This window comes from Gymnodraco acuticeps, unplaced genomic scaffold (assembly GCF_902827175.1).
Source record: "Gymnodraco acuticeps unplaced genomic scaffold, fGymAcu1.1, whole genome shotgun sequence".
NCBI classification, from domain to species: domain Eukaryota; kingdom Metazoa; phylum Chordata; class Actinopteri; order Perciformes; family Bathydraconidae; genus Gymnodraco; species Gymnodraco acuticeps.
The window spans coordinates 89633-213601 of record NW_022990790.1 but is presented as its reverse complement, the minus strand read 5'-3'; the positions used below and the strand labels follow the sequence as shown (position 1 = coordinate 213601).

At 42.7% G+C, this 123969-nt stretch overlaps 5 protein-coding genes across 6 annotated transcripts; 3 read left to right on the top strand and 2 right to left on the bottom strand.

Moving 5' to 3' along the window:
• Nucleotides 1–2452: 2452 nt before the first annotated feature.
• LOC117557063 (lipocalin-like) lies at nucleotides 2453–109371 on the top strand. Of its 2 annotated transcripts, XR_004570653.1 has the most exons (7): nucleotides 2472–2613; nucleotides 2829–2968; nucleotides 3210–3289; nucleotides 4927–5034; nucleotides 5114–5215; nucleotides 5301–5437; nucleotides 109214–109371. XR_004570653.1 is itself a non-coding variant. In XM_034232744.1 (6 exons), exons 1-6 carry the CDS (start codon nucleotides 2521–2523, stop codon nucleotides 5318–5320), a joined length of 543 nt encoding a protein of 180 aa, XP_034088635.1. In that variant the 5' UTR covers nucleotides 2453–2520; the 3' UTR covers nucleotides 5321–5445. The 2 variants fall into 2 exon arrangements, 1 of the variants encoding a protein (XP_034088635.1); XM_034232744.1 differs by lacking the exon at nucleotides 109214–109371 and having other exon boundaries at nucleotides 2453–2613; nucleotides 5301–5445.
• Nucleotides 14371–15341, top strand: LOC117557064 (interferon alpha-inducible protein 27-like protein 2A). Its single transcript, XM_034232745.1, has 4 exons — nucleotides 14371–14500; nucleotides 14646–14675; nucleotides 14852–15013; nucleotides 15109–15341. The coding sequence occupies exons 1-4, from the start codon at nucleotides 14491–14493 to the stop codon at nucleotides 15192–15194; spliced, it is 288 nt and encodes a 95-aa protein (XP_034088636.1). The 5' UTR covers nucleotides 14371–14490; the 3' UTR covers nucleotides 15195–15341.
• On the bottom strand, nucleotides 32769–34520 carry LOC117557061 (lipocalin-like). Its single transcript, XM_034232743.1, has 6 exons — nucleotides 34303–34520; nucleotides 33948–34087; nucleotides 33627–33706; nucleotides 33374–33487; nucleotides 33192–33293; nucleotides 32769–33106 (listed from the first exon to the last, which is right to left on the bottom strand). The coding sequence occupies exons 1-6, from the start codon at nucleotides 34393–34395 to the stop codon at nucleotides 33087–33089; spliced, it is 549 nt and encodes a 182-aa protein (XP_034088634.1). The 5' UTR covers nucleotides 34396–34520; the 3' UTR covers nucleotides 32769–33086.
• LOC117557060 (lipocalin-like) lies at nucleotides 107940–109371 on the top strand. Its single transcript, XM_034232742.1, has 6 exons — nucleotides 107940–108100; nucleotides 108316–108455; nucleotides 108581–108660; nucleotides 108752–108865; nucleotides 108945–109046; nucleotides 109132–109371. The coding sequence occupies exons 1-6, from the start codon at nucleotides 108008–108010 to the stop codon at nucleotides 109149–109151; spliced, it is 549 nt and encodes a 182-aa protein (XP_034088633.1). The 5' UTR covers nucleotides 107940–108007; the 3' UTR covers nucleotides 109152–109371.
• Nucleotides 109372–115521: 6150 nt separating this feature from the next.
• LOC117557065 (complement C1q-like protein 2) lies at nucleotides 115522–117073 on the bottom strand. Its single transcript, XM_034232747.1, has 3 exons — nucleotides 116998–117073; nucleotides 116555–116683; nucleotides 115522–115805 (listed from the first exon to the last, which is right to left on the bottom strand). Exons 1-3 carry the CDS (start codon nucleotides 117056–117058, stop codon nucleotides 115522–115524), a joined length of 474 nt encoding a protein of 157 aa, XP_034088638.1. The 5' UTR covers nucleotides 117059–117073.
• Nucleotides 117074–123969: the final 6896 nt, after the last annotated feature.

The window sequence follows — 123969 nt, the reverse complement described above, 5'->3', positions numbered from 1 at the left end:
TATGCTATCTTTTGTTTCCCATGCTTGCCGGGCACAGATACGATCTGTTCAGAAACTAGACAAAAGTTAAACAAGTACAAACCACAGACTGTCTGTGTCATGGAGAATACAGTCGCTGGTTTATTTATGTCTGTATAGGCCGTTGTTGTGAGTGTGGACGGTCGGAACATATATAACGTTAGCTTAGCCAAGCTCCATTCAGAAAACAAGCATTCTAAAAGGTTTTTCACCTGCCGTCTGTCTGCAGACTTGTCAAAGCATTAATTCATGGTTTTTACTAACCGGTATCAGTATGTTGTTACGTCGGCATCATTTAGAAACGTGTATTACAATTTAATCACGGTAAAATATGTTCATTTTGTTGTAGTTGTAGCTCCCGAGCCAGCGCGTCTTGTTTGAATGATGCGAGTAAACACAGCTGGCAGCCGCGGTGAAACTCGAGCGACTAAAAAAATGTTTTACTCACTATATCAAAAGCCCCACCAAAAATATGTTCCACCAGCCGCCACTGCACTCTCACCAAACAGCTGTTGATAAGCATGAACGAGCGTTTCCATCCACCAGTTGTGTAACGGCAGTGATTTGCATGCCAAAACGTTTTTGTAAGAAGTGGCGGCTGGTGGAAAATATTTTTGGTGGGGCTGTTGATATAGTGAGTAAACAATTTTCTTTTTGGGAGAAATTACCCCTTAAATGAGGACTTCTGGTGATGTAATGGCGCGTTTCCAGTGCAGCGCAGAGCTCGCTTTAATGCTGCGTTCAGACCGGACGCGATGTGAATATTCGCTTCGCTCTAAACGCTCCTATCGCATCGCTCTAGTCGCTCGAGTTTCACCGGTTTCCAGCTGTGTTTACTCGCATCATTCAAACAAGACGCGCTGGCTCGGGAGCTACAACTACAACAAAATGAACATATTTTACCGTGATTAAATTGTAATACACGTTTCTAAATGATGCCGACGTAACAACATACTGATGCCGGTTAGTAAAAACCATGAATTAATGCTTTGACAAGTCTGCAGACAGACGGCAGGCGAAAAACCTTTTAGAATGCTTGTTTTCTGAATGGAGATTGGGTCGACCAGGCTAAGCTAACGTTGTATATGCTCACTCCACACTCATAACAACGGCCTACAGACATAAATAAACCAGCGACTGTATTCGCCATGACACAGACAGTGCCGAGCGGGGCCAGTTTTTGGTTGCGTTTCCACTTGGCCTAGTACCGGCTAGTGGGTCCTAATTCACAGTTTTTCTGGCCCCATAACATCGTGGTTCTAGGGCCAGGAACAACCAGGCTGAGTCGGGCTGAGTATGCTAAACTAGAGAGAGAATCGCTGGCAAGGGGGCTACAACTACAACAAGATGAACATATTTGACCGTGATTTAATTGTAATACACGTTTCAAAATGATGCCGAATTAACAACATACTGATACCGGTTAGTAAAAACCATGAATTAATGCTTTGACAAGTCTGCAGACAGACGGCAGGCGAAAAACCCTTTTTAAAATGCTTGTTTTCTGAATGGAGCTTGGCTAAGCTAACGTTATATATGCTCCGACCGTCCACACTCACAACAACGGCCTATACAGACATAAATAAACCAGCGACTGTATTCTCCATGACACAGACAGTCTGTGGTTTGTACTTGTTTAACTTTTGTCTAGTTTCTGAACAGATCGTATCTGTCCCCGGCTGTTTGAAGAGCAAGCATGGGAAACAAAAGACAGCATTTACCTGTTTGCATCCAGCTAGCCATGCCTTTCTGGTGTACCAGCTACGTGAGAAGCCTCGTTGATACGTTTTGTCTTTTCACGAGTTTGCTGCGATATACACAAATCGGGTTGGTCCGGTCCAAGGTCTTTAAGCAACAGTTTATCTCCCAAACTTCTCCTTTCGAAAGGATTGGAGATTAGCTCTTGAACGGAATTGGGCGGGGACCGAGGTCCGGCGACTCCACCTGCACACGAAGCCATTCTCATCCAACTACTGCGTCACCTTGGTCACTCAAGAGTCTAAAAAACAACTCACGTCAACGCACGTAAGCAACGTGGGCGCCAACGTGAGCGCCCTCGTGACCAAAATATTTGACGGCGCTGATTGGCTGAAATGATGTTTCGGCGGCACAGTTTACTATTGAGACTTTTGCAACGTGCTGGTTGCTGCTGTTTGGCTCGGGGGCTCCTTGCACGGCGCATGATAAACTAATGCCACGGGCAAGGCCAGGCAGGAAACATGTGACTTATCAGTAACTTTAGACATCGTAACACAATTTTAAACGAGATTTTATTGTAGATTATACATTTTACTGATACCAATTGTATGATATTTACCTTGTTCATTAAAAAAAAAAAAAAAGAGTTATACTGGCGGCCGGCCCATAGGGCTAGAAGGGGGAGGAGACAGGAGGAGGAGGGAACAGGACTCTGCAGGATATAAGGAGCCTGCACCCCTACTCTTTTACCTTACATTCCTGAATTCTTCTTACTGCTGAAGCCCAGAACACAAAGGAGCAGCCATGAGGAACACACTGATGATGCTGGTCGCCCTGATGTGTGCGCTGACCGTCTGCGCTGACATCACACCGGCCGCAGACTTCGACCTGCAGAAGGTAAGAGACGGATTAGAGTCTGCTGATATTACACAAACAAATAAAGCTGATTATTCCTGCAGTAACTGTGGTTGTGTAACATGTTTATTGCATGAGGTTTTAAGAGTTTAAATGAAATGATTCAATGTGCTGCTGTTCAGATAACCTCTCACCTACTTTGCATTGATAGATTTGAGTTTATAAGTCTTTATTGACCCCTTCTGTTTTTCTTTTAGATGTCAGGCAAGTGGTACACTGTCGCAATAACCAGCAACGCTCAGTGGTTTGTGAACAGCATGGCAGGAATGAATACTTTGACAGCTGTAATTGTGCCGACTGAAGGAGGGGACATGGACCTCAATTATGCCAGCTTGAAGTGAGTGATCTCTATGCAATCATACTTTAAATCAATATAAGGATTCTCCTGGGGAAAAATAAACTGACATGGACTGACACTTATTGCATATTATTGTTAAGTTGGTCCAAAAACCCCAATATACTGTATAATCAGAAAAGCAGGTATTTATGGGAAATATTCTCTGAAATGTCCGTATTATATAATATGATTGATCATCAAATCAACAACTCTAAAACAAACCTCTTCTTCAATCTTTTAGAGACGACGGTTCCTGCTACAGAGCAACTCGCACCGTTCAGAAAACAGAGACTCCCGGTCGCTTCACCTTCCACAGCCAGCGTGAGTAGAGCATCACACACACACACACACACACACACACACACACACACACACACACACACACACTGTGACGGAGCAGGTCACAGAGTGACTGACTCCGCCACTGACAGCCGACACACCAAACATTTCCTGCTCTCTTCCGTCAAATGAACCATGCAATTTCTTATTTATTTTTACTTTTGTTAATTATGGGGAATGATTGTGTTAAGAGGTGGTTAACCTGTTTATGTTTGGGTCGGATTTTTATCTTGAAATGTGGTTTTGAGTTGATTGTGTCACCTGTTGACGGTGAGCCTGTGGGAGGGGCCATGGGTTCAAAAGGGACGGTGTTGGTTCCTTGTTGTTTTTTTTGGGACTGTGTCACTCTGAAGAATGTTGCAGTGAAGGCAACAGCTGGGACGTGTTCGGGGGTTTGTTGCAGAGAAGGCAACAGCCAGAACACGTTTACTCTGAATGAGTGATGGACGGCCTGTTTTTGTCTTTTATTTTGTTTGTTTAAGGTATGCTGGTTCGTATATTTTTTGTTTCTGATACAAATAAAGTTTTTTTGGAGCTTAAACAACCGACTAAGCCATGTATCGAATGGACGAATTGATCCCCGTCACATATGGTGTCAGAAGTGGGATGGCTAGTGGGAGGAAGCTGGGCGGCGTTGCGGAGCGGCGAACGGGACTACGATCAGCAGCAGGAGGAGAGCGCGGCTGCCGGGTCGGAGCGGGCATGGGAGACGGAGGATGAGGACGGGTCCTGGGTGGGCCCAGCGGCTCCTGCGGCCTCGGGGTCGGACAGTGGAACAGGGCGAGAGGGGTTCCTGTTGGCAGAGCTTCGGGACCTACGGACTTCTGTTTCGGTTGGTGATCCGTATCTTCGGTCGGACTCCGATGGCCGGCCTGATCAGCCGGCGCCTGGGTGGAGGCACTGTGCGGTGCGGAGATTCCACAGTGCCAGTGCGGTGAGGACATGCAAACTGTTTGTTGCGGTTTGGGACGCATTGCCAAAGCGTGGAGGTGGCTGTTTGCCTTTCCAGGTTGCCGCACATCGCCAACCTTGGGGAGGGAGAGGATAATGTGACTGACTCCGCCACTGACAGCCGACACACCAAACATTTCCTGCTCTCTTCCGTCAAATGAACCATGCAATTTCTTATTTATTTTACTTTTGTTAATTATGGGGAATGATTGTGTTAAGAGGTGGTTAACCTGTTTATGTTTGGGTCGGATTTTTATCTTGAAATGTGGTTTTGAGTTGATTGTGTCACCTGTTGACGGTGAGCCTGTGGGAGGGGCCATGGGTTCAAAAGGGATGGTGTTGGTTCCTTGTTGTTTTTTTTTGGGACTGTGTCACTCTGAAGAATGTTGCAGTGAAGGCAACAGCTGGGACGTGTTCGGGGGTTTGTTGCAGAGAAGGCAACAGCCAGAACACGTTTACTCTGAATGAGTGATGGACGGCCTGTTTTTGTCTTTTATTTTGTTTGTTTAAGGTATGCTGGTTCGTATATTTTTTGTTTCTGATACAAATAAAGTTTTTTTTGGAGCTTAAACAACCGACTAAGCCATGTATCGAATGGACGAATTGAACCCCGTCACATTTAACGTAGCGATTCAACAGCCTGACCTTTCTATTTCTGCTCTCATCAGTTAGGAACAACGACAACGTCATGACCTTTGTTGAAGTTGTGTACGACGACTACGCCCTGGTGCACAAGACGAAGGAGGAAGTGTCTGAGGCCTTCATCACAGTCTACAGTGAGTGAAGAGAGACCCACTGTGTGATGGAATAGCTGTGTGATTTGGTGAAGGTGAAATTAACTCTGTGTGTTTGCAGGCCGCACTACTGAGTTCAGTGAGGTGGTGCAGCAGAAGTTCACCCAGCTCGCTCTGGAAGCTGGAGTCCTGCCCGACAACGCCGTCATCCTGCCACAGAACGGTAATGCAGAAAAACAGCACTTTCAGAAAAACTCATTTAACGTTTCCTCACTTATACTCATTGTCCTCATCCTGTGTTGTTACAGCTGAGTGTCCCACAGTCTGAGGACCCCCTGCTGACTCCCCCCCTCACTGTGATCCGCAACATCACGAAGCTACACCTGAGACGGTTTCCTTTCCTGCTGCTGCTGCATACTAAAGAGCAATCCTGACCCTCGTTCAGGGCTCATTTATTAACTTCGACAAGGCACATGTGCAAGATGTCAGCATCTCAAATGATCTCAAAGCACAACACGCACACAGAAACACTTCTTGTGTTCATGTCCAGAATAAAACAATCATGAACCATAAGGTGATCTGCCCCCTTGTGGTATAAACATGCATGTGCAGGTAGACAACCTCAGCCATATGGTTGCTACATTCTTCCTATTCCGTCGAATCCAAAAATCCATTCACAGGTAGCAATAAGCTTGACTCGGACAAAATACGTCTCAGGATAGTTTGTTTGACTCTTTACTTAAAACAAAAGGTATCAATTACAAACACATATTTTCACAGGTCAAAAAACTACGTTGCTCTGTGCTTCTTTTTCCTTCTCACACACAATCACCAGCAGCTGCCGTCGGCTGTAATGTCTCGTAATCACAAAACAGCTGCGGTCGTCTATGCCGTCAATTCCACACGGCTGGTTCAAATAAATGATATAACACTATCAACAAAGGATTATACTATACAAATATATCAAATTATACATTTTAACATACCCTCACCTTCTTAAACTAATGGCCTAAGTCATATTTTAGAGAAAATGTTTTTTTTTTGCCTAAATCATCACACACACACACACACACACACACACACACACAGCAGTTTGGGGAACTAGAGCAGGTCCCAGCTCAGTTGGACCTTGAGCCTCAATTGGAGGGTGGGCTTGTGCCAGGGGAAGGACAAGGCCCTGTGAGAAGGTCGCAGCGTCGACATTTTGGGGTGCCTCCACAAAGGTACCAGGTCTAAGGGGTAGTCGGGACGACCACCAATATCGGGGGGGGGGGAAATGTCGCCAGTAGGAATGGGATTTTGTATGTCAAATGATGATGCATTATATTTACTGTGTGTATATGTATTTTAAGCAGAAGTGGGGACAAATGTGTGTTGCCATTCATAAAAGGGTTAGCCTGTCAGGTGGGCGGAGTATGTGTGTTGTCGCAGCTGCTGTGAATCAGCTGGATGAGGACAGCGTGATTGGCTGCTGCCTGCCCAGCCTTCCAGGAAGCTACGTGGATTGGCCGGTGGTTGGTTAAAGCGAGGAGCCGGGACATTTACCGGGAAAGCCGGGAGAACGGAGAAGGTGAAGCTACGAGGTGAAGAGGGGACGGGAAGCAAGGCTCTGGACGGATCGACGAGGAAGCGTCCGTGAGGCGAAGGTCCACTGTGAAAGTTCTGCTGCACTGCGATTTGCTGTACGGCTGCCAGCCGCTGATCGACGGGTCGGTTGAAGGCAGAATTGCAACGCACTCAAGTTCCTGTCTATTGCAACGCACTCAAGTTCCTGTTATTGCAACGCACTCAAGTTCCTGTCTATTGCAACGCACTCAAGTTCGCAACGTCCTCAAGGTCCTGTCTTTCGCACCGTGCGCTTGTTCCTATCAGGGCCAGTGCGCATCTGAGTCGGACGCGCTCCGAACTATTGGGAGACGCACGCCAAGTCTCCAACTGCTGTCTTCCGACCAGATTCCGGGGTCGCTCCGTATTGAAACACGCTGCGCTAAAGGAAGGGTGAGAGAAATAACTTGTAACTCCTCTCGGTCTGAGGTGTTCCTGATGACCGAGAGCGGACCCATAACTATTTTAATTCGGGCCATGTCTTGGCAGGCTGTCACTGGTTAAAGGAACAAGGAGAGTATGGGGTGCAAATAGTGCCACTCGTTGTCATTTGCCCACCAGTGCCAGTGACTGTCCCATTTTACTCCTTAGCGGCCAGTGAGTGGGAGAGCATGTTCATTGTGTGATGTGTGTAGTGCTTTCTTTAAATAGACGTGTCATGTGTGTAGTGATTCCCTAATAGAAGTGCCATGTGTTGCATTATTTGCATGCTTTGTGATATTTTACTGTTAGTTGTACCATTGATAGTCCCTCCGGCCAGCAGGGGGTGGGGTAGAGCAGTAACAGCCTGAATGACGGGCTGGTCTATAGGCACTGCATTACTTGGCCTTGTGATACATTTCCATGTGAGAAGCTTGGCTGATATGGTCCCTTACTATTAACTTAATTTATAATAAAGATAATTGTGTTACCTGATATCTGCCTGCTCCTCGTGTGTGTGGGTTAATTGGGGGATCAAAAGAACTGGGTGCCAGCAAGTGGGCCATTACATAGAGGGCTCACTCGCGACACACACGCCCTGGTGACCGGACATCTCCTTCATAAAACGAATAATAATAAGGTGTGTGTGTGTGTGTGTGTGTGTGTGTGGTTTTAATGAAGGTAAACACAGTGAAGGCACAGCTCCACTTCCTACTTGGCGAACCGGTAACTTTCTCGTGCACACGAGAGCGTATCTCTTGTGCACAAGAAAGTATATCGTGATTAGCCAAACCGTTTTTTGTCCGTTCCACAAAACATGTTTAACAACCATAAACACACTCGTACCGTCCCATAGGTACCGGCGGTCTATCCGCCAAAACAAACTAAAAGTGGACCTATCATGCTATATTTGAAAAATATATTGTAGGGCCATAGTTCCCTCTGTCAGCAATGTATCAACAACTACACACATTGCTATCAGTATTTGTCTGTGTTGTGGTTGACATGATGATGACTGTAGGAGTTAAGGGGAGAGGCTGAGCATAACCATCAAATGTGAAAATTGACATAAAAATGAATACAAGGGGGGAAAAATGCTCTGTTTTTTAGGCTGTAAACTTTAACTGTTATGTAAGCCAACTAGACAGACAGTGTATCACTCTTCCTCCTGTACATTAGCAGATAAAAGGCATAACATACTTGAATGAATGGTAAATAAAGAATGCTGGAAATAACTGCATCTCCATTAGCCTATATGCTATGCAGAGACTGCCTTCTTCATGTCGTGAATTGCAGCTGATGTTTTAATATGGCAATTGGCAAAAGTTGTACATTTGACTCATACAATAACCCACCTTCGAGTGATGCTCTAGTTTCTTCATGTTTTGTTTTTTCCCCTCTCGGACTGTCTTTTCACCGACATCTCTTCACCTGCACTAATGGCCGTATCAAAGTCGTGATTGGTCAGATGTCGATTCATTGCAATGGTGTCGGGTTACAGACTTGTTCCCCTTGTCATCTCTCACTCTTGCGGGGGGTGCGCGGAGAACTGAGCGGAGAACTGCTCACAGCAGCTGAGGCCCTCTGGGCGGGGGGCCCTGCAGCCTGCGTGATTGGCCTGTAGGGAGGGGCGGCCCTGGATGTAGGCTATCCATAGATCTCTTCATTTAAAAGTAAAAGTACCTTTTATTTCTGGTAGCAGTCAACTAGTACCGAGTCCAAAGAGGCTTCTCAATACTCAAATTTCCCCTCCTCGGTTCCCCTCCTCGAGACTTAGACCCGCCCACAGGAGATGCGAGCGGAGGAGGGGGAGAGAGGAGGGGAAGCAGCAGACGTTTAAAGAAACGAGAATTCCTCTCTTCTCAGCGGTCATTTTAAAGAGACGTCCGTTCATTATTACGTGGCAACAGCTGCATCAGCTGTGGAGTGTTTTGTCATAGCGCTGTATCTCTGTTAGATCAGCTGAACATTGTTCCCCCACATATTTACTTTGGATTCATTGAGAGTGCGGTATAATGAGACAATAACAGGCTACAGATGCGGACACACACACACACAAATATATTTATATAAATATATACAATTTAAAATATGAGAGCACTCTCATAATAACGTAACACAATCAGAGACTGGATATATCCCCCCCTCTCTCTGGTCGCTGAAATGGGGAATTTAAATTACGGGCCAAAAGTTGTATTTAAGTAGGCCTATTAAAAGTAAGCAGAGGACACCAAACCAACAGAGACCCGTCTGTCCGCCGCATTTACGCACTGTACAACACACACCTACACACTGTACCACACACACCTACAGCTCCAAAAGCATAAGCCGTTGTGTATTTTATTATGTGAAGCAATGGTCTTAGAAAAATATCGACTCTTTGTTTGTAGATATCTACTAAACTAAAGCAAATAAAGAGAGTAGGCCTGTTATACTGAGTGATATTATACACACTGCTCTGCTTTCTGCACGGACCTTACAGCTGTTCTCTCTGGAAACATCGCGACACGATGAAAGCAGTTTCTAAAATAATATCCAGGGGATGCATAGCTGTCATCGGCTGAGATAAGTCCGGCCGTGCGTCACGCCTCCACCGTTCCCGGAAATGCATCCGTGGAGGAGCCGTGGAGGAACCATCAGTGTATCCTCGGCAGTGCTTGAATTGGAATGAAAAAGGTGCCAGTACTCTAAAATCAGCAACTTTTTCAAGTCAATTTTATATATACAGCCCACAAACAAGAATTTGGCTACTATAATGCTGGTGGGTTTGTCTCTTTACTACTGTATATTTTAGAAAGGTTCACTGTACTTAACATTTTTTATGATACGCAGCGGATATGGCTAAAGCTCAGTAAGGTTCATATTAACTGAAAATATAGCAATCAAAGTCTAGATCTTCTGCTGAAGACACATGAAGCAGAGACCTTTCAGGTGAGAGCCCCTCTGGTGGTGTTCAACATTAATGACAAGGAAACAAAGCTCTGGTCAGAAGCATTTTTTATAAAAAGCTTTAACAAAATTAAGTATTTCTGTACATTTTGAATGCAATCTAACTTTCCAACTCAGAAAACGAAAAAGTGCCAAAAGTCTTCTCACATGGCTGAGCTGCTTTGCAATATAATTCACCACTGAAGAATACAAATATGTATAAAGTAAACTATGATGCAATCTAACTTTCCAACTCAGAAAAATGATAAAGAGCATGAACAAAGAACATGTAAAAACAAATGCAAAATTTGCACAATCTAAAATGAGAAACTGCAAGTAACAAAGTCTGAGCCATGGTAAAGAGTTACATTGAACACCAAGCTGATCAGATAACTCCCTGGTTGGTCTGAAGTCCTTCTATCTCCAGGATCTGTACAAATCGGCACATTATGCCAAAAGTTTTCTCACTGGGTGAGCTGCTTTGCAATATACTTCACATTGTTAGAAAAGGCTCCAGAAGGCCTTGGGGACATCAGTATCAGGGGCTGGAGCTGGACAGGCTCTTTCATCAGCACTTCTCCTTCCCTTTGCCAGCCAGGACCTCACATACTGTTCCGGATTGAACTGTCCTAGTGATGGTCCATTACATTTAATGAAAACCAGGCTGGACAGTCGGCTGACAGAGAGAGCATTCCTTTTTGCAGTAAGGATATCGTTCATGCAGCTGAATGCCCGCTCACACTCACTAGTGGAGACAGCGATGGTTCGGACTGCTTTCAGTAGAGGCTCCATGGCAGCAGGTGTACGGGATGCCCTGGTTTCCTTGTATTCGCGAAAGCCCTGAACAGTCTCTCTTCTGTCCACTTTCAGCACTTCGCACAAACGTAGCACCTCTACGTCCCCATACTGTACGTCTAACTCCTCTTCAGGCCAACTTCCAGGATGGATAACTTTCATGTCCTGGATTAGCTGATTGTCCCGGGCCTCCCGGCCATGTAATGGGATTTCTCTTGTGCTGACATGAGAGGAGGTTGTGGAAGTCATTCTGTGTCTCAGATTCTCTACCATACTGCGGAAAAACTGACCTGCATGAATCTGTACAAGCCTGCCATTCTCACGCAGGGCAACACCCTTGAAGGACTTCTCAGCTAGAGCTGTATGAACTGTAGTCATGTGTGGGCCAGGCATGGTGACCATGGATTCAAAAACTCGTATTTCTCGAGTTAAGAGCCTATCTGCTGTAGGCAGTGTCATCTCTCTTTTTTGGAGTTGCCGAGAGAGGTCGCTGAGCTCTGAGCGCATCGTACATCAGTCCCAGATTGCTGACAAACGTTGCAGATGTGAGCACATCATCCAGGCCCTTGTACTTTGCTCTGTCTCTGGAATCCCTGCTCGTGTCGTTTGCAGCATTTGTGAAGTGATCATGAAGCACTCGGTAGTTTTCCCAGACTGCTCTGACGCTCCTTTCACTTGAAGCCACCCAGCGGATGGACAAAACACGCCCTATCACCAGGAGACGCTGTCCGACTGCTTGCGCACACTGCGCTAACTGCCTCTGATTTTTGGGGGAGGCATGGAACAAGGAATAGAGTTTGTCAAAAAAGATCTGGAAATGATTGAGCCCTGAGACCTCCTTGACCACATCCCCAACTGCCAGCTCTAGACGATGATTGGAGCAGTGCCACACAAACAGGCTTGGGAATTTACTACACAACTGGGTAGCAACGCCTGTTCTCTTCCCTAGCATGACTGAAGCCCCATCACATGCAAAAGAAACGAAACACTGACCTAAAAAGTCCTCGTTAAAATCTCTTCCAAGACACTCCATTAACGCCTTTGTGATGTCATCAGCCGTTGTTCCATCCAACTTGATCAGCTCCCAAAAAAATGTTTCGGACTCAGCATCAGCTAATGCTGAGCGTAGACACACAACAAGCACCGTTTTACCACTAATAGTGGTAGATTCATCGACCAAAACACAGAGTTTTCTTTGGTTTTCTGTAATGTCTTTTGCCATTTTTTTTTCTTCAGCTCATGAGCTATGTGGTCGATGATTTCGCCACAGGTTTTATTGGAGTGCAAAACCCTGCCCACGTTCAGCCCATTCAGTTTCTGTACATTCAAATCAATTGGCATGTCTGTGAATGGCCGGCTATGTTTGCCAATTTATATGCCATTCGAAAAACTCTGATAGTGGTGTCTAATTCAGATGTATGCATAGACTGCACTTGATGTTGAATAGTTTCACGTGAAGCAGATGTAAGGATGTCAGCAGCTTTTACATGGGCTTGTGATTCTTTATCTTCTTTGATTTTTTTTCTCAGGCTAGCTTGTTGTTTGCCCTTGTCAACACCGAAATGAGACACTGCACACTCACCCCATTCAGTTGACAGTTTCAGTCCTTGTCCAGTGTGTATTCCCAAAGATTTGACATCTCTGCATATCCAACATCCTAGCTTCTTATCTTTAAGAAGGAGCCATGCATTGGTCTTGCAAAAAATATTGCACCTGGTCCGTTGTCCAGCAGTCAGGTGCATCACTTTGCCCGGTGTTGGTGGTGGCAGTTGCGCCAGCAGCAGCTAACGTTAGAGGCTCTGGAGGAGGCGGCGGAGCTAGTGCTAATGCTAATGCACTAGAACTTGGAGCAGGAGGATCAACCAAAGAAAGCTCCCCATCAGACACAATTTCCAACACAGGCACAGCATTCTCTGTATTTGAAGTTTCTTCCGGCGACAACCGCTGTCTTTTTGCACTTTTATGAATCCACGCTAACATTTTAGAAATGCTAATTTGTGACGTGACTTGCTTTCCTTCTCTCGGGGGCGTGCCTGCTCTGTTCTATCACTCTACATAGCCACCCACTGGGTGGGAGTTGCACTGCATAAACATAACACACGTGCATCTAGGTATGTAAATTGTAAAGCATTAAAACATGGTTTTACTAACAGTTTTCAGTATGTTGTTACTTCGGCATTATTATTATTATTATTTTGAAACGTGTATTACTATTAAATCACGGTCAAATAGGTTAATTTTGACATAGTCGTTTCCACCACAGTATTTACATGGAGAAGATAAGCCCCGCCCCCTCTCCAGCACGTTCTGTTTGAATGACAGGAGTAAACAGCTGACAGCCGCTGTGAAACTCCAGCGGTTAGAGCGATGAGAATGTCCGTTCGGCACCTCATGACGCATCTACTGAGTACCGGGCGGCTGTGTGTATATATATATATATATATATATATATATATAATAATAATAATAATAATAATAATAATAATAATAAGAAGAAGAACGGCGGGAGAGTGTTGAGTACTGGCACGGTGCATGAGTACCGGAGTACCGCCAGCATGCCGGTACTGAGCAAGAAGTGCCGGTACTCCATGGGTCAGAACCAGAAGTGCCGGTACTGCGTACCGGTGAGTACCGGCCCAATTCCAGCACTTCGAGCGTCGAGGAGGCTCTCTGGAGGAGCTCTAACCGAGGATTCGAGCTCCTCCAGAGAGCCTCCTCGGTTAGAGCTCCTCCAGAGAGCCTCCTCGACGCTCGATGCTCGGTCCTCGGTGTGCATTTACAGAAATGAGACGTCCTTCAAAATGGCGCGCTGAAATTCATTTCCGGGTCACTACCGGAGGACCGAGGAGTCGAGGAGGGGAAATTTGAGTATTGAGAAGCCTCTCAAGTGTCAGTTTTATTAAGAACTTGTGGTAAAAAATATGAGAAGAAAAAGTTGTGTACTTGTAAAACTTATGCTGAATTTGTCTCTGAAACATGATTTATTAGAAAAATGTTATGTGTTTGTTTGATACGTTTTTTCTTTGCAAAGCTAAATGCATTAGTTTGAAGATGGTGTTTTGTATTTGCAAACCACATTGTGTTTGTTAGTGAATCATGAGGCATTTGTAAAACCTGTTTAGTTTGTTTGTGGAGTTATGGCAGGAAATTAGCTCCATACTTCCCAACTCTGGTAATCATAAACAACGTATTTTCCACAAACACAACATAAAGAGATTTTCAACTGAGGAAGCTTTGCTGCTGCTGCTGGTAAACAGCGCCCCCACTGGTGAGAGGTCAGTATCACATCAAAGTGAATTATTGTCGTTATTGCTTCTTGTCGTTCATAATAAAAATCAGGCGATGGTCACATAAAGAATGGTGTATTTGGTGTGCCTCGACTTAAATATAAAATGTAATAAGACTCCCTTTTTAATTGCATTAAACTATTGATGTGTAAATAAACGGTGAAGACATTTGATCCACAAAGCAGGTAGACCTAAACTGGGTTAGAATTCCTCAACCTTGACAGTCTTTTGTTTTCCTCCTGGTGCTCTAAATACAGTGAGAAGAATATTTTATTCATTAACGACAATGAATATCTGACGCCCTCTGCCGTACAAAATCCATATGTTTCATTTCACAAGAAGAGAAACCTGAGCCTTATACAGCAGATTTTTACTTCTCAGGAAATGAAAGCTAGGCAGGCTATATATAAACCCGGTGCAGCTCGAGGATAATCAGTTCTTACACTACACAATATATCAAGTCATGGGGCTGTGTGAGTATCACTTTACATTTCATCGAGTTTTTACTTCGTGCATTCTAGGCGATTTTAATGACAAACAAAAATAATATTTACTTTAGCAAAGGTATCGATTAAGCCCGATGTTAATGTTGATTTCGATATTCATCTTGTGTTTCAGTAACTGTAGCTTTAGCTGGCGCTGGAGCAGGTAAAACGTTTTCATCTGATTGTAAACACACTTTATTAGATAGCCGCCCTAGGCTACTCTTTATTGAGCCCAATTTGGGGTTATTTAGACAATCCACTTAAATGCTTACTATTTCTGACTCACTATTCATTTTGGAGTGGCCAAACAAATTGGCATTAACAACGTTTCCTCTGCAGCTGGAGCTTTCTTCGCTGCTCCTGTTGTTCTGGCCGGTGTAGGGTTCACCTCAGCCGGGATCGCAGCAGGCTCCTATGCTGCCGGCATGATGTCAGCAGCTGCAGTGGCTAACGGGGGAGCAGTGGCAGCCGGGAGTACAGTGGCTGTTTTACAGGCAGCAGGTAAAGATCACTGCATTTTAATCTTTTGGTTAAAATAATGATAATATGGTAATGTCTGCATAGTTGATATATTAAACCTTTGATCCTTGCTGTAGGTGCAGCCGGTCTGCCAGCAGCTGCCTCTGCAGGTGCGGCTGGCGTCGGAGCAACCGTTGGATGGATAACTGCAGCCCTCGTCTGAGAAATCATGAAAGAACATGGATGAATATGTGTACTTTGCCAAATGAAGGAGGAAACTACAATTTACAGCACTTTCACTTGCTAAACAGCACTTGTCATCTCAAACAAAATGTTTTGTTCAATAAATCGGTCTTCTATTAAAGAGCAACTTGCAGGTTTTTCTTTTTACTAGATTTAAGCTTGCCTGAAAATTACAATTCAAAAAAAAGAAAAAAGTTAATGCAGGATTTGATATGTTTTACGAGACATAAGGGCAATAATTCAGAGGGAAAGGAGCCGTTTTGAGCTCTGCTACTAAAAACTGCTGTCAGGATATCGAGTCCACAGTTTCCCTAACAGGAAAAGGACCGGAGCTAGCTTTCGTTCCTGGGTGCGTTGTGCAGGTGCATCCACCTCCCTGCAGCACATACTCTCCACAGCTGAGGCCTATTAAACAAAACGTTTATCAGGAAACGACCGTATTACATCTCTCTCCCCCCCTTCACTCCTCTCTCTCTCTCCCCTCCGGTACACAGCACCGTAAAACGTAGGCCCTTTCTCATTTAATCAAATCCCCCTCCTCGACTCCTCGGTCCTCTGGTATTGACCCGTAAATGAATTTCAGCGCGCCATGTTGAAGGACATCTAATTTCTCTAAATGCACTTTGAGGACCGAGGATCGAGTGTCGAGGAGGCTCTCTGGAGGAGCTATAACCGAGGATACACTGATGGGTCCTCCACGGCTCCTTCGTGGATGCATTTCCAGGAACAGAGATGTTTCAAAGAGTCGTGACGCACGGCCGGACTTATCTCAGCCAATCACAGCTCTGCATGCATCCCCTGGATGTTATTTTATTAACTGCTCTCATCGCAACGCGATGTTTACAGAGAGAACAGCTGTGAGGTCCGTGCAGAAAGCAGAGCAGTGTGTAAAATATATATCACTCAGTATAACAGGCCTACATTACTCTCTTTATTTGCTGTAGTTTAGTAGATATCTACAAACAAAGAGTCGATATTTTTCTAAAACCATTTAGTGCTGTGCTTCACATAATAAAATACACAACGGCTGTAGCCTGATTATATGCTTTAGGAGCTGTAGGTGCGTGTGGTACAGTGTGTAGGTGTGTGTGTTGTACAGTGTGTAGGTGTGTGTGTTGTACAGTGCGTATATGCAGCGGACAGACAGGTCTCAGTTGGTTTGGTGTCCTCTGCTTACTTTTAATACTTGTAAATAAAACTTTTGGCCCGTAATTTATTTCCCTCATTGTAGCGACCAGAGAGGGGGGGGGGGGGGGGCTATATATCCAGTCTCTGATAGTGTTACGTTATAATGATTCTGTTTGATTCTGAAATTGTGTGTGTGTGTGTGTGTGTGTCCGCAGCCTGTTGTCTCATTATACCGCACTGTGAATGAATTAAAAGTAAATATATAAGTGGTCATGAACACATCTATCCATCAGACAGAGGGCTGCTGTGCCTCCTGTCATCATTAATGGACGTCTCTTTAAAATCACCGCTCAGAGGAGAGGAGTTTCTCATTTCTCTAACCGCCTGCATGCTTCCCCTCCTCTCTCCTCGGCTCCCCTCCTCGACTCCTCCGTTCGCATCTCCTGTGGGCGGGACTAAGTCTCGAGGATAGGAGTCGAGGAGGGGAGTTAGAGAAATGAGAAAGGGCCGTAGTGTGGAGTTGCATTATGTAACGCTGTGGTGGCTGTACTCCTCCAGCAGTCTCCTTTGTGTTTGTTTGTTTCCCCCTGTCTGTGTTGTTTGTTGTGTGGGCGTGGTGGCTCTCACTCCTGGCTCCCGGCTCAACCCCACTCACCTGCTGCAATCAGCTGTGCACCCTCCCCCGACTACACACCTGCTTTCCATCAAGCCATTTACAACGGCATATCAACGGAGGCTCCACAACCTTTCGCCGCCAGATCGTTGTAAAACCACAGTGGCAGGGCCGGACTGGGACAATAAGTCAGGCCGGGAATTATACACCCAGCCAGGCCACTACCAGTTTTCTTTTGTGCCATTTTCCTGGATTTATTTGTCAATATTTACAGCGTTGCTGCCCATAGTGATAGCCCTAAACTTTAAAACTACCCCAGAATAAACATATGGACATGGGTCACTATTTTAAAAAAAAATTGCAAATCTATTGAGGAACCTATCCATGTGAACATATTTTAAGTGGAGGTGGACCTCAAATCCTCTAGGGGGGTCCGGGGGCATGCTCCCCCGGTAAGATTGTTTTTAAAATGTTGGACTTAAATGCATCAATCTGGTGCACTTTGAGGGGGAAATAAAGAGACTACACCCATATGAAACAGAACTGTATACATTTATAATAATAATCATAAGAACATGGCCATAACCAATAACATACTGTACCATATCCAATATGAAAAAACACTTAAACTTGTTTATTTATTTGTTTTTGGTTCATTTATAGTTGTGAGTGTGTCTGGGCTCCTGAACCAGCCTCTCCTATCTCCCTCATCTCCCCCTGCTCCTCTTTGAGGCAGCAGCAAAGACTAGTTTTTAGCTCTCAACAAGTTTTAAAAGTTTTTCCTGTTTTTTTTCACCTAGTTAACTTTTTTTTAATTTATTCATGCATATTTTACTAATCACCTCTCAAATGGAAATATGTGTTTACATAAATGGTGACCAAACCGTTTGAGACCCACAGAGAACTTAGACTAAGTTAACTATCTAAACACTTTACCTCACCTTAGTTGTAGTTATCAGTCTCTGATGCCCCTTTCACACCAGCGCTTTTTCAGCTCCGGCTCGGAGCTGGAGCCTGAAAAAGCGCCGGTTTTTTCCTGTTCACACCGCAGCGGCGCCGGCTCTTAGCTCCAGAATCGGGTTCACTTCCAGCTCCAAAAAATTGTCGGTCTAGAGGCAAGAGCTTCGGAGCTAAGAGGTGGCGTCGCTTACGTCTCTCTTACGTCGAGGCGTGCAGGAAACTAAACCCTCCTCCCCTGAACATGGGTCGACTCTCATGCCTGCCTACAAGCAGTAGTGCTTATAAACACACTTTATAAAGTCAGGCAACACTAACCAGGCTTCGTGTGATTCTGTTTATTTGTACCTTACTTTGACCATCCGGTCATTGTTATTGATCATTGTGGAGAGAGGCAGACGTTTTGTTTTGTATTATAGCAGCTATCGGATGGAATCAATACATGGGCTGCACAGGTTGTCGTGTCCGACTATCACAAGTAGAATCATAATAAAAACACGCCGGTAAAATGTGCCTGTAGAAAACGGTTTATGCCACAATAGGATAGCAATAGCAAGTAGTCAGTTTAGCTTCGGTTGCTATGCTAACATCACCCATTTTATACCAGAGAAACTTTCACAACAGCGTTGTGATACCAAACAGCGTCAATTCAGACTGACACACATTCACTTAGGCTAAGGGGAACTGGGGATATGTATCAGCTGCTTGTGTGAGTCGGACAGTGAATACTTTAGAGCGGCCGCTGCAATGTGAGCTAACCGGGAGCTAACGGAGGAGAATAAACTCCCGTGGAAGAGCAGCCAACACTGCAGCGGTCGGTAAATGCTGCAGAAACACATTAATAAACAATGAATCACGGCACTCTGGAGCAAAGTATAAGGTTGGAGAAGTCGTTATTCAATTTAATCTGGCTTCGTGTGATTAAAAGCAACACGATCATCGACCCGACGCAGTTCCCCGTCGTTGTTGTTGTGAGCGCCGTAATGCCGTTGGGGAGCAAATCAGCGATGTAAACGGTGACGTCATGACGCAACAGCGGCAGCACCAGTCGGGTGCTGGGCGGTGTGAACAGAGCGGGAGCAGAAAAGGGAAACCGGAGCTGAACCAGAAAAGCTCTAGCTCGGAGCTAGAAAGGGAAAAGCGCTGGTGTGAAAGCCGCATCAGTCTGACAGCAGAGGACTCTCCTCCACCTTGTTGAGAGCTCATGATATCCGTTAGCGCAGCTAGCTAGCACCAGATGCTAACAACAATACACGTAACCGGTGCGCGTGCTTTCTCCCTCGCTCGCTCGCGCCACACATACACACACTCCCGAGCTTGAATGACACACAGAGACCAATCGAGGGCATTAGTATGATCTGTATGAAAGTGGCCATGTCGGCAGGCCACATCATGTAGACAGCCAGTCACCCTCTGTGAGGCAGAGTCAGACCCACATTTGCGCAGCGTTGCGTTCACAATACATACATAAAAAACAAAAATTCCTGAGGCCAGCAGGCCACTTAACAGGCCAGGCCATCGGGAAACCTCCCGGTCCTCCCGATGGCCAGTCCGGGCCTGCACAGTGGTATAACTTCAAGGCTACTTAGCATAGCTATTTTCTCTAGTGATGGCGAAATGAAGCCTTATGAAGCTTTGAAGCTTTCCAGCCAATTGGTTCGCAAAAGGGTTCATCTCATGAGGCTTCATCATGGGCAGGAGGGTCACGCAAAGTTTGAGGGAGAGCTTGAGTTTGAGAGCTAGTGAATATTTCGCTCTGCAGCTGGATGAGAGCACGGATGCAGCAAATATTGTCGTTTATATATATGAATATAAATACGTTTATTGTTAATATTACTGTTGAATATTATATATAAATAGCTTTAAAAAATTCTAAAAATATATGTTAATTGTTCATATTACTGTTCAAAATTATAGAATATTATAAAGACAGAAATCACTTTAAAAATGCTTTAAAATATGTTTACTGTTGATATTACTGTTTAATATTGTGTTAAGAATGTTTATAACAGAAGACACAATCAATGTAATGAATGACAAACAAAAGATAAATACAACAAAAATTAGAAGAATAACTGATTATTAATTATTAATACAAATATATATTAAGAAAATGTATTAAGCTGTACGATTAATTTGTCATATTTTCCATCATAATATACTCATCATTAAAAAATAAATGGCAACAGACGATAATGCTATATGGGGGCCCTTGGCATGGCAACGTTTGGGAACTCCTGCTCTATCTCATACCGAGTTCCCAATGAGTAAAGCCTTAGAATAACTCTAAACAACGAACATTAAATCATATTTTCATGTTAACAATATTGTTTTTATTCCAGTTGAATGATTGTGATTGAAAAGCCTAAGGAGGCTGGTAAACATTGCAAAGAGGGATTTGTATTCCTTAATAATATTCGTAAACGTAACCATATTGTAGCCTGAAAGGCTAAACCATATCAAAGAATACATTTATTAACTACATTATCTCATTTAGCTGTAGCTTTTATAAACAACAAAAAATACGTATTGTTCAGTCGTTGAACCAGGGACCCTGCGGTCATGAGTCAACTGCTTTCCAGCTGAGCCACAGCACACACACTAAAGCTCCCTGAAAACACTGGATCATATTTATTCCTGTATTTATTCATTTATTTATTCATGTTTTTATTTCTACATTTATTTATGCTTGTATCCATTTATACTTATGACATGTTCCGACCTCTATATGAGTGAGGGTCTGAGCTCTCTTGATTCCATCTTGTCACCGGGCCCGGGTACAGGAGGGGTAATATGGTTCTTATTATACATCCATGGGTAGGCTATTATGAGCGTTGCGGTTCAACGGTTCAACCGATCTGAATCGCTTCGTGAAGCAGTCACGTGGTATCGACAGGCAGTGAGGCTTCGTTTGTCATCGGTGAGGTCACTGGCCCAAAACGATACAAGCCTCGATACAAGCTTCACAAAAAGCTTCGGGATTACTCGACACACGCTCCGAAGCCTCGGCGCAATACGTAACATCACTAATTTTCTCATACCTGGATGTTTTTAGCGACGCGAGATAAGGCTGATACTTGCGCATTAGTTTCTGTTATGGATCAGTATCAAAAGTCCTGCCAGTAACGTTACTATATTATCAATACTACTTTAGTTATAGCCTGATATATGATTGCTAACTTTACAATGTTGTGATGTGACTGACGTTAGCTAACATTAACTGTAGCTAACGCCGGTCACTCACCAAGACAGCTGCCCTGTTCTCCACTGATTCTCCTCACACCAAAGCTCCATTTCTCTCCGATGGCCGTTATTTCTTCTAATCCTTGGCTCCTGGTCTCTTGGACGCATAGCAGGCTCATAATTATATGGTTGTGGTCCGTCATATGCATTCGAATATTTATTTTCAACCTCTTCTGTCTGTGTCAAAACTAGCATTGTGATCCATGTTTATTACTGCGTTAGACCGGCCGCTCTCCCCCATGTTACGTCACACGCGTCTTACAAAAACGATGCCAGATGTCACTGTAGCGTATATTTATGTATATTTTTTGGAAAATCTAGTGTATACATCATTTTCCTACACATTTATTCACTGGTGTCTCTAACCTGCAAGTTGCTCTTTAAACATACTTCACTGTGCATCTTTCCATTCTTTGTTATGTCCAAGAGAAATAACTTAAATTGTTTACTGGTTTATTAACCTTTTTAAAGTAGCATTCTTTTTTCTTGCCACAGTTAAGTCGGGCTGTAAAACCAAGCAAGATGTTATTAAGCTGATGATCAGGCAATGCAAGTTTATTTATATTGCACCTTTCAACACAAGGCAATTCAAAGTGCTTTACAAAGAATTAAAGACATTAAAATAGTGCAGCAGAAACACATTTTAAAATAGCATAATAACTGAACGCTGCTTCTCCATGTCCTGACTCTGGGGACAGAAAGCAGACCAGTCCCTGATGACCTGAGAGTTCTGGATGGTTCATAATTTAGCAGGAGATCAGAAATGTATTGTGCTTCCTGTAGTCCAGTATCTCTTTCAGCATTGGCTCACTCTCTCATTAAGACCCCCTCCTCTGCTTACACTAACAATGTAATTGTCAAAGCAACCTTGAATATTTGGAATCAGTTCAGACGTTTCTTTGATCTCCAAACATACTACACTAGCCCCTGTAACTGCAAACCATGTTTTTCCTCCATCCTTAGTAGATGGCGTATTTACTATTTGGTTTAACCAAGGCGTTAAAACATTCAAAGACCTCTATATTCACAACACATTTGCCTCTTTCCAACAGCTATCTGATACATTTGCATATAGGCAACATTTCTTCAGGTATCTACAGATTCGCAGTTTTGTTAATAATAGATTTCCTCAGAAGGGAATGATGACGTGTATTTACGCTCAGATTTACTCTCTTCGTTTGGTTACCCTGAACTCCATTAAATCTCTTTGGGAAACAGATCTTGGGGAGGAGATTTCTGAAGAACTTTGGGAAAAAGCCCTTGCTAATACATAAATCTTCAATTTGTGGTAGACATGGACTGATGCAGTGCAAAGTAGTGCATCGTACACACTTCACTAAGCTTAGGCTCTCTAAAATATATAAGGAGGTGGACCCAACTTGTGACAGATGTAGCCAAGCACCGGCGAGTCACGCACACATGTTCTGGTCTTGTCCGCTCTTACACTCTTATTGGACTGACATCTTTAGATCACTGTCAGAAATTACTGGAAAACCGATCGCTCCTAATGCCATGACCGCACTGTTTGGTGTAACCCCACCCACATGGCCACTCTCTTCTCTGGAGACAGCCTTCCTTTGTTACCTTACTAGCCAGACGCCTGATATTGCTCATGTGGAAGTCTCCAACATCCCCTTCACACACCTCGTGGTTAAAAGAAGTCCAAAATTCAGCCAAACTTGAGAAAATAAGGTGCATACTGAGGGGCTCCCTGGGGAAACTCCACAATATGTGGAACCCCTTCTACAGGTATATACGGGAGCTGGACATGCCGGATGTCTCTGTACAATAGGGTGGTGGACCTGCGGTGTTAAACTGTGATTCGTGGGCGGCTGACTGACCAACAAGTGCTATGTTTTTTATTTATTTATTTTTTATTTTTGATATATTTGGTCTTTTTGTTCCATTTATACACATTGTTTGATCTCTACTTTTGCATTATGTTATTAATAATGGACTTAGACTCAGAGCCTTTAGATTTTTTTTTGTTTTTTGTTGATTTTTGTCCTGTCGCAGTCTATTTTTTGTTTTGTTTCATTTATTTTTTGTTTTGTCTTTGTTTTTTATCCTGTCGGACTCGAACCACATTGTTGTCATCCTAATTTGTTGGCCAACTGCTATTGTGCTGTCTGTCTGGCTGTTTGTTTATAAAAAACAAAAGTAAAAAAAAAGAAGTATTTTGGCCCTAAACCATTCAGTGCTTTATAAACCAGCAGCACTATTTTAATTGATTCTTTGACACACAGGAAGCCAGTGTAAAGACTTCAGAACAGGAGTGATGTGATCCACTTTCTTAGTGTCAGTGAGGACTCGAGCAGCGGCGTTCTGAATTAGCTGCAGCTTTCTAATAGATTTGTTAGTGAGACCTGTGAAGACACCATTAAATACGGTGGCTGAGAAGTGCAAACGACAATTACAAAGTGTGAAACACTTCAACAAAGCTTGAGATAAATTTACATTTTCTAAAAAAAATACATTTTCTAAAAATAATTACATTTTCTAAAACAAATTTACATTAGCAAAACACTTGACGTGCAAGTGATTGACACACACTTAAAGGGGACCTATCATGCAAAATGCACTTTTGTACATCTTTTATACATGAATCCCCGGTGTGTCAGGGAACTCACCAAGTGTCAGAAAAACACAACCTTCTCTCTTTTCCTCCGTACCCAAATCTTTAAAAACGGGGCTTACAACGGAGCTGATACAGATTTGAATTTTTCTGACGTCAGAAAAGGGGTGCTCCGCCTATATGGGCAACTCTCCACCTATCAGGGGAATGAGAGACCACTGGAAAGCGCTGGAGACGCTGTAGTACATATGCCAGGCCTGTAGGTGGCGCTGTAGTCTGCCACAAAAGCAGCGAAGAAGACTTCTCACAGAATCAGCCCTTGCAAAAACAGGGCTGGAAAAGAGCAAATGGAGCAAAATGAGGCATGGCTAAAATGCATGATCTGTTTGGTATTTTGAAGAAAAAAACTTCACCGACATGTTTTATATAGGTATGGCCCACAATATATTTTTCAAATATAGCATGATAGGTCCACTTTAAGTTTGTTTTGGCGGATAGACCCCCGGTACCTATGGACGGTACGAGTATGTTTATGGTTGTTAAACATGATTTGTGGAACGGACAAAAAAAAGATTTTGCTAATCACGATATACTTTCTTGTGCGCAAGAGATCGTGTGCACGAGAAATTACCGGTTCGCCAAGTAGGAAGTGGAGCTGTGCCTTCACTGTGTTTCTTCATTAAAACATCTAAAGAGCGACTGCAGGCTGCTTTGTTTTAGACCCCGGCCACACGAGGACGAAAACGGCTAAACGCATAGGATTAACGCAAACGCAAACAAGCTTCTGTCCACACGCAATATTCACCGGATAGTGTCTGTCCACACGAGACCGCTCCGTTTAGCTCCAACCGGAGAAGCTGCAGTACATATGCAGGAGCCTGTACGTGGCGCTGTAACTTCCTCCACAAAAGCAGCGAAGAAGCATGGTTGTCATGGTTGCCCTTCTGTTTATTCTCCGCGGTGGGGGCCGAGGGAACCGGGCAGAGTTTTTCGCCAGTCAACGTGTATTAAAGTTTAAATCTTCCGACAAAATTATAAAAGTGCCGGTCAAAGGTCTTCTTTGTTATTTATTGAGCTTTAAAACAAATGAATAACGAATCTATATATTATAATAATAAAATACACGGAGCCTCTCTTTTTCCTCCCTCTCTTCGGACAGCGCCAGTGTATGTTTCATGCAGCAGCTGATCCAGTAATGAGTGACCCGGCCAATAGTAAAATAAACATATTTATATCTAGTTTAGGTAGTTTGAGAGGTAATTAAAATAGCTAAGGGTGATGATCGGACTTGAAGTGTGTGTTTTACTCCGTTCACCGCCGCATCACAGCGGGAGGAGCTTCAGGTGAGCAGAGCTGCGTGTCTCCGTCCAGTCAGATTAGACTTCACTCGCGTTTAGGTCCATATTGAGAGAAAGATAAATAATCTGAATTCAGTGTGCAGTTTACTTTGACGCGGGGGTGAGCAGCAGAGGTGGGGAGAGGCGGGGCTATTGCCTCATCATTATCAGAAAATGATCGTATAGGGCGTACACACGGAGCCGTTGGACCCCCCAGAGCGTTGCGTATGCCGTTCTATCCACCTTGGGACCCGTTATCGTTTACGCAGTCGTTTAGTGCCGTATTCGGTCGTCCTCGTGTGGCCGAACGGTCTATATGACACTAAACAGTAACGCAAACGACCGTTTTCGTCCTCGTGTGGCCGGGGCATAAACCACACACACCTCTACACCCCCCCCCCCCCACACACACACACACACCTCTAAGCACATCGAACTGCCCGATTATTACGCCTTATTATTCGTTTTATGAAGGAGATGTCCGGTCACCAGGGTGTGTGTGTGTGTGTGTGTGTGTGTGTGTGTGTGTGTGTGTGTGTGTGTGTGTGTGTGGTCAGAGATGATTTAGGCAAAAAAAACATTTTCTCTAAAATATGACTTAGGCCATTAGTTTAAGAAGGTGACGATATGTTAAAATGTATAATTTGATATATTTGTATAGTATAATCCTTTGTTGATAGTGTTATATCATTTATTTGAACCAGCCGTGTGGAATTGACGGCATAGACGACCGCAGCTGTTTTGTGATTACGAGACATTACAGCCGACGGCAGCTGCTGGTGATTGTGTGTGAGAAGGAAAAAGAAGCACAGAGCAACGTAGTTTTTTGACCTGTGAAAATATGTGTTTGTAATTGATACCTTTTGTTTTAAGTAAAGAGTCAAACAAACTATCCTGAGACGTATTTTGTCCGAGTCAAGCTTATTGCTACCCAGGGGCGTTGCCTGGACCTGGAAACATTCGGGGCTTAGCCCACAGTGGCGGCACTACAGTCAAATTTTCTACTGCAAGACTCCCCACACGCACATACACAATTGCGCCATCTAGTGTCACAAACGTGTGCCTGCATTAGCTTTGTTATGGCAATATATTGTGGGAGATTCTCATAGCACGTGAGGATCTCTTGAGGGTAAGGTGCCTGTATTATATCGGTGGACAAAATGTATGTTTTTATTTATAAGGACAATAACGTACTGTTGTGTTTGTTTAGTTTAATTTTAATTGTTTTAATGCTCACAGTCACAGCAACATGTTTTTTGTGTGATTGGCTATTTGCAGTGGCGAGCCGTGCACTTATACCTAGGCCCTCTGACCCCCACCCCCTTCCCTCGAGTTATTATGTCATAAAGTCCGCGATAATAACACCCACCCATTTAGAAGGAAGATATGATTGGTCAATTGTACTGACATTTGACATTACTCTCTCGTTTTAGTTACAATAGCTGGCCCTCTGTGAATTCTAGCTGGACGTCCAACAGCTCCTGTCTTCACACTCACAGAGAGGAGCTTCTTTCATTTAACCCTTCACATTCCAACAGAAACTGAACAGGCAGATTCGAAGGATTTATTTCTTTGGAAATGTTATTTTAAATACAATTAAATGAAGTTGGTAAAAGTAATGAAAAATATAACTAAAATGTTTTAAAATATTATTTTGTAGAATATCTTAGGCCCTCACAGAGTTTTTTTAAGTTTAATGTTTCACATCGCTTATGAAAAATATACTATCACTATACGATCACTGATATTTTGTTGTTGACTGGACACTTCTTTTTTAAAAGAGATAGCATGTGAGGATCTCTTAAGCAATGAAGCTCACATGTCCTTTTTATATGCTGTCAATTGAAATGCTGGAAAGTAATCACCAACTGTGAGTGATCTGTTGCCGAGGGGACAATACACCGGAGTTACATAAGCAGAGGTAAAGTACTATTTTGGGGGAAACTCCCCCAGGAAGATTTTTTTTAAATATTGAAGTTAAAAGCATCAATCTGATGCACTTTGAGAGCAACATTAAGAGATCTATGGATACATTTCTCAACACCCATATGTAAAAAAAATCAAAGAATCAGAATCAGAAAGGGGTTTAATATTTAAAAACACTTGATTTTCAAGTCACTTTCTGCTTCCTTCCTCACTTGCCGTTTCCCCTCATCACTTGCTTCCGTCATCACTTGCTTCCTTCATCACTTTCTGCTTCCTTCCTCACTTGCCGTTTCCCCTCATCACTTGCTTCCGTCATCACTTTCTGCTTCCTTCCTCACTTGCCGTTTCCCCTCATCACTTGCTTCTGTCATCACTTGCTTCCTTCATCACTTTCTGCTTCCTTCCTCACTTGCCGTTTCCCCTCATCACTTGCTTCTGTCATCACTTGCTTCCTTCATCACTTTCTGCTTCCTTCCTCACTTGCCGTTTCCCCTCATCACTTGCTTCCGTCATCACTTTCTGCTTCCTTCTTCACTTGCCGTTTCCCCTCATCACTTTCTTCCGTCATCACTTGCTTCCTTCCTCACTTGCCGTTTCCCCTCATCACTTGCTTCCTTCATCACATTACCTTTCATTTGCTTCGTTTTTCTCCCCATCATCACTCGCTGTCTTCAGACTCTTTATTGTTTTGTAGGTGGAAGTGTTAGGCTGAATCGCCTTGGTTTGACATTCGCAAATTGGTCGATGACCTCTCCATGGGCCACATTAGCCAAGACCTCCTTCTCAATGGAAATGATGGCCAAATGACTAAGCCTCACCTGGCCCATTGTACTTCTCAGCCAAGTGTGTAGCCTTCGCAGGGCACTGAAGGACCTTTCACAACTGCAGCTGGTGACTGGGATTGTCAAAGCAGCTTGGAAGATGGCCTTAAGAGAGGGGAACATATCCTCATCCAAAAGGGAAAATACACTTTGGATACTTGGCATGTCTTTCTCTATCCTGGCAAGGTATTGTCTTGCAACAACAACCTCTTCAGTTTGTAAGTGGATGCTGTAATGTTGTGCAAGATTTTTGAGTGCCTCTTCATTCAGGAAATTCTCAGAAGCAGGGTGACATGCCTGTATGCCGATTAATATTTTTTCCCCAACTCCAGAAAACCTGTTTTGAAGCTCCTCCAGCATTCTGTCGAGAACTGGAAAGAAGATTCTCCCTCTCAAGTCATCTCCTGTTGTCAGGTCTGACCTTGCTCCACATGATGCCTCAACTACAAAGTCTTCCATGTTTCTTCGCTTCTTCCTCTGTGTCACAGTTTCGGGAATATCCAGATCATTGCACAGGGCCTTGGTCTTGTCATAGACCTCATGTGCTTTCTCGTCACTTCGGTAACTTTTCAGTGTATTCTCAACTGCTGTTTTGTAATTTACTGCCTGCACCAAGTCAAGTGTTTCTTTCTGCAGGTATTTGTGCAGGCCCTGAGTGGTTGAGAGCAGTGTCTGGAACAGGACAAGCATGTAGATGGTACTGAATTTGCAAAGCTTGCTTTCCAGTCCCTTTGCCAGAGGGGCTGGAAGGCTCCCTAAAGTCTGGATCAAAGCAGGGAGGTTTTTTAGGATTGCATTCACCGACTCAATTTGACATGCCCAGCGAGTGTGTGACAGCTGAACAAGTTGTTTGTTCCCTACCTCTAGCTGTTTCTGAAATGTTTCCAATCTCTGATGGTGGACAAGAGATGTGGAGAAGAAAGAGTAGAGACACTCCAGGAGATCAAAGAAGTCACATGCCTCTGGGATGGCTTTGCAAGTGGCGCAAAGGACAAGATTGAGTTCATGGGCATAGCAGTGAACATAAAGTGCTTCTGGATGCTTCTCTCTAAACCGAGCTTGTACACCTCTCACTTTTCCACTCATAACAGCAGCACCATCATAACTCTGGGCAACACATTTAAGATGTCCTATTCCATGTTTGTCAAGTAGCTGCTCTATTGTGTCAGTGATGGTTTTAGCATCAAATGCTGCAAGCTGAGAAAGTCCAAGGAACCTTTCTTTCACTGAGCCTTGTGGACTTACATATCGCACACACAATGCAAGCTGCTCTGTGTGATTATCTCTTGCTTCATCCACCATTACCGAGTACATTTTTGCCTCTTTGATCTCAGATATTATCCTTGCCATTATAACGTTGGCGGTGCTTTCAATCATCTCATTCTGTGATGAGGGTGAGAGGTAGGTCACACATGAAGGTGGCTTATAGGTTTGCAGAAAAGGATCAAAGTTTTCAAGAAGCTTCATGCATTCCATAAAATTACCCATATTATCACTCTCTGCTGCTTCGTTGTGCCCTCTGAAAGCAATCCCTTGCTTCCCAAGAAAGGCTGTCACTGCTGCTATGCGTTTCAGATACTCCCTACATTCCTGAATCTCACTGACATTTGCAGCATGTAGCTGCTGTGTGATGTCCCCGTGGACCTGGGTGGCTTTAAAGCTCTTCCAGAGAATAATTAAGGCCTTGTGTACGTTTGACTTTTCATGTTCTCGAAAATAATCCAATGAACGCTTCCAGTTTGTGTATCCTGAGGTGGTGAGGGTGTCCCTTTGATCCCTTGACTGCTTTGGTTTGCCATATATTCTACAACTAAAGCAGAATGCTGCATTGGCAGTTGTAGAATATTCAAGCCATTTAAAAGTATCAAACCAACTTGGTTGAAATGATCTTTTTTGCTGGCCAAACATGCTGGATGGAAAGCAGTGATGTCTCACTTGCCTTGGCCCTGTATCTGCAGTCCCTAAATCAGTCATGTTACCCATTGACTCTTGTCTGTTCTGGTGTTCCTGTTCATTGTTGTTCTTATCTGTTGTATCTCCTTCTTGTGTGTCCCTTTCTCCTTTCTTCATCCTCTACTCTGTTTGGCTCATCTGTGATGACTGTGTAGGTAAAGACAAACAAGTATTTTAAGTCAATCAGTTTCCAGCTCTGTCAAATAAATGAATTTGAAGATACACAAATGTGTCTTCATTAAAATGAGTGTCACCACACTGTCACAAAATGTAATACTAACCAATTGAAAATAGTTAAATTTACATTGGAAACCTCTTGTAGATATCACTAAGAGTAGTTATCTGCCAATAGGACAGAATCATTCCTATACAAATGTAGTTTGAGTAATTCACATCCATATATTTCAGTGCTACATTGATGCTTAGCTAAGCTAACTATGAAACACTTTAACTGACAGGACTCAGGAATCAGGATCAACTGTACTACTGTAAAGTAGCTTATAGCTTCATGTCGAACAGTAAGTCAACATTTCCCAGAGAGCTTTCTTTGAAATCACCAGGTAACGCTAAAAAACACAACATTTAGATTGTATGACAAAGTGTTTATTTAATCTGGCTAGCTATAGCTACTTGCTAACGGTTTAGCTTACCCGCGCGATTCAAAGTAACGTCAACGTAGCTGTATTTTATGCTTTGCTTACATGTTCGCATAACTTGTAAGTTTACTGACAGGTACATACCTTGTTCACCTGGCTCAGGTGGTGGCTCTGGGGTTGTTGTGTGAGCCACCACTTGAGAATTGCCGTCTTTTTTATTAAAAAAACTTCTAATGTCCATCTTCAGAATCTCCGCGTCCGGGGCTGAAAGTTTAAAGTGTAAACATTGTCACAGAGGAGAGGTACGTACCTGTCAGCCAATAAAACACGTTTATTTCCATGCAACTCTCTGATTGGTCTGGTGGCGTCGTCTTGCCTCTGTGTTGCATTCACTGAACATGGGAAATTATAATTCTGCCGTCCGTCCTATAGGTAAAGTAGGTTAATGTATTATATTATTGAGGGAGAATTTGTCCGGGGCTAAAGAAAAAACATCCGGGGCTAAAGCCCCGGACGCCTACCCCAGGCGACGCCCATGTTGCTACCTGTGAATGGACTTTTGTATTCGACGGAACTATAGGAGGAATGTCGCAACCATATGGCTGAGGTTGTCTACCTGCACATCAATGTTTATACCACAAGGGGGCAGATCACCTTATGGTTCATGATTGTTTTATTCTGGACATGAACAGAAGAAGTGTTTCTGCGTGTTGTGCTTTGAGATCGTTTGAGATGCTGACATCTTGCACATGTGCCTTGTGGAAGTTTATAAATGAACGTTTTCTACACCTATAATGCCCTTGCGGTCTGAGTTGTGTTACATAAACATTTCAAAATTTAAATATAAAATGAGAAAAAGGTTAATTTGGAAATTATTTGTCACAAAAACCTTTCTAAATTATAGTAAATTATTCAAAAATGTTTAGTCAATAAAGGTTTCCAGCCTAAAATAGTTGAAAAATAGTTGCCAAAAAAAGGCCTATATATAACCTGGCCGGTTTAGCCAGTGTGTAATTTTCAAGCACTACAAGATTCAGAGTTTATCAAGTACAATTCTTGGCCATTGATTGTGTTATTTCTCCAAACACATACAGTTAAAATGCCTGTTCTTGAAGCCTTAAAATGGTGCAGGAAAAGGACTTTACAGTCAAGAGAAGAGAACAAAGGAATGAAAACTGTTATAATGGGTGATGTAACATTAATGACAGACATAATATGAGGTCCTTGGCACTCAGACTCTAGAGTCGTCATTTTGTGATCATGGGGCATCAGGACAATATCATATGGAGTCAGACACTGGAAGTGTGCTGGAGGCGTTGACTGACTGGGACTGATGGAAGGATGAGGCTGATGAATCTGCGAGGAAAGAATTAGCGGCAGAGAAATAGTCATTTATTAAAAGACAGCAGCTTCATAAGAGGCCAACCAGAGTGACAGGGTGTGTCACTTTGCTGAAGGATATTTGGGATAGGATAGTCTCTAAATACTTTCCAAGGGGTAAAAATGCTGCTGCCGGAGTACTGACTGGAAGTATTGCTGATATCATGTATAGTAGGCTATACCATATCCTCTTAAAATACTCTGTCCAATAATATCAGTCTCAGGAAGAAAGTTTTTTTAACGCTTATTAAAAATAGCAGAAAAACATGCATTCTTACTCATGAGGGGACCTTGACAGAGGATTATTGGGAAAGTACACAGTAAGTACTTGTGGGGGTAGTTTCACTAGTACTGAGTCCAACAGGATCAATCTCATGAAGAACTAATGGCAACAAAAAATAATTCCCTCATCAAACTTAGCAGAAGTGGCTTGATTTTGTTCTCAGCAGGGGACTTTGACAAAGTATTTCTCAATAAATACACAGTAAAAGTACTTCAATGTATTGTTAGGCTAACTAATACAAAGTCAACCATTATCAATTTCATTAAGAAGTAATGGTAAACAAATGTATCATTCATCAAAGATAGCAGAAAAACATGCATTAAGTACTAAGGAGGGGACTTTGACAGAGGATTACTCACAAAGTACACAGTAAAAGTACTTTATTTTGGTAGAAGTCAAACTAGTACCGAGTCCAGTGTCAGTTGTATTACAATTGAAGATTGCTCCTTCCTGGTTTGATTCATAAAGTCCTATGCAGAGCTTTATTATATGTGATTACTTGCAAAGAGGCCCACAATAGAACTTTGTTTGTGTATTTAGCTAATCTAGTATTACATTAACCCTTTAATCTGTCTGTAGGGCTGTTTGAAATAAAACCTAGCCCCTGTGTAATTCCTGGAGATCTAATTGTATGCCTGTTAATCATGTGTGTAATGTAATTTGCTAAATTGATTTGACATTCATGATTCTAAAGATTTGAAACGTTGCCATTTCTAGAAAGAATCTTAACACTGAAACAATATAAATTTTTTCTGGCTTTAAGTTTATTTCAACAAACACTCCAGTTACAAAAGACACACAGACAACAAACACTCAGACAACAAACAGCATTCACAGTCTCTTGCAATCATTCCCTCTGTTCACTATCAGCTGTTCTGTTGTGTCGCTCTGATGCCACAGTTTAGGTGCAGAGTGGGGGGGGGGGGGGGGGGGGGAATGAGCCCTGAACGAGGGTCAGGATTGCTCTTTAGTATGCAGCAGCAGCAGGAAAGGAAACCGTCTCAGGTGTAGCTTCGTGATGTTGCGGATCACAGTGAGGGGGGGAGTCAGCAGGGGGTCCTCAGACTGCGGGACACTCAGCTGTAACAACACAGGATGAGGACAATGAGTATAAGTGAGGAAACGTTAAATGAGTTTTTATGAAAGTGCTGTTTTTCTGCATTACCGTTCTGTGGCAGGATGACGGCGTTGTCGGGCAGGACTCCAGCTTCCAGAGCGAGCTGGGTGAACTTCTGCTGCACCACCTCACTGAACTCAGTAGTGCGGCCTGCAAACACACAGAGTTAATTTCACCTTCACCAAATCACACAGCTATTCCATCACACATGTGTGTCTCTCTTCACTCACTGTAGACTGTGATGAAGGCCTCAGACACTTCCTCCTTCGTATCGATGGTGTGCACCAGGGCGTAGTCGTCGTACACAACTTCAACAAAGGTCATGACGTTGTCGTTGTTCCAAACTGATGAGAGCAGAAATAGAAAGGTCAGGCTGTTGAATCGCTACGTCAAATGTGTGTGTGTGTGTGTGTGTGTGTGTGTGTGTGTGTGTGTGTGTGTGTGTGTGTGTGTGTGTGTGTGTGTGTGTGATGCTCTACTCACCCTGGCTGTGGAAGGTGAAGCGACCGGGAGTCTCTGTTTTCTGAACGGTGCGAGTTGCTCTGTAGCAGGAACCGTCGTCTCTAAAAGATTGAAGAAGAGGTTTGTTTTAGAGTTGTTGATTTGATGATCAATCATATTATATAATACGGACATTTCAGAGAATATTTTCCATAAATACCTGCTTTTCTGATTATACAGTATATTGGGGTTTTTGGACCAACTTAACAATAATATGCAATAAGTGTCAGTCCATGTCAGTTTATTTTTCCCCAGGAGAATCCTTATATTGATTTAAAGTATGATTGCATAGAGATCACTCACTTCAAGCTGGCATAATTGAGGTCCATGTCCCCTCCTTCAGTCGGCACAATTACAGCTGTCAAAGTCTTTGTTTCTGCCTTGCTGTTCACAAACCACTGAGCGTTGCTGGTTATTGCGACAGTGTACCACTTGCCTGACATCTAAAAGAAAAACAGAAGGGGTCAATAAAGACTTATAAACTCAAATCTATCAATGCAAAGTAGGTGAGAGGTTATCTGAACAGCAGCACATTGAATCATTTCATTTAAACTCTTAAAACCTCATGCAATAAACATGTTACACAACCACAGTTACTGCAGGAATAACCAGCTTTATTTGTTTGTGTAATATCAGCAGAATCTAATCCGTCTCTTACCTTCTGCAGGTCGAAGTCTGCGGCCGGTGTGATATCAGCGCAGACGGTCAGCGCACACATCAGGGCGACCAGCATCATCAGTGTGTTCCTCATGGCTGCTCCTTTGTGTTCTGGGCTTCAGCAGTAAGAAGAATTCAGGAATGTAAGGTAAAAGAGTAGGGGTGCAGGCTCCTTATATCCTGCAGAGTCCTGTTCCCTCCTCCTCCTGTCTCCTCCCCCTGCTAGCCTTTTACTGGCGGCCGGCCCATAGGGGCGCCGCCCCACCTCTTCCCACATACAAAAACAAATATTAAAACAAATATTTAATTAAAAAAAAAATATTTAAATTTTTTTTTTTTTTAATATTTTTTTTTTTAATGAACAAGGTAAATATCATACAATTGGTATCAGTAAAATGTATAATCTACAATAAAATCTCGTTTAAAATTGTGTTACGATGTCTAAAGTTACTGATAAGTCACATGTTTCCTGCCTGGCCTTGCCCGTGGCATTAGTTTATCATGCGCCGTGCAAGGAACCCCCGAGCCAAACGGCAGCAACCAGCACGTTGCAAAAGTCTCAATAGTAAACTGTGCCGCCGAAACATAATTTCAGCCAATCAGCGCCGTCAAATATTTTGGTGACGTGGGCGCTCACATTGGCGCCCACGTTGCTTACGTGCGTTGACGTGAGTTGTGTTTTAGACTCGTGAGTGACCAAGGTGACGCAGTAGTTGGATGAGAATGGCTTCGTGTGCAGGTGGAGTCGCCGGACCTCGGTCCCCGCCCAATTCCGTTCAAGAGCTAATCTCCAATCCTTTCGAAAGGAGAAGTTTGGGAGATAAACTGTTGCTTAAAGACCTTGGACCGGACCAACCCGATTTGTGTATATCGCAGCAAACTCGTGAAAAAGACAAAACGTATCAACGAGGCTTCTCACGTAGCTGGTACACCAGAAAGGCATGGCTAGCTGGATGCAAACAGGTAAATGCTGTCTTTTGTTTCCCATGCTTGCTCTTCAAACAGCCGGGGACAGATATGATCTGTTCAGAAACTAGACAAAAGTTAAACAAGTACAAACCACAGACTGTCTGTGTCATGGAGAATACAGTCGCTGGTTTATTTATGTCTGTATAGGCCGTTGTTGTGAGTGTGGAGTGAGCATATACAACGTTAGCTTAACCTGGTCGACCCAATCTCCATTCAGAAAACAAGCATTCTAAAAGGTTTTTCACCTGCCGTCTGTCTGCAGACTTGTCAAAGCATTAATTCATGGTTTTTACTAACCGGTATCAGTATGTTGTTACGTCGGCATCATTTAGAAACGTGTATTACAATTTAATCACGGTAAAATATGTTCATTTTGTTGTAGTTGTAGCTCCCGAGCGCCTCTTGTTTGAATGATGCGAGTAAACACAGCTGGCAACTGCGGTGAAACTCGAGCGACTAGAGCGATGCGATAGGAGCGTTTTAGAGCGAAGCGAATATTCAATCGCGTCCCGGTCTGAACGCAGCATTAAAGCGAGCTCTGCGCTGCACTGGAAACGCGCCATTACATCACCAGAAGTCCTCATTTAAGGGGTCATTTCTCCCAAAAAGAAAATTGTTTACTCACTATATCAACAGCCCCACCAAAAATATTTTCCACCAGCCGCCACTTCTTACAAAAACGTTTTGGCATGCAAATCACTGCCGTTACACAACTGGTGGATGGAAGAGGGGGAGGTGAGGACGGGGAAGAATGAGGGAGGTCTCGTTCATGCTTATCAACAGCTGTTTGGTGAGAGTGCAGTGGCGGCTGGTGGAACATATTTTTGGTGGGGCTTTTGATATAGTGAGTAAAACATTTTTTTAGTCGCTCGAGTTTCACCGCGGCTGCCAGCTGTGTTTACTCGCATCATTCAAACAAGACGCGCTGGCTCGGGAGCTACAACTACAACAAAATGAACATATTTTACCGTGATTAAATTGTAATACACGTTTCTAAATGATGCCGACGTAACAACATACTGATACCGGTTAGTAAAAACCATGAATTAATGCTTTGACAAGTCTGCAGACAGACGGCAGGTGAAAAACCTTTTAGAATGCTTGTTTTCTGAATGGAGCTTGGCTAAGCTAACGTTATATATGTTCCGACCGTCCACACTCACAACAACGGCCTATACAGACATAAATAAACCAGCGACTGTATTCTCCATGACACAGACAGTCTGTGGTTTGTACTTGTTTAACTTTTGTCTAGTTTCTGAACAGATCGTATCTGTGCCCGGCAAGCATGGGAAACAAAAGATAGCATTTACCTGTTTGCATCGTTTGCATCCAGCTAGCCTCGTTGATACGTTTTGTCTTTTTCACGAGCTTGCTGTGATATATACAAATCGGGTTGGTCCGGTCCAAGGTCTTTAAGTATCAATTTATCTCCCAAACTTCTCCTTTGGAAAGGATTGGAGAGTAGCTCTTGCACGGAATTGGGTGCGGACCGAGGTCCGGCGACTCCACCTGCACACCATTCTAAATACTGCGTCTCCTTGGTCAGAGCCATATAATAGAAGAGTTATGACATCTCCGTTCACTCCAATGGACCACTTTTTTACAGCAATGGCGGATCGTGGAGCCTCTCAATCGTTCCCCGGAAGTTAGCGCCAAGGCTAGCAGAGCTGTGGAGTTGCAGCATAATAGACCGTTCGTGACGGACTTTTAAAGGTAAGAAGAAGTTTAAAGATTTATATTGCGGATATTATCAGTACATCTGATTCAATTGAACATGTGTATTAAAGGATGTCAGTGGATTATCCCTAAATTAGTAGATTTAGGGAACGTTTACAGATAACAGATCAAGCTAGGATACCGAAGCAAGTTAGCAACACACGTTGAACAGCCTTTTAATTGTAAATTCCGTTCTCTTAATGTCTATTTGGTCCAACGTTGTTGAATTAGAGAAGAGGGGCTTCTAAACGGGATTGTATGCGGGGGTGGAGGGAGTTAAATATTAGATAAATATAACTTTGGTGCGTGTAAGAGTGAGTGTTTTTAGCAGAGCCATATTGTGTCCTTGTGATTATGTTGATTATTACCTGTGTGTATAATGTTGCAGCTCAGCTGATTTTGGATTGATGGCAAAGGGAGAGGAACTTAAGTGAGAGTGAACACACAAGGTAAGTTTAATACTACTGTTTTATATAAGTAAGCATACTAAACATGTATTATATCATTGTATTATATAAGTAATCTTGTTAGTAACCTACTGTATGGCAGGTGGAGGGGCAGTGATGTTACAGGTGGAGGAGCAAAACTGCAAGACTGCAAACTCACAAGACAGAGAAATCAAAGTTTGTTCTCCAGAGAAGAGGTTGATTTCACTTCAATTTTTTCATATTTTCTAAAGATGTGGAAATGGCAACAAAAAAAAACTTGAGAGCTGTAACCAAGACAACTGTAACAACATGAGTAGACAGCCACCAAGGTTTTTCAAGTCCCTCTCTTACTCCATTTTGCCAACCCAAACTTCCAGGTACATGACGGGACACCTTGCTTGTTTTTGTTGTTTGCGCTCCTCTGGCAGGTGGAGGGCAGTGATCCCTTCCCTTCTTCCCTCAATCTTTGAGACTAATGTAAGTAGAAGACATGGCACTGTAAATGTTCGAACATTTAAAATATTATACCACTTAAAAATAAGAAATATTACTTTTGTTACTAAGAGTTCATACTTATTATACCTGTGTCACCTTTCACACTATCGCTGTGATCATGAGCTATGGGCTTTGTAGATACAGGTCCCGGGGTGAATCGTGGTGCAGGGGCCCTTCTCTTTTTGACCACAGGGCGATGCACGAAGATGGTGGGTATAGCCTCTGCTCTCAGCCTAGTCTTGCCCTTTTTTGTCTTGACAAACTGGTCTGCATCAAAATGTGCCTGCGGAGTGACTTGAGGTTACTTCACACACAGAACAACTCAGTTTTGTCTGCCCACATACATATTCCATAGTGGTTGAATACACAGCATTAGGAAACACTTTATACTTACTGGACATGTTATACTCATTACATACTGTATATACAATATGACCAAGAATGTGAGACAACTTTATAGAAATTCATATCACATATGTTACTGATGCCATTTGTCATACTTTGTTAAACTCACAAATAATAAAGTTCCATAACTTCAGTTGGGAACAAAGACCACACCTTATCTCCCCAAGGCAATTTCCCATCCAATAGGTGTGCTATATCTGGTGTATAACCCTTTCTCCTGTCTGTTACTCCCTCTTTCAGCACAAGAACCAGAGGGGGATTCAATGGAGCCTGAATACCTGCACTGAGACCCTCACCCTGCACCCTGAGTCTCAACTCTCAGTGTTTTTCAAGCCTTTCCCTGTTTTTTGTATTAAACAAAACATTAAGCTTTCCCAATGGTGTGGTTTTCGTTTTGTGAAAAAGTGCAAATGCAGTGTTTGTATATAAATTAGGGCCGGGACTTTAACGCGTTAATTAAGATGAATTAATTACACAAAAATTAACGCGTTAAAAAAATGAACGCATTTTAATCGCACTTATTTTTGCACCGCGGAACGTTTCTCACTGGATGAGTTTCAGGCGTACCGATTATACTGGAGCACCAACTAACGTTCATGACTTCAGACAACAACAAACCACAGTGAACAACAGTGGGAAATGTTGTTTTAAAAAACGGACGGATGGAAGCGTCGATAAGAGCACGGTTGTGTGCAAATTATGTAAAAAGGAATTCGCATATCACCGCAGCACATCAAGCCTCAAGTATCACCTCAATGCAAAACATATAGCAGCTAGCGTGGAAGCTAGCGTGGACGTTAGCCTCTTTTATCGCGTTCACACCAAAAAGAGCTGGTACTAAAATTAGTTAATGAGAACCTTTTTACCCCCACGAAAGTCTAGAGAGCTAGAGAGCAGGGACTTTCGTACGGCTCTCTTGTGAGAAAAGAGCTATATGTCTGATTGGCTGGGCGGATTGCAAACCACGCCCCGTAAAACTCCCAAAAAGTTTTGTGAAGCCGCCATTTTATTATCCTCGCATTAGCATTATTAGCATTAGCCCAGCGCAGAAACGCAGAGAGACTAACTTATGGCAACACAAAATAAAACATGGGAGCGGTGGAGATGAGGAGGTGTCGGCGTTCTGGCGATTTACTCGGAAGGCTTCAGTAGAAGCTGTTGGGAGTCCCAGCAGCTTCTACTGAAGCCTTCCGAGTAAATCGCCAGAACGCCGACACCTCCTCATCTCCACCGCTCCAGTCTCCAGTCCCCAACTCCCGGGACTTCCGGCCGGGGACTTTGGGCGGCAGTATACGCCGTAAAGTGGTTTGCCCAACCCAAAGCAGAAGAAGAAGTGACGTCAGTGGCTTCATTTGCCTAATCCACCCCCAGGTTCAAAGAGTTCTCATGAACTAAGTTCTCATGAACCTTTGTGGGAAAAATACTGCGGTGTGAATGCGCCTAATGGTATACTAAAATCCATGTGAAAAAAATTGCTTCTCACTGTTCTTAGGTCAAATATTTATATGTGATTAAAAATGCGATTAATTTCGATTAATTAATTACAAAGCCTCTAATTAATTAGATTAATTTTTTTAATCGAGTCCCGTCCCTAATATAAATCACATATTTGTTTGCTGTTGGTTGTGAAATTGCTCCTGCTTCCTCCGCTCTGTGTCAGTGGGGAAGCTGTACATTCGTACTCCTTTCTCTGAGCGATTGGAGCATCCCCAGGCAGCACAGCAAACCATGGTGGCGACTAGGAGGCAGCACAGCAAACCAGGACAACACGGAGGAAAAGGCACAGACAAACTGCATGATATGCTATTCAATGTTTATTGAATTCCATGTATTTGGATGTTCCTAAAACAACACATTTAACATCATCATCATCATGCTGCTGCTGCTAGTCCTTTGATAGTCAGCTGTCGGTCTCCTGTCCTTTCTGAAAGCCATAAAGATGACATTAGTCATTTAGATAACTTGTGTCCTCAATTACCATGGGATTACTGAAACTACCATGAATTTAAGAAAATGGTAGACATTAATCTAATCTGAATTTTAAAGCATTACTTTAGATCCCCTCCCTCTAAATATATCAATACACATTAGAAAGTGATGCTCCTGACTACCATACAAGTTTAAGAAGATAATATTGGTTTTAAAGAATTAAAAGCTATAAATAAACAGCAACAGGCTCTTTAACCAAGGCACTGTTAGCCTAACATGTAAACTAGTTGTTCACACTAATCCTAATATTATCACTTAATATTAGCAAATTCTATTTTATTTTTTAAAACATATTGATGTAAATACATACACATATCGATTTGTTGTATAAATATTGCAAATCAAAACCTTTAGTAGTGGTAATAGTTACCAAAAATCGTAGTTCTATCTCCTGTTATCAATGCATTCACATTGCCCGCCATGAACTTCCGGGGAACGATCCTCGTCTACATGAACCACGTGACGATAACCGTTTTTGGACTTCCGTTGTCATAACTCTTCTATTATATGGCTCTGACCTTGGTCACTCACGAGTCTAAAAAACAACTCACGTCACGTAAGCAACGTGGGCGCCAACGTGAGCGCCCTCGTGACCAAAATATTTGACGGCGCTGATTGGCTGAAATTATGTTTCGGCGGCACAGTTTACTATTGAGACTTTTGCAACGTGCTGTTTGTCTCGGGGGCTCCGCCCGGTAATGATAAACTAATGCCATGGGCAAGGCCAGGCAGGAAACATGTGACTTATCAGTAACTTTAGACATTGTAACACAATTTTAAACGAGATTTTATTGTAGATTATACATTTTACTGATACCAATTGTATGATATTTACCTTGTTCATTAAAAATAAAAATATAAAATATATATATTTAAAAAAAAAAAAAATTTAAATTTGTTTTTTTAATTTAATATTTTTTTAAATATTTTTTTTGGAATGTGGGAAGAGGTGGGGGGGCGCCCCTAGCGCCCCTATGGGCTGGCCGCCACTGTGAGAGTGTGAATTTCTTCACCATATGGCGCATTCATCTACACTTTAGCACAAACATGGAAGGATAAGTCACATCAACTGTAAGAGCCTGTTAAGTCCACTTCAAGTAAAGTATAAAATAAGAACTTTCTGGGTATTATAAACCAACTTTAGAGGGTTCTCTTGCAGGAAATGGTATTGCCAGCTGCACTAAGGGAGTAATTTTTCCACACTCACAACGTCATACAGAGGTAAATAAAGCAGCGACTGTATGACACAGACAGTCTGTGGTTTGTACTTGTTTAACTTTTGTCCAGTTTCTGAACAGATATGAGGAGCTGTGAGCTCTGAGTGTGTGCTAACGGCTGATGTGTTGGGACATATTTCGCTGTCGGGTGTTGACCAATCACGAAGCGTCATTTCTTGACTGGCAGCAAAAACAACCAATCACAGCAGTGCTTCTATGGCTGGCTCTGTCCAATCACAAACAAGAAGTGTTCTCCCTAAAGCAGGGGTCGGCAACCCGCAGCCCTTTAAGCCCTCTGCTCTGGCTCCCTTGAGCTTAGACAAAAATAAGAAGAAAATAAAAGTATTTGTAGGACTATTTATATTTTGTTGCATGGTTGAAAATGTTTCGTATCTTGTATTTTGAGGTGATACTGTGACACATAAATAAAAAACAAAACGGTTTTAATTAGGTCAACTAAAATATGCGTCACATCCCGCTACGGTCCCGCGCGAGCGCCTTTTCTTGGAGGCGAATAACCTGACCCCCGGCTCGATGAGCGAACTATGGATAAATCAAAGAAAAGTACCGGAGGAACACAGGATTTAATTCTGTGTGGACAGAGTTATATGCTTTCACAGCAAACGATGCTGGTTTACCGGTATGTTTGATATGTAGAGAGAAGTTGTCAACGGTGGTAACAACGAGGAACAACAAGGGAGAGGAAGACAGCTGACGATCTTCAGTCATAATTCAATGGGGTATGTAATTTATTTCAGAAAACACTTTTTGTTATATGCTCTTAACGTCCCGATAGCAATGCATATATGAAATGCTTTAACAATAAATACATACAAAAATGTATCTCTGGAAGCCGTAGCGCTGTAAAAAGCACGACCAATCATCTGAGCCGGCCCGGCTAAAGTAACTGGATGGCCTACCTGCCTGTCAGCCTTCCATCTGTGCACAAATTTATCTCGTGCCCTCATTGGTCATGTGCGCGTTCGTGTGTGTTGGAGGAGGGACTCTGTAAGAAAGTCTGAAGAAAGAGGCATATTTTTTCCGGTTGTGTACTTTCAAATTCTAGCTCACTCGAGCTGGTTTCTCCATTCTTACTTACCCTACCTTTAACTCTTTTTAGGGTGCAGCTATATGTTTTATTTATTTCAAAGTTGGCCCATTTTAATAATATTTTTTTTTCCTTCAAATGTGCAGAGGACTCCCCAAGTGCTGTGTTTAATTTATTTTAAAGTAGATCTGTGTATTATTTTTAATTCTCCTTATAAGAGTTCTTTGTTTCTTATTAGAGGTAAACAGTTTTATATCATGTAATAAATAGCCTAATAAATGCAAAAAAACTGTAATTTTTGTCTGATATAACAATAAAAAACTATGAAATATGTTTTGCGGCTCCAGACAAAACAATTTTGGGGAAAAAGGAGCAAAATGGCTCTTTTGGTCAAAAAGGTTGCAGACCCCTGCCCTAAAGGAATACCCTTTCCGTCCAATGTGAAATGCTGTGGCGTTTTGTGAAATGCTGTGGCGTTTTGTGAAATGCTGTGGCATTTTCTGAAATGCTGTGGCATTTTCTGAAATGCTGTGGCATTTTCTGAAATGCTGTGGCATTTTCTGTAATGCTGTGGCGTTTTGTGAAATGCTGTGGCGTTTTGTGAAATGCTGTAGCGTTTTGTGAACCGAATGTAACCGAACTCCCTTTGGGGTTCAACATCTGATCTATATCAACTCCCACCCCCGCCATTCACTGTTTGTGTCCTCGCATACACCCAAAGAGCATGCAAACAGACACACGCTGTGAAATTATAATCTCAGTATAAGGGGATGGGATGTAGTTAACATGATAATAACACCTTTGAGATGCAGAGTCAGTGGGAGGTAGACCCTAAAAAAACATTTACCAACACCTTCATTGTGCTCTGTATGGTTTATTTATCTGACAATTGAGTGCTTTACAATTGATAGTCCTTGATGCGGAAGGCTGAATGTGTGCAGCAGAGGTGGGACCAAGTAATTGTTTTGCAAGTCCGAGTCAAGTCTCAAGTCTTTGCGCTCAAGTCCGAGTCAAGTCTCAAGTCTTTGCGCTCAAGTCCAAGTCAAGATCTCAAGTCAGGTTGGGCAAGTTCAAGTCAAGTCCAAGTCCTAAACTTTGACAAAACGAGTCATAAACAAGTCATTATGTGTTTTCACCAAATGTAATGACATCGATCAACAGAATAATCACTTAATAATCAAATTGCTCTTTATTAGTCCACATTAATAATTTAATACATCAATTTTCCTCTCTCTGCTGGTAAAGTAACGTGTTTTTTTCTATTTAAGAGGGGGGGGACAAACAAATAAAGGGGGTAAAGGCTACCGTGACGTTTGATTCAGAAGGAGTTTATGTATAAGATCCCTGATGTTGAGGTGACCAGAATGTTTATCACTGTGTACACATGTGTAAGGGACCCCAATCTATCTTTATATGGCAAGGGATAAATGTTGCAGGCCAGGCGGTCTCTATGGGGAAAAGAACATGCTTCTAGATCCCTCTGCAGGTGGTACTTTAACTATATTTTTTACATTACATTACATTACATTACATTGCATTTAGTTGACGCTTTTGTCCAAAGCGACTTACAATAAGTACATGGCTTTAGGTAATCCAGTCCTTTATTAGTATAAAAGTGCTTCGTTAATCGTTCTAACGCTCGAAGTGGAGTCGAAAGAGATGAGTTTTCAGTTTGCGCCGGAAGATGTGCAAGCTATCTGCCGTCCTGATGTCAATGGGGAGCTCATTCCACCATCTTGGAGCCAGGATAGCAAACCCACGTGTTTTCGCCGATGGGAACTTGGGTCCCCCTCGCAGCGAGGGCGCAACGAGTCGTTTGGCTGATGCAGAGCGTAGTGCACGCGCTGGGGTGTACGGTTTAACCATGTCCTGGATGTAGGAAGGGCCAGATCCATTCGCAGCACGGTAAGCAAGTACCAGTGTCTTGAAGTGGATTCTAGCAGTTACCGGAAGCCAGTGAAGGGAGCGGAGGAGCGGAGTGGTGTGGGAGAATTTAGGAAGGTTGAAAACCAGACGAGCCGCTGCATTCTGGATGAGCTGCAGAGGTCGGATGGCACATGCAGGTAGACCAGCCAGGAGGGAGTTGCAGTAGTCTAGGGTGAGATGACGAGAGCCTGGACCAGAACCTGAGTCGCTTTCTGAGTCAGCTGGGGACGGTATCTTCCTGATGTTGTTAAAGCGTGTATCTGCAGCAGCGGGTTGTAGCAGCGATGTTTGCAGTGAAGGACAGGTTGTTATCTAGGGTCACACCCAGATTCCTTGCAGTCTGAGTCGGGGGAAACAACTGAGGTGCCGATGTTGATTGTCAGGTCAAGAGTTGGACAATCTTTTCCCGGGAGGAAGAAGAGCAGCTCAGTCTTGTCAAGGTTGAGCTTGAGGTGGTGAGCAGACATCCACTGAGAGATGTCAGCTAGACAAGCAGAGATGCGTGCGACGACCTGGGTCTCTGAGCGGGGGAAAGGACAGAATTAATTGGGTGTCGTCAGCGTCGCAGTGGTAAGAAAAACCATGCGGGGCTAATGACTGATCCGAGCGAGTTTGTGTACAAGGAGAAGAGGAGGGGACCAAGAACAGAGCCCTGAGGGACCCCCGTAGTTAATTGACAAGGGTTCGGACTCAGACCCTCTCCAAGTTGTACTTTTACTTGTAACATTTTGAATGCAGGACTTTTTATTGTAACCGAGTATTCCTACACTCTGGTACTTTTGTACTCAAGTACAAGTTCTGAACTTCTCCCACCTCTGACAGTAAATCCTGAGTGGTTACCAAAATAAAGGTAACCAAAAAAGGTTATTTTCATTTTACAAATCCTGCACTCAGCTTTGCTTTCTCCAATATCATTGAAATGCAGCCAGATGCTGCTTCTTTTTTCGGTTTTCGCTAATTTTTGACTTTTTCCGACGCACTTGCATTTAAATTATATATTTATGATACCTCAAAAAGAAATGTAATCCAGAAGAAAATACAAATCCCCTTTAAAACGTTATTGACAGTTTATATTTTATTACAAAAGATTTTTAAGGACACCAGGCTGCATATTGATAAGCTTGAACAAGTTTGATATTTTTGGTAATTCAATTATTCAGCAGTGTTTTTCAGATCTGATCCTGGCCCATATCAAAAAGTTGTTTTTCAACAGTTGAGTAATTTATTGCATTTAAATAACTCTTTTGATGTGTTCCAGTCAGGCTTTCGTCCAAACCACAGCACTGAGACTGCTCTTGTAAAGGTCTTCAATGACATCCACTTAAACACAGACAGTGGCAGAACTTCAGTGTTAGTATTATTAGATCTCAGTGCTGCGTTTGACACTGTTGACCACAACATATTACTCGAAAGACTAGAAAACTGGGTGGGACTTTCGGAAACAGTTCTAAATTGGTTTGAATCCTACTTAAAGGACAGAAAAAACTTTGTTTCTATAGGTAAATACACATCTGAGTTGACAAATATGACATGTGGGGTACCTCAAGGCTCCATCTTGGGGCCTCTTCTCTTTAACATCTACATGCTACCACTGGCTCAGATAATGAAAAACAACAACATAAGTTACCATAGCTATGCGGATGACACACACATTTACGTAACAATTTCACCAGGAGACTATGCTCCAATTCAAACACTGAGTGCATTGAACAAATCAATGACTGGATGTGTCAGAACTTTCTCCAATTAAACAAAGATACAAACTGAGGTAATGGTTTTTGGAGCCAAGGCAGAACGTATAAAGTTAGCGCTGAGCTTCAGTCTGCAATGTTCAATACAGATAAATCCAGAAATCTAGGTGTAGTCATGGACTCTGACCTGAGTTTCAACAGTCACATTAAAACAGTTACTAAATCAGCCTACTATCACCTAAAAAACATATCTAGGATTAAAAGACTAATGTCACAGCAGGATTTGGAAAAACTTGTCCATGCTTTTATCTTCAGTAGACTGGACTACTGTAATGGTGTCTTCACAGGTCTCACTAAAAAATCTATTAGAAAGCTGCAGCTGATTCAGAACGCCGCTGCTCGAGTCCTCACTGACACTAAGAAAGTGGATCACATCACTCCTGTTCTGAAGTCTTTACACTGGCTTCCTGTGTGTCAAAGAATATATTTCAAAAATACTGCTGCTGGTTTATAAAGCTTTGAATGGTTTAGGCCCAAAATACATTTCTGACCTCCTGCTAAATTATGAACCATCCAGATCTCTCTTCAGGGACTGGTCAGCTTTCTGTCCCCAGAGTCAGAACTAAACATGGTAAAGCAGCGTTCAGTTATTATGCTCCAAACATCTGGAACAAACTCCCAGAAACCTGCAGGTCCGCTGCAACTCTTACTCCTTTTAAATCCAGACTAAATACTTTTTTTTTTGCCGCTGCTTTTAATTGAACTATTCACATCTTAAACTGCACTGTAACTTTTATCCATGTATTTTTTCTTTTAATGTTTATTTTATTATCTTTTCTTTTTAATGACTGATTTTAAATGCCATTTTCTTCTCTTCGTTTTCCCATCACTGGATTATCCGTAAATCATACAAACAAAACCAAAACGTTGATTTATCCGTTTTCCAGTTTTTTAAAAAAACTGAATAACGTCGGTTTTTTGGTTTTCCGTTTTTCCGAAAAACCAAAAAACGACACCGGTTCTTTTTTAAACGTTGTTAATATGTTTTAGATGCATATTGTTCTAGTATTTGTTCAGGCTGTTACATACAATTAGCCTCTGTTGCTACCTGCTGGTGAGTAAATATTAAAATCAGTTAAAATTGACAACCGGTCCGCGATTTTTTTTTAATGTATCTGCCGGTCCTTGGCACAATAAAGGTTGGGAACCCCTGGCCAGTTAATCTTTCACCAGATAACCGTTGAAAATGGCTTTTATGATGTTCCGAGTAATTTGGCGGCTCAGCAGGTGCAGCCTCTTGTGCGCACGAGAAAGTTACTGGTGCGCCAAGTAGGAAGAGGAGCGCACAGGAGACAACCGTTTCATTGCAGACTGTTATGTTTATGTGGGGAAATGGCAGTGCATACATTATTTGAGATATATTTCAAACTCAGACTTCATTTTAAGGACATGTCGGCCAGGGGTGTAGAGCTATATGTTTATTTTATTAGCTTTTCTTTTTAATGACTGATTTTAAATGCCATTTGCTTAATGTCTTTCATTTTTTTGTAAAGCACTTTGAATTGCCTTGTGTTGAAAAGTGCTATATAAATAAACTTGCCTTGCCTTTGTTTAAGCACCGGATTGGCAAAACAGGAGAGTAAACCAGTCTGCCTTGATCTATGAATTCATGTCCGGGACTCTCACGGTATCTGCTGCCCGCAGCTAGAAGGAAAACCTCCTTCACTTCATGAACTGGCTGCAGGCATCATCAGGAGGCAGCGGGACGTGTAACTTTGGGTTTGGGTGACTGTAGCCGTGCAGCTGAGAGGAAGAAAGTCACAGCCTTTTGTCTATAGCTTTTAAGTCACACCACCGCCATCTCTATTAAAAGCGAGATGGTCTAAAAGCACTTGTTGTTTGTGACCGTCTTCTACATTGCTGGCAAGGCCGGGGCAGCGCGAGATGCGTGCATCACCCGATGCGCCACAGTTCCCTATAAATGGCTAGAGGTGCTGGTGGCGGTCCGGGGTGCATACATAAAATTATAGGCTAATTGATCACAGGTGGGCAGTGGCAAGCAAGCTTAGAAACAAAACTCTGTTTTCATCGTTGGGGTGAACTCAATGGCGGATGTATAGGCTGGTCGTGTAGGACTACAGTTAACTGTGCTGTTTTTGGAGAGAAAGGGTAACGGAAAAAAGTCTATGTTCTCCTGGTCGGGGGTTCATAGCGCCACTGATGGAGTAGTGGTTGTCGCAATTGCTTTTGGACGGTCTTCAGGCACGATCTTAGCACTTGTACAAGGGTGGACGCGCGAGTCAGGCGCCCCACTAGAGATAATTCCCTACCCCCTCTGAAACCTCATAATTCGGACTAAATTGAGCTGGATGAGCTTTGCGGTCACGCTGGTGTTTATTACGAGTTCATGTTTTGTTTGTCTGATTGTTTGTATGGGGGGTCTATATTGGTTTGTCCCGCCGTCTTGTGTATGTTTTGTAACAACTAATAATGAATCAGTCCATAGACAGGGTAAAATGAACTAAACTTTAGTTATCTCACCAAAAGTAAATGACTTGAGAAAAATAAATAATATAAAGATGTAAAGCAAAATTCTGGTCGTATAAATGTGCTGCAAAATGAAAATAAATAGCAAAAGAGTGTTTTTATGTCCTGCCTCTGAGTGTGCAGGGGAAAATGTAAACAAGAAGCCCACTGTTCAGGGTGAGCGCTAGGTGTAAGAAGAAAAGAAGATTATTGCTTTAAGAATCCATTCTTAAATGGTATTGCTGGTATGTTAAGATATGTTTGTGACCTTGCATAAAACCTATGCCCCGTCCTGCGCCCCGAGACCCTCAGAGACCTGCCTGAGGAGATCAGGGTTGCAAAATATGTTTTTGTAGGTCAATGTTGTATTAGTTGTTGTTATGGAAATCTAAAAACCCCAATACTGTAGAGTACAAGTCAAAGTGATCAAATCAAATAAATGGTGAATCAGACAGAGTTGTCTTTCTGGTGATGTTTATTCGATGACTCAAACAAACATCAGATACAATAAAATATATATATATATATATATATATATATATATAGACACAGGTCTCACAGAGTATAAAATATGTCTGCGCGAGTGTGCCCAGTTCAATATGATAGCAAAGCTTATAAAGGGAGGAAAAGGGTGGGAAGGTAAGAAATCTTCACACGGTCATATTGTTATTAGACACCTGGCCTTGAGCTGTAGACGTTCTCGTGTGACTTTGTGTGAGTCAACTCAGTAGCCAAAACAGCTCTGTGGCCTTGAAGTAGTGTAGATAGAGGCAAACAGCACATCTAACCAAATGAGAAGCATTTGGTTTAAACATATCAGGATATAATCAAATGTCCACTACATTTCCCCCTTTTGATCATACTTGATCAATAAAAAACAAATGACAGGATAGACTGATATAACACATCAATGAATACACTCCATCACTGGTTTAAGTAAACACATCACAAATATATCATAGAAAACTGGCTGTTTTTGTGGAGGACAGACTCCAATATAATGTAAGCATAAGAGGAGAGTACACTCGATTCACATGATTATATTGATTATATTGTAGTGTCGGAATCAGACTCTTCTGATTCTAGCTGGTCTATCTCACAGTGGCGCAAAGGATTGTCTTGTAATGGAATAGCAGTATACTGAACGAAAGCTAAGGATACCAGGCTGGAAAAGCCTTTCTTCAGTATTGGGATAATCAAACAGGTACAACTGATTAATAGGCCGAAAATGATTATCAGGGGTGTAACTATCCTAGCCAGCCATGCTTGCCACCCCCCCGATGTAAGCCAGGACCACCAGTCCCAGCCGCCTGCGTTGGATATGTCATCCACTTTCATGTCGGCCAATAAGTTGTTAAGATGCAGCACGGTGTCAGTGATGTTCTTGGTGGCGTCAGGAATGTAAGTGCAACAGGAGTCACCGATCACATGACACAGGCCACCCTTTGAGGCGAACAAAAGGTCAAGAGCAAATGGGTGCTGCATGAGCATATTCCTAGAGGCTATTATGAATGGGGCATGACCTGGAAGCCTTGCGTCGTCTCGTAAGTGAGGTTCTCTAGCCGAACGTGTAAGGTATCTATGTTATGGGCTTTTTACCTTGTGGTGTTCGTGGTGTTGGAACTCTGGGTAATGATGTGTCGTGTACATTAAGGACATGAGGACCGTGACTGCTGGATTCAAATCCACTAGAGTGCATGTACCTATCCAGAGGGGAGCCAGAACTTGATAGAGCAGGGAATGCTACGTTAGAAAGGATTCTTCCAGGGACACTGAATATGCAATACGAGATATTGTAAACACCGTAACTGCACTGTGTTCAGTAGGATAGGAGTACAACCAGTAGTAGTACCTAGGAAAAAATAAGGTGGTGTAAGAGACGTTTTGTGGTATACTCTCTGGATACAAATGCTGTGTTTCATCCCTCTCAAATGGCTGGGGTGCACATGGCTGACCGGTTGTTACTTTGCGTATGTGGTATCAACCGTATATGCACGCAAATGGGAGTTAGACTTATTACTGCATGGTGGGGGAAGCTGCCTGGCATAACGCCACTCGGTTACGCGGTCTTCCCCCTTGATGGGCCTTGTCAGAGCCATAAACGCACAGAGGTGTTCACCCTGGGTCAGAGAGCGCGGACGAACTGGCACTGACATTGATGAGTCCTGGGGAAAAAGGGTGCATGCATAACATGAACCATTTTGTCCTGCGGCCTGCAAGAATGATCTCAGAGTGTGCCACCAAACGTTACCGGTGATCCCATTACTGGTCTGAACCACATCAATGTTGTTATGGTCGTTATTGCCTATGTATAGGTTACGTTTTAGAAGTGTAGATGTACCTATGGATGTCAATGTTTGTGTCAAAGGCTGTTTATCCTTTTTGGGGGTCTGAGTTTTGGGCGCGATGTCTATGTAAAATGTGCCACACGGGTCGGTGCCGGATACATACATACATACAACATAATAACCCCCGTCTGATCTCTGGGCAGCACAAAGTTGTGGAGGGAAGAGGACATCCTGGAGCCTTGAGTCCAATCTGTGGAGGAGCCCCAAAAAGGATTTCAAATGGGCTGAGTTGACTCTGTGTTCGTTCCCACATCCGCATGTACATCAGCACAATGGGCAGAGCTTGTGTCCATGACAGACCTGTGTCTGCACAGCTTTTTGCTAGTTTGTTTTTGATTGTGCCGTTCCCTCTTTAGCAAAATGTGAACCGTTGTTCTAATTTAAGATGTTCTCTGATGGGCTAAACTCAATGAAATCCAGCATTAGGTGCTCAAATGAATTTTGCATAATGCAAATTAGGCATGCTTCACCCCCCTTGTGAACCACTCCTGATTTATAGCCTCTAACATCCCCCCTTTTGACACATTGTCCAACCCATGTGTCAAAAACAGCCCCAACAGCCTTCCACCGAGCCTTCTCAACTGGTGTAGCTAGCTGCTGAAGTGACGACATGTTGTCAGTGAAGGAGGAGACAGGGATTCTAACAAATGAGTGTAAGGTGCGTGAGGTGCGAGAGAAATCAGACTCTTCCTTTGCGGCTGAGTCAGCAGGTAAATTAGCAGACCCAATTTCTTAGGGAAACTGGGTCTGTACTGCTTGCAGAAATTGTCTACACTTCCAAATAGCCAGAAAATCGTGCACTACCCCAAAAGCATAGCGTGAGTCAGTGTAAATAATCACGGTTTTGCCTTCTGCAAACGTGCAGGCTTCAGTTAGTGCGATGAGCTCTGCTGCTTGTTATGAGAGGTGACATGGGATTGGTCCGGAACGGAGTACAGCAGAATCTGAAACAACAGGAAAAACCCCACCCGATTAGTGCCCCCTTGGTCGCGAGAGGCAGACCCATCAACATACAAAATGAGGTCAGCGTTGGTCAGAGGAACGTCTTTTAAGTCCGGTCTAGGTGTGCACACAGTTTTGTTTGTCACCTTCAGACAAAGGTCAATAACAGATGCTGGATTCAGAGTGTTACATCGCTTGACATAAACATTAGGCATGTCTAACAGGCATGTGTGATACCTAAGGTAACGTGCAGCAGAGAGGTGTGATGTTCTCTGTTCAAGGAGGATGAGTGAAACAGCATGTGGAACTAACAGGGTCAAAGGTGCATATCCCACAATGTCACGTGAGGAGTTGAGCGCTTTTTCAGCAGCAGCCACTGCACGTAGACATTTAGGCAGGCCAGCAGCTACAGGATCTAGCTTGGAGGAAAAATAGGCAACAGGCCTCTGTTTTCCTCCATGATCCTGAAGAAGAACTGAGGTCATACACCCATTTAGTTCATCCACTGCTTGAGTGAAAGGTTTAGTGTGATCAGGTAGACTTAGAGTCGGTGGGGATTGGAGAGCCAGCTTCATATTAACGAAGGCTTTGTCGGCTTCCGGTGTCCATATAAGGTGATCTGTAGGTTTCAAACCAGTGACGTACGTGATGGTACGCAGTGGCAACTCGATTGGAGAATAGTTTGGAATGAACGACCTGCAATATGAACAAAAACCCAAAAATGACATCATCTGTCGCTTAGTGACAGGTTTTGGCAGAGATGCCAATGATGCAATACGTTTATCTGAAAGCGTTTTTCCCTCTCCTGAAATGATGTGACCCAAAAATGTAACTGTTCTTTGTACATATTGAAGTTTAGACAAACTGGCCTTGTGGCCTTCGGCTGCGAGGTGCATTAACAAAGCAATACTATCAGCCTCACATTGCTCTGCTGTGGGTGCGCAAATCATGATGTCATCCACATATTGTATTAGAGCAGTGCCTTTAGAGACTTGGAGAGAAGCCAAACTTGTACACAAAGCCTGATGGTACACAGTAGCCTTGACACAAACGTGTGAATCTGTAAGGTTTACCCTTATATTCAAATGTGAACAAAATTGACTGTCTTTGTGTACAGGAACACTGAAAAATGCATTTGAGAGATCTTATTACAGTAAAAAAATGCTGCAGAGGCTGGAACTTAGGAAAGAATCAGATAAGGACTTGGGACGAGCGGGCATAGCTGCATAGCATTTACAGCTGTAAATCCTGGACAAATCTCCACTCGTCAGGAGGTTTTGTCTCTGATCTTTTTGACAGGAAACACTGGAGTACGTACCGGAATCGTTACACGGAATAATGACCCCTTGTTTAAACAGAGAGGTAACACTGGCTGAATGCCATCAACAGCTTCACGTTTCAATGGGTACGGGGGTTGATTTGAACGGAACGTGGACATTAAACATACGTCATATCTGTGAGCTGCCCAGAGTGAGTATGGCACATCTGAAAGCGCGGCAGGAAGCTCAGAGATATGAGAATTACCTCATCATCCTCAACCAACAGCAATGTGCGCAGAACGGCTACGTTTGTGCACATTTTCATCTTATACATGTCACCTGACATATAGTACATAACATATTCTGTGTGTGTTGATGTCCAATCAGTGACTGACTCCAAATCTTTAACGATTAGACCCAAATCCCTCTATCTCTCAGTGGGCCCCCTGGCTAGTGAAATGTGTGGACCGCCCCTGGGATTTGACACAGTTTGTGTTGTGTGGGTGTGCAACAGGAACCAGCTGCGCAGCAAACTTCAAGCTTAGTTTTAAGCATGAGCTCCTCATTCACACATTCTAACAGAAAACTCTCATCATTCCCGGTCAGGGAACCAAATTTACACGGATCATCAACAACGTTAGCACGTATAATGCAAATGAGAAGCCTCCATGAACACAGCAGGTGGAAAAACACGTTGATCAGTCACCCCGCAACAACACCTGAGAATCAGGATATGTCAGCAGCCATTTATTACACATTCACACAGTTCTTTATCATCAAATGCCAGTTTTTGAACCATCGTAGGAGATGGCTGCCGGACTTTAAACCCCTCATTTGTGGAATAAATGAGATCTAAGCCGAACCGGAGTTTCAGATCTCTGCCCAGTAAATTTATTAGGCAGACGGAGGATAAAATAAACTGTTTTTTTACTGATGTGGGAAATGGATTGACTATCATCACCGTTATCTCTACTGTGAAGTGATACAAAAACTTCTCCTTTACAGTCACCCCAGCCGCTCCTATTGAGTGCATAAATCTACCACTAAATTTGCAATCAGGCAAATCTGCCCTTTTTACTATAGAACATCAACACCCATGATAGCTAAAGTTAGTGTGGGACATTTCTCAAATGCTGTTTCACTGTCATATTTCAAATATGTACCCTCTTTAACCACAGGCATGTCTTCTACATTTTCCAATTTTCAATAGCATGATGTGTGTGTGTGTATTCACTTCCCTGGTTCGATGATGCTGGCTGAATTTCCGTCTCGCTCGATCGGGTCCCCTCCTCCCCATCTGGTGTAGGTCAGTCTGATTGTGAATGGCCCCGTCCTTGCTGTCCCCCTCTCTGCCTCCACTCGCCAGTGTTCTGTGAGCAGTCCCATAATCCAATGTTCAACACTGCCACACTTGAAACATCTTTCGTCAAATGAAGGTCTTGCTTCTCGTCTTCTGCCTTGGAAAACCTCTTCTGCCTCTCCCTCGGTATTGTGACCGGCCAGCATTCTGCGTAGCTTGCGCTGTGTCTGTGAGTCCGTTGAGAAAGGCATTACTGAGGTGTGTTGCCCAAACACCTGCTTGGGCTTGGGTTTGTTTATCCCGCTGTTGTCCCCATCTACTTGGGGCTGATGGGGGTGGACGAGCTTACGGGGAGTCTGTTGACTGCATGGCTGGGACTTGTAGTGGCGGTGGAGGTGGTTGAGGTGGGCCAGTCGGATTGCCAGGGTTGTACCCCGGGGGAGGGAAAGGATACCCAGTCGAGGAGAGGTCATTCAGGCCTGCAATGGAAGAACACAGAGATGTTTGGGGTTTACATGGTTTTGGAAATAATTTATTTTCCTTACCCTCTTCAATTTATCTCTTAGGTTTTTGATTTTTAATTTACTCAAAGAACCTCCCTTAGGAAATCCGAACATTTCCGTCCATATATTTAATTTAGACAGACTGTCCTCACCATATTTTACTCTCATGACGTCTACAATCGGGCCCTCAGGAGGGTGTACAAGCCCCCTACTTTGCCTTGCTCCCATGACAAAGTCTAGATGTTACCAAGCCACCCCTGACAAAACAAGGGGTGTTTAAACACCTTTCTTTTTTTTTTTTCATCCGTCGATGATGTGATATTTGTTTCTCAGTACAAATCACGCAAAAACTGATCGTAACCCCACGATCTACGACAGGATAAACCCTATGTGATATATGTTTCTCAGTACAAATCACGCAAAAACTGATCGTAAACCCACGATCTACGACGGGATAAACCCTATCTTCGAGCAGTCCCTCTCATAAATGTCATGGAGTTTTAATTACGTTTAACTTTAAACAATTAAGACACTGTACATCTCACCCAGTATTGGAAAGCCTTTTTAAGTCCGTTTGATCTCGTGAAGTCAATCAGTTCCACCCCCGCCGCTGGTCCTCTCGTCCCGTACTGTTTTTGTCGCGGGGTAGAGGGAATCCGAGGATCCTGGAGCTACCAACCAGCGTTCGTAGGTGTTCCCAATCGAACTTGCAGAGACCCTGCTCGCAGCGCCAATTGTTATGGAAATCTAAAAACCCCAATACTGTAGAGTACAAGTCAAAGTGATCAAATCAAATAAATGGTGAATCAGACAGTTGTCTTTCTGGTGATGTTTATTCGATGACTCAAACAAACATCAGATACAATAAAATATATATATATATATAGACACAGGTCTCACAGAGTATAAAATATGTCTGCGCGAGTGTGCCCAGTTCAATATGATAGCAAAGCTTATAAAGGGAGGAAAAGGGTGGGAAGGTAAGAAATCTTCACACGGTCATATTGTTATTAGACACCTGGCCTTGAGCTGTAGAAGTTCTCGTGTGACTTTGTGTGAGTCAACTCAGTAGCCAAAACAGCTCTGTGGCCTTGAAGTAGTGTAGATAGTGGCAAACAGCACATCTAACCAAATGAGAAGCATTTGGTTGAAACATATCAGGATATAATAAAATGTCCACTACATTGTTTCATTTATTCTTAATCTATGTATTGTATAGTAATAATGAATAAAAACGTAATGCATTGAACACATTCCGAAACAAAGCAGATAAGACAGAACTAGACTCAGACATAATACTAATTATTATATTATACACACATGCATTTCCAAACATTTGGACTACCTATGTTGCAAATGTATTATCTTTTCAATTTACACACGGCATCTATTGCACGTCTGTCCGTCCTGGGAGAGGGATCCCTCCTCTGTTGCTCTCCCTGAGGTTTCTCCCATTTTTCCCTTTAAACTGTGGGTTTTCTTCGGAAGTTTTTCCTTGTACGATGTGAGGGTCTAAGGACAGAGGGTGTCGTATTGTCATACTGGTATTTTGTACAAACTGTAAAGTCCACTGAGACAAATGTAACATTTGTGATATTGGGCTATATAAATAAACATTGATTGATTGATTGATTGATAATTATTATTGAAACCTTTTGCGCTGTTGCTGCAAAATGGAAACTTTGTTGATTATCTGTTCCAACTGGCCACTGGAATCAGATAATTAATATAAGTTGAAGTTCAATTACAGTTTTAAAAATAGTTTAACATTCTTTATTAAACTGCTTCAAATTATTTCTAGTATCAACCAATTGTTCTCCATAGACATTACTAAAATTAAAATAGTTATTAAACTACAGACAAGTTTTCTGAAACCGAGTTTATGAACAATAGAGTAAAGGTCGCTGGTTAAGCCAGGATCAATATATTTGTAGATGTTTTTTTTAATTGTGTGCATAATAAAATGTGTTCAATTAATTGAGCAATTCTTTAAAAAGTATAATGTTGCAATTTCTTTAAAATAAGTAATTACAGTTAAAAAAAATAGATGTTGTTTTCCAAGGGCCTCTCTTTCACAGGCCCACACTTTGAATCATGACACTTCCAAGTCCTACAGAGATCAGTATCACTTTGTGTTGCAAGCCAAATCCAGGGGTTCTACTCGAGCCCAATTTTAAATACCATAAAGAAAAGTATTGAACCCAGCTCGAGCTAAATGTCAAATGTATTTAATTAATGTGATGTTAGGGGGGATGAAGCTTTTCCTCCCAAATCAGATATGCTTTGTTTTTTCAACAAAGGTATACATTTCCTGCATAATATGTGTCTCACAATTGTTTGTATTTTTGCAAGCTGCACACAGGTGATACTGAGTCTTCTCGAGTAATAGATTATAAACTACACCATGCTTAAATAGACTCCTAAGTTATTATTTCATATGTGACATATGTAAGAAAAGGGAGGGAAGAGTCAATTATATTGAGTAATTGATTTTATATTGGGAACATTTATTACTCAAACCTGTTTTATGGAAGAGGAAAAATATATATTTCTGATAAACTAATATTTTATCAAATGGTGAATTAATATAACATTTAGAATCATTGAGAAGGGGTTATATCCAGGGACTAGCTCACCTTTAAATTACAATAACATTTATCTGCTATGGACTGATGAGTATATGATTCTTGCATGTTAAAATGACTAACACAAAACTTACATTTATGCATGTGCATGTGTCAGGAAGGCTCCCAAATAATTCTGAGGGGCCTATCCTATTTTTGTAATTAAATGATAATGTGCTAATCCATTACTTTGAGTTGTCTGCACTCAGGAAAACATCCCTATCAAGTGTTACCCAATAACTAGGACAGTTCTGAAGGCCAAGGGTCAGAGAGAGAGGGTCACACTCTCCGGCTGCAGAGAGCACCCCTAGCCACGTGCAAGGAGGCACGAGGTCGTTCGAGATGAGAGGATTCTAATCTTCAACTATCTGAGGAGATGGGATGCTTCTTCACCATTCTGCTCGGTGGGCTCAGGCAGACAACCCTGCGGGACGAGCGAGGACTTCAGAGGCTTCATACAAGGTTCCTTGTTTCTTGGAGGAGCAGATGTCTTCCTAACGTCTTCCATCACGGGGGGAGACCTGGATGCGCCACTTGGAATACGCAGTTTTGTCTGGCACTGCTCTCAAGCAGATAGCAGAAGGAATGCAGGCAGATGAGCCTCCGTTTCACTGGGGGGATCAACTACAGTGCTCACTGAATGAGCCACAAAAGCAGAGCAATTGGGGGGTTTAAATATGGCGTTCTGATGAAGAAGAGTTTGAGCCAATCAGTACCTCAGTGCTAATCTACAGTATCAGGATGCCTTTACACACACCAGACACTCTTTGTCATAAAGAGAGGAGGACAACGAGTCAGAAAGACTGAAGGACACGTTCTTCCAGATCTCGTACAAAGATGAACTTTGAATTGATTTTATATCTTGGATGTTTACATATGTACTATTAATGATTGTTTTTATATTTCCAATGACCAGACATGTGTTGAATAGTGGTGATTAATATATTTTTGCCGGATCAGATTACACTTTCGCACTAAACAAAATTAATTCAGATTATAAAGTAATGAATCATAAGATATTTCTACTATTAGCACAGATAATGTTAATATCCTTAATCGTCCAGCAATCAGGCTTAACAACACTACTCTGTAATGTATTATCCATGCACAGAAAGACCTACAATGATGTTTCAAGTACTGGATTAATTTCAGTTTTGACCCAAAACAAATATTTATAATATTTCATATAACAATTATGTAGCATATTTGATCCTCAAATTAGAGAAGTATAATTTAAAGAAATTGATATTCTATATTCAACATTAGATAAACACAGAAGAATCCTTTCCAAGTACCATAAGTAGATGCTCAGGTAAGTATGGCTAATAGGAATAATTGATAGACTTAATTTGGTACAGATCAGTGGTAGCATTTACAAATGTAATAATTCAAGTTTTAAGAATGTTTAATCCTTCCTTTCCAGGTTTTTACAAAAGTCATTGAATATTTGCCTAACTTTTCCTTTTCAGATTTTGAACAATGTACTTGACTAAAATGAATGTATTGATTTGACTAAGTGCCTTACTCTTGACTAAAGCGTATTTAAGTAAACGTAAAAGTAATCCTAAAATTGAGAACACTGCACTTTTGCAGATTACAGATTGATCAAATCACAACTGTGAATTATATACTCTACGATCCTGAGTTTTAAAATGCTTTTGACTAGTGATTGCCTTGAAGTAAATCTTTAAAGCGGCAAGCTGGTTTTGATTTTATAGTTTGATGAATGCAATTAACTAATGATAAAGGATATTAGTTTAAAACAAATATTTAGCTATTGTGCACCTGTGTTTTATGTGTGTTCATTATTATGCTTTTGACAAAAGATGATCAAACACTGATGAGAGATGATTTTCCTATCATGATTGGCTGTATCAATCATTGTGATTGAATGTTTCAATCTTATTCTACTTTGTGATGTAATTAATGTAAGGTGAGACCACACTCAAATCTAGAGACGCCTATTGAGTTAAGTATTGACTAATATGTTTAGGTTATCATAAATGATAAAAAGAGAAGACTGTTAGGGAAATAATTGTCCTAGACTCCTAGATATGACGTACAGGACCAACCCTGACGTCTGTTTATCTCCTTTAAGGACATAGGTTGCTTGAGCCATAATGTTATTGTTCCCATTCTGTGACCGGTCAACACTAGGTCACAGATGGTCTGTTGTTGTGGGTGCACTGGGACACTTCCTTCTTTATTGCTTATGGACTCCAAGGTATGACATCTTCGAGGCGGGTGATGGACGCAAGTGACTCAGTGTGCCCAACTGTTTAAAGCTATCTTATCAAAATATGTTGATTACTCTCTGTGAAACCAGTTAAATGGGCTAACAAGAGAGAGGCGCTCCAGAATTGACGTGGCAACCCACCCATGCAGTCTCACCGAGGCTGCTGTGATTTGTGATGTGAACTCTCCGGCCGTAACTCCAAATAAACCTCCAGTGTTTTGACATCAAAGCTCCTACCGTGTTTCCTTCCTGAGTCGGTGACTCCCACTGTATTGCTACACAGAAGTTTCCCTTACACGCACGAGAAAGTTACCGGTGCGCCAAGTAGGAAGAGGAGCGCACAGGAGACAACCGTTTAATTGCAGACTGTTATGTTTATGTGGGGAAATGGCAGTGCATACATTATTTGAGATATATTTCAAACTCGGACTTCATTTTAAGGACATGTCGGCCAGGGGTGTAGAGCTATATGTTTATTTTATTAGCTTTTCTTTTTAATGACTGATTTTAAATGCCATTTTCTTAATGTCTTTCATTTTTTTGTAAAGCACTTTGAATTGCCTTGTGTTGAAAAGTGCTATATAAATAAACTTGCCTTGCCTTGCCTTTGTTTAAGCACCGGATTGGCAAAACAGGAGAGTAAACTAGTCTGCCTTGATCTATGAATTCATGTCCGGGACTCTCACGGTATCTGCTGCCCGCAGCTGTTTGAAGGAAAACCTCCTTCACTTCATGAAATGGCTGCAGGCATCAGGAGGCAGCGGGACGTGTAACTCCGCCTCTGAGAAGTAAAGCACCAGCGGGTAAAGATGTGCCTTTTTACACACCGCCTTCGCTGTGTTTACCTTCATCAGAACAGCGAGTGACTGCAGGCTGCTACGTGTTAACCACACACACCTCTACACACATCTCTACACACATCGAACTGCCCGATTACTCCCCCTTTTATTAGTTTTATGAAGGAGATGTCCAGTAACCGCGCATGATGTGTGTGTGTGTGTGTGCTCTGCTCTGTGTTTGTGTCTGTCCGACACCGGCATTTGTTTTCAAATGACCATGAACAGTAATTTACACACATCTGGCTAACTCCATAGGTAGCCTATATGCGGGTGTTCAACAATATATTGCCACACAAGATTTTATTGATCATGTTTTTTTTTATTGACCAAATGTATAAGTGCAATATGGTCATACATTGAGATTATTTAAACAGTTAAGTGCATTTCAATTGTTAACACTAAGCAGAATCTTCAAAATAGTCATACAATCACATTGTTTTAACAGTAAAGTGCATTGAAATTGTAAAAATGTTTAACATAATCTTCCAAGTGCAATTTACTCAACTATTAAAACCTTTAAGTGCCAGTAAACTTTTAACAGAAAAAGGTTTCTCCACATCCATTACATTCCACATCACATTATTTTGTGTTTGTGTCACTCGGCACTAAAACAAGTCAACATCCACTTCAGAACAAATTGTTTATTTGAGGCTCTGGACCTGTTTGATCAGCTTGTTTCCATCAAGCTCCAAAAACAGTTTTTAGAATACCTCAAATGTGTATTTGAGCTTGTTGGGGTATTCCAGGTTGAGGGCGTAGATCAGGGGTGGCCAACCAATCAGAGGTAAAGAGCCAATAATTTTCCTGTGTTACTGCAAAGAGCCACATCATACAGTACACACAGGCACCCATGCTGGGTGTATGTCCCCCGACCTCTCTCTCTCTCCTTCTCTCTTTTGCTCTCAGCCTTTCTGTGTGCTCCCTCACTCTCTTCCTCTATGTGCCCCTCTCTATCTCTCACACATACTAAATGAAAATCTAAAAATGAACAATAATTGACACACACACATACAGAAACACATACCTCCGCTCAGCCAGATTTCCTATAAATGTCACAGTCCATGATATTGACAGAAATTGACTTAAACCTCTCCTATTAAGACCAGAGGCCAGTTATAGTCAACCATTAATATTGTGTCTCACACACAAACTCTCAGTTAAAAACATTTGAAAAAAGTAGTTCTCTTACTATGCATGTTGCTTCTTGAAATGTGCAGAGGATGTGGAAGGGGCTCAAATGCATGAAAGGGCACATTTGCGATCTTTGCGACTTTTTTCTCCCTGTCTGTATCTCACACACAGATTCATGACAGTTATTTAAAAATAAATGAAAATAAATAAAGTGTATTTTTGTTAATTCTCCTCACATGACATCTCAACTTTTACCTAACCCTCTGACTGACAGAAGCTCTGCTGACAGAGATGAACTTTCTCTCTTGTTTATTTCTTTACCGCGAATCACCAAATTCGGGAGCCCTTCTGTGCCAGTAGCCAGCTTTCCGGGAGCAGGCCTTCTCACATAGACATATACAACTGCAAATTATTACCGTTTTGATTTGACAACATTATATTGAGTTATTACGGTTTTATCTGAGTTATATTTCTGCCAATCGGAAGCAGATCTCTCCCTTCACTGTCACATCGCGAGTGCAGTAAAGCCCGCCTCCAGTACTGCAGGATCTGCATTTTGATTGGCTAAAGCACTTCTTTGTTGAAAACTCTGTGTAACGATTGGGCTGGAACTTGTGTGTTGTTAACCCTTTGTGAACTGGGATACATATGCGCAAAAAAAACCAAAACACAATTAAAATTCGATATGAACGGAGGAGCCGCATGAGACTGGGCAAAGAGCCGCATGCGGCTCGAGAGCCGGGGGTTGGCCACTCCTGGCGTAGATGAATCCCATCAACAATGCGCATGCCTTTGTTTGGTTTCTGCACAAAACTCTGTCTCCCTCTATGACAATGGACACATCTGCTGGTCCCCTGTCCCTGGCATCATGGATCACAAGCACCTTCATAGTTTGGTCCACGACGTTGTCATGCTCGTCCTCCATGTTGAAAAGAAAGAAAGAAAAGCATATTCACTTTAAATTAGGCATATTAACAAGAAACTATTATACAATATAGGCTTTGTGGTCTAGCATTAAGCCTAATCAATAAAACCAGGGATTGACTTTTCTTTAAATGATTTGAAAACATGTGTGGCAGCCAGGGCTCTCGACTAACTTTTTTCCCCATCCTCCCGGAACCGTCCCGAAATACAATCTAAGCAGTCCCGAAATTAATGTGGACCGTCCCGAATTTAAAATGTTAGTTTTTCTACATTATCATTAGTTAAAATCATTCAAAGTGACCTTTAACATAAATAAAACATCATACAAATCATTAGATAATTCATCAACCTTTTTATTTGAGTAAATCATTCAATCACATAAACAAAGGCCAAATATATTTAAACAAACACACAAACGAGAAAATTACTCTAATATTGAATCCAATCAAGTCCCATCAAATTAACAAAAAAATCCAACACTGTGTCCTGAAGACAGAACCCAGAGTAACCACTAAACAGGATGACAGTCTGTAACACAGTCAGGAGACCTTTACAAACTGCCCGGCCCCCTCGCACACAGCCGGGAGAGAGATATATCGTCTGGATTGGAAAGCTCGAAAACACATCATAGACGCATGTTGTAGTCTTATTGCATATTAGAAACGGAGTTGGTGAAACTAAAACTGCGATATAATGTGTATGTAGCAATAATACATATGACATATTTTTTAAATGTCTCCAGTACCGATAAAAAGTCCGATAACGTCGGAGCTTAACGTTACCACTGTCTTTAATAATTCCGGCCCGTTTAATACCGGGGCTCGGTACCCATCCCTACAAGGCGCAGCATATTGCTAAGGACTAAATACGATGGAGAGTTCTCATCTCAGCCTTATTACCCATAGGGGATGAAGAGGAGTAAGTAAATAAAGAGGCCGGCGCTCCAGGGTCTGGTTCTGCTGTGCGTTTTTGTGATGTAATGGTAAAACATTTCAGAATTCCTCCACGGGATGCCATTGTACATCACTCAACCCGCGAAATACGTCACACTCAGTAGGCTACATAGCTAGACCCGCGAATTTGCGGGCGAGGAATTCGCGGGCACAGCTGTAGCTACATGTGTGTATTTCGCAGGTTTCTAAATGTTTTGTGCGTGTGTGTTTATGTTGACAAGGAGGTTTAATGTGCTACACAAAACGTGCAGTCGGTTTCATTTTCATCGCCGTTTGTAGTAGAGTTAGCAGGGTATTTTTATTTTAACTCTCCTCCCAAAATTATTTTTTATCCTCCCTGACACTATTTTGTTCGGCCCCGGGACGACGGGACGTCCTTAAGCTCGAGCCCTGGTGGCAGCGATTAAAAACAAAAACAGATTTCTAACTTATATAAAAAATGTCAGGCCCAGTCAAATTGCTCATCGATCTAATCAATGACATTAAATTGATTCTTTCCCATAAACATAACTTTTCAGTGCATGATTTTATTTATCTTATTTCACTTTAACAACAAAAGAAGGTTTTTGTTTTTAGGTAGTTGTATATGTTAAGTAGCTAAGCACATCAGTTCAATCAGGAGAGACGTGATGTATGGACTACATATTTATTATCGGTCACATTATATAAATGAAACATAATGATGACAGTTTATAACAAGTGAATGAAATGGTGTTTTGGCGATTAGGCCCAGGTTTTGTAGGATATCAATCGGGAAGGGAAGAACCGTTTCCGATGAACCCCCCTGGGTCTAGACACTGGTGGTGGTGATAAGTGGTTAGGTCCGGTTGGAAGGGAGAAGGTTAAGCTTGGCCCTGAGTTGAAAGCAGGAGGCGAAGGGGTGGAGGAGGGTTGCGCGTTGACACATGGAAGACAGCTGATAGGAAAGGGGAGAGCATATATAGAGGGATTAACAGGTGCGATAATTAGGCTTGTAAATGGAGGGGAGTGATAGGTTAGCTGAGGAGTGGCGCTCCCTGTCATTTAGTGCAGGGAGCGAGTATTGCCATGACGTGCAATACGGAGTGATAGGTCTTCCTGTCTGAACTTGCGCTAAGCTTAATTTCAATCAGGAGAGACGTGATGTATGGAATACATATTTATTATCGGTCACATTATATAAATGAAACATAATGACAGTTTATAACAAGTGAATGAAATGGTGTTTTGGCGATTAGGCCCAGGTTTTGTAGGATATAAATCGGGAAGGGAAGAACCGTTTCCGATGAACCCCCAAAAGAATGAAGTATGAAGTACTGAACGTGAAGAATCTTACCTTGTGGGATGCAGTGGAAATCTATGGATGGAAATGAGAGGTTAATACATGTGAGAATTTAAACATCTGATGCCTCCCGAGCATCCTTCCTGGACATACAGGGCTTCCCGGACATACGGGGCATCCCGGACGTACGGGGCATCCCGGACGGGGCATCCTGGACATACAGGGCGTCCCGGACGTACGGGGCATCCTGGACATACAGGCCATCCCGGACGTACGGGGCATCCCGGACGCACCGAGCGACCCGACGTGCGGGGCGCCCGGAACGTGCAGGGCTTCCCGAACGTGCGGGGCAACCTGACTTTAGCAGGGACACATTATACGGACCGGAGGTTAACGACCCGGACATACGGGGCTTCCCGGACGTACGGGGCATCCTGGACGTACGGGGCATCCTGGACGTACAGGGCGTCCCGGACATACGGGGCATCCTGGACATACAGGGCATCCTGGACATACAGGGCATCCTGGACATACAGGGCATCCTGGACGTACGGGGCATCCTGGACGTACGGGGCGTCCCAGACGTACGGGGCATCCTGGACATACGGGGCATCCTGGACGTACGGGGCGTCCCGGACGTACGGGGCATCCTGGACATACAGGGCATCTTGGACATACAGGGCGTCCCGGGCGAACGGGGCATTCCGGACGCACCGGGCGACCCGACGTGCGGGGCGCCCGGAACGTGCAGGGCTTCCCGAACGTGCGGGGCAACCTGCCTTAGCAGGGACACATTTATACAGACCCGAAGGTTTTACAACCTGGACATACAGGGTTAGATATGCAGGAATAAACATGAGCCGCGGGGCGACATACGTGCTGACATACTAGGAACCACCACCAGTTATATGCATACGTACCAATTTTAAGGTTGGAGAGACCTTTGGATAGCCAGCACGGCATTGAGGTCAGGGCGAATGTAGGATGAGAAAGCGGAGGAGGACCACCGTCCGAGTTGTTGCAGGGATGAGGATGAGACACCTTGATTAGCAGCGGAAGTAGCTGCGCCTATTCTAAAGGAATGTGTCTTCCTGGTCGAATGTACTTATTGTAAGTCGCTTTGGATAAAAGCGTCAGCTAAATGCAATGTAATGTAATGGAATGCCCCGTGTATAGAAGGGGTGATAACCCGGATTTAATGAGGACTTGTTTTAAATAAATATTGAACTGTCGTTGAGTTAAAGGAAAATTCCCTGAGATAAGGAATAATGGTGAGAGAGGATTAGAGGTAGGTCTAAGCTGTAGGAATTTGATCATGGATTTATAAGGGAAGAACTGGGAGTCATTGCGGCCGGCGATGACGGAGCAGGCGCCGCCGCATTTGGAGTGCTTAAGATATAAGCTAAAATGGCTGGCGTGAAAGGATATGTCAGAAAAGCTGACGTCTCGATTGACTTCTTTTCTGAGGGACGCTAGAGTTAGATGCAGCGAGTGTGATAATAGATGTGTAGCAATAGTGGAAATCTGAGTGTGCCGCTATGCGGATGATCTCATGCAGATGTCCCCCCCAAAACGGAGGATGTGCGGTGCACGTCCTTAAGTCGGGGAAAACGCGGTCGTCGTGAGGCCGGCGGATGCCACGTCCAGGAAACGGGATGATGGCGTGCCGAAGAATATCCGCATGCAAAGTACGGTTGCCCGATGAGGAAGAGCAACTGTCGTTGAAGACGTTTATGTGGATGCACGCAGTTTGGTTAGAGGAACGTTAATACCATGAGCTTGATGTGATGCCTAGGAACTCCAGGTGTGTGACTAGGCCTATAGTTCCTCATGATTAGGAACGCTGTGCTCCTGGAGGATTCTCTTCTTCTTTCTTCTTCTCTTTTCACAGTTGAGCGGAGTTATAGGTTTGTAATGTTGTATTTGAACACTAGATGCGTAAAGGCAACGCATGAGGAGATCTCCCTGAGCAGTGGGTGATTTGAACTGGGGAGAGACAGCTATTAATATTATTTACCCGAATAGCCGGTGCACGCGTAGTTTCTCCTACTTGACTGCCGCTTAAGGCTGAAAGAGTTCCGCTGAACGATGATGGGAACTTTAAAGCGCGTCGTTAATATCTGCTTTGAAGAGCCAGCCTTGGCCTGCACACTATTAAGATTACATTATCTCCATGCGTAAAAAGGGGGGAACATTGACCTTTGTCATCGAGATTGCCCTGAGCATTTAACAAATCGTATTAAGTAATCTGTCGACAGACTGTAAACAGAATAGCTGACATTTTAACAAACTAAATAACTCAGTTACCTCTAATCATTAACCCATGTTTGTATAATTGAGTTAACTCTGTGTGTTGCTGCTAGCATACATAACACCTGACTTGGAAACGTTACTCGTGGATGGGGCTACAGAGCTGCTAGAAAGACGGTCGAACCCAGTACATTTCTCCGTCTGGATGCGGTGCATTTTTGCTAAATGTTTAGACAAATTGCTCGTGTTCCCGCCCTGACATGCTAAACACTTATTGCACTTTTGGCAACGAGCATTGTCCACATCGAGACGGGTAAAGTTTAACCACACCTCGGAGCGCGTTCTCTCCGCCATCTCCGCAGTGTGTTGCTGCATGTAGCAGCTGCGTGTGTGTAAACTGCCCCGCCCCCTCGCACACAGATGGGGGAGAGAGATCTCGTCTGATCGAAAATACATCAAAGACGCATTTGTTGTCTTTTGCATATTTAGAAACGAGTTGGCGACACTAAGACTGCGATATAATGTTTTGTAGCAATAATACATGACATATATTTTATAAATGTCTCCGGTACCGATAAAAGACCAATACGTTGGAACTTAACGGCGCGTAAAACACACGTGATGACGTCGCCAATGAATCGACGACTGAATTAGTTGGCAACTAATTTGGTAATCGATTAAGTCGATTAGTTGTTGCACCCCTACTACCGAGGAGATGTTGTTGTCGCAGATCCAGCCGTTGGTGCAACGAGAACGGAATATTTCTTAGTGGAGAAGAAAGAGAAAAATACGATCATTCAGTCAATAATCATTAAATTAATATTGGGAGTGAATTCCTAATTTATTTAGTATCTGGTCGTGTCATAAACAGGATAATGTGCAGCGACTTGGTCATTGAGGAAAAGAAGCCCTACGAAACGCCATTTATTTCAGGTAACACTGTGTTGAAGCTTGAAACTGTGTTAGTTACTGAGCATTGTAATGGGTAGTAATTACCCAAACTGCATTAGTAATGCAAGTAATACATTACTGAACTCCATACTGTAACACGTTACACCAACACTGCCTGCTGGGACTCACCTTAACCCTGAACTAAAGGTAGCAATGCATAGTGTTGAACTTCCTGTCGGCTCCCAGACCGTAGTCGAGGAAACGGGGGGGATGACTCGCTGTCGTCTCCCAGGGCAGAAGCAACACGCTTCGGGTTCAATAACCCATTTTATCGGAAAGACTGGAGAGAGGCGAGCTCTTCTTGGGAGGTCGTTGCATTTATTTAGCTCTTCTGTTTCGCAAGATCACAGACCTTCCTTTTTCTGCTGCCTCGTTATTTCTAGAAAACATGTATCCCGCTCGGTCTACCATACCATGCCCACGCACACATGCACGCGCCACACCCCTCTCTTAAAGGGGTAGCGATCTCACTCTGCATGACCCAAATGTTATGACAATATACGAAACATCTCGTGAATTTGTTGCAACTGCCTCTTGCCAGCACTACCCTGACGCCTGTTTTAGAGGTGAGGCGCAGGAGGAAGTAGCTTCAATGGGATGTAGCTTAAGCCCTGCCTGCCTACAGGGGGGGTTGTGGTTGAAGCCAGAATGGGTAAAGCTTCGCATGCGATGAGGACCCGTTCCGCGTGAAGCCGGAAGCGCCGCATTTGAGCGTCCCTGATGCCAGTGATGCCCTCTTGAGAGACTGAAGGCGTGCGTCAATTGTTTGCGTGAAGTAGCCCATTTCCATTAGCCGGAGGAACTTCCGTGGAGCCCGATTTCCTTGTCTTTTCCTCCCGCGTCCGGGTTTGCGGGGCGGCCGGCTGAAACCGCTAGCCGACTGGGGGACGCCGCCTGTAGCTTAATCCGCAAGACTGCGGAGCTGATGAATAATGCCTGGAGCTGGGACGAAGCCCTGCTGCTGCTTGCGCATTGACACCTGGAAGACAGCTGATAGGAAAGGGGAGAGCATATATAGAGGGATTAACAGGTGCGATAATTAGGCTTGTAAATGGAGGGGAGTGATAGGTTAGCTGAGGAGTGGCGCTCCCTGTCATTTAGTGCAGGGAGCAAGTATTGCCATGACGTGCAATACGGAGTGATAGGTCTTCCTGTCTGAACTTGCGCTAAGCTTCATTAAATTATCCCTAAATCATTTTCCTGTGAATGCTAAACCATTTATAAAAACAATAAGATGTTTACAGATTTACAGCAATAAATTGCATATTTATTTGTTAGGTGTAAGAGTGGTTAATCACAGAAATTAAACAATGGTATCAGAGCAACCTCCGAAATAACTCAGTTAAAATCTTGAAGTGATCAGTCTTTAATGACATACCTGGCTGTCTTGAAAAAGGTCTTCTTGGCGTTCCCCAAGGTCTTCAATCAGGCACCTGGCCACTGCATCCCTTTTTTCCAATACTCTGGGCCTGTGAGGAAATGCATTTTAGTGAGAAGACTTATTTCTGCATTTTCATATTCTTGAATGAAACATTTAAATAAATGTACCTCATCAATTGTGCTCAAAAGAGGGCGCATCCTGGAGCCAGCATCTCCTCCTTTGGCACGCATCAGCTGGAGCGAGTGGTGTTAGTGTACCCATCCAGTTTCAGCATCAAAGTCTCTTCCAGTGAAAGAGTTGTTATGTGTCGGAACTCCTCCTTGATCTAATAAAGAGCATAGGGGACAACACTCATTACTCACAACTCTGACAACAGTGAGTTGAAATGGGAAAAAGAAACGTAACATTCTCACCTAAGCCTCATTGAATAAACCAGGCCATCTCTCCTTGAAGACACTGACACGTGGGCTGAGGGTCACCACCTCCACTCCACTACGAATTCTCTGCAGGATTTAAAATGTATAGGACTTATGTGATGTCTCTGAGGATGTTACACTTATATTCACATTTCTTACACTGAACATTACCAACAAAATAACACAATTAAACATTTATATGTAGAAAAATCCTAAAATATATAACAATAATAATAATAATAATAATACATGGGAAAGAACGAGATCGCGGATACAAGCGGCCGAGATGGGTTTTCTCCGCAGGGTGGCTGGTGTCTCCCTTAGGGATAAGGTGAGAAGTTCGGTCATCAGGGAGGGACTCGGAGTTGAGCCGCTCCTCCTTCGCGTCGAAAGGAGCCAGTTGAGGTGGTTCGGGCACCTAGTTAGGATGCCACCTGGGCGCCTCCCTAGGGAGGTGTTTCCAGGCACGTCCAGCTGGGAAGAGACCAAGGGGTAGACCTAGGACCAGGTGGAGGGATTATATCTCTTTGTTGGCCTGGGAGCGCCTTGGGATCCCCCAGTCAGAGCTGGTTGATGTCGCCAGGGAAAAGAAAGTTTGGGGCTCTCTGCTGGAACTGCTACCCCCGCGACCCGACCACGGATAAGCGGGAGAAGATGGATGGATGGATGGATGGGACTTTTATAGCGCTTTTCATGAAACTCAAAGACACAATGAGCTTTGGCTCTGCTCCGTGGTAATCTATCCAGTCCTCACGATAATATACAGTAAGCTTAATGTAAACATAAGTCTATAGGCTATTGCAGCAGCTATAGCTCAAAAAAGACAAATGAATCAAAAATCATTATTACTGTGGCTTGGCAGAATATACGATGGTTATTTTTCACTAAGAGATAGTCGCAAGATAGTTGTCTCAGTATTTATCGTTTCATGCACGCTCATATGAATGCTCCTTGTTCACGCGCACCGGGCTGGAGTTTAACAACACCGTGTCCCATTCATCAAACGGGAGTGGGACAAAGTGTATTTCACTCTCACCATTGTTAAGCACAGAGCGACCGAACACAACAATATATATATATATATATATATATATAGTATATATTACCCGGACAGACCCACGAGGAAACTGACGGCCGACGTTAGATAGACTAAGAGAGATGCTACAAGTAGTGATGTTACGTATTGCGCCGAGGCTTCGGAGCGTGTGTCGAGTAATCCCCGAAGCTTTTTGTGAAGCTTGTATCGAGGCTTGTATCGTTTTGGGCCAGTGACGTCATCGATGACAAACGAAGCCTCGCTGCCTGTCGATACCACGTGACTGCTTCACGAAGCGATTCAGATCGGTTTAACCGTTGAACCACAACGCTCATAATACCCATGGATGTATAATAAGAACCATATTACCCCTCTTGTACCCGGGCCCGGTGACACGATGGAATCAAGAGAGACATGTCATAAGTATAAATAGATACCAGCATAAATAAATGTAGGAATAAAAACATCAATAAATACAGGAATACATATGTTGCAGTGTTTTCAGGGAGCTTTAGTGTGTGTGCTGTGGCTCAGCTGGAAAGCAGTTGACTCATGCCGCAGGGTCCCTGGTTCAACGACTGAACAATACGTCTTTTATGTTGTTTATAAAAGCTACAGCTAATAATGTAGTTATGTAATGTATTATTTGATATGGTTTAGCCTTTCTCAAGCTACAACATGTTACGTTTACGAATATTATTAAGGAATACTAATCCCTCTTTGCAATGTTTACCAGCCTCCTTAGGCTTTTCAATCACAATCATTAAACTGGAATAAATACAATATTGTTAACATGAAAATATGATTTTATGTTCGTTGTTTAGAGTTATTCTAAGGCTTTACTCAATGGGAACTCGGTATGAGATGATGGAGCACACGGTTGAGATGTCCAATCTGCCTGTTTTACACACTTTGACCAACAGGGGGTTTGTGTTCAAATGAAGCCCATGATGAAGCCTCATGAGATGAACCCTTTTGCGAACCAATTGGCTGGAAAGCTTCAAAGCTTCATAAGGCTTCATCTCGCCATCACTAGCTACAAGCTAGCTTCAACTTAGTTAGCCTTGTGCATCATTTGAATGTGTCCCCCGCAAACCGTTACTGTACTCAATACTACTCAACCGGGTCAGAGTTCGTCATACTGATTTTTGCAGTGTGCATCACGTATGCATGTCCATTGGATACTGTGTGGAAAATAACATTGGACAAATGCCGCCTTCCGCGCGCTGTTCTTGTTAGTACTTAGCTAGCAAACAATAGCCTCCTTCTCTGCTAAGCATGCACGATGCTAACGTGAAACACAAGTTGGCTGGTTAGCTGACATTAACATACAACTGTCGCCGTGACGCTTAACTACATGCCGTCAACATGCACATTATTGCTGTAATAACAATTATTAACAATATGGGAAAAAAACATTTTTGACCGTTGGGGCTCATCCTAATTTTCGGCCTTGATGTAACAATATTCATAATTAAGTAAATGTAACACCCTTTTCACCCCGGTTACACGTTTCATTTGCCCTGTACGATGGGCGCTATAAGTGATGAAAATGGGGGATGTTGGCTTATCTGGCGCCCGCAGCTCACAGCCAAAGTGCGAGGGAGGGTGCACCGGTACCAGCGCTGTTGTTATTAGCATCTGGTGCTAGCTGCTCTAACGGATATAAGAAGAAGATGTTTCTACAATAATGTGGAGGGAGAGTCCTCTCCAGTCAGACTGATAATTAAAGCTCAGTGAGGTAAAGGACTCTGAGTGTTTAGATAGTTCACTTTAGTTTAAGTTCAAACGGTTTGGTCACAATTTATGTAAACACATATTTCCAAGGCACTCCTTTATAATTATTGGGATAAACAGGTTTTAAATCATTCCAATGTATACTATAGGACAGTAAACAAAAATATCCTTTAAAACTGGAGAAATAAAAAAAAAAGGCATAAATAAAAAAATGTTAAGGTAAAATAAGATATGAATGAACAACACAAATAAAATAAGTTACATTCATTTGTTATTGGCTATGGTAGGTTATTGGTTGTGTTCACATACTTATTTGATTACATCCACTTGTCTAAGATGACAACAGAGACTTTCGACCCAAAACCAGCTGTTGACTTGTGGATGCAAGCAGCTAATCGCAGACTCAACCAGAGAGAAAGAAGAAGAGATCTCCTCATGCGTTGCCTTTACGCATCTAGTGTTCAAATACAACATTACAAACCTATAACTCCGCTCAACTGTGAAAAGAGAAGAAGAAAGAAGAAGAGAATCCTCCAGGAGCACAGCGTTCCTAATCATGAGGAACTATAGGCCTAGTCACACACCTGGAGTTCCTAGGCATCACATCAAGCTCATGGTATTAACGTTCCTCTAACCAAACTGCGTGCATCCACATAAACGTCTTCAACGACAGTTGCTCTTCCTCATCGGGCAACCGTACTTTGCATGCGGATATTCTTCGGCACGCCATCATCCCGTTTCCTGGACGTGACATCCGCCGGCCTCACGACGACCGCGTTTTCCCCGACTTAAGGACGTGCACCGCACATCCTCCGTTTTGGGGGGGACATCTGCATGAGATCATCCGCATAGCGGCACACTCAGATTTCCACTATTGCTACACATCTATTATCACACTCGCTGCATCTAACTCTAGCGTCCCTCAGAAAAGAAGTCAATCGAGACGTCAGCTTTTCTGACATATCCTTTCACGCCAGCCATTTTAGCTTATATCTTAAGCACTCCAAATGCGGCGGCGCCTGCTCCGTCATCGCCGGCCGCAATGACTCCCAGTTCTTCCCTTATAAATCCATGATCAAATTCCTACAGCTTAGACCTACCTCTAATCCTCTCTCACCATTATTCCTTATCTCAGGGAATTTTCCTTTAACTCAACGACAGTTCAATATTTATTTAAAACAAGTCCTCATTAAATCCGGGTTATCACCCCTTCTATACACGGGGCATTCCATTATATTACATTACATTGCATTTAGCTGACGCTTTTATCCAAAGCGACTTACAATAAGTACATTCGACCAGGAAGACACATTCCTTTAGAATAGGCGCAGCTACTTCCGCTGCTAATCAAGGTGTCTCATCCTCATCCCTGCAACAACTCGGACGGTGGTCCTCCTCCGCTTTCTCATCCTACATTCGCCCTGACCTCAATGCCGTGCTGGCTATCCAAAGGTCTCTCCAACCTTAAAATTGGTACGTATGCATATAACTGGTGGTGGTTCCTAGCATGTCAGCACGTATGTCGCCCCGCGGCTCATGTTTATTCCTGCATATCTAACCCTGTATGTCCAGGTTGTAAAACCTTCGGGTCTGTATAAATGTGTCCCTGCTAAGGCAGGTTGCCCCGCACGTTCGGGAAGCCCTGCACGTTCCGGGCGCCCCGCACGTCGGGTCGCCCGGTGCGTCCGGAATGCCCCGTTCGCCCGGGACGCCCTGTATGTCCAGGATGCCCTGTATGTCCAGGATGCCCCGTACGTCCGGGACGCCCCGTACGTCCAGGATGCCCCGTATGTCCAGGATGCCCCGTACGTCCGGGACGCCCCGTACGTCCAGGATGCCCTGTATGTCCAGGATGCCCTGTATGTCCAGGATGCCCCGTATGTCCGGGACGCCCTGTACGTCCAGGATGCCCCGTACGTCCAGGATGCCCCGTACGTCCGGGAAGCCCCGTATGTCCGGGTCGTTAACCTCCGGTCCGTATAATGTGTCCCTGCTAAAGTCAGGTTGCCCCGCACGTTCGGGAAGCCCTGCACGTTCCGGGCGCCCCGCACGTCGGGTCGCTCGGTGCGTCCGGGATGCCCCGTACGTCCGGGATGGCCTGTATGTCCAGGATGCCCCGTACGTCCGGGACGCCCTGTATGTCCAGGATGCCCCGTCCGGGAAGCCCTGTATGTCCAGGAAGGATGCTCGGGAGGCATCAGATGTTTAAATTCTCACATGTATTAACCTCTCATTTCCATCCATAGATTTCCACTGCATCCCACAAGGTAAGATTCTTCACGTTCAGTACTTCATACTTCATTCTTTTGGGGGTTCATCGGAAACGGTTCTTCCCTTCCCGATTTATATCCTACAAAACCTGGGCCTAATCGCCAAAACACCATTTCATTCACTTGTTATAAACTGTCATTATGTTTCATTTATATAATGTGACCGATAATAAATATGTATTCCATACATCACGTCTCTCCTGATTGAAATTAAGCTTAGCGCAAGTTCAGACAGGAAGACCTATCACTCCGTATTGCACGTCATGGCAATACTCGCTCCCTGCACTAAATGACAGGGAGCGCCACTCCTCAGCTAACCTATCACTCCCCTCCATTTACAAGCCTAATTATCGCACCTGTTAATCCCTCTGTATATGCTCTCCCCTTTCCTATCAGCTGTCTTCCAGGTGTCAACGCGCAACCCTCCTCCACCCCTTCGCCTCCTGCTTTCAACTCAGGGCCAAGCTTAACCTTCTCCCTTCCAACCGGACCTAACCACTTATCACCACCACCAGTGTCTAGACCCAGGGGGGTTCATCGGAAACGGTTCTTCCCTTCCCGATTGATATCCTACAAAACCTGGGCCTAATCGCCAAAACACCATTTCATTCACTTGTTATAAACTGTCATCATTATGTTTCATTTATATAATGTGACCGATAATAAATATGTAGTCCATACATCACGTCTCTCCTGATTGAACTGATGTGCTTAGCTACTTAACATATACAACTACCTAAAAACAAAAACCTTCTTTTGTTGTTAAAGTGAAATAAGATAAATAAAATCATGCACTGAAAAGTTATGTTTATGGGAAAGAATCAATTTAATGTCATTGATTAGATCGATGAGCAATTTGACTGGGCCTGACATTTTTTATATAAGTTAGAAATCTGTTTTTGTTTTTAATCGCTGCCACCAGGGCTCGAGCTTAAGGACGTCCCGTCGTCCCGGGGCCGAACAAAATAGTGTCAGGGAGGATAACAAATAATTTTGGGAGGAGAGTTAAAATAAAAATACCCTGCTAACTCTACTACAAACGGCGATGAAAATGAAACCAACTGCACGTTTTGTGTAGCACATTAAACCTCCTTGTCAACATAAACACACACGCACAAAACATTTAGAAACCTGCGAAATACACACATGTAGCTACAGTTGTGCCCGCAAATTCGCGGGTCTAGCTATGTAGCCTACTGAGTGTGACGTATTTCGCGGGTTGAGTGATGTACAATGGCATCCCGTGGAGGAATTCTGAAATGTTTTACCATTACATCACAAAAACGCACAGCAGAACCAGACCCTGGAGCGCCGGCCTCTTTATTTACTTACTCCTCTTCATCCCCTATGGGTAATAAGGCTGAGATGAGAACTCTCCATCGTATTTAGTCCTTAGCAATATGCTGCGCCTTGTAGGGATGGGTACCGAGCCCCGGTATTAAACGGGCCGGAATTATTAAAGACAGTGGTAACGTTAAACTCCGACGTTATCGGACTTTTTATCGGTACTGGAGACATTTAAAAAATATATGTCATATGTATTATTGCTACATACACATTATATCGCAGTTTTAGTTTCACCAACTCCGTTTCTAATATGCAATAAGACCAGTGCTGGAATTGGGCCGGTACTCACCGGTACGCAGTACCGGCACTTCTGGTTCTGACCCATGGAGTACCGGCACTTCTTGCTCAGTACCGGCATGCTGGCGGTACTCCGGTACTCATGCACCGTGCCAGTACTCAACACTCTCCCGCCGTTCTTATTATACATCCATATATATATATACAGCCGCCCGGTACTCAGTAGATGCGTCATGAGGTGCCGAACGGACATTCTCATCGCTCTAACCGCTGGAGTTTCACAGCGGCTGTCAGCGGTTTACTCCTGTCATTCAAACAGAACGTGCTGGAGAGGGGGCGGGGCTTATCTTCTCCATGTAAATACTGTGGTGGAAACGACTATGTCAAAATTAACCTATTTGACCGTGATTTAATAGTAATACACGTTTCAAAATAATAATAATAATAATGCCGAAGTAACAACATACTGAAAACTGTTAGTAAAACCATGTTTTAATGCTTTACAATTTACATACCTAGATGCACGTGTGTTGTGTTTATGCAGTGCAACTCCCACCCAGTGGGTGGCTATGTAGAGTGATAGAACAGAGCAGGCACGCCCCCGAGAGAAGGAAAGCAAGTCACGTCACAAATTAGCATTTCTAAAATGTTAGCGTGGATTAATAAAAGTGCAAAAAGACAGCGGTTGTCGCCGGAAGAAACTTCAAATACAGAGAATGCTGTGCCTGTGTTGGAAATTGTGTCTGATGGGGAGCTTTCTTTGGTTGATCCTCCTGCTCCAAGTTCTAGTGCATTAGCATTAGCACTAGCTCCGCCGCCTCCTCCAGAGCCTCTAACGTTAGCTGCTGCTGGCGCAACTGCCACCACCAACACCGGGCAAAGCGATGCACCTGACTGCTGGACAACGGACCAGGTGCAATATTTTTGCAAGACCAATGCATGGCTCCTTCTTAAAGATAAGAAGCTAGGATGTCGGATATGCAGAGATGTCAAATCTTTGGGAATACACACTGGACAAGGACTGAAACTGTCAACTGAATGGGGTGAGTGTGCAGTGTCTCATTTCGGTGTTGACAAGGGCAAACAACAAGCTAGCCTGAGAAAAAAAAATCAAAGAACATAAAGAATCACAAGCCCATGTAAAAGCTGCTGACATCCTTACATCTGCTTCACGTGAAACTATTCAACATCAAGTGCAGTCTATGCATACATCTGAATTAGACACCACTATCAGAGTTTTTCGAACGGCATATAAAATTGGCAAACATAGCCGGCCATTCACAGACATGCCAATTGATTTGAATGTACAGAAACTGATACGGGCTGAACGTGGGCAGGGTTTTGCACTCCAATAAAACCTGTGGCGAAATCATCGACCACATAGCTCATGAGCTAAAGAAAAAAATGGCAAAAGACATTACAGAAAAGCAAAGAAAACTCTGTGTTTTGGTCGATGAATCTACCACTATTAGTGGTAAAACGGTGCTTGTTGTGTGTCTACGCTCAGCATTAGCTGATGCTGAGCCCGAAACGTTTTTTTGGGAGCTGATCGAGTTGGATGGAACAACGGCTGATGACATCACAAAGGCGTTAATGGAGTGTCTTGGAAGAGATTTTAACGAGGACTTTTTAGGTCAGTGTTTCGTTTCTTTTGCATGTGATGGGGCTTCAGTCATGCTAGGGAAGAGAACAGGCGTTGCTACCCAGTTGTGTAGTAAATTCCGAAGCCTGTTTGTGTGGCACTGCTCCAATCATCGTCTAGAGCTGGCAGTTGGGGATGTGGTCAAGGAGGTCTCAGGGCTCAATCATTTCCAGATCTTTTTTGACAAACTCTATTCCTTGTTCCATGCCTCCCCCAAAAATCAGAGGCAGTTAGCGCAGTGTGCGCAAGCAGTCGGACAGCGTCTCCTGGTGATAGGGCGTGTTTTGTCCATCCGCTGGCTGGCTTCAAGTGAAAGGAGCGTCAGAGCAGTCTGGGAAAACTACCGAGTGCTTCATGATCACTTCACAAATGCTGCAAACGACACGAGCAGGGATTCCAGAGACAGAGCAAAGTACAAGGGCCTGGATGATGTGCTCACATCTGCAACGTTTGTCAGCAATCTGGGACTGATGTACGATGCGCTCACAGAGCTCAGCGACCTCTCTCGGCAACTCCAAAAAAGAGAGATGACACTGCCTACAGCAGATAGGCTCTTAACTCGAGAAATACGAGTTTTTGAATCCATGGTCACCATGCCTGGCCCACACATGACTACAGTTCATACAGCTCTAGCTGAGAAGTCCTTCAAGGGTGTTGCCCTGCGTGAGAATGGCAGGCTTGTACAGATTCATGCAGGTCAGTTTTTCCGCAGTATGGTAGATAATCTGAGACACAGAATGACTTCCACAACCTCCTCTCATGTCAGCACAAGAGAAATCCCATTACATGGCCGGGAGGCCCGGGACAATCAGCTAATCCAGGACATGAAAGTTATCCATCCTGGAAGTTGGCCTGAAGAGGAGTTAGACGTACAGTATGGGAGGTGCTACGTTTGTGCGAAGTGCTGAAAGTGGACAGAAGAGAGACTGTTCAGGGCTTTCGCGAATACAAGGAAACCAGGGCATCCCGTACACCTGCTGCCATGGAGCCTCTACTGAAAGCAGTCCGAACCGTCGCTGTCTCCACTAGTGAGTGTGAGCGGGCATTCAGCTGCATGAACGATATCCTTACTGCAAAAAGGAATGCTCTCTCTGTCAGCCGACTGTCCAGCCTGGTTTTCATTAAATGTAATGGACCATCACTAGGACAGTTCAATCCGGAACAGTATGTGAGGTCCTGGCTGGCAAAGGGAAGGAGAAGTGCTGATGAAAGAGCCTGTCCAGCTTCAGCCCCTGATACTGATGTCCCCAAGGCCTTCTGGAGCCTTTTCTAACAATGTGAAGTATATTGCAAAGCAGCTCACCCAGTGAGAAGACTTTTGGCATAATGTGCCGATTTGTACAGATCCTGGAGATAGAAGGACTTCAGACCAACCAGGGAGTTATCTGATCAGCTTGGTGTTCAATGTAACTCTTTACCATGGCTCAGACTTTGTTACTTGCAGTTACAGTTTCTCATTTTAGATTGTGCAAATGTTGCATTTGTTTTGACATGTTCTTTGTTCATGCTCTTTATCATTTTTCTGAGTTGGAAAGTTAGATTGCATCATAGTTTACTTTATACATATTTGTATTCTTCAGTGGTGAAGTATATTGCAAAGCAGCTCAGCCATGTGAGAAGACTTTTGGCACTTTTTCGTTTTTCGTTTTCTGAGTTGGAAAGTTAGATTGCATTCAAAATGTACAGAAATACTTAATTTTGTTAAAGCTTTTTATAAAAAATGCTTCTGACCAGAGCTTTGTTTCCTTGTCATTAATGTTGAACACCACCAGAGGGGCTCTCACCTGAAAGGTCTCTGCTTCATGTGTCTTCAGCAGAAGATCTAGACTTTGATTGCTATATTTTCAGTTAATATTGACCTTACTGAGCTTTAGCCATATCCGCTGCCTATCATAAAAAAAGTTAAGTACAGTGAACCTTTCTAAAATATACAGTAGTAAAGAGACAAACCCACCAGCATTATAGTAGCCAAATTCTTGTTTGTGGGCTGTATATATAAAATTGACTTGAAAAAGTTGCTGATTTTAGAGTACTGGCACCTTTTTCATTCCAATTCAAGCACTGAATAAGACTACAACATGCGTCTATGATGTGTTTTCGAGCTTTCCAATCCAGACGATATATCTCTCTCCCGGCTGTGTGCGAGGGGGCGGGGCAGTTTGTAAAGGTCTCCTGACTGTGTTACATACTGTCATCCTGGTTAGCGGTTACTCTGGGTTCTGTCTTCAGGACACAGTGTTGGATTTTTTTGTTAATTTGATGGGACTTGATTGGATTCAATATTAGAGTAATTTTCTCGTTTGTGTGTTTGTTTAAATATATTTGGCCTTTGTTTATGTGATTGAATGATTTACTCAAATAAAAAGGTTGATGAATTATCTAATGATTTGTATGATGTTTTATTTATGTTAAAGGTCACTTTGAATGATTTTAACTAATGATAATGTAGAAAAACTAACATTTTAAATTCGGGACGGTCCACATTAATTTCGGGACTGCTTAGATTGTATTTCGGGACGGTTCCGGGAGGATGGGGAAAAAAGTTAGTCGAGAGCCCTGGCTGCCACACATGTTTTCAAATCATTTAAAGAAAAGTCAATCCCTGGTTTTATTGATTAGGCTTAATGCTAGACCACAAAGCCTATATTGTATAATAGCTTCTTGTTAATATGCCTAATTTAAAGTGAATATGCTTTTCTTTCTTTCTTTTCAACATGGAGGACGAGCATGACAACGTCGTGGACCAAACTATGAAGGTGCTTGTGATCCATGATGCCAGGGACAGGGGACCAGCAGATGTGTCCATTGTCATAGAGGGAGACAGAGTTTTGTGCAGAAACCAAACAAAGGCATGCGCATTGTTGATGGGATTCATCTACGCCCTCAACCTGGAATACCCCAACAAGCTCAAATACACATTTGAGGTATTCTAAAAACTGTTTTTGGAGCTTGATGGAAACAAGCTGCTCAAACAGGTCCAGAGCCTCAAATAAACAATTTGTTCTGAAGTGGATGTTGACTTGTTTTAGTGCCGAGTGACACAAACACAAAATAATGTGATGTGGAATGTAATGGATGTGGAGAAACCTTTTTCTGTTAAAAGTTTACTGGCACTTAAAGGTTTTAATAGTTGAGTAAATTGCACTTGGAAGATTATGTTAAAAATGTTTACAATTTCAATGCACTTTACTGTTAAAACAATGTGATTGTATGACTATTTTGAAGATTCTGCTTAGTGTTAACAATTGAAATGCACTTAACTGTTTAAATAATCTCAATGTATGACCATATTGCACTTATACATTTGGTCAATAAAAAAAAACATGATCAATAAAATCTTGTGTGGCAATATATTGTTGAACACCCGCATATAGGCTACCTATGGAGTTAGCCAGATGTGTGTAAATTACTGTTCATGGTCATTTGAAAACAAATGCCGGTGTCGGACAGACACAAACACAGAGCAGAGCACACACACACACACATCATGCGCGGTTACTGGACATCTCCTTCATAAAACTAATAAAAGGGGGAGTAATCGGGCAGTTCGATGTGTGTAGTGATGTGTGTAGAGGTGTGTGTGGTTAACAAGTAGCAGCCTGCAGTCACTCGCTGTTCTGATGAAGGTAAACACAGCGAAGGCGGTGTGTAAAAAGGCACATCTTTACCCGCTGGTGCTTTACTTCTCAGAGGCGGAGTTACACGTCCCGCTGCCTCCTGATGCCTGCAGCCATTTCATGAAGTGAAGGAGGTTTTCCTTCAAACAGCTGCGGGCAGCAGATACCGTGAGAGTCCCGGACATGAATTCATAGATCAAGGCAGACTAGTTTACTCTCCTGTTTTGCCAATCCGGTGCTTAAACAAAGGCAAGGCAAGGCAAGTTTATTTATATAGCACTTTTCAACACAAGGCAATTCAAAGTGCTTTACAAAAAAATGAAAGACATTAAGAAAATGGCATTTAAAATCAGTCATTAAAAAGAAAAGCTAATAAAATAAACATATAGCTCTACACCCCTGGCCGACATGTCCTTAAAATGAAGTCCGAGTTTGAAATATATCTCAAATAATGTATGCACTGCCATTTCCCCACATAAACATAACAGTCTGCAATTAAACGGTTGTCTCCTGCGCTCCTCTTCCTACTTGGCGCACCGGTAACTTTCTCGTGCGTGTAAGGGAAACTTCTGTGTAGCAATACAGTGGGAGTCACCGACTCAGGAAGGAAACACGGTAGGAGCTTTGATGTCAAAACACTGGAGGTTTATTTGGAGTTACGGCCGGAGAGTTCACATCACAAATCACAGCAGCCTCGGTGAGACTGCATGGGTGGGTTGCCATGTCAATTCTGGAGCGCCTCTCTCTTGTTAGCCCATTTAACTGGTTTCACAGAGAGTAATCAACATATTTTGATAAGATAGCTTTAAACAGTTGGGCACACTGAGTCACTTGCGTCCATCACCCGCCTCGAAGATGTCATACCTTGGAGTCCATAAGCAATAAAGAAGGAAGTGTCCCAGTGCACCCACAACAACAGACCATCTGTGACCTAGTGTTGACCGGTCACAGAATGGGAACAATAACATTATGGCTCAAGCAACCTATGTCCTTAAAGGAGATAAACAGACGTCAGGGTTGGTCCTGTACGTCATATCTAGGAGTCTAGGACAATTATTTCCCTAACAGTCTTCTCTTTTTATCATTTATGATAACCTAAACATATTAGTCAATACTTAACTCAATAGGCGTCTCTAGATTTGAGTGTGGTCTCACCTTACATTAATTACATCACAAAGTAGAATAAGATTGAAACATTCAATCACAATGATTGATACAGCCAATCATGATAGGAAAATCATCTCTCATCAGTGTTTGATCATCTTTTGTCAAAAGCATAATAATGAACACACATAAAACACAGGTGCACAATAGCTAAATATTTGTTTTAAACTAATATCCTTTATCATTAGTTAATTGCATTCATCAAACTATAAAATCAAAACCAGCTTGCCGCTTTAAAGATTTACTTCAAGGCAATCACTAGTCAAAAGCATTTTAAAACTCAGGATCGTAGAGTATAGAATTCACAGTTGTGATTTGATCAATCTGTAATCTGCAAAAGTGCAGTGTTCTCAATTTTAGGATTACTTTTACGTTTACTTAAATACGCTTTAGTCAAGAGTAAGGCACTTAGTCAAATCAATACATTCATTTTAGTCAAGTACATTGTTCAAAATCTGAAAAGGAAAAGTTAGGCAAATATTCAAAGACTTTTGTAAAAACCTGGAAAGGAAGGATTAAACATTCTTAAAACTTGAATTATTACATTTGTAAATGCTACCACTGATCTGTACCAAATTAAGTCTATCAATTATTCCTATTAGCCATACTTACCTGAGCATCTACTTATGGTACTTGGAAAGGATTCTTCTGTGTTTATCTAATGTTGAATATAGAATATCAATTTCTTTAAATTATACTTCTCTAATTTGAGGATCAAATATGCTACATAATTGTTATATGAAATATTATAAATATTTGTTTTGGGTCAAAACTGAAATTAATCCAGTACTTGAAACATCATTGATAATACATTAAAGAGTGTTGTTAAGCCTGATTGCTGGACGATTAAGGATATTAACATTATCTGTGCTAATAGTAGAAATATCTTATGATTCATTACTTTATAATCTGAATTAATTTTGTTTAGTGCGAAAGTGTAATCTGATCCGGCAAAAATATATTAATCACCACTATTCAACACATGTCTGGTCATTGGAAATATAAAAACAATCATTAATTGTACATATGTAAACATCCAAGATATAAAATCAATTCAAAGTTCATCTTTGTACGAGAGCTGGAAGAACGTGTCCTTCAGTCTTTCTGACTCGTTCTCCTCCTCTCTTTATGACAAAGAGTGTCTGGTGTGTGTAAAGGCATCCTGATACTGTAGATTAGCACTGAGGTACTGATTGGCTCAAACTCTTCTTCATCAGAACGCCATATTTAAACCCCCCAATTGCTCTGCTTTTGTGGCTCCTTCAGTGAGCACTGTAGTTGATCCCCCAGTGAAACGGAGGCTCATCCGCCTGCATTCCTTCTGCTATCTGCTTGAGAGCAGTGCCAGACAAAACTGCGTATTCCAAGTGGCGCATCCAGGTCTCCCCCCGTGATGGAAGACGTTAGGAAGACATCTGCTCCTCCAAGAAACAAGGAACCTTGTATGAAGCCTCTGAAGTCCTCGCTCGTCCCGCAGGGTTGTCTGCCTGAGCCCACCGAGCAGAATGGTGAAGAAGCATCCCATCTCCTCAGATAGTTGAAGATTAGAATCCTCTCATCTCGAACGACCTCGTGCCTCCTTGCACGTGGCTAGGGGTGCTCTCTGCAGCCGGAGAGTGTGACCCTCTCTCTCTGACCCTTGGCCTTCAGAACTGTCCTAGTTATTGGGTAACACTTGATAGGGATGTTTTCCTGAGTGCAGACAACTCAAAGTAATGGATTAGCACATTATCATTTAATTACAAAAATAGGATAGGCCCCTCAGAATTATTTGGGAGCCTTCCTGAGACATGCACATGCATAAATGTAAGTTTTGTGTTAGTCATTTTAACATGCAAGAATCATATACTCATCAGTCCATAGCAGATAAATGTTATTGTAATTTAAAGGTGAGCTAGTCCCTGGATATAACCCTTCTCAATGATTCTAAATGTTATATTAATTCACCATTTGATAAAATATTAGTTTATCAGAAATATATATTTTTCCTCTTCCATAAAACAGGTTTGAGTAATAAATGTTCCCAATATAAAATCAATTACTCAATATAATTGACTCTTCCCTCCCTTTTCTTACATATGTCACATATGAAATAATAACTTAGGAGTCTATTTAAGCATGGTGTAGTTTATAATCTATTACTCGAGAAGACTCAGTATCACCTGTGTGCAGCTTGCAAAAAAACAAACAATTGTGAGACACATATTATGCAGGAAATGTATACCTTTGTTGAAAAAACAAAGCATATCTGATTTGGGAGGAAAAGCTTCATCCCCCCTAACATCACATTAATTAAATACATTTGACATTTAGCTCGAGCTGGGTTCAATACTTTTCTTTATGGTATTTAAAATTGGGCTCGAGTAGAACCCCTGGATTTGGCTTGCAACACAAAGTGATACTGATCTCTGTAGGACTTGGAAGTGTCATGATTCAAAGTGTGGGCCTGTGAAAGAGAGGCCCTTGGAAAACAACATCTATTTTTTTTAACTGTAATTACTTATTTTAAAGAAATTGCAACATTATACTTTTTAAAGAATTGCTCAATTAATTGAACACATTTTATTATGCACACAATTAAAAAAAACATCTACAAATATATTGATCCTGGCTTAACCAGCGACCTTTACTCTATTGTTCATAAACTCGGTTTCAGAAAACTTGTCTGTAGTTTAATAACTATTTTAATTTTAGTAATGTCTATGGAGAACAATTGGTTGATACGAGAAATAATTTGAAGCAGTTTAATAAAGAATGTTAAACTATTTTTAAAACTGTAATTGAACTTCAACTTATATTAATTATCTGATTCCAGTGGCCAGTTGGAACAGATAATCAACAAAGTTTCCATTTTGCAGCAACAGCGCAAAAGGTTTCAATAATAATTATCAATCAATCAATCAATCAATGTTTATTTATATAGCCCAATATCACAAATGTTACATTTGTCTCAGTGGACTTTACAGTTTGTACAAAATACCAGTATGACAATACGACACCCTCTGTCCTTAGACCCTCACATCGTATAAGGAAAAACTTCCGAAGAAAACCCACAGTTTTAAGGGGAAAATGGGAGAAACCTCAGGGAGAGCAACAGAGGAGGGATCCCTCTCCCAGGACGGACAGACGTGCAATAGATGCCGTGTGTAAATTGAAAAGATAATACATTTGCAACATAGGTAGTCCAAATGTTTGGAAATGCATGTGTGTATAATATAATAATTAGTATTATGTCTGAGTCTAGTTCTGTCTTATCTGCTTTGTTTCGGAATGTGTTCAATGCATTACGTTTTTATTCATTATTACTATACAATACATAGATTAAGAATAAATGAAACAATGTAGTGGACATTTTATTATATCCTGATATGTTTCAACCAAATGCTTCTCATTTGGTTAGATGTGCTGTTTGCCACTATCTACACTACTTCAAGGCCACAGAGCTGTTTTGGCTACTGAGTTGACTCACACAAAGTCACACGAGAACTTCTACAGCTCAAGGCCAGGTGTCTAATAACAATATGACCGTGTGAAGATTTCTTACCTTCCCACCCTTTTCCTCCCTTTATAAGCTTTGCTATCATATTGAACTGGGCGCACTCGCGCAGACATATTTTATACTCTGTGAGACCTGTGTCTATATATATATATATATATATATATATATATATATTTTATTGTATCTGATGTTTGTTTGAGTCATCGAATAAACATCACCAGAAAGACAACTGTCTGATTCACCATTTATTTGATTTGATCACTTTGACTTGTACTCTACAGTATTGGGGTTTTTAGATTTCCATAACAATTGGCGCTGCGAGCAGGGTCTCTGCAAGTTCGATTGGGAACACCTACGAACGCTGGTTGGTAGCTCCAGGATCCTCGGATTCCCTCTACCCCGCGACAAAAACAGTACGGGACGAGAGGACCAGCGGCGGGGGTGGAACTGATTGACTTCACGAGATCAAACGGACTTAAAAAGGCTTTCCAATACTGGGTGAGATGTACAGTGTCTTAATTGTTTAAAGTTAAACGTAATTAAAACTCCATGACATTTATGAGAGGGACTGCTCGAAGATAGGGTTTATCCCGTCGTAGATCGTGGGTTTACGATCAGTTTTTGCGTGATTTGTACTGAGAAACATATATCACATAGGGTTTATCCCGTCGTAGATCGTGGGGTTACGATCAGTTTTTGCGTGATTTGTACTGAGAAACAAATATCACATCATCGACGGATGAAAAAAAAAAAAGAAAGGTGTTTAAACACCCCTTGTTTTGTCAGGGGTGGCTTGGTAACATCTAGACTTTGTCATGGGAGCAAGGCAAAGTAGGGGGCTTGTACACCCTCCTGAGGGCCCGATTGTAGACGTCATGAGAGTAAAATATGGTGAGGACAGTCTGTCTAAATTAAATATATGGACGGAAATGTTCGGATTTCCTAAGGGAGGTTCTTTGAGTAAATTAAAAATCAAAAACCTAAGAGATAAATTGAAGAGGGTAAGGAAAATAAATTATTTCCAAAACCATGTAAACCCCAAACATCTCTGTGTTCTTCCATTGCAGGCCTGAATGACCTCTCCTCGACTGGGTATCCTTTCCCTCCCCCGGGGTACAACCCTGGCAATCTGACTGGCCCACCTCAACCACCTCCACCGCCACTACAAGTCCCAGCCATGCAGTCAACAGACTCCCCGTAAGCTCGTCCACCCCCATCAGCCCCAAGTAGATGGGGACAACAGCGGGATAAACAAACCCAAGCCCAAGCAGGTGTTTGGGCAACACACCTCAGTAATGCCTTTCTCAACGGACTCACAGACACAGCGCAAGCTACGCAGAATGCTGGACGGTCACAATACCGAGGGAGAGGCAGAAGAGGTTTTCCAAGGCAGAAGACGAGAAGCAAGACCTTCATTTGACGAAAGATGTTTCAAGTGTGGCAGTGTTGAACATTGGATTATGGGACTGCTCACAGAACACTGGCGAGTGGAGGCAGAGAGGGGGACAGCAAGGACGGGGCCATTCACAATCAGACTGACCTACACCAGATGGGGAGGAGGGGACCCGATCGAGCGAGACGGAAATTCAGCCAGCATCATCGAACCAGGGAAGTGAATACACACACACACATCATGCTATTGAAAATTGGAAAATGTAGAAGACATGCCTGTGGTTAAAGAGGGTACATATTTGAAATATGACAGTGAAACAGCATTTGAGAAATGTCCCACACTAACTTTAGCTATCATGGGTGTTGATGTTCTATAGTAAAAAGGGCAGATTTGCCTGATTGCAAATTTAGTGGTAGATTATGCACTCAATAGGAGCGGCTGGGGTGACTGTAAAGGAGAAGTTTTTGTATCACTTCACAGTAGAGATAACGGTGATGATAGTCAATCCATTTCCCACATCAGTAAAAAAACAGTTTATTTTATCCTCCGTCTGCCTAATACATTTACTGGGCAGAGATCTGAAACTCCGGTTCGGCTTAGATCTCATTTATTCCACAAATGAGGGGTTTAAAGTCCGGCAGCCATCTCCTACGATGGTTCAAAAACTGGCATTTGATGATAAAGAACTGTGTGAATGTGTAATAAATGGCTGCTGACATATCCTGATTCTCAGGTGTTGTTGCGGGGTGACTGATCAACGTGTTTTTCCACCTGCTGTGTTCATGGAGGCTTCTCATTTGCATTATACGTGCTAACGTTGTTGATGGTCCGTGTAAATGTGGTTCCCTGACCGGGAATGATGAGAGTTTTCTGTTAGAATGTGTAAATGAGGAGCTCATGCTTAAAACTATGCTTGAAGTTTGCTGCGCAGCTGGTTCCTGTTGCACACCCACACAACACAAACTGTGTCAAATCCCAGGGGCGGTCCACACATTTCACTAGCCAGGGGGCCCACTGAGAGATAGAGGGATTTGGGTCTAATCGTTAAAGATTTGGAGTCAGTCACTGATTGGACATCAACACACACAGAATATGTTATGTACTATATGTCAGGTGACATGTATAAGATGAAAATGTGCACAAACGTAGCCGTTCTGCGCACATTGCTGTTGGTTGAGGATGATGAGGTAATTCTCATATCTCTGAGCTTCCTGCCGCGCTTTCAGATGTGCCATACTCACTCTGGGCAGCTCACAGATATGACGTATGTTTAATGTCCACGTTCCGTTCAAATCAACCCCCGTACCCATTGAAACGTGAAGCTGTTGATGGCATTCAGCCAGTGTTTACCTCTCTGTTTAAACAAGGGGTCATTATTCCGTGTAACGATTCCGGTACGTACTCCAGTGTTTCCTGTCAAAAAGATCAGAGACAAAACCTCCTGACGAGTGGAGATTTGTCCAGGATTTACAGCTGTAAATGCTATGCAGCTATGCCCGCTCGTCCCAAGTCCTTATCTGATTCTTTCCTAAGTTCCAGCCTCTGCAGCATTTTTTTTACTGTAATAAGATCTCTCAAATGCATTTTTCAGTGTTCCTGTACACAAAGACAGTCAATTTTGTTCACATTTGAATATAAGGGTAAACCTTACAGATTAACACGTTTGTGTCAAGGCTACTGTGTACAATCAGGCTTTGTGTACAAGTTTGGCTTCTCTCCAAGTCTCTAAAGGCACTGCTCTAATACAATATGTGGATGACATCATGATTTGCGCACCCACAGCAGAGCAATGTGAGGCTGATAGTATTGCTTTGTTAATGCACCTCGCAGCCGAAGGCCACAAGGCCAGTTTGTCTAAACTTCAATATGTACAAAGAACAGTTACATTTTTGGGTCACATCATTTCAGGAGAGGGAAAAACGCTTTCAGATAAACGTATTGCATCATTGGCATCTCTGCCAAAACCTGTCACTAAGCGACAGATGATGTCATTTTTGGGTTTTTGTTCACATTGCAGGTCGTTCATTCCAAACTATTCTCCAATCGAGTTGCCACTGCGTACCATCACGTACGTCACTGGTTTGAAACCTACAGATCACCTTATATGGACACCGGAAGCCGACAAAGCCTTCATTAATATGAAGCTGGCTCTCCAATCCCCACCGACTCTAAGTCTACCTGATCACACTAAACCTTTCACTCAAGCAGTGGATGAACTAAATGGGTGTATGACCTCAGTTCTTCTTCAGGATCATGGAGGAAAACAGAGGCCTGTTGCCTATTTTTCCTCCAAGCTAGATCCTGTAGCTGCTGGCCTGCCTAAATGTCTACGTGCAGTGGCTGCTGCTGAAAAAGCGCTCAACTCCTCACGTGACATTGTGGGATATGCACCTTTGACCCTGTTAGTTCCACATGCTGTTTCACTCATCCTCCTTGAACAGAGAACATCACACCTCTCTGCTGCACGTTACCTTAGGTATCACACATGCCTGTTAGACATGCCTAATGTTTATGTCAAGCGATGTAACACTCTGAATCCAGCATCTGTTATTGACCTTTGTCTGAAGGTGACAAACAAAACTGTGTGCACACCTAGACCGGACTTAAAAGACATTCCTCTGACCAACGCTGACCTCATTTTGTATGTTGATGGGTCTGCCTCTCGCGACCAAGGGGGCACTAATCGGGTGGGGTTTTTCCTGTTGTTTCAGATTCTGCTGTACTCCGTTCCGGACCAATCCCATGTCACCTCTCATAACAAGCAGCAGAGCTCATCGCACTAACTGAAGCCTGCACGTTTGCAGAAGGCAAAACCGTGACTATTTACACTGACTCACGCTATGCTTTTGGGGTAGTGCACGATTTTGTGGCTATTTGGAAGTGTAGACAATTTCTGCAAGCAGTACAGACCCAGTTTCCCTAAGAAATTGGGTCTGCTAATTTACCTGCTGACTCAGCCGCAAAGGAAGAGTCTGATTTCTCTCGCACCTCACGCACCTTACACTCATTTGTTAGAATCCCTGTCTCCTCCTTCACTGACAACATGTCGTCACTTCAGCAGCTAGCTACACCAGTTGAGAAGGCTCGGTGGAAGGCTGTTGGGGCTGTTTTTGACACATGGGTTGGACAATGTGTCAAAAGGGGGGATTTTAGAGGCTATAAATCAGGAGTGGTTCACAAGGGGGGTGAAGCATGCCTAATTTGCATTATGCAAAATTCATTTGAGCACCTAATGCTGGATTTCATTGAGTTTAGCCCATCAGAGAACATCTTAAATTAGAACAACGGTTCACATTTTGCTAAAGAGGGAACGGCACAATCAAAAACAAACTAGCAAAATGCTGTGCAGACACAGGTCTGTCATGGACACAAGCTCTGCCCATTGTGCTGATGTACATGTGGATGTGGGAACGAACACAGAGTCAACTCAGCCCATTTGAAATCCTTTTTGGGGCTCCTCCACAGATTGGACTCAAGGCTCCAGGATGTCCTCTTCCCTCCACAACTTTGTGTGAGGATGCTATGTTGTGCTATTGTGTTAACCTATCATCCACTTTAGCAGACATCCGACGTCAGGTGGTCACAGCATTGCCTACTCCTGCCACTGGTCCACTTCATCATCTCCAACCCGGCGACTTCGTGCTGGTCAAGGATTTCCGGAGAAAGAGCTGGAAATCCAATCGTTGGCAAGGTCCATACCAGGTGCTTCTGGTCACCCAGACAGCGGTAAAGGTCGCCGAGAGAGCTACGTGGGTCCACGCCAGCCACTGCAAGGTCGTAGTCACAGGAAAGGGGAAACAAAAGTAGATGACAACAAGTGATGTGTCCTAATCACCAACAAAAGTAGATGACAACAAGTGATGTGTCCTAATCACCAACAGAAGTAGATGACAACAAGTGATGTGTCCTAATCACCAACTTGCACCACACTTGCACTACATACACTAAAACACACTACACACAAGGTATCACGAGCGAGTGCCAGCTGAGTGGTTCCATATGCTCTCTGGTTCCTCGTTTGTGTTACCGGTGTGCGGAGTCTGACTGTCCGTGTCACAAAATCAACCCATCAACCCACACCCCATGGAGCATTCCCACCTCGTGATGACGGCTCGCCTGGGAAAACGACAACGCAACCGTGAGCAATACAACTGGAGAGACTGGACAATCACAAAATGGTTCCTCTGCATACTTGCCATGATAGTTGTGTTAGGACTAGTTCTATATTTTATGTATCCATGGTCAGCACACAGCAGGTCAGCCAAAATCGAGGTATCTAAGAGGTACATGGGGAAAGCAGGGCGAACCACATGGGAAGAGGGGCTGATCAAGACAGGGATTGGTAACATTACTCTAAGGGATGGGGAAGATAGCACAGTGCAGTTAGACCCGTGCGACTAAATGCATTGCTCCGACCCTAAGAAACTGGGGTGGGTGGACGCCTACATATGCTATGTCGAAGGCAGTTTTGGTCAAACCGCCAATCACTGCTCGGGGGGCTGGGCTTTTGTTTTATGGACCACCGCATACACCGATTGGGGTTATACCCTATGGGACGACAAAACAAACATCAAAGGGAGATTGTCTATCTCCAAAGTCAATTCATCGAGCCCCGTTATCCTGTTGCAACTACAGGCTGCCCAGAGATCAGACGGGGGTTATTATGTTGTATGTATGTATGTATCCGGCACCGACCCGTGTGGCACATTTTACATAGACATCGCGCCCAAAACTCAGACCCCCAAAAAGGATAAACAGCCTTTGACACAAATATTGACATCCATAGGTACATCTACACTTCTAAAACGTAACCTATACATAGGCAATAACGACCATAACAACATTGATGTGGTTCAGACCAGTAATGGGATCACCGGTAACGTTTGGTGGCACACTCTGAGATCATTCTTGCAGGCCGCAGGACAAAATGGTTCATGTTATGCATGCACCCTTTTTCCCCAGGACTCATCAATGTCAGTGCCAGTTCGTCCGCGCTCTCTGACCCAGGTTGAACACCTCTGTGCGTTTATGGCTCTGACAAGGCCCATCAAGGGGGAAGACCGCGTAACCGAGTGGCGTTATGCCAGGCAGCTTCCCCCACCATGCAGTAATAAGTCTAACTCCCATTTGCGTGCATATACGGTTGATACCACATACGCAAAGTACCAACCAGTCAGCCATGTGCACCCCAGCCATTTGAGAGGGATGAAACACAGCATTTGTATCCAGAGAGTATACCACAAAACGTCTCTTACACCACCTTATTTTTTCCTAGGTACTACTACTGGTTGTACTCCTATCCTACTGAACACAGTGCAGTTACGGTGTTTACAATATCTCGTATTGCATATTCAGTGTCCCTGGAAGAATCCTTTCTAACGTAGCATTCCCTGCTCTATCAAGTTCTGGCTCCCCTCTGGATAGGTACATGCACTCTAGTGGATTTGAATCCAGCAGTCACGGTCCTCATGTCCTTAATGTACACGACACATCATTACCCAGAGTTCCAACACCACGAACACCACAAGGTAAAAAGCCCATAACATAGATACCTTACACGTTCGGCTAGAGAACCTCACTTACGAGACGACGCAAGGCTTCCAGGTCATGCCCCATTCATAATAGCCTCTAGGAATATGCTCATGCAGCACCCATTTGCTCTTGACCTTTTGTTCGCCTCAAAGGGTGGCCTGTGTCATGTGATCGGTGACTCCTGTTGCACTTACATTCCTGACGCCACCAAGAACATCACTGACACCGTGCTGCATCTTAACAACTTATTGGCCGACATGAAAGTGGATGACATATCCAACGCAGGCGGCTGGGACTGGTGGTCCTGGCTTACATCGGGGGGGTGGCAAGCATGGCTTGCTAGGATAGTTACACCCCTGATAATCATTTTCGGCCTATTAATCAGTTGTACCTGTTTGATTATCCCAATACTGAAGAAAGGCTTTTCCAGCCTGGTATCCTTAGCTTTCGTTCAGTATACTGCTATTCCATTACAAGACAATCCTTTGCGCCACTGTGAGATAGACCAGCTAGAATCAGAAGAGTCTGATTCCGACACTACAATATAATCAATATAATCATGTGAATCGAGTGTACTCTCCTCTTATGCTTACATTATATTGGAGTCTGTCCTCCACAAAAACAGCCAGTTTTCTATGATATATTTGTGATGTGTTTACTTAAACCAGTGATGGAGTGTATTCATTGATGTGTTATATCAGTCTATCCTGTCATTTGTTTTTTATTGATCAAGTATGATCAAAAGGGGGGAATGTAGTGGACATTTGATTATATCCTGATATGTTTAAACCAAATGCTTCTCATTTGGTTAGATGTGCTGTTTGCCTCTATCTACACTACTTCAAGGCCACAGAGCTGTTTTGGCTACTGAGTTGACTCACACAAAGTCACACGAGAACTTCTACAGCTCAAGGCCAGGTGTCTAATAACAATATGACCGTGTGAAGATTTCTTACCTTCCCACCCTTTTCCTCCCTTTATAAGCTTTGCTATCATATTGAACTGGGCACACTCGCGCAGACATATTTTATACTCTGTGAGACCTGTGTCTATATATATATATTTTATTGTATCTGATGTTTGTTTGAGTCATCGAATAAACATCACCAGAAAGACAACTCTGTCTGATTCACCATTTATTTGATTTGATCACTTTGACTTGTACTCTACAGTATTGTGGTTTTTAGATTTCCATAACAACAACTAATACAACATTGACCTACAAAAACATATTTTGCAACCCTGATCTCCTCAGGCAGGTCTCTGAGGGTCTCGGGGCGCAGGACGGGGCATAGGTTTTATGCAAGGTCACAAACATATCTTAACATACCAGCAATACCATTTAAGAATGGATTCTTAAAGCAATAATCTTCTTTTCTTCTTACACCTAGCGCTCACCCTGAACAGTGGGCTTCTTGTTTACATTTTCCCCTGCACACTCAGAGGCAGGACATAAAAACACTCTTTTGCTATTTATTTTCATTTTGCAGCACATTTATACGACCAGAATTTTGCTTTACATCTTTATATTATTTATTTTTCTCAAGTCATTTACTTTTGGTGAGATAACTAAAGTTTAGTTCATTTTACCCTGTCTATGGACTGATTCATTATTAGTTGTTACAAAACATACACAAGACGGCGGGACAAACCAATATAGACCCCCCATACAAACAATCAGACAAACAAAACATGAACTCGTAATAAACACCAGCGTGACCGCAAAGCTCATCCAGCTCAATTTAGTCCGAATTATGAGGTTTCAGAGGGGGTAGGGAATTATCTCTAGTGGGGCGCCTGACTCGCGCGTCCACCCTTGTACAAGTGCTAAGATCGTGCCTGAAGACCGTCCAAAAGCAATTGCGACAACCACTACTCCATCAGTGGCGCTATGAACCCCCGACCAGGAGAACATAGACTTTTTTCCGTTACCCTTTCTCTCCAAAAACAGCACAGTTAACTGTAGTCCTACACGACCAGCCTATACATCCGCCATTGAGTTCACCCCAACGATGAAAACACAGTTTTGTTTCTAAGCTTGCTTGCCACTGCCCACCTGTGATCAATTAGCCTATAATTGTATGTATGCACCCCGGACCGCCACCAGCACCTCTAGCCATTTATAGGGAACTGTGGCGCATCGGGTGATGCACGCATCTCGCGCTGCCCCGGCCTTGCCAGCAATGTAGAAGACGGTCACAAACAACAAGTGCTTTTAGACCATCTCGCTTTTAATAGAGATGGCGGTGGTGTGACTTAAAAGCTATAGACAAAAGGCTGTGACTTTCTTCCTCTCAGCTGCACGGCTGCAGTCACCCAAACCCAAAGTTACACGTCCCGCTGCCTCCTGATGATGCCTGCAGCCAGTTCATGAAGTGAAGGAGGTTTTCCTTCAAACAGCTGCGGGCAGCAGGTACCGTGAGAGTCCCGGACATGAATTCATAGATCAAGGCAGACTGGTTTACTCTCCTGTTTTGCCAATCCGGTGCTTAAACAAAGGCAAGGCAAGGCAAGTTTATTTATATAGCACTTTTCAACACAAGGCAATTCAAAGTGCTTTACAAAAAAATGAAAGACATTAAGCAAATGGCATTTAAAATCAGTCATTAAAAAGAAAAGCTAATAAAATAAACATATAGCTCTACACCCCTGGCCGACATGTCCTTAAAATGAAGTCCGAGTTTGAAATATATCTCAAATAATGTATGCACTGCCATTTCCCCACATAAACATAACAGTCTGCAATTAAACGGTTGTCTCCTGTGCGCTCCTCTTCCTACTTGGCGCACCGGTAACTTTCTCGTGCGCACAAGAGGCTGCATCCTATTGAGCCGCCGAATTCCTCGGAACATCATAAAAGCCATTTTCAACGGTTATCTGGTGAAAGATTAACTGGCCAGGGGTTCCCAACCTTTATTGTGCCAAGGACCGGCAGATACATTAAAAAGAAATCGCGGACCGGTTGTCAATTTTAACTGATTTTAATATTTACTCACCAGCAGGCAGCAACAGAGGCTAATTGTATGTAACAGCCTGAACAAATACTAGAACAATATGCATCCAAAATATATTAACAACGTTTAAAAAAGAACCGGTGTCGTTTTTTGGTTTTTCGGAAAAACGGAAAACCAAAAAACCGACGTTATTCAGTTTATAAACCAAAACGGGAAAACAGATAAATCAACGTTTTGGTTTTGTTTGTATGATTTACGGATAATCCAGTGATGGGAAAACGAGGAGAAGAAAATGGCATTTAAAATCAGTCATTAAAAAGAAAAGATAATAAAATAAACATTAAAAGAAAAAATACATGGATAAAAGTTACAGTGCAGTTTAAGATGTGAATAGTTCAATTAAAAGCAGCGGTAAAAAAAAAAGTATTTAGTCTGGATTTAAAAGGAGTAAGAGTTGCAGCGGACCTGCAGGTTTCTGGGAGTTTGTTCCAGATGTTTGGAGCATAATAACTGAACGCTGCTTTACCATGTTTAGTTCTGACTCTGGGGACAGAAAGCTGACCAGTCCCTGAAGACCTGAGAGATCTGGATGGTTCATAATTTAGCAGGAGGTCAGAAATGTATTTTGGGCCCAAACCATTCAAAGCTTTATAAACCAGCAGCAGTATTTTTGAAATCTATTCTTTGACACACAGGAAGCCAGTGTAAAGACTTCAGAACAGGAGTGATGTGATCCACTTTCTTAGTGTTAGTGAGGACTCGAGCAGCGGCGTTCTGAATCAGCTGCAGCTTTCTAATAGATTTTTTAGTGAGACCTGTGAAGACACCATTACAGTAGTCCAGTCTACTGAAGATAAAAGCATGGACAAGTTTTTCCAAATCCTGCTGTGACATTAGCCTTTTAATCCTAGATATGTTTTTTAGGTGATAGTAGGCAGATTTAGTAACTGTTTTAATGTGACTGTAGAAACTCAGGTCAGAGTCCATGACTACACCTAGATTTCTGGCTTTATCTGTTTTGAACATTGCAGACTGAAGCTCAGCGCTAACTTTTATACGTTCTGCCTTGGCTCCAAAAACCATTACCTCAGTGTTATCTTTGTTTAATTGGAGAAAGTTCTGACACATCCAGTCATTGATTTGTTCAATGCACTCAGTGTTTTAACTGGAGCATAGTCTCCTGGTGAAATTGTTACGTAAATGTGTGTGTCATCTGCATAGCTATGGTAACTTATTTTGTTGTTTTTCATTATCTGAGCCAGTGGTAGCATGTAGATGTTAAAGAGAAGAGGCCCCAAGATGGAGCCTTGAGGTACCCCACATGTCATATTTGTCAACTCAGATGTGTATTTACCTATAGAAACAAAGTTTTTTCTGTCCTTTAAGTAGGATTCAAACCCATTTAGAACTGTTTCCGAAAGTCCCACCCAGTTTTCTAGTCTTTCGAGTAATATGTTGTGGTCAACAGTGTCAAACGCAGCACTGAGATCTAATAATACTAACACTGAAGTTCTGCCACTGTCTGTGTTTAAGTGGATGTCATTGAAGACCTTTACAAGAGCAGTCTCAGTGCTGTGGTTTGGACGAAAGCCTGACTGGAACACATCAAAAGAGTTATTTAAATGCAAGAAATTACTCAACTGTTGAAAAACAACTTTTTGATATGGGCCAGGATCAGATCTGAAAAACACTGCTGAATAATTGAATTACCAAAAATATCAAACTTGTTCAAGCTTATCAATATGCAGCCTGGTGTCCTTACAAATCTTTTGTAATAAAATATAAACTGTCAATAACGTTTTAAAGGGGATTTGTATTTTCTTCTGGATTACATTTCTTTTTGAGGTATCATAAATATATAATTTAAATGCAAGTGCGTCGGAAAAAGTCAAAAATGAGCGAAAACCGAAAAAAGAAGCAGCATCTGGCTGCATTTCAATGATATTGGAGAAAGCAAAGCTGAGTGCAGGATTTGTAAAATGAAAATAACCTTTTTTGGTTACCTTTATTTTGGTAACCACTCAGGATTTACTGTCAGAGGTGGGAGAAGTTCAGAACTTGTACTTGAGTACAAAAGTACCAGAGTGTAGGAATACTCGGTTACAATAAAAAGTCCTGCATTCAAAATGTTACAAGTAAAAGTACAAAAGTATTAGCATCAAAATATAGTTAAAGTACCACCTGCAGAGGGATCTAGAAGCATGTTCTTTTCCCCATAGAGACCGCCTGGCTGCACATTATCCCTTGCATAAAGATAGATTGTGGGTCCCTTACACATGTTGTACACAGTGATAAACATTCTGGTCACCTCAACATCAGGGATCTTATACATTAAACTCCTTCTGAATCAAACCGTCACGGTAGCCTTACCTTATTGTTCCCTCTTAAAATAGAAAAAAACACGTTACTTTACCAGCAGAGAGAAAATTGATTATTAAATTATTAATGTGACTAATAAAGAGCAATTTGATTATTAAGTATTATTCTGTTGATCGATGTCATTACATTTGGTGAAAAAAACATAATGACTTGTTTATGACTCGTTTTGTCAAAGTTTAGGACTTGGACTTGACTTGAACTTGCCCAACCTGACTTGAGACTTGACTTGGACTTGAGCGCAAAGACTTGAGACTTGACTCGGACTTGAGCGCAAAGACTTGAGACTTGACTCGGACTTGCAAAACAATTACTTGGTCCCACCTCTGCTGCACACATTCAGCCTTCCGCATCAAGGACTATCAATTGTAAAGCACTCAATTGTCAGATAAATAAACCATACAGAGCACAATGAAGGTGTTGGTAAATGTTTTTTTAGGGTCTACCTCCCACTGACTCTGCATCTCAAAGGTGTTATTATCATGTTAACTACATCCCATCCCCTTATACTGAGATTATAATTTCACAGCGTGTGTCTGTTTGCATGCTCTTTGGGTGTATGCGAGGACACAAACAGTGAATGGCGGGGCTGGGAGTTGATATAGATCAGATGTTGAACCCCAAAGGGAGTTCGGTTACATTCGGTTCACAAAACGCTACAGCATTTCACAAAACGCCACAGCATTTCACAAAACGCCACAGCATTTCACAAAAGGCCACAGCATTACAGAAAATGCCACAGCATTTCAGAAAATGCCACAGCATTTCACAAAACCCCACAGCATTTCACAAAACGCCACAGCATTTCACAAAACGCCACAGCATTTCACATTGGACGGAAAGGGTATTCCTTTAGGGCAGGGGTCTGCAACCTTTTTGACCAAAAGAGCCATTTTGCTCCTTTTTCCCCAAAATTGTTTTGTCTGGAGCCGCAAAACATATTTCATAGTTTTTTATTGTTATATCAGACAAAAACTACAGTTTTTTTGCATTTATTAGGCTATTTATTACATGATATAAAACTGTTTACCTCTAATAAGAAACAAAGAACTCTTATAAGGAGAATTAAAAATAATACACAGATCTACTTTAAAATAAATTAAACACAGCACTTGGGGAGTCCTCTGCACATTTGAAGGAAACAAATATATTATTAAAATGGGCCAACTTTGAAATAAATAAAACATATAGCTGCACCCTAAAAAGAGTTAAAGGTAGGGTAAGTAAGAATGGAGAAACCAGCTCGAGTGAGCTAGAATTTGAAAGTACACAACCGGAAAAAATATGCCTCTTCCTTCAGACTTTCTTACAGAGTCCCTCCTCCAACACACACGAACGCGCACATGACCAATGAGGGCACGAGATACATTTGTGCACAGATGGAAGGCTGACAGGCAGGTAGGCCATCCAGTTACTTTAGCCGGGCCGGCTCAGATGATTGGTCGTGCTTTTTACAGCGCTACGGCTTCCAGAGATACATTTTTGTATGTATTTATTGTTAAAGCATTTAATATATGCATTGCTATCGGGACGTTAAGAGCATATAACAAAAAGTGTTTTCTGAAATAAATTACATACCCCATTGAATTATGACTGAAGATCGTCAGCTGTCTTCCTCTCCCTTGTTGTTCCTCGTTGTTACCACCGTTGACAACTTCTCTCTACATATCAAACATACCGGTAAACCAGCATCGTTTGCTGTGAAAGCATATAACTCTGTCCACACAGAATTAAATCCTGTGTTCCTCCGGTACTTTTCTTTGATTTATCCATAGTTCGCTCATCGAGCCGGGGGTCAGGTTATTCGCCTCCAAGAAAAGGTGCTCGCGCGGGACCGTAGCGGGATGTGACGCATATTTTAGTTGACCTAATTAAAACCGTTTTGTTTTTTATTTATGTGTCACAGTATCACCTCAAAATACAAGATAAGAAACATTTTCAACCATGCAACAAAATATAAATAGTCCTACAAATACTTTTATTTTATTTCCTTCTTATTTTTGTCTAAGCTCAAGGGAGCCAGAGCAGAGGGCTTAAAGGGCCGCATGCGGCCTGTGGGCCGCGGGTTGCCAACCCCTGCTTTAGGGAGAACACTTCTTGTTTGTGATTGGACAGAGCCAGCCATAGAAGCACTGCTGTGATTGGTTGTTTTTGCTGCCAGTCAAGAAATGACGCTTCGTGATTGGTCAACACCCGACAGCGAAATATGTCCCAACACATCAGCCGTTAGCACACACTCAGAGCTCACAGCTCCTCATATCTGTTCAGAAACTGGACAAAAGTTAAACATGTACAAACCACAGACTGTCTGTGTCATACAGTCGCTGCTTTATTTACCTCTGTATGACGTTGTGAGTGTGGAAAAATTACTCCCTTAGTGCAGCTGGCAATACCATTTCCTGCAAGAGAACCCTCTAAAGTTGGTTTATAATACCCAGAAAGTTCTTATTTTATACTTTACTTGAAGTGGACTTAACAGGCTCTTACAGTTGATGTGACGTATCCTTCCATGTTTGTGCTAAAGTGTAGATGAATGCGCCATATGGTGAATAAATTCACACTCTCAGAGTGGCGGCCGGCCCATAGGGGCGCTAGGGGCGCCGCCCCACCTCTTCCCACATTCCAAAAAAAATATTAAAAAAAATATTAAATTAAAAAAAAATATTTAAAAAATATATATATTTTATATTTTTATTTTTAATGAACAAGGTAAATATCATACAATTGGTATCAGTAAAATGTATAATCTACAATAAAATCTCGTTTAAAATTGTGTTACGATGTCTAAAGTTACTGATAAGTCACATGTTTCCTGCCTGGCCTTGCCCGTGGCATTAGTTTATCATGCGCCGTGCAAGGAGCCCCCGAGACAAACAGCAGCAACCAGCACGTTGCAAAAGTCTCAATAGTAAACTGTGCCGCCGAAACATAATTTCAGCCAATCAGCGCCGTCAAATATTTTGGTCACGAGGGCGCTCACGTTGGCGCCCACGTTGCTTACGTGACGTGAGTTGTTTTTTAGACAAGTGAGTGACCAAGGTGACGCAGTATTTAGAATGGTGTGCAGGTGGAGTCGCCGGACCTCGGTCCGCACCCAATTCCGTGCAAGAGCTACTCTCCAATCCTTTCCAAAGGAGAAGTTTGGGAGATAAATTGATACTTAAAGACCTTGGACCGGACCAACCCGATTTGTATATATCACAGCAAGCTCGTGAAAAAGACAAAACGTATCAACGAGGCTAGCTGGATGCAAACGATGCAAACAGGTAAATGCTATCTTTTGTTTCCCATGCTTGCCGGGCACAGATACGATCTGTTCAGAAACTAGACAAAAGTTAAACAAGTACAAACCACAGACTGTCTGTGTCATGGAGAATACAGTCGCTGGTTTATTTATGTCTGTATAGGCCGTTGTTGTGAGTGTGGACGGTCGGAACATATATAACGTTAGCTTAGCCAAGCTCCATTCAGAAAACAAGCATTCTAAAAGGTTTTTCACCTGCCGTCTGTCTGCAGACTTGTCAAAGCATTAAGTCATGGTTTTTACTAACCGGTATCAGTATGTTGTTACGTCGGCATCATTTAGAAATGTGTATTACAATTTAATCACGGTAAAATATGTTCATTTTGTTGTAGTTGTAGCTCCCGAGCCAGCGCGTCTTGTTTGAATGATGCGAGTAAACACAGCTGGCAGCCGCGGTGAAACTCGAGCGACTAAAAAAATGTTTTACTCACTATATCAAAAGCCCCACCAAAAATATGTTCCACCAGCCGCCACTGCACTCTCACCAAACAGCTGTTGATAAGCATGAACGAGTGTTTCCATCCACCAGTTGTGTAACGGCAGTGATTTGCATGCCAAAACGTTTTTGTAAGAAGTGGCGGCTGGTGGAAAATATTTTTGGTGGGGCTGTTGATATAGTGAGTAAACAATTTTCTTTTTGGGAGAAATTACCCCTTAAATTAGGACTTCTGGTGATGTAATGGCGCGTTTCCAGTGCAGCGCAGAGCTCGCTTTAATGCTGCGTTCAGACCGGACGCGATGTGAATATTCGCTTCGCTCTAAACGCTCCTATCGCATTGCTCTAGTCCAGGGGTGGCCAACCAGTCAGAGGTTAAGAGCCAACATTTTGACTATGTTACTGCAAAGAGCCACATCAAACACAGTCACAGATGCACGTGCACCCCCCCCCTCCCTCATTCTCTCTTTTGTTCTCAGCCTTTCTCTGTGCTCCTTCACTTTCTTCCTCCCTTCTCTCTCTCACAGATAAAATGAAAATATAAAACTTCACACACACACACACACACACACACACACACACACAGTATACATCACTTCAGGGGACATTACATTGACTTACATGCATTTCCTGGAGACTTATCCTAACCCTAACCATAACCAACACATGCCTAACCCTTAACCTTACACTAACCCTAATCCTAAACCTAACCAAGTCTTCACCCTAAAATTAATGATTCCCCTCATGGGGACCTCCAATTTGTCCCCATAAGGGAGGCGAGTCCCCACACGTGACTGTGTCAACAGATTTAGGTCCCCACAAGTATAGTAATGCTAGGCCACACACACACACACACACACACACACACACACACACACACACACAGAGACACACACACACACACACACACACAGAGAGACACACACACACACACACAGCTCTGCTCAGACAGATTTATTGTAAATGGCACACACCATAATATTGACAGAAATTGAATTAAACCTCTCCTACCAGTATTCAGAGGCCAGTTAACATAACAACATAACAATGAACATTGTGTGCACTCACACACAAACTCTCAGTAAACAAAATTGAAAAGGTTTGTTATCTTACTTTAAATTAGTGAGACTTCTGACATTCCTTGCTTTGAACAATCCTCCTCAAATCTGGCTTGTATTCCGTTGTGGCCACTCGAAGCAATTCTCTCACATGTGTGTCAGTCAGAACAGATCGATGCTTGGATTTCACATGTTTCAGGGTAGAAAACACAGACTCACAGACGTATGTTGACCCAAACATTGAAAGTAGCTTGAGCGCAGCCCGTTTGACATTTGGGTATTTTTCGATCGGCACAGTTTTCCAGAACTCAAGGGTCCCTTCCCTCAGAACAGGTTTCAGTCGGTCATCCTCTGAAAGTTCGATCATCTCCAACTCGGCCATCGCCTCGTCCTTGACTAGCGGGGCTTTCAAACAGTCCGTCTCAGCATTAAAAGGATCAACGAGGAACGTAATCTGTGGCCTTTTCACATGTAGATCATGGAACCGGGTCGCAAAGTTTTCCTGCAGGGTTTCAATCAATATTGCATAACGGGCTGTTTGCTTTTTCCGGGTGGCACCGGTGGCTTGTGCGCTTGCTTTTAGCAGAGGGGGAAAATGCGCTAATTCTCCCTTTTGAAGATGTGTCTTAAACAGTTTCAGTTTGTTAACAAACGCAAATACACTTTGCACTAAGTCAGGCAGCATTTTTAACTTTCCCTGCAGATCCAGGTTCAGTCTGTCCAGATGACACAGCATGTCGACCAAAAAGGCCAGATCCATAATCCACTTGGGGTCTGAGAGCTCCGGATAATCCTTGTCCTTCTGTTCCATGAACAGTTTCACAGCATCCAACAGCTCAAAGAAGCAAGACAGCACTTTGCCTTTAGAAAGCCACCTCACAGTGCAGTGCAGCGGCAGGTCTCCTGGAAGCCCTTGGTCGAGTTCAGCGATGAGATTCTTAAATTGCCTGTGGTTAAGAGCATGCGTGCGGATGTAGTTTACGATTTCCATCACAGGCTTCATGACGTTGTCTAAATTCAGTGATTTGGACACAAGTTGCTCCCGGTGAATGATGCAGTGGAAATTCCAAAATTCGGGAAATGTGTTGTCAGCTTTGCACAGCCCCACAAGCCCGTTCACAGATCCGACCATTGATGGCGCTCCATCCGTGGCTATTGCAGTTAGTTTCTGCTTGGGCACATTTGCTTTCACAAACACATTTATCATTGTTTCTTTTACATCGATGCCACGGGTTCTGTCTTTTAATGGCACAATATCAAGGAGTTCTTCTTTTATAACACAATCCTTTGAGACTGATCGTGCAAATATTGCCAACTGAGGCTTGTCTTGTATGTCACAAGACTCATCCAATGCCACACTGAAAAACTCACATGTTTGAAGATCAGAGTGTAACTGCGCTTCAATGGCGGTGCTAATGTCCGATATTCTGCGTTCAACAGTGTGGCGGGACAGTTGGACGTCTGATACCGCTTGTTTCAGTTTTTTGTTTTCTGGAGACAAGATTTCAACCACGTCACTGAGGCATTTTTGAACAAACTCCCCTTCATTGTACGGCTTTTTAGCTTGTGCTATGTTCCAAGCAACTTGATAAGATGCAAGTGTTACGGTCTCCGAGTGCTTCGTTATTTTTTTGAAAAACTGTGTCTGCTTTTCTGCCTGACTTTTCAAGGTGTTTATCTTCTGCTTGCGAAGTTCCGTACCTTTTGGGAAGTCATGGTCGATGTTAGCATGGAGTGAGGTGAAATGGCGCTGAAGATTTGAAGCCTTGAAATGGGTTAATGCTGTCTGGCATATAAGGCAAAATGGCTTGCAATTGCGTTCGATAAAAAAATATGAACTCTCCCACTCTACTAAAAACGTCCTATGTTCGTCTTCATATTTTCGCTTAGCTGTGCATTTCTTCCCTGCCATTTTAGGATCAAACTCAATTCATGGTCAGATAGTGTTTATTACTCGATTCTGATTGGTCAATTCAGAACACGTGACACGTTGTTAATCCAGAACAGACAGACCGCTGTCAAGCAGTTCCTGCCGTTGCTACATTCAAACAGTAACAACGGACTATTTCTCTTAGCGGATGCATGTCATTTTAAATAAATAATAGCGTACTATTTTTTTAAATCAATAAAAACATTTTCTAAATCTATAAAAGCATTTCAATTAATATTGGGAGTCATATCGTTACTTTGTTGAGAATGTGGCCATGTAATAAGCGGGATAATGGGAAAATAACACCCTTCATGCAGATCTAGACCCCTCCGCTTCGCTCCTGATCAAAATTAGACGGCGGCGCTGTCATCCTCTCATACTGACACCTGACACCACACATACACACGTAGGGAGAGCCGGGACGAAAGTAACGGAGTGATTTTATCCGTGCCCAAACAACTTTGACCGGTCAAATTACGTCAGAATTATCAGCATTCAATACTTAACAGACCTATTAAATATCAGGTCTAACTGTCAGGAGTCCGTGTCTCTCCCCCACACTCACACATATAAAATTCGATATGAATTGAAGAGCCGCATGAAACTGGCTCTCGAGCCGCATGCGGCTCGCGAGCCGCGGGTTGGCCACCCCTGCTCTAGTCGCTCGAGTTTCACCGCAGTTGCCAGCTATGTTTACTCGCATCATTCAAACAAGACGCGCTCGGGAGCTACAACTACAACAAAATGAACATATTTTACCGTGATTAAATTGTAATACACGTTTCTAAATGATGCCGACGTAACAACATACTGATACCGGTTAGTAAAAACCATGAATTAATGCTTTGACAAGTCTGCAGACAGACGGCAGGCGAAAAACCTTTTAGAATGCTTGTTTTCTGAATGGAGATTGGGTCGACCAGGCTAAGCTAACGTTGTATATGCTCACTCCACACTCATAACAACGGCCTACAGACATAAATAAACCAGCGACTGTATTCGCCATGACACAGACAGTGCCGAGCGGGGCCAGTTTTTGGTTGCGTTTCCACTTGGCCTAGTACCGGCTAGTGGGTCCTAATTCACAGTTTTTCTGGCCCCATAACATCGTGGTTCTAGGGCCAGGAACAACCAGGCTGAGTCGGGCTGAGTATGCTAAACTAGAGAGAGAATCGCTGGCAAGGGGGCTACAACTACAACAAGATGAACATATTTGACCGTGATTTAATTGTAATACACGTTTCAAAATGATGCCGAATTAACAACATACTGATACCGGTTAGTAAAAACCATGAATTAATGCTTTGACAAGTCTGCAGACAGACGGCAGGCGAAAAACCCTTTTAAAATGCGTGTTTTCTAAATGGAGCTTGGCTAAGCTAACGTTATATATGCTCCGACCGTCCACACTCACAACAACGGCCTACAGACATAAATAAACCAGCGACTGTATTCTCCATGACACAGACAGTCTGTGGTTTGTACTTGTTTAACTTTTGTCTAGTTTCTGAACAGATCGTATCTGTCCCCGGCTGTTTGAAGAGCAAGCATGGGGAAAAAAAGACAGCATTTACCTGTTTGCATCCAGCTAGCCATGCCTTTCTGGTGTACCAGCTACGTGAGAAGCCTCGTTGATACGTTTTGTCTTTTTCACGAGTTTGCTGCGATATACACAAATCGGGTTGGTCCGGTCCAAGGTCTTTAAGCAACAGTTTATCTCCCAAACTTCTCCTTTCGAAAGGATTGGAGAGTAGCTCTTGAACGGAATTGGGCGGGGACCGAGGTCCGGCGACTCCACCTGCACACAAAGCCATTCTCATCCAACTACTGCGTCACCTTGGTCACTCAAGAGTCTAAAAAACAACTCACGTCAACGCACGTAAGCAACGTGGGCGCCAATGTGAGCGCCCACGTGACCAAAATATTTGACGGCGCTGATTGGCTGAAATTATGTTTCGGCGGCACAGTTTACTATTGAGACTTTTGCAACGTGCTGGTTGCTGCTGTTTGGCTCGGGGGCTCCTTGCACGGCGCATGATAAACTAATGCCACGGGCAAGGCCAGGCAGGAAACATGTGACTTATCAGTAACTTTAGACATCGTAACACAATTTTAAACGAGATTTTATTATAGATTATACATTTTACTGATACCAATTGTATGATATTTACCTTGTTCATTAAAAATAAAAATATTTAAAAAAAAAAAAATGTAAATATTTTTTTTTTAATTAAATATTTGTTTTAATTTTTTTTTTTGTATGTGGGAAGAGGTGGGGCGGCGCCCCTATGGGCCGGCCACCAGTAAAAGGCTAGCAGGGGGAGGAGACAGGAGGAGGAGGGAACAGGACTCTGCAGGATATAAGGAGCCTGCACCCCTACTCTTTTACCTTACATTCCTGAATTCTTCTTACTGCTGAAGCCCAGAACACAAAGGAGCAGCCATGAGGAACACACTGATGATGCTGGTCGCCCTGATGTGTGCGCTGACCGTCTGCGCTGACATCACACCGGCCGCAGACTTCGACCTGCAGAAGGTAAGAGACGGATTAGATTCTGCTGATATTACACAAACAAATAAAGCTGGTTATTCCTGCAGTAACTGTGGTTGTGTAACATGTTTATTGCATGAGGTTTTAAGAGTTTAAATGAAATGATTCAATGTGCTGCTGTTCAGATAACCTCTCACCTACTTTGCATTGATAGATTTGAGTTTATAAGTCTTTATTGACCCCTTCTGTTTTTCTTTTAGATGTCAGGCAAGTGGTACACTGTCGCAATAACCAGCAACGCTCAGTGGTTTGTGAACAGCATGGCAGGAATGAAGACTTTGACAGCTGTATTTGTGCCGACTGAAGGAGGGGACATGGATCTCAATTATGCCAGCTTGAAGTGAGTGATCTCTATGCAATCATACTTTAAATCAATATAAGGATTCTCTGAAATGTCCGTATTATATAATATGATTGATCATCAAATCAACAACTCTAAAACAAACCTCTTCTTCAATCTTTTAGAGACGACGGTTCCTGCTACAGAGCAACTCGCATCGTTCGGAAAACAGAGACTCCCGGTCGCTTCACCTTCCACAGCCAGCGTGAGTAGAGCATGACACACACACACACACACACACACACACACGACGTAGCGATTCAACAGCCTGACCTCTCTATTTCTGCTCTCATCAGTTAGGAACAACGACAACGTCATGACCTTTGTTGAAGTTGTGTACGACGACTACGCCCTGGTGCACACCATCAAGACGAAGGAGGAAGTGTCTGAGGCCTTCATCACAGTCTACAGTGAGTGAAGAGAGACACACAGTGTGATGGAATAGCTGTGTGATTTGGTGAAGGTGAAATTAACTCTGTGTGTTTGCAGGCCGCACTACTGAGTTCAGTGAGGTGGTGCAGCAGAAGTTCACCCAGCTCGCTCTGGAAGCTGGAGTCCTGCCCGACAACGCCATCATCCTGCCACAGAACGGTAATGCAGAAAAACAGCACTTTCATAAAAACTCATTTAACGTTTCCTCACTTATACTCATTGTCCTCATCCTGTGTTGTTACAGCTGAGTGTCCCGCAGTCTGAGGACCCCCTGCTGACTCCCCCCCCCTCACTCATACTAAAGAGCAATCCTGACACTCGTTCAGGGCTCATTCCCCCCCCCCCCACACTCTGCACCTAAACTGTGGCATCAGAGCGACACAACAGAACAGCTGATAGTGAACAGAGGGAATTATTGCAAGAGACTGTGAATGCTGTTTGTTGTCTGAGTGTTTGTTGAAATAAACTTAAAGCCAGACATTTTTGTTTTTGTTTCAGTGTTAAAATTCTTTCTAGAAACGGCAACGTTTCAAATCTTTAGAATCATGAATGTCAAATCAATTTAGCAAATTACATTACACACATGATTAACAGGCATACAATTAGATCTCCAGGAATTACACAGGGGCTAGGTTTTATTTCAAACAGCCCTACAGACAGATTAAAGGGTTAATGTAATACTAGATTAGCTAAATACACAAACAAAGTTCTATTGTGGGCCTCTTTGCAAGTAATCACATATAATAAAGCTCTGCATAGGACTTTATGAATCAAACCAGGAAAGAGCAATCTTCAATTGTAATACAACTGACACTGGACTCGGTACTAGTTTGACTTCTACCAAAATAAAGTACTTTTACTGTGAACTTTGTGAGTAATCCTCTGTCAAAGTCCCCTCCTTAGTACTTAATGCATGTTTTTCTGCTATCTTTGATGAATGATAAAAAATTGTACCATTACTTCTTAATGAAATTGATAATGGTTGACTTTGTATTAGTTAGCCTAACAATACATTGAAGTACTTTTACTGTGTATTTATTGAGAAATACTTTGTCAAAGTCCCCTGCTGAGAACAAAATCAAGCCACTTCTGCTAAGTTTGATGAGGGAATCATTTTTTGTTTCCATTAGTTCTTCATGAGATTGATCCTGTTGGACTCAGTACTAGTGAAACTACCCCCACAAGTACTATGAAGTACTTACTGTGTACTTTCCCAATAATCCTCTGTCAAGGTCCCCTCATGAGTAAGAATGCATGTTTTTCTGCTATTTTTAATAAGCGTTAAAAAAAAACTTTCTTCCTGAGACTGATATTATTGGACAGAGTATTTTAAGAGGATATGGTATAGCCTACTATACATGATATCAGCAATACTTCCAGTCAGTACTCCGGCAGCAGCATTTGTACCCCTTGGAAAGTATTTAGAGACTATCCTATCCCAAATATCCTTCAGCAAAGTGACACACCCTGTCACTCTGGTTGGCCTCTTATGAAGCTGCTGTCTTTTAATAAATAAAGTACCGGCACTTCTGGTTCTGACCCATGGAGTACCGGCACTTCTTGCTCAGTACCGGCATGCTGGCGGTACTCCGGTACTCATGCACCGTGCCAGTACTCAACACTCTCCCGCCGTTCTTATTATACATCCATATATATATATACAGCCGCCCGGTACTCAGTAGATGCGTCATGAGGTGCCGAACGGACATTCTCATCGCTCTAACCGCTGGAGTTTCACAGCGGCTGTCAGCTGTTTACTCCTGTCGTTCAACCAGAACGTGCTGGAGAGGGGGCGGGGCTTATCTTCTCCATGTAAATACTGTGGTGGAAACGACTATGTCAAAATTAACCTATTTGACCGTGATTTAATAGTAATACACGTTTCAAAATAATAATAATAATAATGCCGAAGTAACAACATACTGAAAACTGTTAGTAAAACCATGTTTTAATGCTTTACAATTTACATACCTAGATGCACGTGTGTTGTGTTTATGCAGTGCAACTCCCACCCAGTGGGTGGCTATGTAGAGTGATAGAACAGAGCAGGCACGCCCCCGAGAGAAGGAAAGCAAGTCACGTCACAAATTAGCATTTCTAAAATGTTAGCGTGGATTAATAAAAGTGCAAAAAGACAGCGGTTGTCGCCGGAAGAAACTTCAAATACAGAGAATGCTGTGCCTGTGTTGGAAATTGTGTCTGATGGGGAGCTTTCTTTGGTTGATCCTCCTGCTCCAAGTTCTAGTGCATTAGCATTAGCACTAGCTCCGCCGCCTCCTCCAGAGCCTCTAACGTTAGCTGCTGCTGGCGCAACTGCCACCACCAACACCTGGCAAAGCGATGCACCTGACTGCTGGACAACGGACCAGGTGCAATATTTTTGCAAGACCAATGCATGGCTCCTTCTTAAAGATAAGAAGCTAGGATGTCGGATATGCAGAGATGTCAAATCTTTGGGAATACACACTGGACAAGGACTGAAACTGTCAACCGAATGGGGTGAGTGTGCAGTGTCTCATTTCGGTGTTGACAAGGGCAAACAACAAGCTAGCCTGGGAAAAAAAAATCAAAGAACATAAAGAATCACAAGCCCATGTAAAAGCTGCTGACATCCTTACATCTGCTTCACGTGAAACTATTCAACATCAAGTGCAGTCTATGCATACATCTGAATTAGACACCACTATCAGAGTTTTTCGAACGGCATATAAAATTGGCAAACATAGCCGGCCATTCACAGACATGCCAATTGATTTGAATGTACATAAACTGAATGGGCTGAACGTGGGCAGGGTTTTGCACTCCAATAAAACCTGTGGCGAAATCATCGACCACATAGCTCATGAGCTGAAGAAAAAAATGGCAAAAGACATTACAGAAAACCAAAGAAAACTCTGTGTTTTGGTCGATGAATCTACCACTATTAGTGGTAAAACGGTGCTTGTTGTGTGTCTACGCTCAGCATTAGCTGATGCTGAGCCCGAAACGTTTTTTTGGGAGCTGATCGAGTTGGATGGAACAACGGCTGATGACATTACAAAGGCGTTAATGGAGTGTCTTGGAAGAGATTTTAACGAGGACTTTTTAGGTCAGTGTTTCGTTTCTTTTGCATGTGATGGGGCTTCAGTCATGCTAGGGAAGAGAACAGGCGTTGCTACCCAGTTGTGTAGTAAATTCCCAAGCCTGTTTGTGTGGCACTGCTCCAATCATCGTCTAGAGCTGGCAGTTGGGGATGTGGTCAAGGAGGTCTCAGGGCTCAATCATTTCCAGATCTTTTTTGACAAACTCTATTCCTTGTTCCATGCCTCCCCCAAAAATCAGAGGCAGTTAGCGCAGTGTGCGCAAGCAGTCGGACAGCGTCTCCTGGTGATAGGGCGTGTTTTGTCCATCCGCTGGGTGGCTTCAAGTGAAAGGAGCGTCAGAGCAGTCTGGGAAAACTACCGAGTGCTTCATGATCACTTCACAAATGCTGCAAACGACACGAGCAGGGATTCCAGAGACAGAGCAAAGTACAAGGGCCTGGATGATGTGCTCACATCTGCAACGTTTGTCAGCAATCTGGGACTGATGTACGATGCGCTCACAGAGCTCAGCGACCTCTCTCGGCAACTCCAAAAAAGAGAGATGACACTGCCTACAGCAGATAGGCTCTTAACTCGAGAAATACGAGTTTTTGAATCCATGGTCACCATGCCTGGCCCACACATGACTACAGTTCATACAGCTCTAGCTGAGAAGTCCTTCAAGGGTGTTGCCCTGCGTGAGAATGGCAGGCTTGTACAGATTCATGCAGGTCAGTTTTTCCGCAGTATGGTAGAGAATCTGAGACACAGAATGACTTCCACAACCTCCTCTCATGTCAGCACAAGAGAAATCCCATTACATGGCCGGGAGGCCCGGGACAATCAGCTAATCCAGGACATGAAAGTTATCCATCCTGGAAGTTGGCCTGAAGAGGAGTTAGACGTACAGTATGGGGACGTAGAGGTGCTACGTTTGTGCGAAGTGCTGAAAGTGGACAGAAGAGAGACACTGTTCAGGGCTTTCGCGAATACAAGGAAACCAGGGCATCCCGTACACCTGCTGCCATGGAGCCTCTACTGAAAGCAGTCCGAACCATCGCTGTCTCCACTAGTGAGTGTGAGCGGGCATTCAGCTGCATGAACGATATCCTTACTGCAAAAAGGAATGCTCTCTCTGTCAGCCGACTGTCCAGCCTGGTTTTCATTAAATGTAATGGACCATCACTAGGACTGTTCAATCCGGAACAGTATGTGAGGTCCTGGCTGGCAAAGGGAAGGAGAAGTGCTGATGAAAGAGCCTGTCCAGCTCCAGCCCCTGATACTGATGTCCCCAAGGCCTTCTGGAGCCTTTTCTAACAATGTGAAGTATATTGCAAAGCAGCTCACCCAGTGAGAAGACTTTTGGCATAATGTGCCGATTTGTACAGATCCTGGAGATAGAAGGACTTCAGACCAACCAGGGAGTTATCTGATCAGCTTGGTGTTCAATGTAACTCTTTACCATGGCTCAGACTTTGTTACTTGCAGTTACAGTTTCTCATTTTAGATTGTGCAAATTTTGCATTTGTTTTTACATGTTCTTTGTTCATGCTCTTTATCATTTTTCTGAGTTGGAAAGTTAGATTGCATCATAGTTTACTTTATACATATTTGTATTCTTCAGTGGTGAAGTATATTGCAAAGCAGCTCAGCCATGTGAGAAGACTTTTGGCACTTTTTCGTTTTTCGTTTTCTGAGTTGGAAAGTTAGATTGCATTCAAAATGTACAGAAATACTTAATTTTGTTAAAGCTTTTTAGAAAAAATGCTTCTGACCAGAGCTTTGTTTCCTTGTCATTAATGTTGAACACCACCAGAGGGGCTCTCACCTGAAAGGTCTCTGCTTCATGTGTCTTCAGCAGAAGATCTAGACTTTGATTGCTATATTTTCAGTTAATATTGACCTTACTGAGCTTTAGGCATATCCGCTGCCTATCATAAAAAATGTTAAGTACAGTGAACCTTTCTAAAATATACAGTAGTAAAGAGACAAACCCACCAGCATTATAGTAGCCAAATTCTTGTTTGTGGGCTGTATATATAAAATTGACTTGAAAAAGTTGCTGATTTTAGAGTACTGGCACCTTTTTCATTCCAATTCAAGCACTGATTATATCACAGCTAAGGGAGTTGTCGACCCTCCACTTCGTGTCGGGCCGAACCACGCCCCCTGTGATATAATGAGCATATACCACGGCCTGAAGTGAGCTATTGCTTTTATAAAACGGTTACCAAGTGTGGCAATATGAAAGAAAATACACACTCTAATTTAAATAGTTTTTATTAGTAAATAATGATGTTCAAAATAAAATAGTCCCTCCGTTGCCTTCTGCACGAAACATAGTGCGAGGTGGTTGCTATGCAACAACATTAACAGCTCGCGAACATATTAGACAGAGAGCGTTGATCCATTATTTGGCTATTTATTTACATTCATTTGTATGTTGCCGTTTATTGTGCACCCACTGAAAAACTGTCCAGCATCAGTAGAATGGCTTACGAGGTTACTTGTATAGGTTGAGGTTGTTCTGGCTGTTGCTTGGCGTGGCGAGAATATTGCTCCACTTTCTCCGGTCCCCGAGATTTGGCTTCCAGTAGCTCTGGAGAGAGCTTTCGCACCGCTCATAATTTCTCTACTTTGTTTCAAGACCCGTATCAGAAAGCTTTTGAATGGTGCTACTTTTCCAGTTGGTCTACCTGCTCTTCACGTAGCTCTGCATGTCGTCGTTTAGGTGTTTTTTTTTCTTCTGGAGATAGGTATTCCTCAATTCACTCCTCCATAGTAAGACCCCCCCCGGAGGTCGAAGTTAATCTTAAATGTTTCCATCTTATGCTTTGTAAGTTTGTTTCGTAACGGAAGAAATGTAAATATATTTATAAAACTGACAAGTCAAATCAAGATATCCCTGCCCTAATGCCAAAGGAACTGCACACTGAATATGTTTTGCCGTTTGATGTCTATGTCTGGACCGCTGCGTAAAGAGGAGGGTTTCTGCCCGTTACTTCTCCGCTGCTTTCTTGCCGTTTGCTTTTCAGACCAACGGTATACTGTTTTTCTCAGACGCGGAGGGATACTGACTTGTTGTGAAAAGTAATTTACAATTCTACCCGTGGTATACGCTCAGTATATCACGGCTAAGAACCAATCAGATTGCTTGATTTGACTTGTCCGTTTTATAATAGTACTTTTACTTAAGATTAACAACTGTATGTGACCAGCATGTTTTTCTGGGATTGTGGATATGACAGATCATTTTGAGTGTCTCTGTTTTTAATGTTATATATTTGTCATATCTGTGTCATGCAGTGTGGGTCTCACTTCTGTAGTCAGGGCACAGACTGTAGAGGGCTCTTTGGTCTTGACTTGGTCTCGGTTTAAGGGGTTTGGACAACAACATACTGCTAAAGTGTTTGTCTTATATTGTCCGTAGAAAACGTTGTTATGGTAATGAATGCCTCTTGTTCATGTAACCAAGCACACATAAACACAAACAATTATATAAATTGAGTCAACACACTTTTTATTAATATGTAATGTTGAAACGTAATGCAGTGGGTGTTTTACAGTGGGCTTCACAGAGGAAAGAGTAGAAATCCACTGAAAACCATGCGATTAAACAAATCATCATAAACGTTGTAGCTGGAGGGCAGAACCATGTTGGCAACATCTCCCTTCTCCAGCTGAAGAACCATTGAGTTAGCCGCAGAGACGTAGCCATAGGCATCATTGTAATCTTGAAGCCTCATCTTCATCACGTTGTTGAGAGCGAATTCAAGAGCGGTATCTGATACAAAGCGGCTTCCCCACATGTTGAAGCTGAAGTAGTAGACTCCTTTGACGGGGGCTGTGAAGATACCTGCATCACAGGAGAAGGTCAGTGAGGGGAGATTGTTTCTGGTGCTTCAGCAGGACTTAAGGATGTTTTTTTTTTAAATATGGAACATGTAGGAGCTCTTAACTTTGTTCTATTTTCTACCATGATCAACTGTAGGAAAACTAAGAGATGTTTTAATGGTTTCATTAAGAAAACTCTTAAGAAAGCTTACAGTCACACATCTACTGTAAATGAATATTAGTGTGTGTGTGTGTGTGTGTGTGTGTGTGTGTGTGTGTGTGTGTGTGTGTGTGTGTGTGTGTGTGTGTGTGTGTGTGTGTGTGTGTGTGTGTGTGTGTGTGTGTGTGTGTGTGTGTGTGTGTGTGTGTGTGGCCTAGCATTACTATACTTGTGGGGACCTAAATCTGTTTACACAGTCACGTGTGGGGGCTCGCCTCCCTTATGGGGACAAAATGGAGGTCCCCATTAGGGTGAAGACTTGGTTAGGTTGGGGTTAGGCATGTGTTGGTTATAGTTAAGGTTAGGATAAGTCTCCAGGAAATGCATGTAAGTCAATGTAATGTCCCCTGAAGTGATGTATACATTGTGTGTGTGTGTGTGTGTGTGTGTGTGTGTGTGTGTGTGTGTGTGTGTGTGTGTGTGTGTGTGTGTGTGTGTGTGTGTGTGTGTGTGTGTGTGTGTGTGTGTGTGTGTGTGTGTGTGTGTGTGTGTGTGTGTGTGTGTGTGTGTGTGCGTGCGTGCGTGCGTGTGTGTGTGTGTGTGTTCAGTACCTGTAGTTGGGTTGTAGGCCTGGCCGATATTGGTGAAGACTTTAGTGTACTTCAGTATTGAGTTAGTGCCGAAGGGTCCGACTACTCCTGCATCACTGAGACCGGCTGAGAACGCCACCTGAGGACCGGCTGTGAGAAAGAGGAGGATGCAGCAGAGTTTGACATTTGCTGGTATATCAGTATACCAGTTCTATTCTTATTCAATACTTTGACTCTTCATAATAGTTTATGTTTCTTATTCCTTCTCACTGGAGCTCATCCTGGCCTCTAAAGCTGAACACATTTTAAAATTGTTATTAGTATTATTGTAGATGTCACTGTGGAGCTCTGTCACAACTGTACATCAACATATAAGTAAGCATTTCATGTAAACATTTAACCTGCTTTCACTCCTTGGATATCAAACTCCCCCTCTTTCTTCCCTGTCCCCCCTCCATCCTCACCCTGAGTCCCCGTCCAGAGCAGACAGAACAGCAACGCCAGAAAAACTGCAGCTCTCCTCATTCTGAATTTTCGCTGTTCAGACAGAGAAGTGTGACACGTCTCGCTCTGTCCCCGTCTTTATATACACGTTAAACAGGTCACGAGGTCGTGAGAATCCAGCAGATGTCCTTGATAACAAATATGAAAAACATCCAAACGTCCTTGACATTAACCTGACTTTAAAGGAAACAACAACTTGAATTTTGTCCTTGAACATAGGTTATTATGTATGCTTTCAAAAGCAACATATGTAATGGCTAAACTGCATTCTTTCATATTTGTTCTCAGTGTGTAAAGGTTGTTTTCCTAGACTTGTATGAAAGAGGACATATTTTGCTCATTTCCAGGTTCATAATAATAATAATAATAATACATGTTATTTATATAGCGCTTCTCCTGGTGCTAAAAGCGCTTATACATATTATTATGTAGTGTCTCTACTTTAAAAAGTCCTCTCCTGCTGATGTCCAGGTGTATATAAGTATGTAGTGTCTCTACTTTAAAGAGTCCTCTCCTGCTGATGTTCAGGTGTATATCAGTATGTAGTGTCTCTACTTTAAAGAGTCCTCTCCTGCTGATGTTCAGGTGTATATCAGTATGTAGTGTCTCTACTTTAAAGAGTCCTCTCCTGCTGATGTTCAGGTGTATGTAGTGTCTCTACTTTAAAAAGTCCTCTCCTGCTGATGTTCAGGTGTATATAAGTATGTAGTGTCTCTACTTTAAAGAGTCCTCTCCTGCTGATGTTCAGGTGTATATCAGTATGTAGTGTCTCTACCTTAAAGAGTCCTCTCCTGCTGATGTTCAGGTGTATATCAGTATGTAGTGTCTCTACTTTAAAGAGTCCTCTCCTGCTGATGTTCAGGTGTATATCAGTATGTAGTGTCTCTACTTTAAAGAGTCCTCTCCTGCTGATGTTCAGGTGTATATCAGTATGTAGTGTCTCTACTTTAAAAGAGTCCTCTCCTGCTGATGTTCCAGGTGTATATCAGTATGTAGTGTCTCTACTTTAAAGAGTCCTCTCCTGCTGATGTTCAGGTGTATATCAGTATGTAGTGTCTCTACTTTAAAGAGTCCTCTCCTGCTGATGTTCAGGTGTATATCAGTATGTAGTGTCTCTACTTTAAAGAGTCCTCTCCTGCTGATGTTCAGGTGTATATCAGTATGTAGTGTCTCTACTTTAAAGAGTCCTCTCCTGCTGATGTTCAGGTGTATATCAGTATGTAGTGTCTCTACTTTAAAGAGTCCTCTCCTGCTGATGTTCAGGTGTATATCAGTATGTAGTGTCTCTACTTTAAAGAGTCCTCTCCTGCTGATGTTCAGGTGTATATCAGTATGTAGTGTCTCTACTTTAAAAGAGTCCTCTCCTGCTGATGTTCAGGGTGTATATCAGTATGTAGTGTCTCTACTTTAAAAGAGTCCTCTCCTGCTGATGTTCAGGTGTATATCAGTATGTAGTGTCTCTACTTTAAAGAGTCCTCTCCTGCTGATGTTCAGGTGTATATCAGTATGTAGTGTCTCTACTTTAAAGAGTCCTCTCCTGCTGATGTTCAGGTGTATATCAGTATGTAGTGTCTCTACTTTAAAGAGTCCTCTCCTGCTGATGTTCAGGTGTATATCAGTATGTAGTGTCTCTACTTTAAAGAGTCCTCTCCTGCTGATGTTCAGGTGTATATCAGTATGTAGTGTCTCTACTTTAAAGAGTCCTCTCCTGCTGATGTTCAGGTGTATATCAGTATGTAGTGTCTCTACTTTAAAGAGTCCTCTCCTGCTGATGTTCAGGTGTATATCAGTATGTAGTGTCTCTACTTTAAAGAGTCCTCTCCTGCTGATGTTCAGGTGTATATCAGTATGTAGTGTCTCTACTTTAAAGAGTCCTCTCCTGCTGATGTTCAGGTGTATATCAGTATGTAGTGTCTCTACTTTAAAGAGTCCTCTCCTGCTGATGTTCAGGTGTATATCAGTATGTAGTGTCTCTACTTTAAAGAGTCCTCTCCTGCTGATGTTCAGGTGTATATCAGTATGTAGTGTCTCTACTTTAAAGAGTCCTCTCCTGCTGATGTTCAGGTGTATATCAGTATGTAGTGTCTCTACTTTAAAGAGTCCTCTCCTGCTGATGTTCAGGTGTATATCAGTATGTAGTGTCTCTACTTTAAAGAGTCCTCTCCTGCTGATGTTCAGGTGTATATCAGTATGTAGTGTCTCTACTTTAAAGAGTCCTCTCCTGCTGATGTTCAGGTGTATATCAGTATGTAGTGTCTCTACTTTAAAGAGTCCTCTCCTGCTGATGTTCAGGTGTATATCAGTATGTAGTGTCTCTACTTTAAGAGTCCTCTCCTGCTGATGTTCAGGTGTATATCAGTATGTAGTGTCTCTACTTTAAAGAGTCCTCTCCTGCTGATGTTCAGGTGTATATCAGTATGTAGTGTCTCTACTTTAAAGAGTCCTCTCCTGCTGATGTTCAGGTGTATATCAGTATGTAGTGTCTCTACTTTAAAGAGTCCTCTCCTGCTGATGTTCAGGTGTATATCAGTATGTAGTGTCTCTACTTTAAAGAGTCCTCTCCTGCTGATGTTCAGGTGTATATCAGTATGTAGTGTCTCTACTTTAAAGAGTCCTCTCCTGCTGATGTTCAGGTGTATATCAGTATGTAGTGTCTCTACTTTAAAGAGTCCTCTCCTGCTGATGTTCAGGTGTATATCAGTATGTAGTGTCTCTACTTTAAAGAGTCCTCTCCTGCTGATGTTCAGGTGTATATCAGTATGTAGTGTCTCTACTTTAAAGAGTCCTCTCCTGCTGATGTTCAGGTGTATATCAGTATGTAGTGTCTCTACTTTAAAAGAGTCCTCTCCTGCTGATGTTCAGGTGTATATCAGTAGTAGTGTCTCTACTTTAAAGAGTCCTCTCCTGCTGATGTTCAGGTGTAATATCAGTATGTAGTGTCTCTACTTTAAAGAGTCCTCTCCTGCTGATGTTCAGGTGTATATCAGTATGTAGTGTCTCTACTTTAAAGAGTCCTCTCCTGCTGATGTTCAGGTGTATATCAGTATGTAGTGTCTCTACTTTAAAGAGTCCTCTCCTGCTGATGTTCAGGTGTATATCAGTATGTAGTGTCTCTACTTTAAAGAGTCCTCTCCTGCTGATGTTCAGGTGTATATCAGTATGTAGCGTCTCTACTTTAAAGAGTCCTCTCCTGCTGATGTTCAGGTGTATATCAGTATGTAGTGTCTCTACTTTAAAGAGTCCTCTCCTGCTGATGTTCAGGGTATATCAGTATGTAGTGTCCTCTACTTTAAAGAGTCCTCTCCTGCTGATGTTCAGGTGTATATCAGTATGTAGTGTCTCTACTTTAAAGAGTCCTCTCCTGCTGATGTCAGGTGTATATCAGTATGTAGTGTCTCTACTTTAAAGAGTCCTCTCCTGCTGATGTTCAGGTGTATATCAGTATGTAGTGTCTCTACTTTAAAGAGTCCCTCTCCTGCTGATGTTCAGGTGTATATCAGTATGTAGTGTCTCTACTTTAAAGAGTCCTCTCCTGCTGATGTTCAGGTGTATATCAGTATGTAGTGTCTCTACTTTAAAGAGTCCTCTCCTGCTGATGTTCAGGTGTATATCAGTATGTAGTGTCTCTACTTTAAAGAGTCCTCTCCTGCTGATGTTCAGGTGTATCAGTATGTAGTGTCTCTACTTTAAAGAGTTCCTCTCCTGCTGATGTTCAGGTGTATATCAGTATGTAGTGTCCTCTACTTTAAAAGAGTCCTCTCCTGCTGATGTTCAGGTGTATATCAGTATGTAGTGTCTCTACTTTAAAGAGTCCTCTCCTGCTGATGTTCAGGTGTATATCAGTATGTAGTGTCTCTACTTTAAAGAGTCCTCTCCTGCTGATGTTCAGGTGTATATCAGTATGTAGTGTCTCTACTTTAAAGAGTCCTCTCCTGCTGATGTTCAGGTGTATATCAGTATTAGTGTCTCTACTTTAAGAGTCCTCTCCTGCTGATGTTCAGGTGTATATCAGTATGTAGTGTCTCTACTTTAAAGAGTCCTCTCCTGCTGATGTTCAGGTGTATATCAGTATGTAGTGTCTCTACTTTAAAGAGTCCTCTCCTGCTGATGTTCAGGTGTATATCAGTATGTAGTGTCTCTACTTTAAAGAGTCCTCTCCTGCTGATGTTCAGGTGTATATCAGTATGTAGTGTCTCTACTTTAAAGAGTCCTCTCCTGCTGATGTTCAGGTGTATATCAGTATGTAGTGTCTCTACTTTAAAGAGTCCTCTCCTGCTGATGTTCAGGTGTATATCAGTATGTAGTGTCTCTACTTTAAAGAGTCCTCTCCTGCTGATGTTCAGGTGTATATCAGTATGTAGTGTCTCTACTTTAAAGAGTCCTCCTCCTGCTGATGTTCAGGTGTATATCAGTATGTAGTGTCTCTACTTTAAAGAGTCCTCTCCTGCTGATGTTCAGGTGTATATCAGTATGTAGTGTCTCTACTTTAAAGAGTCCTCTCCTGCTGATGTTCCAGGTGTATATCAGTATGTAGTGTCTCTACTTTAAAGAGTCCTCTCCTGCTGATGTTCAGGTGTATATCAGTATGTAGTGTCTCTACTTTAAAGAGTCCTCTCCTGCTGATGTTCAGGTGTATATCAGTATGTAGTGTCTCTACTTTAAAGAGTCCTCTCCTGCTGATGTTCAGGTGTATATCAGTATGTAGTGTCTCTACTTTAAAGAGTCCTCTCCTGCTGATGTTCAGGTGTATATCAGTATGTAGTGTCTCTACTTTAAAAGAGTCCTCTCCTGCTGATGTTCAGGTGTATATCAGTATGTATTTGTCTCTACTTTAAAGAGTCCTCTCCTGCTGATGGTTCAGGTGTAATCCTATATTTATCAGTATGTAGTGTCTCTACTTTAAAGAGTTCTCTCCTGCTGATGTCAGGTGTATATCAGTATGTAGTGTCTCTACTTTAAAGAGTCCTCTCCTGCTGATGTCCAGGTGTATATCAGTATGTAGTGTCTCTACTTTAAAGAGTCCTCTCCTGCTGATGTTCAGGTGTATATCAGTATGTAGCGTCTCTACTTTAAAGAGTCCTCTCCTGCTGATGTTCAGGTGTATATCAGTATGTAGTGCCTCTACTTTAAAGAGTCCTCTCCTGCTGATGTTCAGGGTATATCAGTATGTAGTGTCTCTACTTTAAAGAGTCCTCTCCTGCTGATGTTCAGGTGTATATCAGTATGTAGTGTCTCTACTTTAAAGAGTCCTCTCCTGCTGATGTTCAGGTGTATATCAGTATGTAGTGTCTCTACTTTAAAGAGTCCTCTCCTGCTGATGTTCAGGTGTATATCAGTATGTAGTGTCTCTACTTTAAAGAGTCCTCTCCTGCTGATGTTCAGGTGTATATCAGTATGTAGTGTCTCTACTTAAGAGTCTTCTCCTGCCTGATGTTCAGGTGTATATCAGTATGTAGTGTCTCTACTTTAAAGAGTCCTCTCCTGCTGATGTTCAGGTGTATATCAGTATGTAGTGTCTCTGCTTTAAAGAGTCCTCTCCTGCTGATGTTCAGGTGTATATCAGTATGTAGTGTCTCTACTTTAAAGAGTCCTTCTCCTGCTGATGTTCAGGTGTATATCAGTATGTAGTGTCTCTGACTTTAAAGAGTTCTTCTCCTGCTGATGTTCAGGTGTATATCAGTATGTAGTGTCTCTACTTTAAAGAGTCTTCTCCTGCTGATGTTCAGGTGTATATCAGTATGTAGTGTCTCTACTTTAAAGAGTCCTCTCCTGCTGATGTTCAGGTGTATATCAGTATGTAGTGTCTCTACTTTAAAGAGTCCTCTCCTGCTGATGTTTCAGGTGTATATCAGTATGTAGTGTCTCTACTTTAAAGAGTCCCTCTCCTGCTGATGTTCAGGTGTATATCAGTATGTAGTGTCTCTACTTTAAAAGTCCTCTCCTGCTGATGTTCAGGTGTATATCAGTATGTAGTGTCTCTTCTTTAAAGAGTCCTCTCCTGCTGATGTTCAGGTGTATATCAGTATGTAGTGTCTCTACTTTAAAGAGTCCTCTCCTGCTGATGTCCAGGTGTATATCAGTATGTAGTGTCTCTACTTTAAAGAGTCCTCTCCTGCTGATGTCCAGGTGTATATCAGTATGTAGTGTCTCTACTTTAAAGAGTCCTCTCCTGCTGATGTTCAGGTATATATCAGTGTGTAGTGTCTCTACTTTAAAGAGTCCTCTCCTGCTGATGTTCAGGTATATATCAGTATGTAGTGTCTCTACTTTAAAAAGTCTCTCCTGCTGATGTTCAGGTGTATATCAGTATGTAGTGTCTCTTCTTTAAAGAGTCCTCTCCTGCTGATGTTCAGGTGTAATATCAGTATGTAAGTGTCTCTACTTTACAGAGTTTCCTTCTCCTGCCGTGATGTTACATGGTGTATATCAGTATGTAGTGTCCTCTACCTTTAAAGAGTCCTCTCCTGCATGATGTTTTCAGGTGGTTATATCCAGTATGTAATTTGTCCTCTACTTTGAAAGATCTCTCCTGCTGATGTTCAGGTGTATATCAGTATGTAGTGTCTCTACTTTAAAGAGTCTTCTCCTGCTGATGTTCCAGGTGTATATCAGTATGTAGTGTCTCTACTTTTCAAAGAGTCCTTCTCCTGCTGTATGTTCAAGGTGTATAATCAGTATGTAGTGTCTCTACTTTTCCAGAGTCCCTTCCTCCTGCTGATGTTCAGGGTGTATATCAGTACTGTAGTGTTCCTCTACTTTAAGAGTCCTCTCCTGATGATGTTCAATGGTGTATATCAGGATGTAGTGTCTCTACTTTAAAAGAGTCCTCTCCTGCTGATGTTCAGAGATGTATATCAGTATGCTAGTGTCTCTACTTTAAAAAAAGGGAGTCTCTCCTGCTGATGTTTCAGGTGTATATCAGTATGTAGTGG

Excerpts from the sequence above, each read along its gene's own strand:
- LOC117557063 (XM_034232744.1), top strand. The coding sequence starts at position 2,521 with ATGAGGAACACACTGATGATGCTGGTCGCCCTGATGTGTGCGCTGACC. Across the intron at positions 2,969-3,209 it reads CTCAATTATGCCAGCTTGAA|AGACGACGGTTCCTGCTACA; the intron begins GTGAGTGATCTC and ends TCAATCTTTTAG. Across the intron at positions 5,035-5,113 it reads GGCCTTCATCACAGTCTACA|GCCGCACTACTGAGTTCAGT; the intron begins GTGAGTGAAGAG and ends GTGTGTTTGCAG.
- LOC117557060 (XM_034232742.1), top strand. The coding sequence starts at position 108,008 with ATGAGGAACACACTGATGATGCTGGTCGCCCTGATGTGTGCGCTGACC. Across the intron at positions 108,866-108,944 it reads GGCCTTCATCACAGTCTACA|GCCGCACTACTGAGTTCAGT; the intron begins GTGAGTGAAGAG and ends GTGTGTTTGCAG. Across the intron at positions 109,047-109,131 it reads CATCATCCTGCCACAGAACG|CTGAGTGTCCCGCAGTCTGA; the intron begins GTAATGCAGAAA and ends GTGTTGTTACAG.
- LOC117557061 (XM_034232743.1), bottom strand. The coding sequence starts at position 34,395 with ATGAGGAACACACTGATGATGCTGGTCGCCCTGATGTGTGCGCTGACC. Across the intron at positions 34,088-34,302 it reads CAGACTTCGACCTGCAGAAG|ATGTCAGGCAAGTGGTACAC; the intron begins GTAAGAGACGGA and ends TTTTTCTTTTAG. Across the intron at positions 33,488-33,626 it reads CTTCACCTTCCACAGCCAGG|TTTGGAACAACGACAACGTC; the intron begins GTGAGTAGAGCA and ends TGCTCTCATCAG.
- LOC117557065 (XM_034232747.1), bottom strand. The coding sequence starts at position 117,058 with ATGAGGAGAGCTGCAGTTTTTCTGGCGTTGCTGTTCTGTCTGCTCTGG. Across the intron at positions 116,684-116,997 it reads GCTCTGGACGGGGACTCAGG|CCGGTCCTCAGGTGGCGTTC; the intron begins GTGAGGATGGAG and ends TCTTTCTCACAG. Across the intron at positions 115,806-116,554 it reads GGCCTACAACCCAACTACAG|GTATCTTCACAGCCCCCGTC; the intron begins GTACTGAACACA and ends CCTGTGATGCAG.
- LOC117557064 (XM_034232745.1), top strand. Across the intron at positions 14,676-14,851 it reads TTTAGCTGGCGCTGGAGCAG|CTGGAGCTTTCTTCGCTGCT; the intron begins GTAAAACGTTTT and ends TTTCCTCTGCAG. Across the intron at positions 15,014-15,108 it reads GGCTGTTTTACAGGCAGCAG|GTGCAGCCGGTCTGCCAGCA; the intron begins GTAAAGATCACT and ends TCCTTGCTGTAG.